The sequence below is a fragment of the Scyliorhinus canicula genome, chromosome 1, assembly GCF_902713615.1.
Source record: "Scyliorhinus canicula chromosome 1, sScyCan1.1, whole genome shotgun sequence".
Taxonomy (NCBI): domain Eukaryota; kingdom Metazoa; phylum Chordata; class Chondrichthyes; order Carcharhiniformes; family Scyliorhinidae; genus Scyliorhinus; species Scyliorhinus canicula.
Window position 1 is genome coordinate 340,843 of NC_052146.1, and position 144,179 is coordinate 485,021.

The window sequence follows — 144,179 nt, forward strand, 5'->3', positions numbered from 1 at the left end:
GTCAACTTGGCAAGCAGCCAATCAGTGTACACAGGATTTTCAGCCAGCTCCTATCGGGGTCTGTGTTTGGTGAAGCCAGTCAGAAACTTTTAGGGACGGAGCTGGCTCCCCTGAAGAGGACCATCTTCTGTTCATTTCTGTTATGCAGCCAAAAAAGTGAGGACCCAGAAGACTCTTTCTCTCTCTCTGCGAGATGATTTTAAGAGGCATTCTAGCCAAATCTGTCAAGTCTTTCCTGTTTGAAGGGCCACAGACACCAACAGAACTGGGAAACCGATCCTGAACGTGGACATGCAATTCATTTTCCGAAAGGTCAGTCAAATTGCATACGTCAGGTGGAAAAGCAGAAGAATTGAAAATGAAATGAAATGAAAATCGCTTATTGTCACGAGTAGGCTTCAAATGAAGTTACTGTGAAAAGCCCCTAGTCGCCACATTCCGGTGCCTGTTCGGGGAGAGTGGGAAAGCTTAAAGTAGGAGCATTTGTAATAAATCTGCCAGAGCCTTGTACAGAAATCAGGGGCGGAATTCTCCGACCCCCCGCAGGGTCGGGGAATCGCCCGGGGCCTTCGTAAATCCTGCTGGAATTCTCCAGCACACGGGAATCGGCGGGGGCGGGAATCGTGCCACGCCAGTCAGCGGGCCCCCCGCGGCGTGTCTCCGGCCACCTCTGTGCCGGCGGAAGCAGGCGGTGCGAGCGGACCCCGGGGTCCTGGGGGGGGGGGGCGCGGAGCGATCTGACCCCGGGGTCCTGGGGGGGGGGGGCGCGGAGCGATCTGACCCCGGGGTCCTGGGGGGGGGGGGCGCGGAGCGATCTGACCCCGGGGTCCTGGGGGGGGGGGGGCGCGGAGCGATCTGACCCCGGGGTCCTGGGGGGGGGCGCAGAGCGATCTGACCCCGGGGTCCTGGGGGGGGGGGGGGCGCGGAGCGATCTGACCCCGGGGGTGCCCCCACGGTGGCCTGGCCCGTGATCGGGGCCCACCGATTGGCAGGCGGACCAGTGCCGTGGGGGAACTCTTTTTCTTCCACGGCCAACACCATGACGGAGGCGGACGGGACCCCGTCCACTGCGCATGCGCCGGTGGTGACGTCAGCGGCCGCTCACGCTCCGGCGCATGCGCGGACCCACGCCGACCGGCGAAGGCCTGTCGGTCAGCTCCGACACCGGGCAGCGTAGCGCCAAAGGCCGTTGGCGCCGGTCGGCGGAGCGGGAGCCAACCCACGCAGGCCTAGCCATTAAAGGTGCAGAGAATTCCGCACCTTTGGGGAGGCCCGATGCCGGAGTGGTTGGAACCACCCGGCTACGCCGGGACCCCCCACCCCACCAGGTAGGGGAGAATTTCGCCCCAGGTCAGTAAATATTGCTAACTCCAGGATCAGAGCTGGATTGTTCTCGGAGGGAGGCAAACGCTCCATCTGGTGGCAGAAAGGCAGAAGCGCACCAACCTGAGCATCGTGTGTATAGCACCATCTGGTGGCCAGTGACAAGTATTGGGCTGATCCGAACATCCCGGACCTAGCTCCATCTGGTGACCGGATGGTGGAAAATAAATCAATAAATTAATAAATAATCGTTATTGTCCCATGTAGGCTGACATTAACACTGCAATGAAGTTACTGTGAAAAGCCCCTAGTTGTCATATTCCAGCGCCTGTTCGGGTACACCATAAGACCATAAGACCATAAGACATAGGAACAGAATTAGGCCACTCGGCCCATCAGGTCTGCTCCACCATTCAATCATGGCTGATATTTTTCTCATCCCCATTCTCCTGCCTTCTCCCCATAGCCCCTGATCCCCTTATTAATCAAAACCTATCTATCTCTGTCTTAAAGACACTCAGTGATTTGGCCTCCACAGCCTTCTGCGGCAAAGAGGGCAAATTCAAAATTCTCAGCTGGTACGGGAATTGAACCCGCGCTGCTGGCCTTGTTCTGCATCACAAACCAGCTGTCCAGCCCACTGAGCTAAACCAGCCCCAATCGCAGCAACCTGGAATTCTTTGGTGAGACACCATCTGGTGGTCGAAGGTCGGAATTGCGCCACCTGAACCTAAGAACATAAGAACTAGGAGCAGTAGTCGGCCATCTGGCCCCTCGAGCCTGCTCCGCCATTCAATTAGATCATGGCTGATCTTTTGTGGACTCAGCTCCACTTTCCGACCTGAACACCATAACCCTTAATCCCTTTATTCTTCAAAAAACTATCTATCTTTACCTTAAAAACATGTAATGAAGGAGCCTCAACTGCTTCACTGGGCAAGGAATTCCATAGATTCACAACCCTTTGGGTGAAGAAGTTCCTCCTAAACTCAGTCCTAAATCTACTTCCCCTTATTTTGAGGCTATGCCCCCGAGTTCTGCTTTCACCCGCTAGTGGAAACAACCTGCCCGCATCTATCCTATCTATTCCCTTCATAATTTTAAATGTTTCTATAAGATCCCCCCTCATCCTTCTAAATTCCAACGAGTACTGTCCCAGTCTACTCAACCTCTCCTCGTAATCCAACCCAAAGACTGATTTTTACCTCGCGGGTAAATCTATTTCCCAGAGACTGTGACGGCAGCAGCGAAGATCATCTCAGACCTACCCCTTTAATCCCAGTTTTATTTTCATCCCCACCGATCTTTACCTTGTGCCTGTCTTGTGCATGTCTGGGTGGAGGATGGGACAGGACCTTGGCATTAGGTAGTCTGGTACACGATGATCCCATTATTTCTTTATGTTTATCTTTCCCCTTTTTATTAATACATTTTGTTAATATTTCACTTATAAATCTCGTGTCTGTAACTCAAGGGTTAAAGATCTTCGGAAAACACAAATTATTGGTTAATTCACTTCTGTTGGGACTCTGGGACCTGTGGGGCTGGAATTGACCGCGCACTCGCCCAGGGTGTCGTAGCACTTTGACAAGGCCCCTCATGGCAGACTGGCACAGAAGGTGAAGACACACGGGATCAGGGGTGAGCTGGCAAGGTGGATACAGAACTGGCTCGGTCATAGAAGGCAGAGAGTAGCAATGGAAGGGTGCTTTTCTGATTGGAGGGCTGTGAGTAATGGTGTTCCGCAGGGATCAGTGCTGGGACCTTTGCTGTTCATAGTATATATAAATGATTTGGAGGAAAATGTAACTGGTCTGATTAGTAAGTTTGCAGATGACACAAAGGTTGGTGGAATTGCGGATAGCGATGAGGAATGTCAGAGGATACAGCAGGATTTAGATTGTTTGGAGACTTGGGAGGAGATGGAGTTTAATCCAGACAAATGTGCGGTAATGCATTTTGGAAGGTCTAATACAGGTAGGGAATATACAATGAATGGTAGAACCCTCAAGGGTATTGACAGTCAGAGAGATCTAGGTGTACAGGTCCACAGGTCACTGAAAGGGGCAACACAGGTGGAGAAGGTAGTCAAGAAGGCATACGGCATGCTTGCCTTCATTGGCCGGGCCATTGAGTATAAGAATTGGCAAGTCATGTTGCAGCTGTATAGAACCTTAGTTAGGCCACACCTGGGAGTATAGTGTTCAATTCTGGTCGCCACATTACCAGAAGGATGTGAAGGCTTTAGAGAGGGTGCAGAAGAGATTTACCAGGATGTTGCCTGGTATGGAGGGCATTAGCTATGAGGAGCGGTTGAATAAACTCGGTTTGTTCTCACTGGAACGATGGAGGTTGAGGGGCGACCTGATAGAGGTCGACAAAATTATGAGGGGCACAGACAGAGTGGATAGTCAGAGGCTTTTCCCCAGGGTAGAGGGGTCAATTATTAGGGGGCATAGATTTAAGTTGCGAGGGGCAAGGTTTAGAGGGGATGTATGAAGGAAGTTTTTTTACACAGAGGGTAGTGGGTGCCTGGAACTCGCTGCCGGAGGTGGTGGTGGAAGCAGGGACGATAGTGACATTTAAGGGGCATCTTGACAAATACATGAATAAATATTAAAGCATGCCGCTGTTCAGAGAGACTTGGGTGTGCTAGTGCATGAGTCACAGAAGGTTGGTTTACAAGTGCAACAGGTGATTAAGAAGGCAAATGGAATTTTGTACTTCATTGCTAGAGGGATGGAGTTTAAGACTAGGGAGGTTATGTTGCAATTGTATAAGGTGTTAGTGCGGCCACACCTGGAGTATTGTGTTCAGTTTTGGTCTCCTTACTTGAGAAAGGACGTACTGGCGCTGGAGGGTGTGCAGAGGAGATTCACTCGGTTAATCCCAGAGCTGAAGGGGTTGGATTATGAGGAGAGGTTGAGTAGACTGGGACTGTACTCGTTGGAATTTAGAAGGATGAGGGGGGATCTTATAGAAACATTTAAAATTATGAAGGGAATAGATAGGATAGATGCGGGCAGGTTGTTTCCACTGGCGGGTGAAAGCAGAACTAGGGGGCATAGCCTCAAAATAAGGGGAAGTAGATTTAGGACTGAGTTTAGGAGGAACTTCTTCACCCAAAGGGTTGTGAATCTATGGAATTCCTTGCCCAGTGAAGCAGTTGAGGCTCCTTCATTAAATGTTTTTAAGATAAAGATAGATAGTTTTTTGAAGAATAAAGGGATTAAGGGTTATGGTGTTCGGGCCGGAAAGTGGAGCTGAGTCCACAAAAGATCAGCCATGATCTCATTGAATGGCGGAGCAGGCTCGAGGGGCCAGATGGCCTACTCCTGCTCCTAGTTCTTATGTTCTTATGTTTTTATGAATAGAATGGGAATAGAGGGATACGGACCCCGGAACTGCAAAAGATTTTAGTTTAGACGGGCAGCATGGTCGGCACGGGCTTGGAGGGCCGAAGGGCCTGTTCCTGTGCTGTACTTTTCTTTGTTCTTTGTTCTTTGTTATTTTTTACAGTGTTATTATCTGATACAGGCCCTTGATTTCTCTGCCCATCAATTTCTCCTCTCCCCTCATTTTCCTGCTCCTCTTCCTCTTCGTCCACCATCATGCTGTTTCTAGATGTTGGTCATTGTCACACTTTCAATTTGTGAAGATTAGAAACTGTTTAATTTTTCCATGCTCTCTGGAACAAAAGAGAAACCGGATTGAACTTACCCATCACTTCAGCTTTGAAGTGTGGCCCCTTGGAACACTTACACACAGTACGTTAGTTCCCAGCTATTTATAGATATTGACAGATAATGTCAATTTAAGACTCCTCATGCTCCTCTTCCACCTTTCCATCCTCCTTTTCCCACGCATTGCAGGACAAATCTGTGGGGAAATTGAAACGGGTTGAAGAAGAGGGGAGAAAGGAAAGGGGAACATGGGGTTCGGACACTTCCTATAGGTGGGTAAAGTGCAGAATGATTGGCGAGGCTGGGTGGCTGTTTCCAGATATTAACGTTAATCTATGCTGTCTCTTTCTGGATGCAGAATGTCCGAATTGACCCCAGCAATGGGTTTGCTTACACTGTTTGGAAGGACGTGCCTATCCCCTTCTACCTGGCCATCTACTTCTTTCACATCGAAAATCCAGATGCAATTCTCAATGGAGAGAAGCCGGTTGTTGCACAGCGAGGACCATATGTTTACAGGTACGTGTCGTTAATGAGAACATTATTTTGTTGTCTATATTTTGTTGTCATTATTTTAGTGTTTTATTCAAAAGCTAAATGGTGTGATTGCAGGAATTGGAGGCATTTGTGTTCATTTCTATAGGCTTTGGGAGAATGGAAAAAAAGACAGAATTTATTAATAATTAAAAATAAAAAATCCATCAATATGGCAGGGGAATGGGAACCGGATTAGTCGTCCAGCAACTAAGGAAGCCGATGTTCAGGAGGTCAAAGCATGTAGTGAAGCAGTGGGGAAGGTAACACTGACAAAGGAGAGTACTTGCATAACATAGAACATAGAACATTACAGCGAAGTACAGGCCCTTCGGCCCTTGATGTTGCGCCGACCTGTGAAACCACTCTAAAGCCCATCTACACTATTCCCTTATCGTCCATATGTCTATCCAATGACCATTTTAATGCGTTTAGTTTTGGCGAGTCCACTACTGTTGCAGGCAGGGCATTCCACACCCTTACTACTCTCTGAGTAAAGAACCTATCTCTGACATCTGTCTGTCCTATATCTATCTCCCCTCAATTTAAAGCTATGTCCCCTCGTGCTAGACATCACCATCCGAGGAAAAAGGCTCTCACTGTCCACCCTATCTAATCCTCTGATCATCTTGTATGCCTCAATTAAGGCACCTCTTAACCTTCTTCTCTCGAACTAAAACAGCCTCAAGTCCCTCAGCCTTTCCTCATAAGATCTTCCCTCCATACCAGGCAAATCCTTGTAAATCTCCTCTGCACCCTTTCCAATGCTTCCACGTCCTTCCTATAATGCGGCGACCAGAACTGCACGCAATACTCCAAATGTGGCCGCACCAGAGTTTTGTACAGCTGCAACATGACCTCATGGCTCCGAAACTCAATCCCTCTACCAATAAAAGCTAACACACCGTACGCCTTCTTAACAACCCTCTCAACCTGGGTGGCAACTTTCAGGGTTCCATGGGGATGGACACTGAGGTCTCTCTGCTCATCCACACTACCAAGAATCTTATCATTAGCCCAGTACTCTGCCTTCCTGTTATTCCTTCCAAAATGAATCATCTCACACTTTTCTGCATTAAACTCCATTTGCCACCTCTCAGCCCAGCTCTGCAGCTTATCTACGTCCCTCTGTAACCTGTAACATCCTTCTGCACTGTCCACAACTACACCGACTTTAGTGTCATCTGCAAATTTACTCACCCATCCTTCTACGCCCTCCTCCAGGTCATTTATAAAAATGACAAACAGCAGTGGCCCCAAAACAGATCCTTGTGGCACACCACTAGTAACTGGACACCAGTCAGAGCATTTCCATCAACCAAATTGTCTTCTTCCAGCTAGCCAATTTCTGATCCAAACTGCTAAATCACCCTTGATCCCATGCCTCCGTATTTTCATAGAATTTACAGTGCAGAAGGAGGTCACTCGGCCCATCGAGTCTGCACCGGCTCTTGGAAAGAGCACCTTACCCAAGGTCAACACCTCCACCCTATCCCCATAACCCATTAACCCCACCCAACACTATGGGCAATTTTGGACACTAAGGGCAATTGATCATGGCCAATCCACCTAACCTGCACATCTTTGGACTGTGGGAGGAAACCGGAGCCCCCGGAGGAAACCCACGCAGACACGGGGAGGATGTGCAGACTCCGCACAGACAGTGACCCAAGCCGGAAATCAAACCTGTGACCCTGGAGCTGTGAAGCGATTGTGCTAACCACTGTGCTACCGTGCCACCCACCGCTGCAATAGCCTACCGTGGGGAACCTTATCAAACGCTTTACTGAAATCCATATACACCACATCAACTGCTTTACCCTCATCCACCTGTTTGGTCACCTTCTCGAAGAACTCAATAAGGTTTGTGAGGCACGACCTCCCTTCACAAAACCATGTTGACTATCTTTATTCAAATTATTCCTTTCCAGATGATTATACATCCAATCTCTTATAAACCTTTCCAAGACTTTTCCCACAACAGAAGTAAGGCTCACTGGTCTATAGTTACCGGGGTTATCTCTACTCCCCTTCTTGTACAAGGGGACAACATTTGCTATCCTCCAGTCTTCTGGCACTATTCCTGAAGACAAAGATGACTCAAAGATCAAAGCCAACGGCTCAGCAATCTCCTCCCTAGCTTCCCAGAGAATCCTAGGATAAATCCCGTCCGGCCCAGGGGACTTATCTATTTTCACACTTTCCAGAATTGCTAACACCTCCTCCTTATGAACCTCAAGCCCTTCTAGTCTAGTAGCCTGTATCTCAGTATTCTCCTTGACAACATTGTCTTTTTCCTGTGTGAATACGGCTGAAAAATACTCATTTAGCACCTCTCCTATCTCCTCGGACTCCACGCACAACTTCCCACTACTGTCCTTGACTGGCCCCACTCTTACCCTAGTCATTCTTTTATCCCTGACATATTTATAGAAAGCTTTAGGGTTATCCTTGATCCTACCTGCCAAAGACTTCTCATGTCCCCTCCTGGCTCTTCTTTGCTCTCTCTTTAGAGCCTTCCTAGCTAACTTGTAACTCTCAAGCGCCCTAACTGAACCATCACGTCTCATCTTTACATAGGCCTCCTTCTTCCTCTTGACAAGTGATTCAACTACTTTAGTAACCCATGGTTCCCTCACTCGACCACTTCCTCCCTGCCTAACAGGTACATACTTATCAAGGACACGCAGTAGCTGTTCCTTGAACATGCTCCACATTTCCATTGTTCCCAACCCCTGCAGTTTTCCTCTCCAGCTGATGCATCCTAAGTCTTGCCTCATCGCATCATAATTGCCTTTCCCCCAGCAATAACTCTTGCCCTGCGGTATATACCTATCCCTTTCCATCGCTAAAGTAAACGTAATCGAATTGTGGTCACTATCACCAAAGTGCTCACCTACCTCCAAATCTAACACCTGTCCTGGTTCATTACCCAGTACCAAATCCAATACCGCCTCGCCTCTTGTTGGCCTATCTACATACTGCGTCAGGAAACCCTCCTGCACACATTGGACAAAAACGGATCCATCTAAAGTAATCGAACTATAGTGTTTCCAGTCAATATTTGGAAAGTTAAAGTCCCCCATAACAACTGCCCTGTTACTTTCGCTCCTATCCAGAATCATCTTTGCAATCCTTTCCTCTACATCTCTGGAACTTTTCGGAGGCCTATAGAAAAGCCCTAACAGGGTGACCTCTCCTTTCCTGTTTCTTAACTCAGCCCATACTACCTCAGTATTCGAGTCCTCATCAAACGTCCTTTCTGCCACCGTAATACTGTCCTTGACTAACAATGCCACCCCTCCCCCTCTCTTACCACCTTCCCTGAGCTTACTGAAATATCTAAACCCCGGCACCTGCAGCAACCATTCCTCGCCCTGCTCTATCCATGTCTCCGAAATGGCCACAACATCGAAGTCCTAGGTACTAACCAATGCCGCAAGCTCACCCACCTTATTCCGGATGCTCCTGGCATTGAAGTAGACGCACTTTAGACCACCTTCCTTCCTGCCGGTACACTCCTGCAACTTTGAAACCTTACTCATGACCTCACTACTCTCAACCTCCTGTATACTGGAGCTACAATTCAGGTTCCCAATCCCCTGCTGAACTAGTTTAAACCCTCCCGAAGAGCATTAGCAAACCTCCCCCCCAGGATATTAGTACCCCTCTGGTCCAGGTGTAGACCATCCCGTTTGTAGAGATCCCACCTACCCCAGAATGAGCCCCAATTATCCAGGAATCTGAAAACCTACCTCCTGCATCATCCCTGTAGCCACGTGTTCAACTGCTCTCTCTCCCTATTCCTCGACTCGCTAGCACGTAGCACGGGTAACAACCCAGAGATAATAACTCTGTTTGTCCTGGATCTAAGTTTCAACCATAGCTCCCTGAATTCCTGCCTTACATCCCTATCCCTTTTCCTACCTATGTCGTTGGTACATATGTGGACCACGACTTGGGGCTGCTCCCCCTCCCCCTTAAGGATCCCGAAAACACGATCCGAGACATCGCTGACCCTGGCACCTGGGAGGCAACACACCAACCGCGAGTCTCTCTCGTTCCCACAGAATCTCCTATCTATCCCCCTAACTATGGAGTCTCCAATGACTAATGCTCTACTCCTCTCCCCCCTTCCCTTTTGAGCAACAGGAACAGACTCTGTGCCAGAGACCTGTACCCCATGGTTGACACCTGGTAAGTCCCCCCCCCCCAAACAGTATCCAAAGCGGTATACCTGTTACTAAGGGGAACGACCACAGGGGATCCCTGTACTGACTGCTTCCCCCCAGCCCCTCTCACCGTCACCCATCTATCTTTATTCTTTCACGTAACTACCTCCCTGAAGCTTCTATCTATGACCACCTCTGCCTCCCGAATGATCCGAAGTTCATCCAGCTCCAGCTCCAGTTCCCTAACACGGTTTTTGAGGAGCTGGAGTTGGGTGTACTTCCCACAGGTGAAATCAGCAGGTACACTGACGGCGTCCCTCTCCTCAAACATTCTGCAGGAGGAGCATTGTACTGCCTTCCCTGCCATCCCCTCTAGATAAAAACAAGAAAAACAAAGGAAGAGTTTACCTGATATTCCCTCAAACCCTTAGGTTAGAGGAGGTGGAAGGGTGGGGGACACTGCAAGTGTAGTGTCTCGGGTTTAGCAACCACCCGTCTTGTTACAGGCACTCACCTTCACGACAGGCCCCTGCTCCCACCGAGAATCCGGAGGCTGCTCCCGCTGAAAGGTAAGCAAATTTAAAGGCACTCACTCACCTTCACGACAGGCCCCTGCTCCTGCCGAAAATCCGGAAGGCAAGGAGATGGGTTGAAGTGTGTATACTTCAACGCAAGTAGCAACAGGAATAAGGTGGGTGAACTTAAGGCATGGATCTGTACTTGGGACTACGATGTGGTGGCCATCACGGAAACTTGGATAGAAGAGGGGCAGAAATGGTTGTTGGAGGTCCCTGGTTATAGATGTTTCAATAAGATTAGGGAGGGTGGTAAAAGAGGTGGGGGGGTGGGGGTGGCATTGTTAATTAGGGATAGTATAACAGCTGCAGAAAGGCAGTTCGAGGGGGATCTGCCTACTGAGGTAATATGGGTTGAAGTTAGAAATAGGAAAGGAGTAGTCACCTTGTTGGGAGTTTTCTATAGGCCCCCCAATAGCAGCAGAGATGTGGAGGAACAGTTTGGGAAACAGATTTTGGAAAGGTGCAGAAGTCACAGGGTAGTAGTCATGGGTGACTTCAACTTCCCAAATATTGCGTGGAAACTCTTTAGTCAAATAGTTTGGATGGGGTAGTGTTTGTGCAGTGTGTCCAGGAAGCTTTTCTAACACAGTATGTAGATTGTCCGACCAGAGGGGAGGCCATATTGGATTTGGTACTTGGTAATGAACCAGGGCAGGTGATAGATTTGTTAGTGGGGAGGATTTTGGAGATAGTGGGGCAGTACGGTGGCACAGTGGTTAGCATTGCTGCCCACGGCGCTGAGGACCCGGGTTCGAATCCCAGCCCTGGGTCACTGTCCGTGTGGAGTTTGCACATTCTCCCCGTGTCTGCGCGGGCTTCACCCCCACAACCCAAAGATGTGCAGGGTAGGTAGATTGGCCACGCTAAATTACCCCTTAATGGAAAAAATAATTGGGTACTCTAAATTTATAATTTTTAAAAAAATTGGAGATAGTGACCACAATTCTGTGACTTTCACTTTAGTTATGGAGAGGGATAGGTGAGTGCAACAGGGCAAGGTTTATAATTGGGGGAAGGGTAAATACGATGCTGTCAGACAAGAATTGAAGTGCATAAGTTGGGAACATAGGCTGTCAGGGAAGGACACAATTGAAATGTGGAACTTGTTCAAGGAACAGACACTACGTGTCCTTGATATGTATGTCCCTGTCAGGCAGGGAAGAGATGGTCGAGTGAGGGAACCATGGTTGACAAGAGAGGTTGAATGTCTTGTTAAGAGGAAGAAGGAGACTTATGTAAGGCTGAGGAAACAAGGTTCAGGCGGGGCGCTGGAGGGATACAAGATAGCCAGGAGGGAACTGAAGAAAGGGATTAGGAGAGCTAAGAGAGGGCATGAAAAATCTTTGGCGGGTAGGATCAAGGAAAACCCCAAGGCCTTTTACACATATGTGAGAAATATGAGAATGACTAGAGCGAGGGTAGGTCCGATCAAGGACAGTAGCGGGAGATTGTGTATAGAGTCTGAAGAGATAGGAGAGGTCTTGAACAAGTACTTTTCTTCAGTATTTACAAATGAGAGGGGCCATATTGTTGGAGAGGACAGTGTGAAACAGACTGATAAGCTCGAGGAGATACTTGTTAGGAAGGAAGCTGTGTTGGGTATTTTGAAAAACTTGAGGATAGACAAGTCCCCCGGGCCTGACCGGATATATCCAAGGATTCTATAGGAAGCAAGAGATGAAATTGCAGAGCCGTTGGGAATGATCTTTTCGTCCTCACTGTTAACAGGGTTGGTACCAGGGGATTGGAGAGTGGCGAATGTCGTTCCCCTGTTCAAAAAAGGGAATCAGGATAACCCTGGGAATTACAGGCCAGTTATTCTTACTTCGGTGGTAGGCAAAGTAATGGAAAGGGTACTGAGGGATAGGATTTCTGAGCATCTGGAAAAACACTGCTTGATTAGGGATAGTCAGCACGGATTTGTGTGGGGTAGGTCTTGCGTTACAAGGCTATTGACTTCTTTGAGGAGGTGACCAAGCATGTGGATGAAGGTAAAGCAGTGGATATAGTGTACATGGATTTTAGTAAGGCATTTGATAAGGTTCCCCATGGTAGGCTTATGCAGAAAGTAAGGAGGCATGGGATAGTGGGGAATTTGGCCAGTTGGATAACAAACTGGCTAACCGATAGAAGACAGAGAGTGGTGGTGGATGGCAAATATTCAGCCTGGAGCCCAGTTATCAGTGGCGTACCGCAGGGATCAGTTCTGGGTCCTCTGCTGTTTGTGATTTTCATTAATAACTTGGATGAGGGAGTTGAAGTAAATTTGCAGACGATACGAAGATTGGTGGAGTTGTGGATAGTGAGGAGGGCTGTTGTCGGCTTCAAAGAGACATAGATAGGATGCAGAGCTGGGCTGAGAAGTGGCAGATGGAGTTTAACCCTGAAAAATGTGAGGTTGTCCATTTTGGAAGGACAAATATGAATGCGGAATACAGGGTTAACGGTAGGGTTCTTGGCAGTGTGGAGGAGCAGAGAGATCTTGGGGTCTATGTTCATAGATCTTTGAAAGTTGCCACTCAAGTGGATAGAGCTGTGAAGAAGGCCTATGGTGTGCTAGCGTTCATTAGCAGAGGGATTGAATTTAAGAGCCGTGAGGTGATGATGCAGCTGTACAAAACCTTGGTAAGGCCACATTTGGAGTACTGTGTGCAGTTCTGGTCGCCTCATTTTAGGAAGGATGTGGAAGCTTTGGAAAAGGTGCAAAGGAGATTTACCAGGATGTTGCCTGGAATGGAGAGTAGGTCTTATGAGGAAAGATGCATGGCATTAAGGGTAAAGTAGTAGCATGGATAGAGGATTGGTTAATTAATAGAAAGCAAAGAGTGGGGATTAATGGGTGTTTCTCTGGTTGGCAATCAGTAGCTAGTGGTGTCCCTCAGGGATCCGTGTTGGGCCCACAATTGTTCACAATTTAAATAGATGATTTGGAGTTGGGGACCAAGGGCAATGTGTCCAAGTCTGCAGATGACACTAAGATGAGTGGTAAAGCGAAAAGTGCAGAGGATACTGGAAGTCTGCAGAGGGATTTGGATAGGTTAAGTGAATGGGCTAGGGTCTGGCAGATGGAATACAATGTTGACAAATGTGAGGTTATCCATTTTGGTAGGAATAACAGCAAAAGGGATGATTATTTAAATGATAAAATATTAAAGCATGCTGCTGTGCAGAGAGACCTGGGTGTGCTAGTGCATGAGTCGCAAAAAGTTGGTTTACAGGTGTAACAGGTGATTGAGAAGGCAAATGGAATTTGATCCTTCATTGCTAGAGGGATGGAGTTTAAGACTAGGGAGGTTATGCTGCAATTGTATAAGGTGTTAGTGAGGCCACACCTGGAGTATTGTGTTCAGTTTTGGTCTCCTTACTTGCGAAAGGACGTACTGGCGCTGGAGGGTGTGCAGAGGAGATTCACTAGGTTAATCCCAGAGCTGAAGGGGTTGGATTACGAGGAGAGGTTGAGTAGACTGGGACTGTACTCGTTGGAATTTAGAAGGATGAGGGGGGATCTTATAGAAACATATAAAATTATGAAGGGAATAGATAGGATAGATGCGGGCAGGTTGTTTCCACTGGCGGGTGAAAGCAGAGCTAGGGGACATAGCCTCAAAATAAGGGGAAGTAGATTTAGGACTGAGTTTAGGAGGAACTTCTTCACCCAAACGGTTGCGAATCTATGGAATTCCTTGCCCAGTGAAGCAGTTGAGGCTCCTTCATTAAATGTTTTTAAGGTAAAGATAGATAGTTTTTTGAAGAATAAAGGGATTAAGGGTTATGGTGTTCGGGCCGGAAAGTGGAGCTGAGTCCACAAAAGATCAGCCATGATCTCATTGAATGGCGGAGCAGGCTCGAGGGGCCAGGTGGCCGACTCCTGCTCCTAGTTCTTGTGTTCTTATGAAAGGTTGAGGGCGTTCGGCCTTTTCTCATTAGAACGGAGAAAGATGATGTGCGACTTTATAGAGGTTAATAAGATGATGAGGGGAATAGAGAGAGTAGACAGTCAGAGACTTTTTCCCCAGGTGGAATAAACCATTACAAGGGGACATAAATTTAAGGTGAATGGTGGAAGATATAGAGGGGATGTCAGAGGTAGGTTCTTTACCCAGAGAGTAGTGGGGGCATGGAATGCACTGCCTGTGGAAGTAGTTGAGTCGGAAACATTAGGGACCTTCAAGCGGCTATTGGACAGGTGCATGGATTGCGGTAGAACGCTGGGGTGTAGATTGATTTGTTTTTAATCCAGGACAAAAGTTTGGCACAACATCGTGGGCCGATAGCCTGTTCTGTGCTGTATTTTCTATATTCTGTGTTCTAATATTCAGCAAGTCAACAATATCTGTGGAGAGAAAGAGAGCGTTAACGGGCGAGACTCTCCATTTTAAATATTGATGCTGGGTCTGAATGGTGGGTGTCCCTCCCTCCTGTTGGGGGCGCCAGTCCTGGAGCCATTGAGGATATTCCCACGTGAAACTAGTGCGATTCCCACTGACGGTGGATCAGATACACTGGGGCCGGTATTGGCTGTGCAGAGCAGCGCAAGCTGGAGCTGTAAACACTCCACTCCCCGCACACTCTCATTCCAGACCCAGCAGGAAGCTTCCAGCCAGGAGAAAGGCCCCGATGTTCATCGGTGTGGAGCTGGAGATGCTGTTGGAGGCTGTGGAGGAGAGGGGGGTATACCCTCTTCCCTACGGTGAGCTGAAGGCTACCACCCATGGAGATCAGCTGGGCCTGGGTGGAGGTGGCAGGGGTGGTGATTACTGTGGTCCCCACCGTGAGGACAGGCCTGCAATGTAGCAATGACCTTGTTAAGGTGGCCCTCTTTGTCCCAGGGATCATCCCCCCCCTCCCACATGGCCTCCACCTGGCGGATGGGCTGGCAGTGCTGTGTTCGGACAGCAGAGGGAAGTTACGCTGGAAGCTCAGGAAGTGGATGAAATCCTTAATGAACACTTTGTTCTGGTATTAAGCAGGGAGTGCCAGCGCCTGGTGGGCCACTGGTTGCACTTGACCAGGCCCATCCCATTGATGGCTCAGCTAGGGTGGGAGGGTCCCCACAGGGATTGCCTACGGGCAGCCGAATGACCGGTGGCGCTCTGGCGCTCTGCACATTTACAGGACACGGGACGGTGCAGCCAGGGGCCAGTCACCTGTACAAAATGGCTACCTTGCAGACTGCGGCAATGGCGGTCCGTGCCTGCCCACCCCGATCCTGGCGGACATCCTGAACCCACGGCACATCTCCGAGTCAATCCCAGCGACTCCTCCCAGCCCCGACAGAGGTCCCCAGCCTGTGGCACAATGGCAGCCCAGTGGTGTCAGTTTGGAAACTTTCCCACCTCCTCTCTCTCAGCCCCATCCCTGTTTTTAATCAGCTGCTTGGACGCACTGTGCCTGGCCGGGGGGGGGGGGGGGGGGGGGGGGGGAGAGCATCCCGGATGCCCGGGAATACTGGGCCGTACCCGGTAACGCTGACACGGGGTGTGCAGCGTGATGTAGCCACAAGCCAGGCCCCAGGCCACGGCACCAACCTTGATTTCTCTGCCCAATCCTGGTCCACGTATCCAGGGTCACGAAGTCCACGTTTCCAGGGTCACATAATTGGGCAACACAAGGTATCCAATGTAACTACATAAACACCGGCATCGGATGAAGCATACAGGGTGTAGTGTTAATGAGGTCAGTCAATAAGAGAGTCATTTAGGAGTCTGGTGACAGTGGGGAAGTCTGTTCGTCCGTGTTCTCAGACTTTTGTATTTCACCCTTTCATTTAACTGTAATCTGATTGACTCTCCCTTATGCTTCTGGCTCAGAGAGTCATCCAGAGATTATTTAAATTATTTCATTAACTTAATGCCTTGCTGTTTATACACTCCCGCAGTGGAGGCTGGATGTGGGGTTGCTGGAGGATGAGAAGGATGAGGGTGTGTGTGAGGGGGTGTGTGAGGGTGTGTGTGAGGGGGTGTGTGAGGGGGTGTATGAGGGGGTGTGTGAGGGTGTGTGTGAGGGGGTGTGTGAGGGGGTGTGTGAGGGGGTGCTTGAGAGGGCGTATGAGGGTGTGTGTGAGGGTGTGTTTGAGGGGGTGTTTGAGAGGGCGTGTGAGGGGGTGTGTGAGGGGGTGTGTGAGGGGGTGTTTGAGGGGGTGTGTGTGAGGGGGTGTATGAGGGGGTGTATGAGGGGGTGTGTGAGGGGGGTGTGTGAGGGGGTGTTTGAGAGGGCGTGTGAGGGGGTGTTTGAGGGGGTGTGTGAAGGGGTGTGTGAGGGGGTGTTTGAGAGGGCGTGTGAGGGGGTGTGTGAGGGGGTGTGTGAGGGGGTGTATGAGGGTTGTGTGTGAGGGGGTGTTTGAGGGTGTGTGTGAGGGGGTGTGTGAGGGGGTGTATGAGGGTGTGTGTGAGGGGGTGTTTGAGGGTGTGTGTGAGGGTGTGTGTGAGGGGGTGTGTGAGGGTGTGTGTGAGGGGGTGTTTGAGAGGGCGTGTGAGGGGGTGTGTGAGGGGGTGTGTGAGGGGGTGTATGAGGGTGTGTGTGAGGGGGTGTTTGAGAGGGCGTGTGAGGGGGTGTGTGAGGGGGTGTGTGAGGGGGTGTGTGAGGGGGGTGTTTGAGAGGGCGTGTGAGGGGGTGTGTGAGGGGGTGTGTGAGGGGGTGTATGAGGGGGGTGTGTGAGGGGGTGTGTGAGGGGATGTGTGAGGGGGTGTTTGAGAGGGCGTGTGAGGGGGTGTGTGAGGGGGTGTGTGAGGGGGTGTGTGAGGGGGTGTTTGAGGGGGTGTGTGAGGGGGTGTATGAGGGGGTGTGTGAGGGGGTGTATGAGGGGGTGTATGAGGGGGTGTATGAGGGGGTGTGTGAGGGTGTGTGTGAGGGTGTGTGTGAGGGGGTGTTTGAGGGGGTGTGTGAGGGGGTGTATGAGGGGGTGTGTGAGGGGGTGTGTGTGAGGGGGTGTATGAGGGGGTGTATGAGGGGGTGTATGAGGGTGTGTGTGAGGGTGTGTGTGAGGGTGTGTGTGAGGGGGTGTATGAGGGTGTGTGTGAGGGGGGTGTGAGGGGTGTGTGAGGGGGTGTGTGAGGGAGTGTGTGAGGGGGTGTGTGAGGGGGCTGTGTGAGGGTGTGTGTGAGGGGTGTATGAGGGGGTGTGTGAGGGTGTGTGTGAGGGTGTGTGTGAGGGGGGTGTTTGAGGGGGTGTGTGAGGGGGTGTATGAGGGGGTGTGTGAGGGGGTGTATGAGGGGGTGTATGAGGGGGTGTATGAGAGTGTGTGTGAGGGTGTGTGTGAGGGTGTGTGTGAGGGGGTGTATGAGGGTGTGTGTGAGGGTGTGTGTGAGGGGGGTGTGTGTGAGGGGGTGTGTGAGGGAGTGTGTGAGGGGGTGTGTGAGGGGGCTGTGTGAGGGTGTGTGTGAGGGGTGTGTGAGGGGGCTGTGTGAGGGTGTGTGTGAGGGGTGTATGAGGGTGTGTGTGAGGGGGTGTGTGAGGGGGTGTGTGTGAGGGGGTGAGGGCTGCCATTCCGTGCTATTGGAGTTGAACGACATGTGAGAGGTCACAGCCGTCACGCTGTGGGTGGCGCTCAAAGCCGTAGTCAGGGGGGAGTTTATATCAATTTGGGCGCATTGGGCGAAAACAGAGCGGGGGAGAGAGCAAGGGTGGTTTGAGATTTTGAAGGTGGTGATACTCGGAGGCAGACGCGGGGCTGATGAAGGAGAGGCAGAGGCTCCAGGTGGAGTTTGGGCTGGTGTCTGTCATAATACCCACTCCTGTATATAATGAGGTGCAGACAGGCAGTGATTGACACACAGGATGACCAGTAAGCACACAACACAGTGCAGCCAATCACCAGATATAACACTACCACTATAAAGCCAGAGGACACTAGTTTTCCCGCTCTCTCTCTGGACCCAGCCACCGAGAGAGTCAGAGCCCACGAGCTAGCCAGTGAAAACACTATGCGGTAGCTAGTAAGTCTGATCAGGCTAGTACCAGGTCTCCAGTCAGTTCAGTGTAGTGGCGACCCACAGCTGATCATGTATATTAGTTATGTCGTTGAATAAAGTCGTGTTGGATCTTCTCCAGTGTTCGAGGTCTGTCTCTCACCACATTGCATCAAGTGAAGTCCACGTCGAACCAACCTGCCTAACACATCAACGGGGAAGGCAGAGGGACAGCTGAAGAGTGCCAGTGGGACAGTGTATGAGTACGGGGGAGAAGGTGAGAAAGCAGGAGGCAGCGAGGGAGATCGGTAGACTGAGGGAAGATGAGATCAAGTTGGTGATGGACCCGGAGGGGGTGAATGGGGAGCTCGAGGAGTTTTATAGGAGGCTGTATGAGTCGGAGCCCCCAGCCAGGGAGGAGGGGATATGGCGATTCCTGGATGGGTTAGAGTTTCTCAAAGTGGAGGAGGGGCTGGTTCAGGTACTGGAGGCCCTGAGTGGGCTGAGGGAGGTGATGGAGAGTGTGGGGGCGATGCCGCCAGGAAGGCCCCGGGCTGGACGGATTCCTGGTAAATTTTATAAAAGGTTTGGGTGGATCTGGGGCCACGGCTGATGAGGGTGTCTAATGGAGCGAGGGAGACGGGGCAGCTCACCCCTACATTGTTGTGAGTTTCCATCTCCCTGATATTAAAGAAAGATAAGGATCGAGAGCAGCGTCGTACCACCCGATATCGTTACTGAATGTGAAAGTTATTGGGGTGATAGGCGAGGACCAAATGAGGTTTGTGAAGGGGAGGCAGTTGTTGGTGAACGTGAGGAGGTTACTTAACATGACTATGATGCCCTCGGAGGGGCAGAAGGTGGAGGTAGTGTTGGGATGGACGCGGAGAAGGATTTTGATAAGGTGGAATGAGCAATTTTGTTGGAGTATTCGTTTAGGAAATGGGCGAGGATCGAAATGAATACTTTGCATCAGTATTCACCAAAGAGAAGGAATTGGTGGATGTTGAGTCTGGAGAAGGGTGTGTAGAGAGCCTGGGTCACATTGAGATCCAAAAAGACAAGGTCTTGGGCGTCTTGAAAAATATTAAGGTAGATAAGTCCCCAGGGCCGGATGGGATCTACCCCAGAATACTGAAAGAGGCTAGAGAGGAAATTGCTGAGGCCGTGACAAAAATCTTTGGATGCTAACTGTGTTCAGGTGATGTCCTGGAGGACTGGAGAATAGCCAATGTTGTTCCTTTGTTTAAGAAGGGAAACAAGGAGAATCCAGGGAACTACAGGCCGGTGAGCCTTACGTCAGTGGTAGGGAAATTACTGGAGAGAATTCTTCGAGACAGGATCTACTCCCATTTGGAAGCAAATGGACGTATTAGCGAGAGGCAGCATGGTTTTGTGAAGGGGAGGTCGTATCTCACTAACTTGATAGAGTTTTTCGAGGAGGTCACAAAGATGATTGATGCAGGTAGGGCAGTGGATGTTGTCTATATGGACATCAGTAAGGCCTTTGACAAGTCCCTCATGGCAGACTGGTACAAAAGGTGAAGTCACACGGGATCAGGGGTGAGCTGGCAAGGTGGATACAGAACTGGCTCGGTCATAGAAGGCAGAGAGTAGTTTTGATTGGAGGGCTGTGACTAGTGGTGTTCCGCAGGGATCAGTGCTGGGACCTTTGCTGTTCGTAGTATATATAAATGATTTGGAGGAAAATGTAACTGGTCTGATTAGTAAGTTTGCAGACGATACAAAGGTTGGTGGAATTGTGGATAGCGATGAGGACTGTCAGCAGGATTTAGATCGTCTGGAGACTTGGGCGGAGAGATGGCAGATGGAGTTTAATCCAGACAAATGTGAGGGAATGCATTTTGGAAGGTCTAATACAGGTAGGGAATATACAGTGAATGGTAGACCCCTCAAGAGTATTGACAGTCAGAGAGATCTAGGTGTACAGGTCCACAGGTCACTGAAAGGGGCAACACAGGTGGAGAAGGTAGTCAAGAAGGCATATGGCATGCTTGCCTTCATTGGCCATGGCATTGAGTATAAGAATTGGCAAGTCATGTTGCAGCTGTATAGAACCTTAGTTAGGCCACACTTGGAGTATAGTGTTCAATTCTGGTCGCCACACTACCAGAAGGATGTGGAGGCTTTAGAGAGGGTGCAGAAGAGATTTACCAGGATGTTGCCTGGTATGGAGGGCATTAGCTATGAGGAGAGGTTGAATAAACTCGTCTTGTTCTCACTGAAACGTCAGAGGTTGAGGGGCGATCTGATAGAGGTCCCATTGATGTAGGACAGGTTAGTGGAGAACATGCTCCTGTCTACATCAATGGGAACGAAGTAGAAAGGGTCGAGAGCTTCAAGTTTTTAGGTGTCCAGATCACCAACAACCTGTCCTGGTCCCCCCACGCTGACACTATAGTTAAGAAAGCCCACCGACTCTACTTTCTGAGAAGACTAAGGAAATTTGGCATGTCAGCTACGACCCTCACCAACATCTACAGATGCACCATCGAAAGCATTCTTTCTGGTTGTATCACAGCTTGGTATGGAGCCTGCTCTGCCCAAGACCGCAGGAAACTACAAAAGGTTGTGAATGTAGCCCAGTCCATCACCCAAACCAGCCTCCCATCCATTGGCTCTATCTATAATTCCCGCTGCCTCAGAAAGGCTGCCAGCATAATTAAGGACCCCACGCCACCCCGGACATACTCTCTTCCACCTCCTTCCGTCAGAAAAAAGATACCAAAGTTTGAGGTCACGTACCAACCGACTCAAGAACAGCTTCTTCCCTACTGCCATCAGACTTTTGAATGGACCTACCTCGTATTAAGTTGATCTTTTCTCTGCACCTTGCTATAACTGTAACATTATATTCTGCAGTCTCTCCTTCCTTCCCTATGTACGGTATGCATTGTTTGTACAGCATGCTAGAAACAATACTTTTCATTGTATACTAATACATGTGACAATAATAAATCAAATCAAATCAAATCAAAAAAAATTATGGGGGGCATAGACAGAGTTGATAGTCAGAGGCTTTTCCCCAGGGTAGAGAGGTCAATTACGAGGGGCCATAGGTTAAGGTGCGAGGGACAAGGTTTAGAGGAGATGTACGAGGCAAGTTTTTTTACACAGAGGGTAGTGGGTGCCTGGAACTCGCTGCCGGAGGAGGTGGTGGAAGCAGGGACGATAGTGACATTTAAGGGGCATCTTGACAAATACATGAATAGGATGGGAATAGAGGGATACGGACCCCCGGGAGTGTAGAAGATTTTAGTTTAGACGGGCAGCATGGTCAGCACGGGCTTGGAGGGCCGAAGGGCCTGTTCCTGTGCTGTACTTTCTTTGCTCTTTGTTTCTTGTTCTTTGAGGTGCTGGGGCGGTTCAGGTTCGGGCACTGGGGTTTGAGGATTGTGACCAGCTGCTGCCAGTGGCAAATGTGCGGATGAACCAGGTCAGTCTGGGGTACTTCAGGCTGCACTGCGGGATGAGGCAGGGGTGTCCGCTGTTCCCGTTGCTTTTCACCTTGGCGAGAGAGCCGAAAGAGCGCTGAAGGTGCTGAGGAACTGGAGAGGGATTGTGTGCTGTGGAGGGGGTGGGTGGGGGCTGCAGTTAGCACAGGGTCTCAGTGTCTGTGAACGACCTGTTATGTATTTCAGACCAGGTCCCATTCCAGCCTCCCCAATCAGGCGCAGGAATGTGGCGACTTGGGGCTTTTCACAGTAACTGCATTGAAGCCTACTCGTGACAAGAAGCGATTAATACTATTATTATTAGGTGGGCAACATTGGAGGGATCGTGGAGATCCTGGGGGAATTTGGCCGGTTCTTGGGATACAAATGAATATGGGAAAGAGTGAGGTGTTCCCGATTGAGGCCAGAAAGCGGGAAGGAGGCTCGGGAAGTTGCTGTTCAGGGTGATGGGCCGAGTTTCAGGTATTTGGGTATCCACGTCACGCGGGGCTGAGTGCGGCTGCACAAGTTGAATGTGAGTCAGCTGGTGGAGCTGCTGGAGCTGCTGGAGCTGGTGGAGCTGCTGGAGCTGGTGGAGCTGCTGGAGCTGCTGGAGTGGTGGAGCTGGTGGAGCTGCTGGAGCTGGTGGAGTTGGTGGAGCTGGTGGAGTTGGTGGAGCTGGTGGAGCTGCTGTGAGCTGGTGGAGCTGCTGGAGCTGGTGGAGCTGCTGGAACTGGTGGAGTTGGGGAGCTGCTGGATCTGGTGGAGCTGCTGGAGCTGCTGGAGCTGGTGGAGTTGGTGGAGCTGCTGGAGCTGGTGGAGTTGGTGGAGCTGGTGGAGTTGGTGGAGCTGGTGGAGCTGCTGGAGCTGGTGGAGCTGCTGGAGCTGGTGGAGCTGGTGGAGCTGCTGGAGCTGGTGGAGCTGCTGGAGCTGGTGAGCTGCTGGAACTGCTGGAGCTGCTGGAACTGGTGGAGCTGCTGGAGCTGGTGGAGCTGGTGGAGCTGGTGGAGCTGCTGGAGCTGGTGGAGCTGCTGGAGCTGGTGGAGCTGCTGGAGCTGGTGGAGCTGCTGGAACTGGTGGAGCTGGTGGAGCTGGTGGAGCTGGTGGAGTTGGTGGAGCTGCTGGAGCTGGTGGAGTTGGTGGAGCTGCTGGAGCTGGTGGAGTTGGTGGAGCTGGTGGAGCTGGTGGAGCTGGTGGAGCTGGTGGAGCTGCTGGAGCTGGTGGAGCTGCTGGAGCTGGTGGAGCTGGTGGAGCTGGTGGAGCTGGTGGAGCTGGTGGAGCTGCTGAAACTGGTGGAGCTGCTGGAGCTGGTGGAGCTGGTGAGCTGGTGGAGCTGGTGGAGCTGCTGGAGCTGGTGGAGCTGGTGGAGCTGGTGGAACTGGTGGAGCTGCTGGATCTGGTGGAGCTGCTGGAGCTGCTGGAGCTGGTGGAGTTGGTGGAGCTGCTGGAGCTGGTGGAGTTGGTGGAGCTGGTGGAACTGGTGGAGCTGCTGGATCTGGTGGAGCTGCTGGAGCTGCTGGAACTGGTGGAGCTGGTTTGGAGGTTGGTGGAGCTGCTGGAGCTGGTGGAGCTGGTGGAGTTGGTGGAGCTGCTGGAGCTGGTGGAGTTGGTGGAGCTGGTGGAGTTGGTGGAGCTGGTGGAGCTGCTGGAGCTGGTGGAGCTGCTGGAGCTGCTGGAGCTGGTGGAGCTGGTGGAGCTGCTGGAGCTGGTGGAACTGGTGGAGCTGGTGGAGCTGGTGGAGCTGCTGGAGCTGGTGGAGCTGGTGGAGCTGGTGGAGCTGGTGGAGCTGGTGGAGCTGGTGGAGCTGGTGGAGCTGGTGGAGCTGCTGGAGCTGGTGGAGCTGGTGGAGCTGCTGGAGCTGGTGGAGCTGGTGGAGCTGGTGGAGCTGGTGGAACTGGTAGAGCTGGTGGAGCTGGTGGAGCTGCTGGAGCTGGTGGAGCTGGTGGAGCTGCTGGAGCTGCTGGAGCTGGTGGAGCTGGTGGAGCTGCTGGAACTGGTGGAGCTGCTGGAGCTGGTGGAGCTGGTGGAGCTGGTGGAGCTGCTGGAGCTGCTGGAGCTGGTGGAGCTGCTGGAGCTGCTGGAACTGGTGGAGCTGGTGGAGTTGGTGGAGTGCTGGAGCTGGTGGAGCTGGTGGAGCTGGTGGAGTCTGGAGCTGCTGGAGCTGGTGGAGCTGGTTGGAGCTGCTGGAACTGGTGGAGTGCTGGAGCTGGTGGAGCTGGTGGAGCTGCTGGAGCTGCTGGAGCTGGTGGAGCTGGTGGAGCTGGTGGAGCTGGTGGAGTTGGTGGAGCTGGTGGAGCTGGTGGAGCTGCTGGAGCTGCTGGAGCTGGTGGAGCTGCTGGAGCTGCTGGAACTGGTGGAGCTGGTGGAGTTGGTGGAGCTGCTGGAGCTGCTGGAGCTGGTGGAGCTGGTGGAGCTGCTGGAACTGGTGGAGCTGCTGGAGCTGGTGGAGCTGGTGGAGCTGGTGGAGCTGCTGGAGCTGCTGGAGCTGGTGGAGCTGGTGGAGCTGGTGGAGCTGGTGGAGTTGGTGGAGCTGGGTGAGCTGGTGGAGCTGCTGGAGCTGGTGGAGCTGCTGGAGCTGCTGGAGCTGGTGGAGCTGGTGGAGCTGCTGGAACTGGTGGAGCTGCTGGAGTTGGTGGAGCTGGTGGAGCTGCTGGAGCTGGTGGAGCTGCTGGAGCTGGTGGAGCTGGTGGAGCTGCTGGAGCTGCTGGAACTGGTGGAGCTGCTGGAGCTGCTGGAGCTGGTGGAGCTGCTGGAGCTGGTGGAGCTGGTGGAGCTGCTGGAGCTGGTGGAGCTGCTGGAGCTGGTGGAGCTGCTGGAGCTGCTGGAGCTGCTGGAGTTGGTGGAGCTGGTGGAGCTGGTGGAGCTGGTGGATTTGCATTTGATTATTGTCACATGTCCCAATGGACAGTGAAAGGTATTTTGCGTACAGTCCAGTCAGATCGTTCTATACATGAAAAAAGCAGAGGGCAAACATAAATTCACAATTTAAATACATAGACACAGACATCGGGTGAAGCAGACGTACTATTCAGTAGAGAAGATGTGTGAAGAGATCAGATCAGTCAATAAGAGGGTCATTTAGGAGGAGAGTGAGGAATCAGAGTCGCTGAGAGTCGCTGAGAGTCACTGAGAGTCAGAGTCAGAGAATCAGAGTCGCTGAGAGTCGCTGAGAGTCGCTGAGAGTCGCTGAGAGTCAGAGTTAGAGAATCAGAGTCGCTGAGAGTCGCTGGAGAGTCGCTGAGAGTCGCTGAGAGTCACTGAGAGTCGCTGAGAGTCACTGAGAGTCGCTGAGAGTCGCTGAGAGTCGCTGAGAGTCACTGAGTCAGAGTCAGAGAATCAGAGTCGCTGAGAGTCGCTGAGAGTCGCTGAGAGTCACTGAGAGTCGCTGAGAGTCAGAGTCAGAGAATCAGAGTCGCTGAGAGTCAGAGAATCAGAGTCACTGAGGTCGCTGAAGAGTCGCTGAGAGTCGCTGAGAGTCGCTGAGAGTCGCTGAGAGTCACTGAGAGTCGCTGAGAGTCACTGAGAGTCGCTGAGAGTCGCTGAGAGTCAGAGTCACTGAGAGTCGCTGAGAGTCCGCTGAGAGTCGCTGAGAGTCACTGAGTCAGAGTCAGAGAATCAGAGTCGCTGAGAGTCGCTGAGAGTCGCTGAGAGTCACTGAGAGTCGCTGAGAGTCAGAGTCAGAGAATCAGAGTCGCTGAGAGTCAGAGAATCAGAGTCGCTGAGAGTCGCTGAGAGTCGCTGAGAGTCGCTGAGAGTCGCTGAGAGTCGCTGAGAGTCGCTGAGAGTCACTGAGAGTCGCTGAGAGTCACTGAGAGTCGCTGAGAGTCGCTGAGTAGAGTCAGAGTCACTGAGAGTCGCTGAGAGTCGCTGAGAGTCACTGAGTCAGAGTCAGAGAATTCAGAGTCGCTGAGAGTCACTGAGAGTCGCTGAGAGTCACTGAGAGTCGCTGAGAGTCAGAGTCAGAGAATCAGAGTCGCTGAGAGTCAGAGAATCAGAGTCACTGAGAGTCGCTGAGAGTCGCTGAGAGTCAGAGTCACTGAGTGTCGCTGAGAGTGCTGAGAGTCGCTGAGAGTCGCTGAGAGTCGCTGAGAGTCGCTGAGAGTCACTGAGTCAGAGTCAGAGAATCAGAGTCGCTGAGAGTCGCTGAGAGTCAGAGAATCAGAGTCGCTGAGAGTCGCTGAGAGTCAGAGAATCAGAGTCGCTGAGAGTCGCTGAGAGTCGCTGAGAGTCGCTGAGAGTCAGAGTTAGAGAATCAGAGTCGCTGAGAGTCGCTGAGAGTCGCTGAGAGTCGCTGAGAGTCGCTGAGAGTCAGAGTCAGAGAATCAGGTCGCTGAGAGTCGCTGAGAGTCGCTGAGAGGTCGCTGAGAGTCGCTGAGAGTCGCTGAGAGTTGCTGAGAGTCAGAGAATCAGAGTCGCTGAGAGTCGCTGAGAGTCGCTGAGAGTCAGAGTCAGAGAATCAGAGTCGCTGAGAGTCGCTGAGAGTCACTGAGTGTCATAGTCAGAGAATCAGAGTCGCTGAGAGTCGCTGAGAGTCGCTGAGAGTCGCTGAGTGTCACTGAGAGTCACTGAGAGTCGCTGAGAGACGCTGAGAGTCGCTGAGAGTCGCTGAGAGACGCTGAGAGTCACTGAGAGTCGCGAGAGTCAGAGTCAGAGAATCAGAGTCGCTGAGAGTCGCTGAGAGTCACTGAGAGTCGCTGAGAGTCAGAGTCACTGAGAGTCGCTGAGAGTTGCTGAGAGTCAGAGTCAGAGAATCAGAGTCGCTGAGAGTCGCTGAGAGTCGCTGAGAGTCAGAGTCAGAGAATCAGAGTCGCTGAGAGTCGCTGAGAGTCACTGAGAGTCAGAGTCAGAGAATCAGAGTCGCTGAGAGTCGCTGAGAGTCGCTGAGAGTCGCTGAGTGTCACTGAGAGTCACTGAGAGTCGCTGAGAGACGCTGAGAGTCGCTGAGAGTCGCTGAGAGACGCTGAGAGTCACTGAGAGTCGCTGAGAGTCAGAGTCAGAGAATCAGAGTCGCTGAGAGTCGCTGAGAATCAGAGTCAGAGAATCAGAGTCGCTGAGAGTCGCTGAGAGTCAGAGTCAGAGAATCAGAGTTGCTGAGAGTCGCTGAGAGTCGCTGAGAGTCGCTGAGAGTCGCTGAGAGTCACTGAGTCAGAGTCAGAGAATCAGAGTCGCTGAGAGTCGCTGAGAGTCGCTGAGAGTCACTGAGAGTCGCTGAAGAGTCAGAGTCACTGAGAGTCGCTGAGAGTCGCTGAGAGTCGCTGAGAGTCGCTGAGAGTCGCTGAGAGTCACTGAGTCAGAGTTCAGAGAATCAGAGTCACTGAGAGTCGCTGAGAGTCAGAGAATCAGAGTCGCTGAGAGTCGCTGAGAGTCAGAGAATCAGAGTCGCTGAGAGTCGCTGAGAGTCAGAGAATCAGAGTTGCTGAGAGTCGCTGAGAGTCGCTGAGAGTCGCTGAGAGTCAGAGTTAGAGAATCAGAGTCGCTGAGAGTCGCTGAGAGTCGCTGAGAGTCGCTGAGAGTCGCTGAGAGTCAGAGTCAGAGACTCAGAGTCGCTGAGAGTCGCTGAGAGTCGCTGAGAGTCGCTGAGAGTCGCTGAGAGTCGCTGAGAGTCGCTGAGAGTCAGAGAATCAGAGTGGCTGAGAGTCACTGAGAGTCGCTGAGAGTCGCTGAGAGTCAGAGTCAGAGAATCAGAGTCACTGAGAGTCGCTGAGAGTCGCTGAGAGTCGCTGAGAGTCGCTGAGAGTCACTGAGAGTCGCTGAGAGTCAGAGTTAGAGAATCAGAGTCACTGAGAGTCGCTGAGAGTCGCTGAGAGTCACTGAGAGTCGCTGAGAGTCAGAGTCAGAGAATCAGAGTCGCTGAGAGTCAGAGTTAGAGAATCAGAGTCACTGAGAGTCACTGAGAGTCGCTGAGAGTCGCTGAGTGTCACTGAGAGTCGCTGAGAGTCAGAGTCAGAGAATCAGAGTCACTGAGAGTCGCTGAGAGTTGCTGAGAGTCAGAGTTAGAGAATCAGAGTCGCTGAGAGTCGCTGAGAGTCACTGAGAGTCACTGAGAGTCGCTGAGAGTCAGAGTCAGAGAATCAGAGTCGCTGAGAGTCGCTGAGAGTCGCTGAGAGTCACTGAGAGTCGCTGAGAGTCGCTGAGAGTCGCTGAGAGTCGCTGAGTGTTGCTGAGAGTCAGAGTTAGAGAATCAGAGTCGCTGAGAGTCGCTGAGAGTCACTGAGAGTCGCTGAGAGTCAGAGTTAGAGAATCAGAGTCGCTGAGAGTCGCTGAGAGTCGCTGAGAGTCGCTGAGAGTCAGAGTTAGAGAATCAGAGTCACTGAGAGTCGCTGAGAGTCGCTGAGAGTCGGAGTCAGAGAATCAGAGTCGCTGAGAGGGAGGAATTAGATGTATACCAAGCGGGACATTCATTAAATGTGCAGCGAGCAGGTGTGAAGTAGAAAGAAAGGGTTGATTTAGCTCAGTGGGTTAAACAGCTAGTTTGTAATGCAGAATAAGGCCAGCAGCACAGTTCAATTCCCGTACCAGCCTCCCCAAACAGGTACCAGAATGTGGTGACTAGGGGCTTTTCACAGTAACTTCATACTTGTGACAATAAAAGGTTATTATTTCTCTGATTTTTAAGAATTGATTATAATCTGAAAGTTATTTCAGTTACCAAGATAGAAGTTTAGTAATGTGAGGTATTTTAGCTTTCAGGGTGCAATGCTTTCTTGTTTTCTTCTGAAGAAAATCCTTGAGATTCAAACTCGAAGTCCAACTTCGAAATTCAATGGGAAAATCTGATTGACTTGAAATTGTTTCACTAAAGTCGCACTTTTCAGGAACAAACTGTTTTAAGTGAGGACCTACTGAAGATGGTGAACAATATAACAGAATTGTCAAGACAGAAGCGAAAAATAACCCTTTCATGGTTGTGAAACCTCCGATTAAATAATGCATCAAACTTGAAAATAAAACTAAATATTGTAACGACTGCCACGTTTCTCTTTTCACAGGGAATATCGACCAAAAGGCAACATAACCTTTCATGAGAATTACACCGTTTCATATCGTTCATATCGCCAGTTTCATTTTGTTCCTGAACGATCAATTGGCAATGAGAGTGATGAGCTAGTCTTGCCAACATGCTCGCTCTGGTAGGTATCATTGTGTGCAGCTTGATTGGGGCTGCAGTTTACAATAACTTTATATCTGATTGGAATAGCTCTCTGCATCTTTGAGAATAATAACATATTTGTGACATGTGAAAATGGTTCTGCTATTGTGGGGAGTGCAGAGGTCCTCAGCTAACGTGGAGAGACTGGAGACGCTGGGATTGTTCTTGAGGAGCAGAGAAGGTTAAAGGGAGATTTAATAAAGATGTTTAAAATCATGACCAATTTAAAATAATTGGTAAACTGAAGGGAGATGACAAGTTTTTTATTCAGTGATTTGTTTTGTGATCGGGAATACACACAGGGAATAACTTCCAATCGGGAATTAAGTTAACACTTGAAGGGGAGAAAGATTGTTGGTTATGGAAACAGCAAAGACTGAGATTCATTGACAGCTGCCCGTCACTGGCACACAGTGGGTGATGGTCAATCCGCCCCACAGGGATTTCAGCTTCCTTTGCCACAGTGCCGGATACCGCGAGTGAGATCTAACGGGATCTCGCTAAACATTGCGATCCGGATCCAGATCTGGCTGATCTACAAATTACTGCAGCACTTTGAGATGCAGTCGCTGGAGTTCCGCACGGGCAGAGTCCAACCCTCCCACTGCGGAGACCCTGAATGTGCGCCGGTTAGTTCTGGTCGGCACAAACCAGGCGTACCAAAACTTGGGAGGGTCTCCTGGGGATTGGGGACCCCTGGGTGGCTGGACTCTGGACAGGGTGGTACCCTCACACCCCAGATGCCACGCTGGCACTGCCCCTGCCACTGATACCCTGGCAGTGCCACCTGGGTACCCTGACAGTGCCATGCTGGCACTGCCCCTGCCACTGATACCCTGGCAGTGCCACCTGGGTACCCTGACAGTGCCACGCTGGCACTGCCCCTGCCACTGATACCCTGACAGTGCCACCTGGGTACCCTGACAGTGCCACGCTGGCACTGCCCCTGCCACTGATACCCTGACAGTGCCACCTGGGTACCCTGACAGTGCCACACCATGTACCAGCCTGGCACTGCCAAAGTGCACAGGTGGCATTTAGCCTGAGTTTCAGACCTGGGGGTGTCCTGTCCTTATTAGGTAGGATGTGGTAGCTCAATGACCCCCATATAGGCGCGTTGGGGGGTTCCGGGATTTACGTGAGGGGGTGGTGAGCGGAACCCGTGCAGGCAATGAGACTAAATGCAGCCTGGGCTGGGGTAATAAAACAGAATCCCATTAGGTAGCGGCATCATTCTCCGCACTGCAGTACCCAGCTAAACACATTCGAGACTGGATTCTGTTTCATTTCCATTAGATCTCCTTAGATAAGTTAGATTCCATTAGATAAGTGGGCAGCACGATAGCATGGTGATTGGTTTAGCACACAGGGCTAAATCGCTGGCTTTTAAAGCAGACCAAGGCAGGCCAGCAGCACGGTTCAATTCCCGTACCAGCCTCCCCGAACAGGCGCCGGAATGTGGAGACTAGGGGCTTTTCACGGTAACTTCATTGAAGCCTACTCGTGACAATAAGTGATTTTCATTTTTCATTTTCATTACATTTTTCATGGTGGTTAGCACTGTTGCTTCACAGCTCCGGGGTCCCAGGTTCGAATCCCGGCTGGGTCACTGTCCGTGCGGAGTCTGCACGTCCTCCCCGTGTCTGCGTGGGTTTCCTCCGGGTGTTCCGGTTTCCTCCCACAGTCCAAAGATGTTCAGGTTAGATGGATTGGCCATGATAAATTGCCCTTAATGTTGAGTGGGGTTACTGGGTTATGGGGATGGAGATGTGGGCTTGGGTAGGGTGCTCTTTCAAAAGAGCCGGTGCAGACTCGATGGGCTGAATGGCTTCCTTCTGCACTGTAAATTCTATAATCTCGCTCCGTGTGTTCACCTCGCTCCCAGTCTCGGCAATTGTTTCTCTCAATTTCTTCAATTCCGCACCTGGGGAATTGTATCTGGCGAATTAGGTGTAAACTATATGCAGAGGCCCAATTTCAGGCAGCAACATGTAAATCTGACAACTGATAGGAGTGAGAACAGCCAATGGGATGTTCTGGGTGAAGAGCTCCAAAATGCAACTTTTTTTCAATGACTATTGTAAGGAACCTCTTTTCAATCCTTGTTTCCCTTTTTAATTCCTGCCTGGCTGGCTGTGAACTGCAGACTTTGGTTTTGAACTGAAACCCCCCCGCTGCAAGCTGCTATTTGAACTGGTCCAAGGGGATTCCCCTCAGTGCAGTGAGCTATAGTAGGGTCCTGTGATGTCATTTTGATGGACTTGGCCAGCAGCCAGTCAGCGCTTCTGGAATTACATAGAACATAAAACAGAACATAGAACATAGAACAGAACATAGAACATAGAACAGAACATGGAACAGAACATAGAACATAGAACAGAACATGGAACAGACCATAGAACATAGAACAGAACATGGAACAGAACATAGAACATAAAACAGAACATGAAACAGAACATAGAACATAGAACAGTACAGCACAGTACAGGTCCTTCGGCCCACAATGTTGTTGGCGAATCATCATAGAATTTACAGTGCAGAAGGAGGCCATTCGGCCCATCAAGTCTGTACCGGCCCTTACAAAGAGCACCCTACTGAAGCCCACATATCTACCCTATCCCCGTAACCCAGTAACCCCCACTTAATATTTTTTGGACACCAAGGGCAATTTATCACGGCCAATCCACCTAACTCACACATCTCTGGACTGTGGGAGGAAACCCACGGAGACAGAGGGATAACATACAGACTCTGCACAGACAGGGACCCAGCGGGGAATCGAACCTGGGACCCTGGAGCTGTGAAGCAACTGTGCTAACCACTAATTGACTGTGCTGCCCGTACCATTGTACCGACCATTTATCCTAATCTAAGTTCAACCTAACCTACACCCCTTGAATTTACTGCTGTCCATGTGCCTGTCCAAGAGTCGCTTAAATGTCCCTAATGACTCTGACTCCACCACCTCTGCTGGCCGTGCATTCCACACACCCACCACTCTCTGTGTAAAGAACAAAGAACAAAGAAAATTACAGCACAGGAACAGGCCCTTCGGCCCTCCCAGCCTGCGCCGATCCAGATCCTTTATCTAAACCTGTCTCCTATTTTCCAAGGTTCCAAGAACCTACCTCTGACATCTCCCCTATACCTTCCTCCAATCACCTTAAAATGATGTCCCCTCGTGACAGCCATTTCCGCCCTGGGGAAAAGTCTCTGGCTATCCACTCTATCCATGCCTCTCATCACCTTGTACACCTCTATCAAGTCACCTCTCTGCCTTCTTCGCTCCAGTGAGAAAAGCCCTCGCTTCCTCAACCTTTCTTCATAAGACATGTCCTCCAGTCCAGGCAGCATCCTGGTAAATCTCTGTACCCTCTCCAAAGCATCCACATCCTTCCTACAATGAGGCAACCAGAACTGGACACAATATTCCAAGTGTGGTCTAACCAGGGTTTTATAAAGCTGCAGCTCTTAAACTCAATCCCCCTGTTAATGAAAGCCAACACACCATACGCCTTCTTAACAACCCTATCAACCTGGGTGGCAACCTTGAGGGATCTATGTACATGGACTCCAAGATCCCTCTGTTCCTCAACACTTCCATGAATCCTGCCTTCCAAAATGAATCACTTCACATTTATCAAGGTTGAACTCCATCTGCCACTTCTCAGCCCAGTTCTACCCTCGACACTATCTACAACTCCACCAACCATCGTGTCATCGGCAAACTTACTAACCCACCTTCCATTTCCTCATCCGAGTCATTTATAAAAACCACAAAGAGCAGAGGTCCCAGAACAGATCCTTGCGGGACACCACTGGTCGCTGATCTCCAGTCAGAATACTTTCCACCCATTACCACTCACTGTCTTCTTTCGGCCAGCCAATTCTGTATCCAGACACCATATTTCCCTGTATCCCATGCCCCCTAACTTTCTGAATGAACCTACTATGGGGAACCTTATCAAATGCCTTACTGAAATCCATATACTCCACATCCACTGCCCAACCTTCATCAATCTGTCTCGTCACATCCTCAAAGAATTCAATGAGGCTTGTGAGGCATGACCTGCCCCTCACAAAGCCATGCTGACTATCTTTAATCAAATGCTGGATAAAAGCAAATTACTGCGGATACTGGAATCTGAACCGAAAGACAAATGCTGGAAAATCTCAGCAGGTCTGGCATCAAGTGTAGGGAGAGAAAAGAGCTAACATTTCGAGTCCAATTACTCTTTGTCAAAGCTCACTCAATGAAAAGATTGAGGGCAGGGTAATTGTCCCGGTGGGGGGGTCCACTTGGAGGCAGAATGTTGGAGGCACAGGAAAGGATCAGTGGAACGCTGGGAGGATTCTTGCCCAAAGAAGTGGGCACGGAGACGAAGGCGGCGAAAGAAGAGTTCAACATCATGTCGAGCCCGGAATACATTGGGGTGGGGACATGAGGGTACAAAGCTGAGTCCTTTGCTGAGAACAGCACGCTCAGCCTCCGAGAGGGGAAGGTCAGAGGGTATGGTGAACATGCGGCAAGGGCTGGGATTGGGAGAAATAGGGTACGAGGGATTGGAACTGGTGGAGGGTCTGGGATGGGCTGTGGTGTTGATGAGCTGTTGAAGCTTGTGTTCCTTACCATCTGTAAGAAACAGGAAAAGATTCTTGTTAAGGCTTTGAATGATATGAAGGATGAAATGAAACTGGGGACAGGGATAGCTTTCAGAGAGAGTAAGACGGTGCTGTTGGAAAGAGATGTTGAGTGTCTACATGTGGAGCCGGATGGCACTGAGTGTGGCTTTCAGGATGCGGCAAGAGCAGCAGTGGGAAGAATGATGTATATCCTGGAGGTACCTGTAATCCTGGAGGTTACATGCAGGGTGAAATTTAAGTTGGAATCCCCGTGGGGTAAGTTAGAGACGAAGACAGTCACTGAGGAAGGAAATATGGCTGTGGAAGCGAGTCTTGGTAAATACCTTGTCCAACACTGAGAGAGAATGGAAAGCAGTGAAGTAGGATAGTGAGGGAAGGACTTGCGGAAATCCTCTCGGAGAGAAGAGCAGTACTTCTTCAGGGTCGGCATTCCTGGAAAAGAAGTGGCAATGAGTTAAAAGCAAATTACTGCAGGTGCTGGAATCTGAAACGAAAGAGAAAATTCTGGAAAATCTCAGCTTTGACAAAGAATCATTGGACTCGAAACGTTAACTCTTTCCTCTCCCTACAGATGCTGCCAGACCTGCTGAGATTTTCCAGCATTTTCTCTTTAATCAAACTCGGTTTTTCAAAATAATCATAAATCCTATCCCACAGAATTCTTTCCAATATTTTGCTCACCACAGACGTAAGCCTGATGGGTCTGTGATTCCCAGGGATTTCCCTATTCCCTTTCTTGAATAGGGGAACAACATTCGCCTCCCTCCAATCATCCGGTACTACTCCAGTGGAGAGTGAGGAGGCAAAGATCATCATCAACGGCGCAGCAATCTCTTTCCTCGCTTCCCGTAGTAACCTTGGGTATATCCCGTCTGACCCAGGGGACTTATCTATCCTGATGCTTTTCAAAATTTCCAGCACATCCTCCTTCTTAATATCAACCTGTTCGAGTCTATTAACCTGGTTCACACTGTTCTCATGGGAAACAAGGCCCCTCTCTCTGGTGAATACTGAAGCTAAATATTCATTTCAGGCCTCCCCCATCTCCTCAGACTCTCGGCACAAGTTCCCTCCATTATCCCTGATCGGCCCTACTCTCACTCTGATTATTCTCTTATTTCTCACGTAAGTGTAGAACGCCTTGGGGTTTTCCCTAATCCTTCCCGCCAGGGCTTTTTCATGCCCCCTTCTAGCTCTCCTCAGTCCATTTTTGAGTTTCTTCCTGGCTACCTTGTAACCCTCTAGAGCCGTGTCAGATCTTTGCTTCCTCAACCTTACGTAAGCTTCCTTCTTCCTCTTGACTAGAAGCTCCACTTCTCTTGTCATCCAAGGCTCCTTCACCTTACCATTCCTTCCTCGTCTCAATAGGACAAAACTATCCAGCACTCGCAGCAAGTGCTCCTTAAACAATCCCCACATTACTGTTTTGCATTTCCCCAGGAACAATTGTTCCCACTTAATGCTCCTCAGCTCCTGTCTAATAGCAGTATACTTCCCCTCCCCAATTAAATACCTTCCCATAATGTTTGTTCCCATTCCTCTCCATGACTATGGTAAAGGTCAAGGAGTTGTGGTCACTGTCACCGAAATGCTCTCCCACCGAGACATCTGACACCTGGCCTGGTTCGTTGCCGAGCACCAAGTCCAATATGGCCTCCCCCCCAGTCGGCCTATCTACATATTGAGTCAGGAATCCTTCCTGTACACACCTGACAAAATCTGCTCCATCCAAACCATTTGCATTAAGGAGGTTCCAGTCAATATTAGGGAAGTTGAAGTCACCCATGACAACAACACTGTTACTTGATAATGAAAATTGCTTATTGTCACGAGTAGGCTTCAATGAAGTTACTGTGAAAATCCCATTCCGCACCTTTCCAAGATCTGCCGCCCAATTGTTCCTCCATCTCTCTGCTGCTATTGGGGGGTCTATAGAAAACTCCCAATAAAGTGACTGCTCCTTTCCTTGTTTCTGACTTCCACCCATACTGACTCAGTAGACAAACCCTCCTCAACCACCTCCTTTCTGCAGCTGTGGTGCACTCCCTAATTAACAGTGCCACTCCCCCTCCTCTTTTACCCCCCTCCCTATTCTTCATAAAACATCTAAACCCTGGAACAACCATTCCTGCCCCTGTGAAATCCATGTCTCCGTAATTTCCCAACATTGTAGTTCCAAGTACTGTTCCATGCTCTAATTTCATCTACCTTTTTCCTGACATTCCTTGCATTGAAACAGACACACTTTTATCACTTTAATTCTGGGATTTATCCAATTCTGATTGGTGGAAACCTTCAGAAGCTTCTGGAAGGAAGGCTTGAAAAAAAAACTATTTAATTCACTTCTGTTTGGACCTACAAGGCAGCAAGCCACAGGTCTGGACTCTCTCTATCAGCTAAGACTGGTGACTTAAAACTCTCTCCATCCAAGCCTGTGAAAATAATTTCTGTTTGAAAGACTTCAAGCAGTGACGAGGCCTGTGAAAGTTTAATCCTCTGTTTGAAAGGCTGGGAAAAGCCCAGTCTGATATATCTTCATACCACAGCCAGAAACCTCGCACAGAGACCAGGCAGAAAGGCAGAGTGGACGGACAACCAGCTGTAAACTCTCAGGTAGAGAATTCTAATATTATCTCAGTGAGACTGCGAGTCAATCTGGTGGAGGTCTGTACAAGTGAAAGTGACTCTCCAGAGGAATTCCTGCAGCCCACGAGGTCTAATTGAAGGCCGATACCAGAAGATTCAGACCAACCAATGGTTTGCAACACTTCACGTCCTGAGAAGATTGCCGCCTGCAAAGACCCCAATCTGGGCAGTGAAGGTGCTGCTCTCTAATTCCCAGTTTCATCCCGACTATTTTAACCCTTTCTTACCCCCTGACATCTGTCTGTCTTGTGTGCGTCTGGGTGGAGTGTGGGACAGAGTTTGGGGAATAGGTAGATTAGTGGGGAAGGCGATGGGATAGTGGTACTGTCACTGGGCTAGTAATCCAGAGACCCAGGGTAACGCTCCTGGGTTCCAAACCCGCCATGCCAGATGGTGAAATTGGAATTCAATAAAAATCTGGAATTAAAAGTTAAATGATTTTTTTTGTTTTACAAATTTAGAGTACCCAATTCATTTTTTCCAATTGAGGGGCGATTTAGCGCGTTGAGTCCACCTACCCTGCACATCTTTGTGGGGGCGAAAACCACGCAGAGACGGGGAGAATGTGCAAACTCCACACGGACAGTGACCCAGAGCCGGGATTGAACCTGGGACCTCGGCACCGTGAGGCTGCAGGGCTAACCCACTGTGCCACCGTGCTGCCCTGGGACCTCAGCACCGTGAGGCAGCAGGGCTAACCCACTGCACCACCCTGCTCCCCTGGGACCTCAGCACCGTGAGGCTGCAGGGCTAACCACTGTGCCACCGTGCTGCCCTGGGACCTCGGCACCGTGCTGCCCTGGGCCCTCGGCACCGTGAGGCAGCAGGGCTAACCACTGTGCCACCCTGCTGCCCTGGGACCTCGGCACCGTGAGGCAGCAGGGCTAACCACTGCACCACCGTGCTGCCCTGGGACCTCGGCACCGTGAGGCAGCAGGGCTAACCCACTGTGCCACCGTGCTGCCCTGGGACCTCGGCGCCGTGCTGCCCTGGGACCTCGGCACCGTGAGGCAGCAGGGCTAACCACTGTGCCACCCTGCTGCCCTGGGACCTCGGCACCGTGAGGCAGCAGGGCTAACCACTGCACCACCGTGCTGCCCTGGGACCTCGGCACCGTGAGGCAGCAGGGCTAACCCACTGTGCCACCGTGCTGCCCTGGGACCTCAGCACCGTGCTGCCCTGGGACCTCGGCACCGTGAGGCAGCAGGGCTAACCCACTGTGCCACCGTGCTGCCCTGGGACCTCGGCACCGTGAGGCAGCAGGGCTAACCCACTGTGCCACCGTGCTGCCCTGGGACCTCGGCACCGTGAGGCAGCAGGGCTAACCCACTGCCCCACCGTGCTGCCCTGGGACCTCGGCACCGTGCTGCCCTGGGACCTCGGCACCGTGAGGCAGCAGGGCTAACCCACTGTGCCACCGTGCTGCCCTGGGACCTCGGCACCGTGCTGCCCTGGGCCCTCGGCACCGTGAGGCTGCAGGGCTAACCCACTGTGCCACCGTGCTGCCCTGGGACCTCGGCACCGTGCTGCCCTGGGACCTCGGCACCGTGCTGCCCTGGGACCTCGGCACCGTGCTGCCCTGGGACCTCGGCACCGTGCTGCCCTGGGACCTCGGCACCGTGAGGCAGCAGGGCTAACCCACTGTGCCACCGTGCTGCCCTGGGACCTCGGCGCCGTGAGGCAGCAGGGCTAACCCACTGTGCCACCGTGCTGCCCTGGGACCTCGGCACCGTGAGGCAGCAGGGCTAACCCACTGTGCCACCGTGCTGCCCTGGGACCTCGGCACCGTGAGGCAGCAGGGCTAACCCACTGAGCCACCGTGCTGCCCTGGGACCTCGGCACTGTGAGGCTGCAGGGCTAACCCACTGTGCCACCGTGCTGCCCTGGGACCTCGGCACCGTGCTGCCCTGGGACGTCGGTGCCGTGCTGCCCTGGAACCTCGGCACCGTGAGGCAGCAGGGCTAACCCACTGCGCCACCGTGCCGCCCTGGGACCTCGGTGCCGTGAGGCAGCAGGGCTAACCCACTGTGCCACCGTGCTGCCCTGGGACCTCGGCACCATGCTGCCCTGGGACGTCGGTGCCGTGCTGCCCTGGGCCCTCGGCACCGTGAGGCAGCAGGGCTAACTCACTGTGCCACCCTGCTGCCCTGGGACCTCGGCACCGTGAGGCAGCAGGGCTAACCCACTGCGCCACCGTGCTGCCCTGGGACCTCGGCACCGTGAGGCAGCAGGGCTAACCCACTGCCCCACCGTGCTGCCCTGGGACGTCGGCACCGTGAGGCAGCAGGGCTAACCCACTGTGCCACCCTGCTGCCCTGGGACCTCGGTGCCGTGAGGCAGCAGGGCTAACCCACTGCGCCACCGTGCTGCCCTGGGACCTCGGCACCGTGCTGCCCTGGGACCTCGGCACCGTGAGGCAGCAGGGCTAACCCACTGTGCCACCGTGCTGCCCTGGGACCTCGGCACCGTGAGGCAGCAGGGCTAACCCACTGTGCCACCGTGCTGCCCTGGGACCTCAGCACCGTGCTGCCCTGGGACCTCGGCACCGTGAGGCAGCAGGGCTAACCCACTGTGCCACCGTGCTGCCCTGGGACCTCAGCACCGTGCTGCCCTGGGACCTCGGCACCGTGAGGCAGCAGGGCTAACCCACTGTGCCACCGTGCTGCCCTGGGACCTCGGCACCGTGAGGCAGCAGGGCTAACCCACTGTGCCACCGTGCTGCCCTGGGACCTCAGCACCGTGCTGCCCTGGGACCTCGGCACCGTGAGGCAGCAGGGCTAACCCACTGTGCCACCGTGCTGCCCTGGGCCCTCGGCACCGTGAGGCTGCAGGGCTAACCCACTGTGCCACCGTGCTGCCCTGGGACCTCGGCACCGTGCTGCCCTGGGACCTCGGCACCGTGAGGCAGCAGGGCTAACCCACTGTGCCACCGTGCTGCCCTGGGACCTCAGCGCCGTGAGGCAGCAGGGCTAACCCACTGTGCCACCGTGCTGCCCTGGGACCTCGGCACCGTGAGGCAGCAGGGCTAACCCACTGTGCCACCGTGCTGCCCTGGGACCTCGGCACCGTGAGGCAGCAGGGCTAACCCACTGTGCCACCGTGCTGCCCTGGGACCTCGGCACCGTGCTGCCCTGGGACGTCGGTGCCGTGCTGCCCTGGAACCTCGGCACCGTGAGGCAGCAGGGCTAACCCACTGCGCCACCGTGCCGCCCTGGGACCTCGGCACCGTGAGGCAGCAGGGCTAACCCACTGCGCCACCGTGCTGCCCTGGGACCTCGGCACCGTGAGGCAGCAGGGCTAACCCACTGCCCCACCGTGCTGCCCTGGGACGTCGGCACCGTGAGGCAGCAGGGCTAACCCACTGTGCCACCCTGCTGCCCTGGGACCTCGGTGCCGTGAGGCAGCAGGGCTAACCCACTGCGCCACCGTGCTGCCCTGGGACCTCGGCACCGTGCTGCCCTGGGACCTCGGCACCGTGAGGCAGCAGGGCTAACCCACTGTGCCACCCTGCTGCCCTGGGCCCTCGGCACCGTGCTGCCCTGGGACCTCGGCACCGTGAGGCAGCAGGGCTAACCCACTGTGCCACCGTGCTGCCCTGGGCCCTCGGCACCGTGAGGCAGCAGGGCTAACCCACTGTGCCACCGTGCTGCCCTGGGACCTCGGCACCGTGAGGCAGCAGGGCTAACCCACTGTGCCACCGTGCTGCCCTGGGACCTCGGCACCGTGAGGCAGCAGGGCTAACCCACTGTGCCACCGTGCTGCCCTGGGACCTCGGCACCGTGAGGCTGCAGGGCTAACCCACTGTGCCACCCTGCTGCCCTGGGACCTCGGCACCGTGAGGCAGCAGGGCTAACCCACTGTGCTGCCCTGGGACCTCGGCACCGTGAGGCAGCAGGGCTAACCCACTGCCCCACTGTGCTGCCCTCTAAAAGTCTAATGGTGACCATGAAACCATTGTCGATTGTGTGAAAACCCATCTGGTTCACTAATGTCCTTTAGGGAAGGAAATCTGCCATCCTTACCCGGTCTGGCCTACATGTGACTCCAGACCCACAGCAATGTGGCTAACTCTTAATTGCCCCCCACTAAAATGGCCCAGAAAGCCACCCAGTTCAAGGGCAATTAGGGATGGGGAACAAATACTGGTGAAGCCCAGCGACACCCTTATCCCAAGAACAAATTTTGAAAAAGTAGACCGTTGCTCTATTATTTCCATTACAATTTTATCTCGTCTCCTGTTATAAATAGTTTTTCAAAAACTGTTTTACTTAGAAATCTGGAGCCAGGATGTCATTGGAGAGGCCGAGGGTCAGAAATCTCAGGAAAATGTACAAATTATTGGTTAATTCACTTATATTGGGATTCCGGGGCCTTTAGGGCTGGGATTCACCGTGCATTCACCCAGGGTAACACTGTGATACTGCTTTTCATAGAATTTACAGTGCAGAAGGAGGCCATTCGGCCCATCGAGTCTGCACCGGCCCTTGGAAAGAACATCCTACCCAAACCCACGCCTCCACCCTATCCCCATAACCCAGTAACCCCTCCTAACCTTTTTGAACACTAAGGGCAATTTGTCATGGCCAATCCATCTAACCTGCACATCTTTGGACTGTGGGAGGAAACCGGAGCAGCCGGAGGAAACCCACGCAGACACGGGGAGGACGTGCAGACTCCACACAGACAGTGATCAAACCCGGGAAAGTACATTCTCCTGTCCAACATAAAACAGCAATGCTTCCTTAAACTCCTGTATTTCCTTTAGAATCCAGTGACATGTGAGTTTACCTCAAACTAATATTTGTTTATTGTGGTTTGTTTTACTGTTAGGGTGCAGCGATCCTAGCTGAACAATTCCCTCCGTTGATGAAGGTGATGTTCAACGCCGCTATGAGGGATTTTAATCAGACTGCTTTCTTCAAAAAGACTGTCAACGACATCATGTGGGGTTATGATGACGAACTTATTACCTTCCTTAAAAAACTTTTCCCAAACCTCCTCCCATTTAAGGACAAGTTTGGTTTGTTTGCAGATGTGAGTATTGTTCGCAGGATCAGGTGGAGTTTGTAGCTCTGAAATTTAATAAATGAACACAAACAAAACAGTTCCATTGTGAGAGTGACCAGGGTTCACCTTGTTCATCCCCTACCATCCAAATCGCATGATTCAAATGAAATGAAATGAAAATGAAAATCGCTTATTGTCACGAGTAGGCTTCAATGAAGTTACTGTGAAAAGCCCCTAGTCGCCACATTCTGGCGCCTGTCCGGGGAGGCTGGTACGGGAATCGAACCGTGCTGCTGACCCGCTTGGTCTGCTTTAAAAGCCAGCGATTTAGCCTTGTGAGCTAATATGTTGACCAATCACAATGGCCAATCTCTGCCAAGGCGAGGTGGCGGTGAGATTGTGGCATTGTCATTGGACAAGTAATCCAGAGACCCAGGGTAATGCTCTGGGGTCCCAGGTTCAAATCCCACCACTGCAGATGGTGAAATATCAACACAATAAAAATCTGGAATTAAAAGTCTAATGATGACCATGAAACCATTGTCGATTGTCATCAAAACCCATCGGGTTCACTAATATCCTTTAGGGAAGGGAATCTGCTGTCCTTACCCGGTCTGGCCTACATGTGACTCCAGACCCACAGCGATGTGGTTGCCTCTTAACTGCCCCTTCAAGGACAATTAGGGATGGGCAATAAATGCTGGCCCAGCGACGCCCACGTCCCAGGAATGAATAAAGAAAAAGACTCTATAAACAGTAGAATCTCATATCCTCCATAGAATCATAGAATCCCTGCAGTGCAGAAGGAGGATATTCAACCCAGTGTGTCTGCACCAACCCTCTCAAAGAGCATCCTATCTAGGCACACGCCCCCACGCTCCCACACTATCCCCATTACGTAGTAACCCCACCTAACCATTTGGAAACTAAGGGCAATTGATCATGGCCAATCCACCTAACCTGCACATCTTTGGACTGTGGGTCCACCCGGAGGAAACCCACGCACACACGGGGAGAAAGTATGAACCCCACACAGACAGTGACAAATCCACCACCCTCTGCGAGAAGCAGTTCCTCCTCATCTCAGTTCTAAATCTACCGCCTCTCAACCTCTATCTGTGACCTCTCGGTCTAGATTGCCCCACAAGGGGGAACATTTACAAAAGAACAAAAGAACATAAGAACTAGGAGCAGGAGTCGGCCATCTGGCCCCTCGAGCCTGCTCCGCCATTCAATGAGATCACGGCTGATCTTTTGTGGACTCAGCTCCACTTTCCGGCCCGAACATCAGAACCCTTAATCCCTTTATTCTTCAAAAAACTATCTATCTTTACATTAAAAACATTTAATGAAGGAGCCTCAACTGCTTCACTGGGCAAGGAATTCCATAGATTCACAACCCTTTGGGCGAAGAAGTTCCTCCTAAACTCAGTCCTAAATCTACTTCCCCTTATTTTGAGGGTATGCTCCCTAGTTCTGCTGTCACCCGCCAGTGGAAACAACCTGCCCGCATCTATCCTATCTATTCCCTTCATAATTTTATATGTTTCTTTTCCCCCAGCTATAATTCTTGCCGTGCGGTATATACCTATCCCTGCCCATTGCTAAAGTAAACATAACCGAGTTGTGATCACTATCACCAAAGTGCTCACCTACATCTAAATCTAACACCTGGCCGGGTTCATTACCCAGTACCAAATCCAATGTGGCCTCGCCCCTTGTTGGCCTGTCTACATACTGTGTCAGAGGGACATAGAACATAGAACATAGAACGATACAGCGCAGTACAGGCCCTTCGGCCCTCGATGTTGCACCGACATGGGAAGTCAAAAACTAAAGGCCATCTAACCTACACTATGCCATTATCACCCATATGCTTATCCAATAAACTTTTAAATGCCCTCAATGTTGGCGAGTTCACTACTGTTGCAGGTAGGGCATTCCACGGCCTCACCACTCTTTGCGTAAAAAGCCTACCTCTGACCTCTGTCCTATATCTATTACCCCTCAATTTAAGGCTATGCCCCTCGTGCTAGCCACCTCCATCCGCGGGAGAAGGCTCTCACTGTCCACCCTATCTAACCCTCTGATCATTTTGTATGCCTCTATTAAGTCACCTCTTAACCTTCTTCTCTCTAACGAAAACAACCTCAAGTCCATCAGCCTTTCCTCATAAGATTTTCCCTCCATACCAGGCAACATCCTGGTAAATCGCCTCTGCACCCATTCCAAAGCTTCCACGTCCTTCCTATAATGAGGCGACCAGAACTGTATGCAATACTCCAAATGCGGCCGTACCAGAGTTTTGTACAGCTGCAACATGACCTCATGGCTCCGGAACTCAATCCCTCTACCAATAAAGGCTAACACACCATAGGCCTTCTTCACAACCCTATCGACCTGGGTGGCAACTTTCAGGGATCTATGTACATGGACACCGAGATCCCTCTGCTCATCCACACTACCAAGAATTTTACCATTAGCCAAATATTCCGCATTCCTGTTATTCTTTCCAAAGTGAATCACCTCACACTTCTCTACATTAAACTCCATTTGCCACCTCTCAGCTCAGCTCTGCAGCTTATCTATGTCCCTCTGTAACCTGCAACATCCTTCCACACTGTCTACAACTCCACCGACTTTAGTGTCGTCTGCAAATTTACTCACTCAACCTTCTGTGCCCTCCTCTAGGTCATTTATAAAAATGACAAACAGCAACAGCCCCAGAACAGATCCTTGTGGTACGCCACTCGTAACTGAACTCCATTCTGAACATTGGCCATCAACCACCACTCTCTGTCTTCTTTCAACTAGCCAATTTCTGATCCACATCTCTAAATCACCCTCAATCCCCAGCCTCCGTATTTTCTGCAATAGCCGACCGTGGGGAACCTTATCAAACGCTTTACTGAAATCCATATACACCACATCAACTGCTCTACCCTCGTCTACCTGTTCAGTCACCTTCTCAAAGAACTCGATAAGGGTTGTGAGGCATGACCTACCCTTCACAAAACCATGCTGACTATCCCTAATCATATTATTCCTATCTAGATAATTATAAATCTTATCTCTTATAATCCTCTCCAAGACTTTACCCACAACAGACGTGAGGCTCACAGGCCTATAGTTACTGGGGTTATCTCTACTCCTTCTTGAACAAAGGGACCACATTTGCTATCCTCCAGTCCTCTGGCACTATTCCTGTAGCCAATGATGACATAAAAATCAAAGCCAAAGGCTCAGCAATCGCTTCCCTGGCTTCCCAGAGAATCCTAGGATAAATCCCATCAGGCCTCGGGGACTTATCTATTTTCACCTTGTCCAGAATTGCCAACACTTCTTCCCTACGCACCTCAATGCCATCTATTCTAATAGCCTGGGTCTCAGCATTCTTCTCCACAATATTATCTTTTTCCTGAGTGAATACTGACGAAAAGTATTCATTTAGTATCTCGCTTATCTCCTCAGCCTCCACACACAACTTCCCACCACTGTCCTTGACTGGCCCTACTCTTACCCTAGTCATTCTTTTATTCCTGACATACCTATAGAAAGCTTTTGGGTTTTCCTTGATCCTACCTGCCAAAGACTTCTCATGTCCCCTCCTTGCTCGTCTTAGCTCTCTCTTTAGATCCTTCCTCGCTTCCTTGTAACTATCAAGCGCCCCAACTGAAACTTCACGCCTCGTTGGGACGGAGGGGGACAACTGACAGCCAAGCCCTGCTCTTTCTTCTGACCCACCCATATCTATCCCACACCCCCACCCCATGGCATCCATCCCACCATCACACACAATGGCCTGAATTCAGGGTGATCCTGGACCTTGGGTGGGCATCATACCCACAACAGCCAGTGTCTTCCAGAAGGAAATCTGCCGTCCTTACCAGGTCTGGCCTACATGCGATTCCAGAACCACAGCAATGTTGTTGACTCAATGTTTACAGCATGGAAACAGGCCCTTCGGCCCAGCTTGTCCATGCTGTCCAGTTTCTATCACTAAGCTAGTCCCACTTGCCTGCATTTGGCCCATATCCCTCTATACCCACCCTGTCCATGTAACTGTCTAACTGCTTTTTAAAGGAAAAAACTGTATCCGTCTCTCCCACTGCCTCTGGCAGCCCGTTCCAGATGCTCACCACCCTCTGTGTAAAGAAATTTCCCCTGTGGTCTCTTTTGTATCTCTCCCCTCTCACCGTAAACCTATTCCCTCTAGTTCTAGTCTCCTCTAACTTTGGGAAAAGATGTTGACTCTCGACCTTATCGATGCCCCTCATTATTTTATAGACCTCAATAAGTTCACCCCTACGCCTCCTACGCGCCAGGGAAAAAAGTCTCAGCCTATCCAGCCTCTCATAGAACATAGAACAGTACAGCACAGAACAGGCCCTTCGGCCCTCAATGTTGTGCCGAGCATTGTCCGAAACCAAGATCAAGCTATCCCACTCCCTGTCATTCTGGTGTGCTCCATGTGCCTATCCAATAACCGCTTGAAAGTTCCTAAAGTGTCCGACTCCACTCTCACAGCTGGCAGTCCATTCCACACCCTAACCACTCTCTGAGTAAAGAACCTACCTCGGATATCCCTCCTATATCTCCCACCCTGAACCTTATAGTTATGCCCCCTTGTAACAGCTACATCCACCCGAGGAAATAGTCTCTGAACGTCCACTCTATCTATCCCCTTCATCATCTTATTAACTTCTGTTAAGTCGCCTCTCATCCTCCTCCGCTCCAAAGAGAAAAGCCCTAGCTCCCTCAACCTTTCCTCATTAGACCTATCCTGCAAACCAGGCACCATCCTGGTAAATCTCCTCTGCACCCTCTCTAAAGCATCCACATCCTTCTGGTAATGTGGCGACCAGAACTGCACGCAGTATTCTAAATGTGGCCTAACCAAAGTCCTATACAACTGTAACATGACCTGCCGACTCTTGTACTAATTACCCCGTCCGATAAAGGCAAGCATGCTGTATGCCTTCTTGACCACTCTATCGACCTGCGTTGCCACCTTCAGGGTACAATGGATCTGAACTCCCAGATCTCTCTGTACATCAATTTTCCCCAGGACCCTTCCATTGACCATATAGTCCGCTCTTGAATTAGATCTTCCAAAATGCATCACCTCGCATTTGTCTGGATTGAACTCCATCTGCCATTTCTCTGCCCAACTCTCCAATCGATCTATATTTTGTTGTATTCTCTGACAGTCCTCCAGGGAAACCCTGCTTCTTTCTTCTACAGTCCAAAACCAACAAAACCGAACCCCAGAACACTAAACCCCCTCTCACCTGACAGCCACAGCCCAGCTCCACCCACAAATTACATAGCTGAAGCCATGTGATAAGACAAAATCTTTCTTAAAGGGACACTCACATGACAGTAAGATATGATTCTGTCAGTATGACGATGTCAGGCTATTATTGACTAGTCTGTGAGACAGTTCTCCCAACTGTGGCACAAGCCCCCAGATGTTAGTAAGGAGGACTTTAAAGGGTGGGTTTGCCGTTGTCATGTCCGGTGCCGAGTTGATGCTAGGTGGTCTGTCCGGTTTCTTTCTAGATCTTGGAGGAGACCATCCTGACCATCATTATCTGCTTTATTCAAAGTGCTCCACACAACTGTGCTGGCCAGGGTGTGTGGGAATGGAAGGATACGGACTCCGTAAGAGCTAACGGTTTATTTTAGGCAGGTACCATGGTCGGCGCAGGCTTGATGGGCCGAAGGGCCTGTTCCTGTGCAGTGCTGTTCTTTGTTCTTTGTAATGGAAACTGCTCTGCCTCGTGATCCCACAAAAAGAGAGCAGATATCCTTGTTGCATTAGAAAATGACATCGCTATTTAGTCCGCCTCTAGTCAGCTTCTGCAAAAATAAAATGTCAGAATGTGGAAAAGGCACGTCAAAATTAGTCATTTTTTCTGAATTCCTGGCATGATGTGATTGAATTTTCTGATCTGAAAATTGCTCTGATTCTGTTCCAGTTGAACAACACAGATACGGGATTATTCACGATTAATACAGGAGTTGACGACATTAATAAAGTGCATCAAATTAGTGCCTGGAATGGACTGAAAAAGGTGAGTCCCTCCCTACAGAACAGTGGGTAAACATAGAGGGCAGTGAGAAACCCAGACCCCATCCGACCTCTGTATTCCTTCAATAATATTGATTAAACACCACATTTGAAAGCTTTGTTTTGTACATTAGTAAATGGGAGTTATTATAAGAACATAAGGCATTGGAGCAGAAGGAGGCTATCAGATCTGCTCTACAATTCAATGAGATTATGGCTGCTCTGATTAAATCCTCAACTCCACTTTCCCACCCTATTCCCATAACCCTCGATTCCCTCACTGATTAACAATCTGTTTATCTCAGCCTTGACCATATTTAAGGCCCAGCCTTGACAGCTCTCTGTGGTAAAGAATTCCACAGATTCACTCCCCTCAGAGAGAAGAAATTCCTCCTCATCTCTGTCTGAAATGGACGACCCCTGACTCTGAGATTCTGCCCTCTGAAACCAGACTCCCCCACAAGAGGAAACATCCTCTCAGCATTGACCCTGTCAAGTCCCCTGCGAATCCTCAATGTCTCAATATGGTCACCCCTCATTCTTCTGAGCTCCAGTTTAGCCCCAACCTACTCAACCTCTCCTCCTGAGAAACTCCCTCCCTACCCGGGATTGACCCAGTGAAGCTTCTCAGGACCACCTCCAATGTCAGTATATCTTTCCTCAGATACGGTTTCCAAAACTGTTGACTATTATCAATGCACTTCTGATATTCCAGGTGAACTTCTGGCATTCTGAGCAGTGCAACATGCTGAATGGGTCTGCGGGCGAAATGTGGCCTCCATTCATGGATCAATCTGACACATTGAAGTTTTTTAGCCCTGATGCCTGTAGGTATGAAACAAGATATAATCAGTAAACATTTGTGAGACACAAGAAATGGCTGTAAATAACATGTAAAAGGTAACAGTTCACGACTTTGATTCTGTCTTCAAAATGTGGACACAGATCAGATCCCAGAAATGTTGGGGATCGCAGGGTTTAGTGAGAGGGAGGAACTGAAGGAGATCAAGATTAGTAGAAAAATGGTGTTGGGGAAATTGATGGGATTGAAGGCGGATAAATCCCCAGGGCCTGAGAATCTGCATCCCGGAATACGGAAGGAAGTGGCTTGGGAAAAAGTGGATGCAATGGTGGTCATCTTCCAGGATTCTATAGACTCTGGAGCAGTCCCTGCAGATTAGAGGGTGGCTAATGTAACTCCACTATTTAAAAAGGGAGAAAACAGGGAATTATAGAGCCTGACATCAGTAATGAGAAAAATTCCAGAATTCATTCATATCAAAGATTTTATAGCAGGGCACTTAGAAATCAGTGGCAGGGTTGGAGAGAGTCAGCCTGGTGAAGGGGAATCATGCTCGACAAATCGACTGGAATTCTTCAAGGATGTAAAGAGTAGAATCGATGAGGGGGAGCCAGTCGATGTGGTATATGTGAACTTTCAGAAGGCTTTTGACAAAGTCCCACATAAGAGATTAGCGTGTAAAACTAAAGCACATGGGATTGGGGTAAGTGTATTGAGATGATAGAAAATTGGTTGGCAGAGAGGAAATAAAGAGTCGGGATTAATGGGTCTTTTTCAAATTGGCAGTCAGGGTAGATGCAAGAAGGATGTTCCTGATGGTGGGTGTGTCCAGAACCAGGGGTCACAGTCTGAGGATACGGGGTAGACATTGAGGACAGAGATGAGGAGAAATCTCTTTCCCCAGAGAATGGTGAGTCTATGGAATTCATTACCACAGGAAGTAGCTGAGTCCAAAGCATTGTATTTGTCTGGTTTAAAGAAGCAGTTAGGTGTAGCATTGATAGCGAAGGAGATCAAAGGATATGGGGGTGAAGGCGGGATCAGGGTATTGAACTTGATGACCAGCCATAAACATAATGAATGGCTGAGCAAGTTCGAAGGGCCGAATGGCCTCCTCCTGCTCCTATGTTTCTATGTTTCACTGTGCCTTGGGCGGCACGGTGGGACAGTGGTTAGCACTGCTGCCTCACAGCGCCAGGGACCCGGGTTCAATTGCAGCTTGGGTCACTGTCTGTGCGAAGTCTGCACGTTCTCCCTGTGTGTGTGTGGGTTTCCTCCGGGTGCTCCGGTTTCCTCCCACAGTCCAAAGATGCGCAGGTTAGGTGGGGTTAGGGGGCTAGGGCAGGGGAGTGGGCCTAGGTAGGGTGCACGTTTGGAGGGTCGGTGCAGACTCGATGGCCGAAAGAACTCTTTCTGTACTGTAAATTCCATGATTGTAAGATTCATTCATAATGTAAAGAGGGTCGAGAATTGGAAAGTAGAAAATGCGACCAAATTATTTAAGAAAGGAGGGAGAGAAAAACAGTTGCTATAGCGACCCGTTCATCTGACATCAGTCATGTGGGAAATGCTGGAATTTATTATTCAAGATAGAGTAAAAGGCACTTAAACTGTCTCAATCTGATTTAAGCAGAATCACAATTGAATTCTGAAGGGGACTGCCCCCCCACCCCACTATAGAACATAGAACATAGAACATAGAACATAGAACATAGAACATAGAACGATACAGCGCAGTACAGGCCCTTCGACCCTCGATGTTGCACCGACATGGGAAGTCAAAAACTAAAGGCCATCTAACCTACACTATGCCATTATCATCCATATGCTTATCCAATAAACTTTTAAATGCCCTCAATGTTGGCGAGTTCACTACTGTTGCAGGTAGGGCATTCCACGGCCTCACCACTCTTTGCGTAAAAAACCCACCTCTGACCTCTGTCCTATATCTATTACCCCTCAATTTAAGGCTATGTCCCCTCGTGCTAGCCACCTCCATCCGCGGGAGAAGGCTCTCGCTGTCCACCCTATCTAACCCTCTGATCATTTTGTATGCCTCTATTAAGTCACCTCTTAACCTTCTTCTCTCTAACGAAAACAACCTCAAGTCCATCAGCCTTTCCTCATAAGATTTTCCCTCCATACCAGGCAACATCCTGGTAAATCTCCTCTGCACCCGTTCCAAAGCTTCCACGTCAGGGGTGGGCAAACTTTTCCGTGCAAGGGCCACATTCAGAAATTCACAATTCACAAAGGGCCGCATACTATATTAAGTAAAATAATTACTTCACCCGGTTATGATTCTGGGCGCCTCATATAGAACATAGAACAGTACAGCACAGAACAGGCCCTTCGGCCCTCGATGTTGTGCCGAGCAATGATCACCCTACTCAAGTCAACGTATCCACACTATACCCGTAACCCAACAGCCCCCCCCCCCCCCCATTAACCTTAAAAAAAAATTTTTTTTTTTTTAATGACTTGGTGGGCCGCAGAAATACCTTTGGCGGGCCGTAGTTTGCCCACCCCTGTTCCACGTCCTTCCTATAATGAGGCGACCATAACTGTATGCAATACTCCAAATGCGGCCGTACCAGAGTTTTGTACAGCTGCAACATGACCTCATGGCTCCGGAACTCAATCCCTCTACTAATAAAGACCAACACACCATAGGCCTTCTTCACAACCCTATCAACCTGGGTGGCAACTTTCAGGGATCTATGTACATGGACACCGAGATCCCTCTGCTCATCCACACCACCAAGAATTTTACCATTAGCCAAATATTCCGCATTCCTGTTATTCTTTCCAAAGTGAATCACCTCACACTTCTCTACATTAAACTCCATTTGCCATCTCTCAGCCCAGCTCTGCAGCTTATCTATTTCCCTCTGTAACCTGCAACATCCATCCACACTGTCTACAACTCCACTGACTTTAGTGTCGTCTGCAAATTTACTCACCCATCCTCCTGCGCCCTCCTCTATGTCATTTATAAAAATGACAAACAGCAACGGCCCCAGAACAGATCCTTGTGGTACGCCACTCGTAACTGAACTCCATTCTGAACATTTCCCATCAACCACCACCCTCTGTCTTCTTTCAACTAGCCAATTTCTGATCCACATCTCTAAATCACCCTCAATCCCCAGCCTCCGTATTTTCTGCAATAGCCGACCGTGGGGAACCTTATCAAACGCTTTACTGAAATCCATATACACCACATCAACTGCTCTACCCTCGTCTACCTGTTCAGTCACCTTCTCAAAGAACTCGATAAGGGTTGTGAGGCATAACCTACCCTTCACAAAACCATGCTGACTATCCCTAATCATATTATTCCTATCTAGATGATTATAAATCGTATCTCTTATAATCCTCTCCAAGACTTTACCCACAACAAACGTGAGGCTCACCGGTCTATAGTTACTGGGGTTATCTCTACATCCCTTCTTGAACAAAGGGACCACATTTGCTATCCTCCAGTCCTCTGGCACTATTCCTGTAGCCAATGATGATATAAAAATCAAAGCCAAAGGCTCAGCAATCTCTTCCCTGGCTTCCCAGAGAATCCTAGGATAAATCCCATCAGGCCTCGGGGACTTATCTATTTTCACCTTGTCCAGAATTGCCAACACTTCTTCCCTACGCACCTCAATGCCATCTATTCTAATAGCCTGGGTCTCAGCATTCTCCTCCACAAAATTATCTTTTTCCTGAGTGAATACTGACGAAAAGTATTCATTTAGTATCTCGCTTATCTCCTCAGCCTCCACACACAACTTCCCACCACTGTCCTTGACTGGCCCTACTCTTACCCTAGTCATTCTTTTATTCCTGACATACCTATAGAACGCTTTCGGGTTTTCCTTGATCCTACCTGCCAAAGACTTCTCATGTCCCCTCCTTGCTCGTCTTAGCTCTCTCTTTAGATCCTTCCTCGCTTCCTTGTAACTATCAAGCGCCCCAACTAAAGTTTCACGCCTCATCTTCACATAGGCCTCCTTCTTCCTCTTAACAAGAGATTCCACTTCTTTGGTAAACCATGGTTCCCTCGCTCTACCCCTTCCTCCCTGCCTGACTGGTACGTACTTATCAAGAACACGCAATAGCTGTTCCTTGAACAAGCTCCACATATCCAGTGTGCCCAACCCTTGCAGCCTACTTCTCCAACCTACACATCCTAAGTCATGTCTAATGGCATCATAATTGCCCTTCCCCCAGCTATAACTCTTGCCCTGCGGGGTATACTTATCCCTTTCCATCACTAATGTAAAGGTCACCGAATTGTGGTCACTGTCTCCAAAGTGCTCACCTACCTCCAGATCTAACACCTGGCCTGGTTCATTAGGGACTTCGATGTTGTGGCCATTTCAGAGACATGGATAGAGCAGGGACAGGAATGGTTGTTGCAGGTTCCGGGGTTTAGGTGTTTTAGTAAGCTCAGAGAAGGGGGCAAAAGAGGGGGAGGTGTGGCGCTGCTAGTCAAGGACAGTATTATGGTGGCGGAAAGGATGCTAGATGGGGACTCTTCTTCCGAGGTAGTATGGGCTGAGGTTAGAAACAGGAAAGGAGAGGTCACCCTGTTGGGAGTTTTCTATAGGCCACCTAATAGTTCTAGGGATGTAGAGGAAAGGATGGCGAAGATGATTCTGGAAAAGAGCGAAAGTAACAGGGTAGTTGTTATGGGAGACTTTAACTTTCCAAATATTGACTGGAAAAGATATAGTTCGAGTACATTAGATGGGTCGTTCTTTGTACAATGTGTGCAGGAGGGTTTCCTGACACTATGTTGACAGGCCAACAAGAGGATTTGGTTTTGGGTAATGAACCAGGCCAGGTGTTAGATCTGGAGGTAGGTGAGCACTGACCTGCACATCTTTGGACTGTGGGAGGAAACCGGAGCACCCGGAGGAAACCCACGCACACACTGGGAGGATGTGCAGACTCTGCACAGACAGTGACCCAAGCCGGAATCGAACCTGGGACGCTGGAGCTGTGAAGTGATTGTGCTATCCACATTGCCACCGTGCTGCCCCTTGATCTACCAAAATGCATCACCTCACATTTACTCAAATTAAACTCCATTGATTGGACATCGCCTCATTGGAATGTTTCTCCCAGCACCAGGTTCCATTGTAGCTGGATGGGGAATCGAACCACCTCACTCCAGGAATATCCAGTCAACCCTCACCAAAAGGCTGCTGTGAGAAGGTGGTAACTCTCTCTCTCTCCAGAATTGGCTGTCTACAATCTGATAACTCCCTCCAACAACAGGCTGATGTGAAGCTAGGGGCCACTCCTGGGAAAGCGGGGAGTCAGATATCAGCAAAGACGATCAGGACAGGAGGCCCACCACAGGGGCAGCAGGGTAGCATGGTGGTTAGCATAAATGCTTCACAGCTCCAGAGTCCCAGGTTCGATTCCCGGCTGGGTCACTGTCTGTGTGGAGTCTGCACGTCCTCCCCCTGTTTGCGTGGGTTTCCTCCGGGTGCTCCGGTTTCCTCCCACAGTCCAAAGATGTGCAGGTTAGGTGGATTGGCCATGCTAAATTGCCCGTAGTGTCCTAATAAAGTAAGGTTAAGGGGGGGTTGTTGGGTTACGGGTATAGGGTGGATACGTGGGTTTGAGTAGGGTGATCATGGCTCGGCACAACATTGAGGGCCGAAGGGCCTGTTCTGTGCTGTACTGTTCTATGTTCTATTAATCCTGGAAATGAGTGGGCGGATGTCGGAATATGTGCTTTTCCTGCAACTCTTCAATTGGATAGGGATTAAAATTTCCCATCGTGATCATCGCCTCACAATACCAGGGGCCATCCAATTTTGTCTCTTTCATTCTCCACAGATATTGCCCAATTGGACTGTGCTTTACATGTTTGGACTGTGTTAACCATGTTTGAACTGTGTTTGACATGTTTGGACTGTGCTTGCCATGTTTAGACTGTATTTGATGTCTTTGTACTGTGTTCACCATGTTTGGCCTGTGTTTGGACTTGTTTGCCATGTTTGTACTATGTTTGCCATGTTTGGGCTGTGTTTGGACTGTGTTTTCTGTGTTTGGAGTGTGTTTGGGCTGTATTTGGACTGTGTTTGCCATGTTTGGAGTGTGTTTGCCATGTTGTGTAATGTATTGAGCGATGGTCACTTTAAAACACAAAACCACACACGTCAGTAAACAGACACTGGCACACTGGCTGGCACTGGCACGCTGGTTGGCACTGGCACACTGGTTGGCACTGGCACACTGGCTGGAACTGGCACGCTGGTTGGCACTGGCACACTGGCTGGCACTGGCACACTGGCTGGCACTGGCATGCTGGTTGGCACTGGCACACTGGCTGGCACTGGCACACTGGTTGATTATTTCATTTTGCAATTCTAAAATTGGCAGGAAATTGATTCTTAGACAGTTTTACTTTTAAATTTCAACAGGTCATTGGAGTTAATTTACCAGCGATCAGGCAGGATCTATGGGTTACCCTCTTTCCGATATGTTGCTCCGAAGACGATGTTTGCGAATGGGACAGTGTATCCCCCGAATGAAGGCTTCTGTCCATGCAGAGAGTCCGGGGTGCTGAATGTCAGCTTGTGCAGAGACTGTGAGTATAGAAACCTGTATAATGCACAATAAAAATAAAACCAGCTGGATACAAGAAATCATATTAGCACTTCAACTTTTCCACAGTGGTTGGCATTGCTGCCTCACAGCTCCAGGGTCCCAGGTTCGATTCCCGGCTTGGGTCACTGTCTGTGCGGAGTCTGCATATCCTCCCCGTGTGTGCGTGGGTTTCCTCCGGGTGCTCCTGTTTCCTCCCACAGTCCAAAGATGTGCAGGTTTAGGTGGATTGGCCATGCTAAATTGCCCTTAGTGCTCAGGGATCTGTACGATAGGTTAAGGGGTTGCAGGGATAAGGCGGGGGAGTGGGTTAGGATGCTCTTTCAGAGGGTTGGTGCTAACTCGATGGGCCAAATGGTCTCCTTCTGCACTGTACGGATTCTATAATTCTATGGTTTTCTTTTATATTGATCCTGACAGCGATGATTTGATATGGACAGGAGAAGGATTCATTTAAAAAGCCCCGATAACATCTCTCATAATCTGTAAACAGAAAGTGTTTTGATTACTGATTTCCCCTTTATAAATGGTGGCGTATTATCTCCAGTTTGGAATGTTCCAATCCTCAATTAATAATCCCACAGCAAACTCAAAATAGCAGAAAATAAGGGGGAGAACAAGGCCACAGCAAAAATACCAGTTGTGGTTTTGTGTGTGTCCAGAATCAATAGTCCAATGGTGTATTCCTTCAGAGGGTAGCAGACTGAGACAGGGTCATCCAGCTTTCCCGACGTGAGGACTGGATTCTCCGTAAGTGTTGATGTTGTTTGGGACGTTATTAAGGATTAGAACATAGAACATAGAACAGTACAGCACAGAACAGGCCCTTCGGCCCTCGATGTTGTGCCGAGCCATGATCACTTAGTGTTGTATTCTTTGGGGGCTGTATTTGCAGTAATGGTTGCTAAGTTGTTCACTGTATGTTTCAAAAATGTTAACAATAAACATTGTTTTGCTTTAAAAATTACTTTTCTGCTGTACCACACCTGTAGAGTGGGCCATATGCTCCCCATACCACAATCTATTAAAAGTTGTGGGTGAGGTGAACTTTGGGGTTCTCTAAACCCTGGCGCATAACAAATTGGGGGCTCGAGGGGGATAAATGTCTATCCATTGGATTGGCTTTGTGAACTTAAAGACAGTGAGGGGTGAGCATATTGTGGTTGCTTTTCAGGTGTGGTATTCCAGTTTAAGTGGGGAGTATATTGTGGACAATGGCTCTTTCAGAGGCTCTGAAGTTTTTGGGGGTGGAGACGGTCACACGCAGTACCTTACGGACAGAGACTAAAAGCAGACTGTTAGATTTGGCAAAAACATTGCAGTTAACATTACCTGACAAAATGTGAAAAGGTGAGGTAATTATGGCGGTGGCTAAGCATTTAAAGTTGCCTGAGATACAGTCTGACTCATTGGAAATGGCAAAAATTCAGTTACAAATTAAACAAATGGAACATGAGAAAGAATTAAAGCGGCTTGAATACGAAAGAGAAAGAGAGAGAGGAAAAAGAAAAGGAGAGAGAAGAATAGAGAAAAGAAAGAATAGCCCTCGCAGAACAGAAAGAAAAAGAAAGGGAAATACAGATCAGGGAAAAAGATAAAGAGAGTTTGAACTTCAGAAAATGGCCATGAAACATGAAAGTCAATTAAAATTGGCATGCGTAAAGGGAAACGTACAGTTGGATGATAGTGATGAGGATTGTGAGAAAGAGCGTCAAAGTTGAAGGCTTGGTGAGGATCTATTTAAATATGGCCAAGCATTGCCAAGGTTTGATGAGAAGGAGGTCAAAGCCTTTTTCATTTCATTTGAAAAGGTGGCTAAACAAATGAAATGGCCACAGGACATGTGGGTATTACTGATTCAAACAAAGCTGATAGGTAGGGCTAGTGAAGTGTTTGCATCACTATCAGAGGAGGTATCTAGGACGCATGAGGAGGTGAAAAATTCCATCTTAGATGCATATGAACTAGTGCCTGAAGCCTACAGACAAAGGTTTAGAAATTTAAGGAAAACATGTGATCAAACATACATGCAGTTTGAAAGGCTCAAACAGAGTAATTTTGCCAGGTGGATAAGGGCTTTGAAAATAGACCAAGCGTATGAAGCTCTCAGAGAAATTATACTTTTGGAGGAGTTTAAAACTTCAATTCCTGATGTAGTGCAAACTCATGTGGAAGAGCAGAGGGTTAAAACTGCGAGATTAGCAGCAGAAATGGCAGATTATTATGAATTAGTTCATAAATCAAAGCTTGGTTTCCGACATCAGTTTCAGCCTGCGAGGGTTAGAAACTGGGGACATGAGAATTACTCAAGTGGTAGAGGCAAAGATAATCTGATGGGAGATAATAAGGAGAGTGTACCTCAGACTAAAAAATAAATCCAGGAGGGTGGAAGCGAAATGAAAAGTTTCAAATGTTTTCACTGTAATAAACTAGGCCATGTATAGTCACAGTGTTGGTGGTTGAAGAAAAGCCCTGGGAAGGCTGATGTGGTAAAACAGAATAAGACAGTGGGGTTTGTTAAAGTGGTAAAGGAAAGCCCAAGTGAAGCGAAGGAGGTGCAAAAGATTGTACAGTCTGATCAACAGGTGGTTGATAAGAAGGTGCCAGATCTCTTTAAAGAATTTACTTGTGTGGGTAAAGTCTACTCGTGTATCAGGAGGAGCAGGGAAAGAAGTCACACTTTTAAGAGATAGAGGGGCTAGTCAATCTTTAATGGTAAGAGATGAGGAATTATGTAGTTTGGGAAGAATGTTGCCAGAAAAAGTGGTAATATGTGGAATTCAGGGTGAGAGGAGTAGTGTTCCATTATATAAGGTGAGGTTGGAAAGTCCAGTGAAGAGTGGTGAAGTGGTAGCAGGAGTAATAGATAAACTATCTTGTCCAGGAATACAGTTTATCTTGGGTAATGATATAGCTGGATCGCAGGTGGGAGTGATGCCTACTGTGGTTGGAAAGCCAGTGGAAAATCAGGCAACGGAAATGTTGAAGTACGAATATCCTGGGATTTTTCCGGATTGTGTAGTAACAAGGTCGCAAAGTCACAGGTTAAGACAAGAGGAGAAATCAAAGAGTGAAGTTGAAGTTGAAGTGCAATTATCAGAAACGATTTTTGATCAGATGGTTGAAAAAGAACAAGAACAGGCGGAGGATGAGGCGGATATTTTTAGTTCAGGAGAATTGGCGGAGTTACAACAGAAAGGTGTAGAAATGAAACTGATGTATCAGAAAGCATACACGGAAGAGGAATCTGAGCCTTTACCAGAGTGTTATTACGGTAAAAGTGATGTCTTGATGAGAAAGTGGAGACCTTTACATATGCAGGCGGATGAAAAGTGGGCAGAAGTTCATCAAGTTAATGTTGACAAATGTGAGGTTATCCATTAGGAATAACAGCAAACGGGATTATTATTTAAATGATAAAATATTAAAGCATGCCGCTGTGCAGAGAGACCTGGGTGTGCTAGTGCATGAGCCACAGAAGGTTGGTTTACAGGTGCAACAGGTTGAAGTTAAAACTCACCACTATTCTTAGAATTCTCCCTATACCAAAAAAAGGTTGATATTCTAAATGGTGAACAGGGATTCTCACTCCCTGACTCCAGTGCAGGCTTCTGTGAGTGCTATTCAGGTCAAACTATCTTTTCAAGTTATCCCCCGGTATAACCCATACCTTCACCGAAGAATTTTACCTACTTACCCCTTAATAGCATTGATGTCCTGGGTCCTGCGTTATTAAGGAAGTGAAGTAAGCTAATAACCACTTTTTCAGGTTAAGTTATTTTTATTATTATATTTTTTCTTTTAAAAGCTGCAAACACTTTCTTTACAGAAAGGAAAAAAGATCTTGCTTCTGGCTGCTTCAGGCCCACCTTGGCAATCGATCTTCTTAAAATCTGGTCTTCTTGAGTTGTATTCGCTGGTGAACTCGGTTGCTGTGTCCTGTTCTTCCCATGCACCGAGCTGTGAGAGCTGGCTCTGCTAGCTATCTCTCAGCTGACTCTGACTCCTGTTTAAATTCTAGTCTTCCTTAGATGTATAACTGTTTAAACTCGGCTACTTGCCTTGTCTTTCCCATGACCGAGCTCTCTCTCTCTCTCTGAGTTCTCCTCCCCTTCTCTCCTGTTGCTGTTTGCCTCTGTCCTGTCCTCTGTGCTTGTTGCTGCTGCTCCCTGGGTTTATATTCTCTTTCTGAGAGTTATTAAGTTTTAACGACTTTATTGTAAATGGGCTTGTTTCACTTTGATAGTTTAAAAGTATCTTTGATGTAAACATCTTACTACAACATTTTGGGCATATCGTCTCCTCTCAGATCTGATTAAACAATGCTTTGGTTTCAATAGGTGTTACTTTTAATTCTGTGATTTCAAATCGTTTAATTTTCCAATTGTCCCCAGCTCATAACTTTGCCTTTGATTTTGACTTACATGATGTTTCTCGTAGACAGGTCGACTCCAATTTTCTTTTAATTGTCCTGATGTTCATAGAATTTTACACTTTAAATTTGACACCAAATTTGACTGAGTATCTTCCATCCTTTCCAGCTGTTTACTAAGAGAGTTTATTTCAATGAAGGTGTGAAACTTTGCTTTTAGCGGTATGCTAAAATTTAACTTGGTTATGACTTGAAAGACTTGCCTGTTTTAAACATTCGTCACTTAATGCAATTGAAACTCTCATCCATGCTTTTTCAGATGCTTCCTGAGATAGTTACATTCCATGAAGGTGTGAGCCATTGTTTTAGCTTACCACATGAGACTGGTGTGTTTGATTAGCCTGCTTGTGAGCAAGAATCTGCATTTTACAACCCTGCTCTTTGAAGCTGCTATGAAACTTTTGTGGGATCTTTCCCTGTACCCTCTCAAACCAGATATTGCCAGACTTCCATGTTTCAAATGACACATTTTTCTGTATTTTCAAGAACACCCCGTCTTGACATTTGAAACATAACTATATAATTTGGCTAATTGTCCCCCCATCCAATTGTACTAACATATATCCCCGATCTTTATCATTTGTATGCATGTGTTGCAATTTCAAATTGTGCACCAAAATCAACACGTAAATGCATCCATATCTCAGACCAGTGTCGATAAGAGTCTTTTCTTTTCCTCAAGTCCAATTACCGTGAACCATAGCCGTTGTTGCTCAGGAAGGTAACATAATCGCTTTCCGTGTGTTCCACTACCTCCAAAGCATTTTACTTCCTTGGGATAGCAGCACCGTAGAAGCTTCCTCATGTCCCTTAGAAACAGCACACAACTCAGTCCATCAGTAACCACAAAGGTCTTTTGTCCATCACTGGCTGTTACGTGTCCCATTTTTCCGTCATCCAAATTGCTTTTCCATTGCTGATTAGAATGGTAAATTATGATATCATATACCACCCACTGATTCCCTTGTTTCATTAATTTAAAAGGTTCAATTGATCCTGCTTGTATTCCTAACTTCCCCATTAATGTCTAACATTGTCGTGAATCATGTAAGTCTGCCAACCCCTGGTTTACATGAGAGAATATCTTTCTGACAAATTTCCTTCAAATCCCTTTCATCTGTCATCATTTCCCTTGCACCATGAAAGTGTATATTTTCCATTACAGCATTTGTAAAACCCACATTGAACTGTCACTTTTCCAAATAAATTCTCCCTATTGTTAAATACATAGTAAAAAAACTTAAGTCTTATCTTAACACATTACTCATTACCTAACCACACAAATAGACTGTGTGCTACAACTTTACATATTTGCAACTGTTATCACAATTTTAATACTAGAAATAAGGTACAATATCGAAACATCCCTTCTTGGCTTTGGGACCAATAGTCATTACATACTAAATATGGCATATAAACAACATCAATATTATTTGTAATGTTCTATGTAGTTAAATCAAGAAAACACACTAAACTACCCCTCTATTAAAACATTCACAGTTTAGAAATGCGGATCAAGTTCTTTAATGGCACACCTACCCCCCTTATCATATAGCAGTCCCTATCAATTTACATGACATTTCTCTTTTTTTTAATAACGATTACAGCTCTTCAATGCAATATTGTTTTGCCGCATTGGTAACAATTTTCCCGCCGTGGTATCAAGCTACAAAAATTCTTAAATGATTGTCATTTATCATGTTGGGGTTCCTCGTCAGTCGCTGCTGTCTGCCGAGACCCTTAATAACTCCACCGTGTAGTACATACCCCATGGAGACCACAGATCATCCATCAGCTAATGTCCAGTTAGAGATGTCTGACCAGAGGTTTCACTGTCCAGTAATAATTTGATATTTTGATTTGTTTCTAACCCGTAACGTTTTCCTCCGGGTTCTGTCATTTAATTCCCTCAAATATGTAGCCAATTGTATCATTAGTTTCCCCCCAATCCTGTCTAAAAGATTCTTCTCTGGAGCGTAGTTCTCTTCCTTCTTGTGAACTGGTTTGTTATTTATTTTTTCCATCTGAAAAATCAAATGAACAGACCAAGGGTGGAGAGGGCCCTATTCTTTAATTTGTACTTTCTATCTTCATTTGGATTATCCCAGAAGTGCCCTCTCCAGGACTTCAGGATTTCTTTTGCTACCATTTCTTTTTGAACTGGTTTATTTTCCTTATCATTGATGTACATCATACAATTAAAGCCTGTTAAGCCTCCTTCTGTCATTGTCAATTGGTTTTAATATTTTAATTTTTCTGCATCAATTTGTATTAAATCTTTTCCGGCAATCAGATACTAATTTCCTGGTACTGCAATTAATTCTCCAAACTAACTTCTGGTCCAATATATTTATTCTCTAAAGCTCCTTCTTCAATGTATTTAACATTCTAAACATCATTATTTCTGCTAGTGACTGTTTGTGATCAGCGGGCACTAGGACCCTGCGGAGCCATGCAGTGTCAACTTCAATGCAGCAATTTCAAAGTCTGCAGCAGCACAAACTCTTTATCTGTTTATTCTGAGACCAATTTAGTTCTGAACATACTGATTTACTATCCCATAATACTGATCACATTTCTACCTGCCATTTATAACTTCCAATTTATGTGAAAATCGGCTTTGTAAAACACAACATTTTTTAAAAGTACAAACATTTAAAGAAATTCACAATTCCTTATTAGACATACACACACTCATTCATCCACTCAGATCTTGGATCTTTACTCTGCAGGATTTCACAAATCCTTATTAAACACACATTTATCCACTGAGATCTTGGACCTCTATTCTGTAGGGTTTCAGTTACTCTTAACAAAATTTGAGACCCCTCCATGCTGATAAGTTTCACTTCTGCAGGAGTTTTTTTTGCCTCTGTTAAGCTTTTCTACTCTTGTTTCATTGTTTCAACTCTCTTGACTGTATTCCAGGGCAAGAGAATTACCCTAATTGCCATTTTTTGGATTTTTTTTCTGTTCCTGGTTGTCCCTTTCAGGTGCACTCTGAAATTAAGGATAAGTACCCTTTCTGGGCCCTATCCAAGGCTGACTAAGGCACTATCTTCCTGTTTTAGTTAAGGGTCGATTGGTTATTGGTTTCTGAAGATTCTAAGCGTCCCTATTTTCCAGAAAATGTCCGCACAATCTGCCTTACTCTGAGGATGATTTATTCTTTTGCCTCTTTTACCAGTAACGGATGCAAGACTTTAGTGCTATCACCAAAATGTCTTGCAGACTTTTTCTCAGGGTCAGTATCTTCTAGTCTACTGATTTTCACACCCAACCTGAGCTTCAGTCCCCTCGATCCACAGAATATCCTTACAAAAGCCAATCACACATGACTTTCCAGACTAAACTCGGCAGGTAAAGTCTGACTCACACATAGACTAGAAACTTCTAATATTCTAGCCTTTGTGCCGGTTAGAAACTTCTAATATTCCAACCGTTTCTTGGGAACTAGAAACTTCTAATATTCTAGCCCCTACTCTGCTTAACTAGAAACTTCTAATATTCTAGCCTCGCTTTACCTAGAAACTTCTAATATTCTAGGCTCACTTTACCTAGAAACTTCTAATATTCTAGGCCTCCACGCTGGGCGCCATGAAGTTAAAACTCACCACTATTCTTAGAATTCTCCCTATACCAAAAAAAGGTTGATATTCTAAATGGTGAACAGGGATTCTCACTCCCTGACTCCAGTGCAGGCTTCTGTGAGTGCTATTCAGGTCAAACTATCTTTTCAAGTTATCCCCCGGTATAACCCATACCTTCACCGAAGAATTTTACCTACTTACCCCTTAATAGCATTGATGTCCTGGGTCCTGCGTTATTAAGGAAGTGAAGTAAGCTAATAACCACTTTTTCAGGTTAAGTTATTTTTATTATTATATTTTTTCTTTTAAAAGCTGCAAACACTTTCTTTACAGAAAGGAAAAAAGATCTTGCTTCTGGCTGCTTCAGGCCCACCTTGGCAATCGATCTTCTTAAAATCTGGTCTTCTTGAGTTGTATTCGCTGGTGAACTCGGTTGCTGTGTCCTGTTCTTCCCATGCACCGAGCTGTGAGAGCTGGCTCTGCTAGCTATCTCTCAGCTGACTCTGACTCCTGTTTAAATTCTAGTCTTCCTTAGATGTATAACTGTTTAAACTCGGCTGCTTGCCTTGTCTTTCCCATGACCGAGCTCTCTCTCTCTCTCTGAGTTCTCCTCCCCTTCTCTCCTGTTGCTGTTTGCCTCTGTCCTGTCCTCTGTGCTTGTTGCTGCTGCTCCCTGGGTTTATATTCTCTTTCTGAGAGTTATTAAGTTTTAACGACTTTATTGTAAATGGGCTTGTTTCACTTTGATAGTTTAAAAGTATCTTTGATGTAAACATCTTACTACAACATTTTGGGCATATCGTCTCCTCTCAGATCTGATTAAACAATGCTTTGGTTTCAATAGGTGTTACTTTTAATTCTGTGATTTCAAATCGTTTAATTTTCCAATTGTCCCCAGCTCATAACTTTGCCTTTGATTTTGACTTACATGATGTTTCTCGTAGACAGGTCGACTCCAATTTTCTTTTAATTGTCCTGATGTTCATAGAATTTTACACTTTAAATTTGACACCAAATTTGACTGAGTATCTTCCATCCTTTCCAGCTGTTTACTAAGAGAGTTTATTTCAATGAAGGTGTGAAACTTTGCTTTTAGCGGTATGCTAAAATTTAACTTGGTTATGACTTGAAAGACTTGCCTGTTTTAAACATTCGTCACTTAATGCAATTGAAACTCTCATCCATGCTTTTTCAGATGCTTCCTGAGATAGTTACATTCCATGAAGGTGTGAGCCATTGTTTTAGCTTACCACATGAGACTGGTGTGTTTGATTAGCCTGCTTGTGAGCAAGAATCTGCATTTTACAACCCTGCTCTTTGAAGCTGCTATGAAACTTTTGTGGGATCTTTCCCTGTACCCTCTCAAACCAGATATTGCCAGACTTCCATGTTTCAAATGACACATTTTTCTGTATTTTCAAGAACAAGGTGATTAAGAAGGCAAATGGAATTTTGTCCTTCATTGCTAGAGGGATGGAGTTTAAGACTAGGGAGGTGTGATGATCGGAATACCTTGCCCCTTTAAGAGGCTTGGAACCCTGGGGGACTCCGCCTCTGGCTACGCCCCCTGGAAACAGTATTTAAGATGAGACTCCATTTTGCGAGCACACTTCTCTTGGATGCTGCCTTGTTCACTGTTTATTAAAGCCTTTGATTACTGACCTAACTTTCGCATCGTAATTGAGAGTGCCTCAATTTAATAAACAGTACACATCAAGATGGACAGCGGTCTGAACCAGAGAAACTCAACCTGGAAGGCAGGACGCCGGAAGCCTCGGAAATTTTTAAACATTGGCTCCGGTGTTTTGAGGATTATCTGGACTCCTCACCGTCTGGCGTCGACAGCGCTCGCAAGCTGCGCTTACTACATGGCCGGGTGAGCCACCGACTCTCCGCCGTGATCGAAACCGCTACGACCTATGATGCGGCGATCGAAATATTGAAGAAACGCTTCATAAAAACTACTAACGAGGTACACGGCAGGCATTTGCTCTCAACCTGCAGCCACCGTAACCTCCGTACGTACTCCGTGGACCTTACCAATCCCTCTCGATCCCCTCCAGACTCGGCCACGCTACAGGCCTGTGCCACGCGTCGATCCGCTCACTCCGGGGGCTCCCCATGCTATTTCTGTAGGCAAGGCCAGCACCCACGTCAGCGTTGTCCGGCCCGATCTGCGACCTGCAACGACTGCGGGAAGAAAGGGCACTTCGCGAAAGTCTGCCTGGCTGGGCCCAAAGGCCGCAAACGAAACCCTCACCAGGCCCAGAAATCAAGCTCCCGGCCCCACAGACCCCGCAACGCGGCTGCACTGCGGCCAGACACGCCCACTTCTGACGCGTCATCGACCTCGTGCGAGTCATGGGAGCGGCCATCTTGGCGGCGGCCATCTTCGAAACCCGACACGTGCGACCGGCGGCGGCGGCCATCTTGTGACTCTGGGCGGCCATTTTGTGAGTTCGACTCTGACGGCCCGCAACTCGGAGCGATCACGCTTGGTCAATCGCGGACGAAACACCTGCAAAACTCGATGATGTGGGTGCGAATCAACGGCCAAGACACTCCCTGCCTGTTCGACACCGGGAGCACGGAGAGCTTTATCCACCCAGACACGGTAAGGCGCTGCTCCCTGCGCATCCACCCCGCCTCCCAAACTATCGCCCTCGCCTCAGGGTCCCATTTGGTTCAAATCACGGGGTATTGTGTCGCTGACCTCACAATTCAAGGCGCGAAATACTCCCGTTTTAAACTTTACATCTTACCTCAACTCTGCCCCCCCCCCCCTGCTGCTTGGCCTCGACTTTCAGTGCAGCCACCGGAGCCTGACACTGAAGTTCGGCGGACCCCTGCCCCCACTCACAGTCTGCAGCCTGGCGACACTCAAAGTTGCGCCACCCCGCCTCTTCGCGAACCTCACTCCCGACTGTAAGCCCATCGCCACCAAGAGTCGCCGGTACAGTACCCAAGACAGGACTTTTATCAAGTCAGAGGTTCAGCGGCTACTAAAAGAGGGGGTCATAGAGGCCAGCAACAGCCCTTGGAGGGCCCAGGTATTAGTAGTCCGCTCCGGGGAAAAGCAACGCATGGCTGTGGATTATAGACAGACAATAAACCGCTTCACACAACTCGATGCTTACCCACTTCCCCGAATAGCTGAAATGGTGACTCAAATTGCCCAGTATCGGGTATTCTCCACGGTTGACCTCAAATCGGCCTACCACCAACTCCCTATTCGCTCAGAGGACCGCCCCTACACGGCTTTTGAAGCAGCCGGTCGGCTGTTTCACTTCCTCAGGGTACCCTTTGGTGTTACAAACAGAGTCTCCGTTTTCCAGAGGGCGATGGATCAAATGGTGGACCAGTACGGCTTACGGGTGACCTTCCCGTACTTGGACAACGTCACCATCTGCGGCCATGACCAGCAGGAGCACGACGCAAACCTGAGGAGGTTCCTCCAGACTGCCCGGGCCCTCAACCTCACCTACAACAAAGAGAAATGCGTGTTCCACACAACCCGGCTCGCCATCCTCGGCTACGTCGTGGAGAACGGGTTCCTAGGCCCGGACCCCGACCGCATGCGTCCCCTTAAGGAACTCCCCCTCCCCCGTAGCCTCAAGGCACTCAAACGGTGCTTGGGGCTTTTCTCCTATTACGCCCAGTGGGTCCCCAGATATGGGGACAAAGCCCGGCCACTCATTAAGACCACGGTTTTTCCCCTGACGGATGAGGCCCAGTTGGCTTTCAGCCGTATCAAGGCCGGCATCATCAAGGCCGCCATGCACGCGGTGGACGAAGCCATCCCCTTCCAAGTAGAAAGCGACGCATCAGACGTCGCCCTGGCTGCTACCCTCAACCAAGCGGGCAGACCAGTAGCGTTCTTCCCCGAACCCTCAACGCCTCGGAAATCCGACACTCTGCAGTCGAGAAGGAGGCACAAGCCATAGTGGAGGCCGTGCGACACTGGAGGCACTACCTAGCCGGTAGGAGGTTCACCCTCGTCACCGACCAACGGTCGGTCGCCTTTATGTTCGATAACGCACAACGGGGCAAAATAAAGAACGACAAGATTCTGAGGTGGAGAATAGAGCTCTCCACCTATACGTACGATATTAATTATCGCCCGGGGAAGCTCAACGAGTCCCCAGATGCCCTGTCCCGCGGGACGTGCGCCAACGCGCAATTGGACCGCCTGAGAGCCATCCACGATGACCTCTGCCACCCGGGGGTCACCCGGCTTGCCCACTTCATCAAGTCCCACAACCTACCCTACTCCACAGGGGAGGTCAAGGCCATGACTAAGGCATGCCAGATCTGTGCGGAATGCAAACTGCAATTCTATCGACCAGACAAGGCCCGCCTGATAAAAGCCTCTGGGCCCTTTGAGCGACTAAGCGTGGACTTCAAAGGGCCTCTCCCGTCCAACAACCGCAAAATCTATTTCCTCACCGTCATCGATGAATTCTCCCGCCTCCCTTTTGCTGTCCCCTGCCCCGATACTACCTCCGCCCCCGTGATCAAGGGACTGCGCAGCATCTTCGCTCTGTTTGGTTTCCCCGCTTATATCCACAGCGACCGGGGTACATCGTTCATGAGCGATGAGCTGCGTCGGTACCTGCTCAGCAAGGGCATCGCCTCGAGCAGGACGACGAGCTATAACCCGCGGGGAAACGGGCAAGTGGAGAGGGAGAACGCGACAGTTTGGAAGGCTGTCCTCCTAGCCCTACGGTCAAGGAGTCTCCCTATCGCCCGCTGGCAGGAGGTCCTACCCGATGCCCTGCACTCCATTAGGTCGCTCCTCTGTACGGCCACGAACGAGACCCCTCATAATCGTTTGTTTGTCTTCCCCAGGAAGTCCACCTCTGGAGTCTCGCTTCCACCCTGGCTGACGACTCCGGGTCCAGTCCTACTCCGGAGGCATGTGAGGAGCAATAAAACAGATCCAATAGTCGAGAGGGTCCACCTGCTGCATGCAAACCCTCGTTATGCCTACGTCGAGCACCCCGACGGCAGGCAGGATACAGTATCCCTGCGAGACCTGGCACCCGTTGGCTCTCCCACCGACTCCACCGACCCTCCCACCGGCCGCCGACTTCGACAGCGCCCCCCCCATAGCGCCCCCTGCCCCCCAGCCGACACCGGCACCGCCGACTTCGATAGCGCCACCCTCCATAGCGCCCCCTGCCCCCCAGCTGGCACCGGCACCGACCACCCTAATCACCCCTGATACCCCCCCTCTCCAAGGCGGGCAAAGCTTTAGTCAACCGTGCTCCCGGATAGAACACCATCGGAACCGACCGCATCCACGGCGCCACCATCGGAGCGGCGAAAGTCAGCACGGACTATCAGACCACCACAAAGACTGAACTTATAATTTAAAAACACTTCATCCCCGACGGACTATGTGTTTTTTTTAAACAGGGGGTGAATGTGATGATCGGAATACATTGCCCCTTTAAGAGGCTTGGAACCCTGGGGGACTCCGCTTCTGGCTACGCCCCTTGGAAACAGTATTTAAGATGAGACTCCATTTTGCGAGCACACTTCTCTTGGATGCTGCCCTGTTCTCTGTTTATTAAAGCCTTTGATTACTGACCTCGCTTTCACGTCGTAATTGAGAGTGCCTCAGGAGGTAATGCTGCAATTGTATAAGGTGTTAGTGAGGCCACACCTGGAGTATTGTGTTCAGTTTTGGTCTCCTTATTTGAGAAAGGACGTATTGGCGCTGGAGGGTGTGCAGAGGAGATTCACTAGGTTAATCCCAGAGCTGAAGGGGTTGGATTATGAGGAGAGGTTGAGTAGACTGGGACTGTACTCATTGGAATTTAGAAGGATGAGGGGGGATCTTATAGAAAGAGATAAAATTATGAAGGGAATAGATAGGATAGATGCGGGCAGGTTGTTTCCACTGGCGGGTGACAGCAGAACTAGGGGGCATAGCCTCAAAATAAGGGGAAGTAGATTTAGGACTGAGTTTAGGAGGAACTTCTTCACCCAAAGGGTTGTGAAGTCGGTCAGGTGAACTCCATGATACACTTTGGGGTTCTCTAAACCCTGGCCCATAACAGGAGGATGATTTGGTAACTTTGTCAAAAGATTGGGAAAAGCGTTCACATTTGTCATATAGGATATCTGTTGTGACTTTGATGAGAGCTGTTTTGGTGCCGTGAGCAGAGACATCAAACGCTGGTCTCCATGAAAGATATCAGACACACACTTGGGGGGTGGGAATGATGGAAGGATTTCTGATTGAAAGGCAGCTTGGCAATGGCGCTGTCATTTGTCAGCGTGGGGGGGTTGTAGTTATTTTGAGGTGAGAAGCGATTTCAAGGGTAGAGGGTCAGTACGTGAAAGAAGAGAACCATTGAGAATGTTAGTTAACATGGACATTAGCAGGGGAAGCTGGATCTCCAGCAGTTCAGTGGGAATAAGGGTCAAATATCAAGAGGTGGATCTGATCAACCAGATGAATCTGGTGAAGCTCGATGACCTCGTTCTGCTCCTATTTTCTAAGTTTCTATGAAGGGAGATGAAGCAAAAACAGACGACACAAACATGCAAGTTCAGGGTTCCAGTTCAGTTTTAAAATTCCTCAATGAAATGCTCAGCTGATTTTTATCCTTCAGCCACTTACAGGAATGGGTTGCTTTGTTATTTATAATTGCACAATTCACTTGTGAAGAACAGTAGTGGTTTAGTTTGGAGTAACTATACGCTTTTCATTATCAGATGCACAAATCTTCTTGTCACACCCACACTTCTACAATGCTGATCCAGTCCTGTGGGAGGCTATCAATGGATTACACCCTAATGAGAAAGATCACGCACTTTTCATCGACATCCATCCCGTAAGTAAGATCTTCACTGGAAAATCATTCATGAAAACTAGCAAAACTAGAAAGCTGGAATCTCAAGAATGACTGTGATTCAAAAAGAGGGGCAAGGAACTCTGAGGTTCTGATGGAGCCTCACTCCCTCCCTCAACTCAGGGTCAGCCTGTTATCTCTCCACTAGTGAAGATGAGTTTTACATGTCAGCATCATTCTCTTCACATTCCTCCTTTTTCCTTAAGTTCTCAAAAATAGTGTTGGATATCTAAATTATCTCTTTTATAACTTCTTCCTCTTCCTGTCCAATCTCAAGTATATGGATTTGTTTATTGTACCGAGGTACAGTGAAAAGTATTGTTCTGTATACAGTCCAGACAGATCTTCCATACATGAGAATCACAGGACATACGACTAATGCACAATATAAATACATGGACACAGACATTGGGTGTAAACATAAACTTGGGCCCGACATCCAGCCACAACAGAAAGGAAATAATGCAGGAACGTTCCTCCTCTGGTTCAGGTCAGTGTGTTGTTGTTCAGGTGAGTGCTTTGTTGTTCAGGTGAGTGTGTTGACGTCCAGTGTCTCGTAGTCCAGGTGAGTGTGTTGTAGAACTAGTGAGTGTGTTGTAGTCCAGGTGAGTATGTTGTGGTGCAGGTGAGTGCGTTGTGGTTCAGGTGAGTGTGTTGTTGTCCAGGTGAGTGTGTTGTAGTCCAGGTGAGTATGTTGTGGTGCAGGTGAGTGCGTTGTGGTTCAGGTGAGTGTGTTGTTGTCCAGGTGTGTGTGTTGTGGTTCAGGTGAGTGTGTTGTGGTGCAGGTGAGTGCGTTGTGGTGCAGGTGAGTGTGTTGTGGTGCAGGTGAGTGCGTTGTGGTTCAGGTGAGTAGTTTGTGGTTCAGGTGAGTGCGTTGTGGTTCAGGTGAGTGTGTTGTGGTGCAGGTGAGTGTGTTGTGGTTCAGGTGAGTGTGTTGTGGTTCAGGTGAGTGTGTTGTGGTTCAGGTGAGTGTGTTTTGCTTCAGGTGAGTTTGTTGTGCTTCAGGTGAGTGCGTTGTGGTTCAGGTGAGTGTGTTGTGGTTCAGGTGAGTGTGTTGCAGTCCAGGTGAGTGTGTTGTGGTTCAGGTGAGTGCGTTGTGGTGCAGGTGAGTGCGTTGTGGTTCAGGTGAGTGCGTTGTGGTTCAGGTGAGTGCGTTGTGGTTCAGGTGAGTGTTGTTCAGGTGAGTGTGTTGTGGTTCAGGTGAGTGTGTTGTGGTTCAGGTGAGTGCGTTGTGGTTCAGGTGAGTGTGTTGTGGTTCAGGTGAGTGCGTTGTGGTGCAGGTGAGTGTGTTGTGGTTCAGGTGAGTGTGTTGTGGTGCAGGTGAGTGTGTTGTGGTGCAGGTGAGTAAGTTGTGGTTCAGGTGAGTGTGTTGTGGTGCAGGTGAGTAAGTTGTGGTGCAGGTGAGTGTGTTGTGGTTCTGGTGAGTAAGTTGTGGTTCAGGTGAGTGTGTTGTGGTTCAGGTGAGTGTGTTGTGGTGCAGGTGAGTAAGTTGTGGTTCAGGTGAGTGTGTTGTGGTTCAGGTGAGTGCGTTGTGGTTCAGGTGAGTGTGTTGTGGTGCAGGTGAGTGTGTTGTGGTTCAGGTGAGTAAGTTGTGGTTCAGGTGAGTAAGTTGTGGTTCAGGTGAGTGTGTTGTGGTTCAGGTGAGTGTGTTGTGGTGCAGGTGAGTAAGTTGTGGTGCAGGTGAGTGTGTTGTGGTGCAGGTGAGTAAGTTGTGGTGCAGGTGAGTGTGTTGTAGTTCAGGTGAGTGCGTTTTTGTGCAGGTGAGTGTGTTGTGGTGCAGGTGAGTGTGTTGTGGTGCAGGTGAGTGTGTTGTGGTTCAGGTGAGTGTGTTGTGGTTCAGGTGAGTGTGTTGTGGTTCAGGTGAGTGTGTTGTGGTGCAGGTGAGTGTGTTGTGGTGCAGGTGAGTGTGTTTTGCTTCAGGTGAGTTTGTTGTGCTTCAGGTGAGTGTGTTGTGGTGCAGGTGAGTAAGTTGTGGTGCAGGTGAGTGTGTTGTGGTGCAGGTGAGTGCGTTGTGGTTCAGGTGAGTGTGTTGTGGTGCAGGTGAGTGCGTTGTGGTTCAGGTGAGTGCGTTGTGGTTCAGGTGAGTGTGTTGTGGTGCAGGTGAGTGTGTTGTGGTGCAGGTGAGTGTGTTGTGGTTCAGGTGAGTGTGTTGTGGTTCAGGTGAGTGTGTTGTGGTTCAGGTGAGTGTGTTGTGGTGCAGGTGAGTGCGTTGTGGTTCAGGTGAGTGTGTTGTGGTGCAGGTGAGTGTGTTGTAGTTCAGGTGAGTGCGTTTTTGTGCAGGTGAGTGTGTTGTGGTGCAGGTGAGTGTGTTGTGGTTCAGGTGAGTAAGTTGTGGTTCAGGTGAGTAAGTTGTGGTTCAGGTGAGTGTGTTGTGGTTCAGGTGAGTGTGTTGTGGTGCAGGTGAGTAAGTTGTGGTGCAGGTGAGTGTGTTGTGGTGCAGGTGAGTAAGTTGTGGTGCAGGTGAGTGTGTTGTAGTTCAGGTGAGTGCGTTTTTGTGCAGGTGAGTGTGTTGTGGTGCAGGTGAGTGTGTTGTGGTTCAGGTGAGTAAGTTGTGGTTCAGGTGAGTGTGTTGTGGTTCAGGTGAGTGTGTTGTGGTGCAGGGTGAGTGCGTTGTGGTTCAGGTGAGTTTGTTGTGGTTCAGGTGAGTGTGTTGTTGTTCAGGTGAGTGTGTTGTGGTTCAGGTGAGTGTGTTGTGGGGCAGGTGAGTGTGTTGTGGTTCAGGTGAGTGTGTTGTGGTGCAGGTGAGTGCGTTGTGGTTCAGGTGAGTGTGTTGTGGGGCAGGTGAGTGTGTTGTGGTTCAGGTGAGTGTGTTGTGGTGCAGGTGAGTGTGTTGTGGTTCAGGTGAGTTTGTTGTGGTTCAGGTGAGTGCGTTGTGGTTCAGGTGAGTTTGTTGTGGTGCAGGTGAGTGCGTTGTGGTGCAGGTGAGTGTGTTGTGGTGCAGGGTGAGTGCGTTGTGGTTCAGGTGAGGCTGTTGTGGTGCAGGTGAGTGCGTTGTGCAGGTGAGTGCGTTGTGGTTCAGGTGAGTGTGTTGTGGTTCAGGTGAGTGTGTTGTGGTTCAGGTGAGTGTGTTGTGGTTCAGGTGAGTGCGTTGTGGTGCAGGTGAGTTTTTTGTGCTTCAGGTGAGTGTGTTGTGGTTCAGGTGAGTGCGTTGTGCATCAGGTGAGTGTGTTGTGAATCAGGTGAGTGTGTTGTGGTTCAGGTGAGTGCGTTGTGGTTCAGGTGAGTTTTTGTGCTTCAGGTGAGTGTGTTGTGGTTCAGGTGAGTGCGTTGTGCATCAGGTGAGTGTGTTGTGGTTCAGGTGAGTGCGTTGTGGTGCAGGTGAGTGTGTTGTGGTTCAGGTGAGTCCGTTGTGGTTCAGGTGAGTTTGTTGTGGTTCAGGTGAGTTTGTTGTGGTTCAGGTGAGTGTGTTGTGGTTCAGGTGAGTGTGTTGTAGAACTAGTGAGTGTGTTGTAGTCCAGGTGAATGTGTTGCAGTCCAGGTGAGTGTGTTGTGGTGCAGGTGAGTGCGTTGTGGTTCAGGTGAGTGCGTTGTGGTTCAGGTGAGTGTGTTGTGGTGCAGGTGAGTGTGTTGTGGTGCAGGTGAGTAAGTTGTGGTGCAGGTGAGTGTGTTGTAGTTCAGGTGAGTGCGTTTTTGTGCAGGTGAGTGTGTTGTGGTGCAGGTGAGTGTGTTGTGGTTCAGGTGAGTAAGTTGTGGTTCAGGTGAGTGTGTTGTGGTTCAGGTGAGTGTGTTGTGGTGCAGGTGAGTAAGTTGTGGTGCAGGTGAGTGCGTTGTGGTTCAGGTGAGTGTGTTGTGGTTCAGGTGAGTGTGTTGTGGTTCAGGTGAGTGTGTTGTGTTCAGGTGAGTGTGTTGTGGTTCAGGTGAGTGTGTTGTGGTTCAGGTGAGTGTGTTGTGAATCAGGTGAGTGTGTTGTGGTTCAGGTGAGTGCATTGTGGTTCAGGTGAGTGTGTTGTGGTGCAGGTGAGTGCGTTGTGGTTCAGGTGAGTTTTTTGTGCTTCAGGTGAGTGTGTTGTGCATCAGGTGAGTGTGTTGTGAATCAGGTGAGTGTGTTGTGGTTCAGGTGAGTGCGTTGTGGTGCAGGTGAGTGTGTTGTGGATCAGGTGAGTGCGTTGTGCGTCAGGTGAGTGCGTTGTGGTGCAGGTGAGTCCGTTGTGGTGCAGGTGAGTGCGTTGTGCGTCAGGTGAGTGTGTTGTGGTGCAGGTGAGTCCGTTGTGGTGCAGGTGAGTGCGTTGTGGTGCAGGTGAGTGTGTTGTGGATCAGGTGAGTGCGTTGTGGTGCAGGTGAGTGTGTTGTGGTTCAGGTGAGTGTGTTGTGGTTCAGGTGAGTGCGTTGTGGTTCAGGTGAGTGTGTTGTTGTGCAGGTGAGTGAGTTGTGGTTCAGGTGAGTGTGTTGTGCAGGTGAGTGTGTTGTGGATCAGGTGAGTGTGTTGTGGTGCAGGTGAGTGTGTTGTGCAGGTGAGTGCGTTGTGGTTCAGGTGAGTGTGTTGTGGTTCAGGTGAGTGTGTTGTGGATCAGGTGAGTGTGTTGTGGTGCAGGTGAGTGTGTTGTGCAGGTGAGTGCGTTGTGGTTCAGGTGAGTGTGTTGTGGTTCAGGTGAGTGTGTTGTGGATCAGGTGAGTGTGTTGTGGTGCAGGTGAGTGTGTTGTGGTTCAGGTGAGTGTGTTGTGGTTCAGGTGAGTGTGTTGTGGTTCAGGTGAGTGTGTTGTGGTTCAGGTGAGTGTGTTGTGGTTCAGGTGAGTGTGTTGTGGTTCAGGTGAGTTTGTTGTGGTGCAGGTGAGTGTGTTGTGGTTCAGGTGAGTGCGTTGTGGTGCAGGTGAGTGTGTTGTGGTTCAGGTGAGTGTGTTGTGGTTCAGGTGAGTGTGTTGTGGTTCAGGTGAGTGCGTTGTGGTTCAGGTGAGTGTGTTGTGCAGGTGAGTGCGTTGTGGTTCAGGTGAGTGTGTTGTGGTTCAGGTGAGTGCGTTGTGGTTCAGGTGAGTCCGTTGTGCTGCAGGTGAGTGTGTTGTGGTTCAGGTGAGTGCGTTGTGGTTCAGGTGAGTGCGTTGTTGTGCAGGTGAGTGTGTTGTGCTTCAGGTGAGTGCGTTGTGGTTCAGGTGAGTGTGTTGTGGTTCAGGTGAGTGCGTTGTGGTTCAGGTGAGTGTGTTGTGGATCAGGTGAGTGCGTTGTGGTGCAGGTGTGTGTGTTGTGGATCAGGTGAGTGTGTTGTGGTGCAGGTGAGTCCGTTGTGGTGCAGGTGAGTGCGTTGTGCGTCAGGTGAGTGTGTTGTGGTGCAGGTGAGTCCGTTGTGGTTCAGGTGAGTGTGTTGTTGTGCAGGTGAGTGTGTTGTGGTTCAGGTGAGTGCGTTGTGGTTCAGGTGAGTCCGTTGTGCTCCAGGTGAGTGCGTTGTGGTTCAGGTGAGTCCGTTGTGCTGCAGGTGAGTGTGTTGTGGTGCAGGTGAGTGTGTTGTGGTTCAGGTGAGTGCGTTGTGGTTCAGGTGAGTGCGTTGTGGTTCAGGTGAGTGTGTTGTGGTTCAGGTGAGTGTGTTGTGGTTCAGGTGAGTGCGTTGTGGTTCAGGTGAGTGTGTTGTGGTTCAGGTGAGTCCGTTGTGCTCCAGGTGAGTGCGTTGTGGTTCAGGTGAGTGTGTTGTGGTGCAGGTGAGTGTGTTGTGGTTCAGGTGAGTGTGTTGTGGTTCAGGTGAGTGTGTTGTGGTTCAGGTGAGTGTGTTGTGCAGGTGAGTGCGTTGTGGTTCAGGTGAGTGTGTTGTGGTGCAGGTGAGTGCGCTGTGGTTCAGGTGAGTGTGTTGTGGTGCAGGTGAGTGTGTTGCGGTTCAGGTGAGTGTGTTGTGCAGGTGAGTGTGTTGTGGTGCAGGTGAGTGCGTTGTGGTTCAGGTGAGTGTGTTGCGGTTCAGGTGAGTGTGTTGTGCAGGTGAGTGCGTTGTGGTTCAGGTGAGTGTGTTGTGGTGCAGGTGAGTGTGTTGTGGTTCAGGTGAGTGTGTTGTGCAGGTGAGTGCGTTGTGGTTCAGGTGAGTGTGTTGTGGTGCAGGTGAGTGTGTTGCGGTTCAGGTGAGTGTGTTGTTGTGCAGGTGAGTGTGTTGTGGTTCAGGTGAGTGTGTTGTGCAGGTGAGTGTGTTGTGGTTCAGGTGAGTGTGTTGTGGTTCAGGTGAGTGCGTTGTGGTTCAGGTGAGTGTGTTGTGGTTCAGGTGAGTGTGTTGTGGTTCAGGTGAGTGTGTTGTGGTTCAGGTGAGTGTGTTGTGGTTCAGGTGAGTGTGTTGTGGTTCAGGTGAGTGTGTTGTGGTTCAGGTGAGTGCGTTGTGCGTCAGGTGAGTGCGTTGTGGTTCAGGTGAGTGCGTTGTGGTTCAGGTGAGTGTGTTGTGGGGCAGGTGAGTGCGTTGTGGTTCAGGTGAGTGCCTTGTGGTTCAGGTGAGTGCGTTGTGGTTCAGGTGAGTGCGTTTTGCTTCAGGTGAGTTTTTTGTGCTTCAGGTGAGTGCGTTGTGGTGCAGGTGAGTGTGTTGTGGTTCAGGTGAGTGTGTTGTGGTTCAGGTGAGTGTGTTGTGGTTCAGGTGAGTGCGTTGTGGTTCAGGTGAGTCCGTTGTGGTTCAGGTGAGTGTGTTGTGGTTCAGGTGTGTGTGTTGTGGATCAGGTGAGTCCGTTGTGGGGCAGGTGAGTGTGTTGTGGTTCAGGTGAGTGCGTTGTGGTGCAGGTGAGTGTGTTGTGGTTCAGGTGTGTGTCTTGTGGTTCAGGTGAGTGTGTTGTGGTTCAGGTGTGTGTCTTGTGGTTCAGGTGAGTGTGTTGTGGTTCAGGTGAGTTTGTTGTGGTGCAGGTGAGTGCGTTGTGGTTCAGGTGAGTGCGTTGTGGTTCAGGTGAGTGTGTTGTGGTTCAGGTGAGTGCGTTGTGGTTCAGGTGAGTGTGTTGTGGTTCAGGTGAGTGTGTTGTGGTTCAGGTGAGTGTGTTGTGGTTCAGGTGAGTGTGTTGTGGTTCAGGTGAGTGCGTTTTGCTTCAGGTGAGTTTTTTGTGCTTCAGGTGAGTGCGTTGTGGTGCAGGTGAGTGTGTTGTGGTTCAGGTGAGTGTGTTGTGGTTCAGGTGTGTGTGTTGTGGTTCAGGTGAGTGCGTTGTGGTTCAGGTGAGTCCGTTGTGGTTCAGGTGAGTGTGTTGTGGTTCAGGTGTGTGTGTTGTGGATCAGGTGAGTCCGTTGTGGGGCAGGTGAGTGTGTTGTGGTTCAGGTGAGTGCGTTGTGGTGCAGGTGAGTGTGTTGTGGTTCAGGTGTGTGTCTTGTGGTTCAGGTGAGTGTGTTGTGGTTCAGGTGTGTGTCTTGTGGTTCAGGTGAGTGTGTTGTGGTTCAGGTGAGTTTGTTGTGGTGCAGGTGAGTGCGTTGTGGTTCAGGTGAGTGCGTTGTGGTTCAGGTGAGTGTGTTGTGGTTCAGGTGAGTGCGTTGTGGTTCAGGTGAGTGTGTTGTGGTTCAGGTGAGTGTGTTGTGGTTCAGGTGAGTGTGTTGTGGTTCAGGTGAGTGTGTTGTGGTTCAGGTGAGTGTGTTGTAGTCCAGGTGAGTGTGTTGTGGTTCAGGTGAGTGTGTTGTGGTGCAGGGTGAGTGCGTTGTGGTTCAGGTGAGTGTGTTTTGCTTCAGGTGAGTGTGTTGTGGTTCAGGTGAGTGTGTTGTGGTTCAGGTGAGTGTGTTGTGGTTCAGGTGAGTGTGTTGTGGTTCAGGTGAGTGTGTTGTGGTGCAGGGTGAGTGCGTTGTGGTTCAGGTGAGTGCGTTGTGGTTCAGGTGAGTGGGTTGTGGTTCAGGTGAGTGCGTTGTGGTTCAGGTGAGTGTGTTGTGTTGCAGGTGAGTGTGTTGTGGTTCAGGTGAGTGTGTTGTGGTTCAGGTGTGTGTCTTGTGGTTCAGGTGAGTGTGTTGTGGTTCAGGTGAGTGCGTTGTGGTGCAGGTGAGTGCGTTGTGGTGCAGGGTGAGTGCGTTGTGGTTCAGGTGAGTGTGTTTTGCTTCAGGTGAGTGTGTTGTGGTTCAGGTGAGTGCGTTGTGGTTCAGGTGAGTGCGTTGTGTTGCAGGTGAGTGTGTTGTGGATCAGGTGAGTGTGTTGTGGTTCAGGTGAGTGCGTTGTGGTTCAGGTGAGTGTGTTGTGGTGCAGGTGAGTGTGTTGTGGTTCAGGTGAGTGTGTTGTGGTTCAGGTGAGTGTGTTGTGGTTCAGGTGAGTGCGTTGTGGTTCAGGTGAGTGTGTTGTGGTTCAGGTGAGTGCGTTGTGGTTCAGGTGAGTGTGTTGTGGTTCAGGTGAGTGCGTTGTGGTTCAGGTGAGTGAGTTGTGGTGCAGGGTGAGTGCGTTGTGGTTCAGGTGAGTGCGTTGTGGTGCAGGGTGAGTGCGTTGTGGTTCAGGTGAGTGTGTTGTGGTTCAGGTGAGTGAGTTGTGGTGCAGGTGAGTGCGTTGTGGTTCAGGTGAGTGCTTTGTTGTTCAGGTGAGTGTGTTGACGTCCAGTGTCTCGTAGTCCAGGTGAGTGTGTTGTAGAACTAGTGAGTGTCTTGTAGTCCAGGTGAGTGTGTTGTGGTTCAGGTGAGTGCGTTGTGGTTCAGGTGAGTGCCTTGTGGTTCAGGTGAGTGTGTTGTGGTTCAGGTGAGTGTGTTGTGGTTCAGGTGAGTGTGTTGTGGTTCAGGTGAGTGCCTTGTGGTTCAGGTGAGTGTGTTGTGGTTCAGGTGAGTGTGTTGTGGTTCAGGTGAGTGTGTTGTGGTTCAGGTGAGTGTGTTGTTGTCCAGGTGAGTGCGTTGTGGTTCAGGTGAGTGTGTTGTGGCGCAGGTGAGTGCGTTGTGGTGCAGGTGAGTGCGTTGTCGTGCAGGTGAGTGCGTTGTCGTGCAGGTGAGTGCGTTGTTGTTCAGGTGAGTGTGTTGTGGTGCAGGTGAGTGCGTTGTGGTTCAGGTGAGTGTGTTGTGGTGCAGGTGAGTGTGTTGTGGTGCAGGTGAGTGCGTTGTCGTGCAGGTGAGTGCGTTGTCGTGCAGGTGAGTGCGTTGTTGTTCAGGTGAGTGTGTTGTGGTTCAGGTGAGTGCGTTGTGGTTCAGGTGAGTGTGTTGTGGTTCAGGTGAGTGCGTTGTTGTTCAGGTGAGTGTGTTGTGGTGCAGGTGAGTGTGTTGTGGGGCAGGTGAGTGTGTTGTGGTTCAGGTGAGCGCGTTGTGGTGCAGGTGAGTGTGTTGTGGTTCAGGTGAGTGTGTTGTGGTTCAGGTGAGTGCGTTGTGGTTCAGGTGAGTGCGTTGTGGTTCAGGTGAGTGCGTTGTGGTTCAGGTGAGTGCGTTGTGGTTCAGGTGAGTGTGTTGTGGTTCAGGTGAGTGCGTTGTGTTTCAGGATTCTGTTACAGTGGAAGGAGTCGAGGCCCCCAAGCGTGGAGACCTGGATCAGTGACCTGGCGGGATTTATAAAATTGGAAAGGGTCAAATTTGCCCTGAGAGGATCAATACAAGGGTTCTATAAACGGTGGCAGCCTTTTCTGGACTTTCTGTCTCAAAGATAGGTATCTTGGTCAATAGCAGCAGCAACCCGGGGGGGGGGGGGGGGGGGGGGGGGGGGGGGGGGGGGGGGGTGGAGGGTGTTCTTTTTTGTTTCTATTTTTTTTTTTTTTCTCTATGGTTATTTAACTTAATATTGTGTTAATTTAAGTTGTTGTTGTTAATATGTTTTGTTGTTCATTGAGGATGGGCGAATGTTTAAGACTGTTATCATCATTGTTATTGTTGGTATTTTATTGCGGTTCGTTGTTGTTATATAAATACAACATTTTTCAATAAAAATTGTTTTTTAAAAAAAGGATTTACCAGAATGTTGCCTGGTATGGAGGGCATTAGCTATGTGGAGAGGTTGGAGAAACTTGGTCTGTTCTCACTGGAATGAGGAAGGTTGAGGGGCGACTTGATAGAAGTCTACAAGATTATGAGGGCCATGGACAGAGTGGATGGTCAGAATCTTTTTCCCAGTGTGGAAGGGTTAATTACTGGGGGACATTAGTCTAAGTTGCGAGGGGCAAAGTTCCAAGGAGATGTGCAAGGGAAGCTTTTTACACAGAGGGTAGTGGGTGCCTGGAACTCGCTGCCGGAGGAGGTGGTGGAAGCAGGGACGATAGCGATGTTTTGGCGCACCTTGACAAATACATGAATAGGATGGTAAGAAGTCTTACAATAGACTTCCGGTTGCGGCTATGACTAGCTAAGCCGCACATTTGGAAGCTCCTGCAACAAAGGTGTTTTTGGGCCAATTGGAGGGCCCCAACGGCGCTGAAAAAACGAATCCCGGTGGGGGAAGGTCCCCTGAGGAGAACTAGACCGATTTTATGGTCGGTACCCGGAGTGGAGCGGCAAGAAAAACGGCAGCAGCTCCCCAAAAAAAGCGGGGGAAGAAAATCAAAATGGCGGCCGGCGGTGCACCGGAGGAGTGGAAGAAATGGGCGGAGGAGCAGCAGGCCGCTCTCCTCCGTTTTTTCACGGAGATGAAAGTGGAACTCTTAGAGTCCATGAACGCGACGGCCACCAGGTTGGTGGGAGCCCAGGCGATCCAAGAGGCGTCGATTAAAGATCTGCAGCAGGAGATGGCCGCGAGGGAGGAGGAGGCCACAGTCATCGGGGCAAAGGTGGAGGTGCACGAGGCACTCCACATGAAGTGGCAGAGCCGCTTCGAGGAGCTGGACACTCGGATGAGGAGGAAAAATTTGAGGATCCTGGGCCTGGAAGAAGGCCTGGAGGGGTCGGATCTCCCGGGATATGTGGCGGAGATGTTGAGCTCCCTGATGGGGGAAGGGGCCGGTCCGGCGCCCCTGGAATTGGAAGAGGCATACCGGGTCATGGCCAGGAGGCCTAGGGCAAACGAGCCCCCGAGGGCGGTGCTGGTGCGGTTCCAGCGGCTAAGTGATCGAGAGAAAGTCCTGAGGTGGGCTAAAAGGGAGAAAAGCAGCAAGTGGCAGAACTCGACGGTAAGGGTGTACCAGGACTGGAGTGCGGAGGTGGCAAAGCGGCGGGCCCGGTACAACCGGACAAAGGCGGTGCTACACGCGAAAAAGATCAAATTTGGAATGTTGCAACCGGCGCGCTTGTGGGTCACCTACAAGGACCAACATCATTATTTCGAGTCCCCAGAGGAGGCCTGGACCTTTGTACAAGAGGAAAAGTTGGACACGAACTAAAACCTGGGAGCACCGGCGGTCGTAGCCGCCGGGGGACTCTTGATTGTGCAAGTGGCCCTTTTCTTTTTCAGGCCAGGTCGGAACTGGGTAACAGTTTCGTGGAGTGTTTGGGGTGTTTTTTATCGAACGGTTGACTTTTCTGAATATTTTGAAGGTTTCGAGTTGTTGGGTGTTTCTGTATATTTGTACTGTTGAAATCTCTATTGTGGGTCGTTGGCTTCTTATGGGGTGTTTTTTCCCGTTTCCAATTTCCCTTAGTTATTTACCCCTCTTACCCTTTGTCTTTGGGTGCTTGGGGGGGTTTTTTGTTCTTTTTTTTCTTTTCGGGTTATGGTTATCTGCGGTTATTTATACTGTTTGATGGAGGGTGATGGTTGGGCACACTGTTAGTTGATAGTTAGTTAATTATTTTGTTATTTAAGTATGTAGTTAAGTATTTATGTATTTAGTTGCCATTGGGTATTTGTATTTATATCGTTAAGTTGGGGAGACGGGACGGGGGGGGAGCGGGTTGATTATGCGGGTCTTTCTCGGGGGTTTTAAGGGGATCTTTCACGGGCGCAGATGGGGTGAACCGGGAGGAGTCGGAATGTGGCAGGAGCAGCCGGGTCAGCGGAGACCAGCTGACTCTCGGGAGTACGATGTGGGGTACATCGCGGCTAGGAGGGGTCCTAGCCAGGGGGGGGGGGGGGGGGGGGGGGGGGAGGGGGGGGGGGCCTGGGGGGGGGACACCGGGTTGCTGCTAGAAAGACCAGGGACGAGAAGGGGAGAGCCGGGGGGGGTGGGGGGGGGGGGGGGGCCATCGCTATGGGAAGCGGGTCAGAAAAGAAGGGATGACCCGGGGGGAGCAAGGGACAAGACATGGCTAATCGACAGGGAGTAGGGACGGGTCGCTCTGCGACCCGATTGATCACGTGGAACGTAAGGGGGCTGAATGGGCCGGTCAAAAGATCAAGGGTCTTCTCACACCTGAAGGGACTGAAGGCTGATGTAGCAATGCTGCAGGAGACTCATTTGAGGGTAGCAGATCAGGTCCGCCTGAGAAGGGGGTGGGTGGGACAGGTGTTCCACTCAGGCTTGGATATCAAGAACCGGGGGGTGGCGATTTTGGTGGGAAAGAGAGTGTCGTTTGTGGCGGCAGAGGTGGTGGCAGACAAGGAGGGCAGGTACGTGATGGTGAGGGGTAGGCTGCAGGGAGAGAGTGTGGTACTGGTAAATGTGTATGCCCCGAACTGGGACGACGCGGGTTTTATGAGGCGCCTGCTGGGCCTCATCCCGGGACTGGAGGCAGGGGGCCTGATCATGGGAGGGGACTTTAATACGGTGTTAGACCCTGGGCTGGATAGATCGAGTTCCAGGACGAATAGGAGGCCGGCAGCGGCAGAGGTGTTAAGGGGGTTCATGGAGCAGATGGGAGGGGTAGACCCATGGAGATTTGGTAGGCCTAGGGCGAGGGAGTATTCTTTTTTCTCCCACGTCCACAGAGTGTACTCTAGGATCGATTTTTTCGTATTGAACAGGGGGCTGATACCGAGAGTGCAGGACACGGAGTACTCGGCCATTGCGATATCGGACCATGCACCACATTGGGTGGACGTGGACATGGGGGAGGCGCGGGACCAACGCCCGTTGTGGCGCCTGGATGTAGGGCTGTTGGCGGACGAAGAGGTGTGCAGAAGGGTGAGAACGGGCATTGAGAACTATCTGGGTACGAATGACACAGGTGAGGTGCAGGTGGGGACGGTCTGGGAGGCCTTGAAAGCAGTGATTAGAGGAGAGCTGATCTCCATAAGGGCACACAGAGAGAGGAAGGAGAGGCAGGAAAGGGAGAGGCTGGTGGGGGAGCTCCTAGAAGTAGATAGGAAATATGCGGCGGCGCCAGAGGAGGGGCTATTAAGGGAGCGGCGTAGCTTGCAGGCCAGGTTCGACCTACTGACCACTAGGAAGGCGGAAATGCAGTGGAGAAGGGCGCAGGGTGCGGCGTATGAGTACGGGGAAAAGGCGAGCAGGATGCTGGCACACCAGCTTCGTAAGCGAGATGCAGCCAGAGAGATTGGGGGAGTGAGAGAGAGGGGTGGGGATGTAGTGCAGAAGGGGCAAGAGGTGAATAGGGTCTTTAGGGACTTCTATAGGGAATTGTATAGGTCTGAACCGCCGAAGAGGAGAGGGGGAATGAAGAACTTTCTCGACAAATTGGGGTTCCCAAAGGTACAGGAGGAGCTGGTGGAAGGGTTGGGGGGCGCCGATTGAGCTGCAGGAGCTAATTAAAGGGATAGGCCAGATGCAGGCGGGGAAGGCGCCGGGGCCGGATGGGTTCCCGGTGGAGTTTTACAGGAAATTTGTGGACTTGGTGGGTCCAGTGCTGGTGCGAGCCTTCAATGAGGCGCGCGAGGGGGGGGTTCTGCCTCCAACAATGTCGCAGGCCCTGATCTCCTTGATTTTGAAGCGGGACAAGGACCCGGTCCAGTGCGGGTCCTACAGGCCTATCTCCCTCTTAAATGTAGATGCCAAGCTGTTAGCAAAGGTCCTGGCAACCAGGATAGAGGACTGTGTGCCAGGGGTAGTCCATGAAGACCAGACGGGGTTCGTGAAGGGACGCCAACTTAACACAAATGTCCGGAGATTGTTAAATGTGATTATGATGCCAGCAGTGGAAGGGGAGGCGGAGATAGTGGTAGCGCTGGACGCGGAGAAGGCATTTGACAGGGTGGAGTGGGAATACTTGTGGGAGACGTTGGAAAGGTTTGGGTTTGGGGAGGGATTTATCAAGTGGGTAAAACTGCTCTATTCAGCTCCGATGGCAAGTGTGGTAACAAACGGGAGGAGGTCAGAATATTTTGGGCTCCATCGAGGTACTAGGCAGGGATGTCCCCTATCTCCCTTACTCTTTGCATTAGCGATTGAGCCGTTGGCGATGGCACTGAGGGGTTCAGGGGGGTGGAGAGGACTGACAAGGGGAGGGGAGGAACATCGGGTCTCGCTCTATGCGGATGATTTGTTGTTGTATGTGGCAGACCCGGAGGGGGGAATGCCGGAGGTAATGGGGATACTAGCGGAGTTCGGGGACTTTTCGGGATATAAATTAAATCTGGGGAAAAGTGAGGTCTTTGTAATACACCCGGGAGACCAAGGGGAGGGAATTGGGAGGCTCCCCTTCAAAAGAGCAGTTAAAAGTTTTAGGTATTTGGGGGTGCAGGTGGCAAAGAACTGGGGGACCCTACACAAGTTGAACTTTTCCAGACTGGTGGAGCAGATGGAGGAGGAGTTTAAGAGGTGGGACATGGTGCCGCTGTCGCTAGCAGGGAGGGTGCAGTCAGTTAAAATGACGGTCCTCCCGAGGTTCTTGTTTTTGTTCCAGTGTCTGCCCATCTTCCTCCCCAGGGCCTTTTTCAAGAAGGTAACGAGTAGTATCATGGGGTATGTGTGGGCACATGGCACCCCGAGAGTTAGAAGGGTCTTTTTGGAGCGGAGTAGGGATAGTGGAGGGCTGGCGTTACCCAACCTTTCAGGATATTACTGGGCGGCAAATACATCGATGGTACGAAAGTGGATGATGGAAGGGGAGGGGGCAGCCTGGAAGCGCATGGAGAGGGCGTCCTGCGGCAACATAAGCTTAGGGGCACTGGTAACGGCACCATGGCCGCTCCCTCCCACGAGGTATACCACGAGCCCGGTGGTGGCGGCCACCCTCAAGATCTGGGGGCAGTGGAGGCGACACAGGGGGGAAGTGGGAGGTCTGATAGGGGCACCACTAAGAGGGAACCACAGATTTGCGCCGGGAAACACAGGAGGGGGATTCCAGAGCTGGCAGAGGGCGGGTATTAGACAACTGAGGGACTTGTTTATAGAGGGGAGGTTTGCGAGCCTGGGAGAGCTGGAGGAGAAATTTGGGCTCCCCCCGGGGAACACGTTCAGGTACCTCCAAGTGAAGGCATTTGCCAGACGACAGGTAGCGGGGTTCCCCGCGCTCCCCGACAGGGGGGTGAGTGATAGGGTGCTATCAGGGGTCTGGGTCGGGGAGGGGAAGATCTCGGACATCTATAAGATTATGCAGGAGGTGGAGGAGGTACCAGTAGAGGAGCTGAAAGATAAGTGGGAGTTAGAGCTGGGGGAACAGATAGAGGACGGGACATGGGCAGACGCCCTGGAGAGGGTTAACTCGTCGTCGTCATGTGCGAGACTAAGTCTCATTCAATTTAAGGTACTGCATAGAGCCCACATGACGGGGACAAGGATGAGTCGGTTTTTCGGGGGTGAAGACAGGTGTATTAGATGTTCGGGAAGCCCTGCGAATCATGCACATATGTTTTGGGCATGTCCGGCACTGGAGGAGTTCTGGAAGGGGGTGGCAGGGACGGTGTCGAGAGTGGTGGGGTCCAGGGTCAAGCCAGGATGGGGACTTGCGATCTTCGGGGTTGGGGTGGAACCGGGGGTACAGGAGGCGAGGGAGGCTGGAATATTAGCCTTTGCGTCCTTGGTGGCTCGGAGGAGGATCCTGATTCAGTGGAGGGACGAAAGGCCTCCGAGTGTTAACACCTGGTTAAACGACATGGCAAACTTCATCCAATTGGAAAGGATCAAATTCGCCCTGAGAGGGTCGGTGCAGGGGTTTTCCAGGCGATGGCAACCCTTCCTAGACCTCTTGGATCAGAGATAGAAACTGAGGCCATGACAGCAGCAACCCGGGAGGGGAGGGGAGGGCGGGGAGGGGGGGAGGGGGGGGGGGGGGGGGGGGGGACCAACGACGAAGGAAGTACGGTAGCGGCGGTGGCACGGGCAAGGCCTGCCCGAGGACGCTGCTAGAAATGATAAGTTGGTCTGACTGTCGGTTCGCCGGCGGGGGGGGGGGGGGGGGGGGGGGGGGGGGGTTTTTTTTTTTTTCTTTTTCTTGTTAAGTAGGGGGGTTTGACTTTGTTTTGTTATAATTTAAATGTAAATGTAGGGGGGGTTTAAAATGTTTGTATTTTGAAAAATTCAATAAAAATTATTTAAAAAAAAAAAAAAAAAAAAAAAAAAAGAAGTCTTACAATACTAGGTTAAAGTCCATCATGTTTGTTTCAAACACTAGCTTTCGGAGCGCAGCTCCTTCCTCAGGTGAATGGAGAGGTGGGTTCCAGAAACATATATATAGACAAAGTCAAAGATACAAGACAATGCTTAGAATGTGAGAATTTGCGGGTAATCAAGTCTTTACAGATCCAGAGATAGGGGTATCCCCAGGTTAAAGAGGTTTGAATTGTCTCAAGCCAGGACAGTTGGTAGGACTTCGCAAGCCCAGGCCAGATGGTGGGGGATGAATGTAATGCGACATGAATCCCAGGTCCCGGTTGAGGCCGTACTCATGTGTGCGGAACTTGGCTATAAGTTTCCACTCGGCGATTCTGCGTTGTCGCGCGTCCTGAAGGCCGCCTTGGAGAACGCTTACCCGGAGATCAGAGGCTGAATGCCCTTGACTGCTGAAAAGAAACTTTTCTTTGTCCTTTTTGATCTCTGTGGCGCACCATTTGTGCGATCCTGGCAGCTGGAAAAAGACCCTTTTATACCCACTCTCTGTTTTCTGTTCGCTGGCTAATCCTCTCTCTGTGCCAATGTGTTACCCACCGTAACGTCAGTTATTTTTTGCAACAAGGTTTGATGTGGTATCTTATCAAGTGCCTTCTGTAAATCTCAGTACAACACATCCACCAATTCCACTCTATCCAATATCATTGCTTCAAAGAACGACAATAAATTGATCAAATGTGAGAGTGATTGCAAAGACATTCTCCGTCGTCAGAGTCTTTCCTGTTTAAGTCCTCTGTTCCCATTTTGGAATGATTGGAATGTGCCATGAAGCAGAAGACTCGAGCTGAAACAGCCTGCTCGTCAGGACAGCGTGTTCCCAGGATTTATCAGCACGAGTGAATCTTTAGAACTGGTTTGGAGGAGGTCGGTTCGATTGGCTGGCTGGGAACTTGTGTGTTGGCCGGGGACAGTGTTCTGCCAGGCAACAGCCAGTGCTTCGTTCCTGTGTGATGCTTTCTGAGACAGCTTGACAGAAGTGTTTAATCCTTGGAAGGATAAGGAACACACTCTCTTTCTTTATATCTCTCTGAAAGAACTGCTTTATTGGTCTAAAACCAAAGTGTCTGGCACATACTTGCTGGAAACTTGAATCTACTGAAGAATTAGACAACCTTGCCAGAAGCCTCTGGACCCTCGAGGGAAGAGGAGCCGTGTTTCTCCCTCTCTCTGCTGCTGGTTACCTGCTGAGTCCGCGGTGAAGATCATCACAAATTGAAGCAAAAGAACCCAACTGGAGACCTAACCTTCAGAAAGAAATGAACTGGAAGACATCCCAGTACATCCCAGACCCTTTATCCTTTTACTTTTATTAATATTTTATTTCCCTTTCCAGCACCCTTCCCCTCTGTCTGTGTGTGTGCGTCTGCGTGTGTGTCTGTGTGTGTGTGTGCGTCTGTGTGTGTGCGTCTGTGTGTGTGTCTGTGTGTGTGCGTCTGTGTGTGTGCGTCTGTGTGTGTGTCTGTGTGTGTGCGTCTGTGTGTGTGTCTGTATGTGTATGTGTGTGTGTATGTGTGTGTGCGTCTGTGTGTGTGTCTGTGTGTGTCTGTGTGTGTCTGTGTGTGTATGCGTCTGTGTGTGTGCCTGTGTGTGTATGTGTGTGTGCATCTGTGTGTGTGTGTCTGTGTGTATGTCTGCGTGTGTATGTGTGTGCGTCTGTGTGTGTGCGACTGTGTCTGTGTGTGTGCGTCTGTGTGTGCGCGTCTGTATGTGTGTGTGTGTGTGTGTCTGTGTGACTGTGTCTGTGTGTGTGTCTGTCTGTGTGTGTGTGTCTGTGTGTGTGCGACTGTGTCTGTGTGCGTCTGTGTGTGTCTGTGTGTGTGCGACAGTGTCTGTGTGTGTGTGTCTGTGTGTGTGCGACTGTGTCTGTGTATGTGCGTCTGTGTGTGTGTGCATCTGTGTGTGTCTGTGTGTGTGTGCGTCTGTGTGTGTGTGCATCTGTGTCTGTGTGTGTGTGTGTCTGTGTGTGCAAGACTGTGTCTGTGTGTGTCCGTCTGTGCGTCTGTGTGTGTGTGTGTGCGTGTGTGTGTGTCTGTCTGTGTGCAACTGTGTCTGTGTGTGCGACTGTGTCTGTGTGTGTGCGACTGTGTCTGTGTGTGTCCGTGTGTGTGTGTGTCTGTGTGTGTGTGTGTGTGTGCGTGTGTGTGTCTGTCTGTGTGTGTGTGCGACTGTGTCTGTGTGTGTCCGTCTGTGCGTGTGTGTGTGTGTCTGTGTGTGTGTGTGTGTGTGTGTGTGTGCGTGTGTGTGTCTGTGTGTGTGCGTGTGTGTGTCTGTGTGTGTGCGACTGTGTCTGTGTATGTCCGTCTCTGTGTGTGTGTGTGTGTGTGTGTGTGTCTGTGTGTGTGCTACTGTGTCTGTGTGTGTGTGGAGAGTGGGGCGAGTTAGGAAGGGGGGTTGGGAAAGGGGTATTCAATAGTCATTTACATTTTCTTTCTGTTTAATTCTAATACTGTACATAATAAAAGGTTCCTTGTGTTAAAGTTCCAAGCCTGGTGACTAGAGAATTTTGGGCTCACCATGTTTCTCAGCTATTTTAAAATAAAGGCTAATATTAGTTGTGTTAGGTCTGTGGGTTAATGGGCTGGAATTGACCACGTGCTAGCCCAGGGGTCATCACATCTATCCTGGTGATTATCAAACCCTCTGTAATTTTAACCTTTCTATGCAGTGAGGGGGAATCCCATCCCAACAGCCGAATAGGAAAACAACCTGCCCAAGGACAGTGTCGAAAGAAACGTGAAAACCTCATTATTGATTGTGCTGAGTGGGAAAGCTGGGCATTGGTGAAGATGGTGACACCAGCTGTGGGCACAAATTCACTATCTTGACAAGCTGCAGCTTCAGAGACTCCAAAGCAGACACCAGCTCTGCATCACTGCATCAGCACAGATCTCCCCCACCACTGACACCACTGGCACCACTGGCAAGGGACCGATCGTCCCCACCACTGGCACCACTGGCAAGGGACCGATCGTCCCCACCACTGGCACCACTGGCAAGGGACCGATCGACCGCCCACTGGCACCACTGGCAAGGGACCGATCGACCGCCCACTGACACCACTGGCAAGGGACTGATCGACCACCCACTGGCACCACTGGCAAGGGACTGATCGACCGCCCACTGGCAAGGGATAACTTCACTTGTGGAATTTTGGCACTCAGCAAACACCTTGTTTAGTCAGCAAAAGAAATGGAACAGATGATCTAATCAAAGTTCTGAGATTGCATTCTCATTGTCTCTAACAGATGGAAGATGCCAACCAAAAACTATACCCACTTCCTCAAACTGTCCCTCATTCTGCAGTGGCCTGGTCTGCACTCTCCTCACTGACGTGGTCTAATTCTGCCCCAAGTGAACGGTTCTGCAATCTTCCCAGTGAGTGTGCGCTCTGGAGGAGTCGGGTTTGTGAATGTGATTTCTGGCACATGCAGCTGTCCGAAGGGTCAATTCTGTGGGATTTTCTCTCAGTTGTGTTGTCCACGGAGCTGTGCACATTTCGAAAGAATCTGAATAAAAGTTGGATTTCGCTAGCTGGTAAAATCGGAGTGAGCGGCAAATCCTGACCTTTATATTTCTGGGAAAAGGGAATGTGAGAGTTATGCCCAACTTAGTGATAGATTTAACTCTGAACCCAAACCAATTGAAACAAGTGAAAGGTCAGGAAAGGTCAACGCTGATTAATGTGACCAATCACTGAGCAAGTTAAACTATCCAATACTTTGCAGAAAATATGTCAAAGACAATCTTTTTATTTTTCTCTTGCAGTTGTCTGGGATCCCATTGAACGTTTCAATTAAATTTCAGTTAAACCTGTTCCTGAAATCTGCCAAAGGAATACCGTAAGTCAGTTTTATTCAATTATTTTTATGAACTGACAGCTGTTTAATCTGTGCTCTGGGTAAAATTCAAGGTGCTCATTACCAAGAGAACTGTACTGGATAACTGAGATCTAACCCTAACCCAGGCCTCTAGTGATCAGACACTGTCTGCACAGGACCAACATAGCAACATTAAACTGCCTAAACTGAAGATACATCAATGTACATAAAACTGTCCACCCACTCGCCAGGTCTATCCCCCACTCTCCGGGGTCTGTACCCCACTCGCCAGGTCTATCCCCCACTCTCCGGGGTCTGTACCCCACTCTCCGGGGTCTGTACCCCACTCTCTGGGGTCTGTACCCCACTCTCCGGGGTCTGTACCCCACTCTCCGGGGTCTGTACCCCACTCTCCGAGGTCTGTACCCCACTCTCCGGGGTCTGTACCCCACTCTCCGGGTCCCACTCTCCGGGGTCTGTGCCCCACTCTCCGGGTCCCACTCTTCGGGGTCTGTACCCCACTCTCCGGGGTCTGTACCCCACTCTCCGGGGTCTGTACCCCACTCTCCGAGGTCTGTACCCCACTGTCCTTGCCCCACTCTCCGGGTCCCACTCTCCGTATCCCATTCTCCGGGTCCCACTCTCCGGGGTCTGTACCACACTGTCCTTGCCCCACTCTCCGGGTCCCACTCTCCGAGGTCTGTACCCCACTGTCCTTGCCCCACTCTCCGGGTCCCACTCTCCGTATACCATTCTCCGGGTCCCACTCTCCGGGGTCTGTACCCCACTGTCCTTGTCCCACTCTCCGGGTCCCACTCTCCGGATCTCACTCTCCGGTGTCTGTACCCCACTCTCCGGAGCCCACTATGGGATATTCTGGGAAAGAAGTTCTGGGATGTTCTGGGAATGATGCTTTGGGATGTTCTGGGAAAGATGCGTTCGGATGTTCTGTCACTGGGAAAGATGCTTTGGGATTTTCTGGGAAAGAAGTTCTGGGATGTTCTGGGAATGATGCTTTGGGATGTTCTGGGAAAGATGCATTCGGATGTTCTGTCACTGGGAAAGATGCTTTGGGATTTTCTGGGAATGATGCTTTGGGATGTTCTGGGAAAGATGCTTTGGGATTTTCTGGGAAAGATGCTTTGGGATGTTCTGGGAAAGATGCTTTGGGATGTTCTCGGAATGATTCTTTGGGATGTTCTCGGAACAATTCTTTGGGATGTTCTGGGATTCTATAGACTCTGGAACAATCCCTGCGGATTGGAGGGTAGCTCATGTCACTCCAATATTCAAAAAGGGAGGTAGAGAGAAAGCAGGGAATTATAGACCAGTCAGCCTAACATCGGTTCTGGGGAAAATGCTTGAATCCATTATCAAGGACTTTATAGCGGAACATTTAGAAAGCAGTGGCAGGATCAGTCAGAGCCAGCATGGATTAATGAAGGAAAATCATGCTTGACAAATCTGTTGGAATTATTTGAAGATGTAACCAGTACAGTCGCCAAGGGGGAGCCAGTCGATGTGGTATATTCGAACTTTCAGAAGGCGTTTGACAAAGTCCCGCATAAGAGATTATTGCGCAAAATTAAAGTGCCTGGGATTGGGGGAAATGTATTGAGTTGGATAGAAAACTGGTTGGCAGAGAGGAAACAAAGCGTTGGGATTAATGGGTCCTTTTCAAATTGGCAGGCAGTAACCAGCGGGGTACCACAGGGATCGGTGCTGGGACCCCAGCTATTCACAATATATATGAATGATTTGGATGAGGGAACAAAATGTAATATCTCAAGTTTGCAGATGATAAAAAGTTAGGCGGGAGGGTGAATTGTGGCGAGGATGCAGGGATCCTACAGCAAGATCTGGGCAGGTTGGGCAAGTGGGCAAATCAATGGCAGATACAGTATAATTTGGATAAGTGTGAGGTTATTCACTTTGGAAGCAAAAACAGGAAGGCAGATTACTGCCTGAATGGTTGCAAATTGGGAGAGGGGAGTGTGCAGTGGGACCTGGGTGTCCTTGTGCACCATTCGCTGAAGGTAAGCATGCAGGTGTAGCAGGCGGTAAAGAAGGCTAATGGTATGTTGGCCTTCATTGCGAGAGGATTCGAATACAGGAGCAGGGATGTGTTGCTGCAATTATACAGGGCCTTGGTGAGGCCACACCTGGAGTATTGTGTGCAGATTTGGTCTCCTTCTCCGAGGAAGGATGTTCCTGCTCTCGAGGGAGAGCAGCGAAGGTTTCCCAGACTGATTCCAGGGATGGCGGGACTGTCATATGAGGAGAGATTGACTAGGTTGGGATTGTTCTCGCTGGAGTTCAGAAGAATGAGGGGGGATCTCATAGAGACTTTTAAAATTCTAACAGGTCTAGACAGGGTAGATGCAGGGAAGATGTTACCAATGATGGGTGTGTCCAGAACAAGGGGTCACATTCTGAGGATTCAGGGTAAACCATTTTGGACAGAGATAAGGAGACATTTCTTTACACAAAGAACAGAAGAACATAAGAACATAAGAACTAGGAGCAGGAGTAGGCCATCTGGCCCCTCGAGCCTGCTCCGCCATTCAATTAGATCATGGCTGATCTTTTGTGGACTCAGCTCCACTTTCCGGCCCGAACACCATAACCCTTAATCCCTTTATTCTTCAAAAAACTATCTATCTTTACCTTAAAAACATGTAATGAAGGAGCCTCAACTGCTTCACTGGGCAAGGAATTCCATAGATTCCCAACCCTTTGGGTGAAGAAGTTCCTCCTAAACTCAGTCCTAAATCTACTTCCCCTTATTTTGAGGCTATGCCCCCTAGTTCTGCTGTCACCCGCCAGTGGAAACAACCTGCCCGCATCTATCCTATCTATTCCCTTCATAATTTTAAATGTTTCTATAAGATCCCCCCTCATCCTTCTAAATTCCAACGAGTACAGTCCCAGTCTACTCAACCTCTCCTCATAATCCAACCCCTTCAGCTCTGGGATTAACCTAGTGAATCTCCTCTGCACACCCTCCAGCGCCAGTACGTCCTTTCTCAAGTAAGGAGACCAAAACTGAACACAATACTCCAGGTGTGGCCGCACTAACACCTTATACAATTGCAACACTTCCCTAGTCTTAAACTCCATCCCTCGAGCAATGAAGGACAAAATTCCATTTGCCTTCTTAATCACCTGTTGCACTTGTAAAGCAACCTTCTGTGACTCATGCACTAGCACACCCAAGTCTCTCTGAACAGCGGCATGCTTTAATATTTTATCGTTTAAATAATAATCCCGTTTGCTGTTATTCCTACCAAAATGGATAACCTCACATTTGTCAACATTGTATTCCATCTGCCAGACCCGAGCCCATTCACTTAACCTATCCAAATCCCTCTGCAGACTTCCAGTATCCTCTGCACTTTTCGCTTTACCACTCATCTTAGTGTCATCTGCAAACTTGGACACATTGCCCTTGGTCCCCAACTCCAAATTATCTATGTAAATTGTGAACAATTGTGGGCCCAACACGGATCCCTGAGGGACACCACTAGCTACTGATTGCCAACCAGAGAAACACCCATTAATCCCCACTCTTTGCTTTCTATTAATTAACCAATCCTCTATCCATGCTACTACTTTACCCTTAATGCCATGCATCTTTATCTTGTGCAGCAACCTTTTGTGTGCAACCTTGTCAAAGGCTTTCTGGAAATCCAGATATACCACATCCATCGGCTCCCCGTTATCTACTGCACTGGTAATGTCCTCAAAAAATTCCACTAAATTAGTTAGGCATGACCTGCCTTTTACAAACCCATGCTGCGTCTGCCCAATGGGACAATTTCTATCCAGATGCCTCGCAATTTCTTCCTTGATGATAGATTCCAGCATCTTCCCTATTACCGAAGTTAAGCTCACTGGCCTATAATTTCCTGCTTTCTGCCTACCTCCTTTTTTAAACAGTGGCGTCATGTTTGCTAATTTCCAATCCACCGGGACCACCCCAGAGTCTAGTGAATTTCGGTAAATTATCACTAGTGCACCTGCAATTTCACCAGCCATCTCTTTTAGCACTCTGGGATGCATTCCATCAGGGCCAGGAGACTTGTCTACCTTTAGCCCCATTAGCTTGCCCATCACTCCCTCCTTAGTGATAACAATCCTCTCAAGGTCCTCACCTGTCATAGCCTCATTTCTATCAGTCGCTGGCATGTTATTTGTGTCTTCCACTGTGAAGACCGACACAAAAAACCTGTTCAGTTCCTCAGCCATTTCCTCATCTCCCATTATTAAAACTCCCTTCTCATCCTCTAAAGGACCAATATTTACCTTACCCACTCTTTTTTGTCTTATATATTTGTAAAAACTTTTACTGTCTGTTTTTATATTCTGAGCAAGTTTACTCTCATACTCTATCTTACTCTTCTTTATAGCTTTTTTAGTAGCTTTCTGTTGCCCCCTAAAGATTTCCCAGTCCTCTAATCTCCCAGCAATCTTTGCCACTTTATATGCTTTTTCCTTCAATTTGATACTCTCCCTTATTTCCTTAGATATCCACGGTCGATTTTCCCTCTTTCTTCCGTCCTTCCTTTTTGTTGGTATAAACCTTTGCTGAGCACTGTGAAAAATCGCTTGGAAGGTTCTCCACTGTTCCTCAACTGTTCCACCATAAAGTCTTAGCTCCCAATCTACCTTAGCTAGTTCTTCTCTCATCCCCTTGTAATCTCCTTTGTTTAAACACAAAACGCTAGTATTTGATTTTACTTTCTCACCCTCCATCTGTATTTTAAATTCCACCATATTGTGATCGCTCCTTCCGAGAGGATCCCTAACTATGAGATCATGAATCAATCCTGTCTCATTACACAGGACAAGATCTAGGACTGCTTGTTCCCTCGTAGGTTCCATTACATACTGTTCCAGGAAACTATCGCGGATACATTCTATAAACTCCTCCTCAAGGCTGCCTAGACCGACCTGGTTAACCAATCGACATGTAGATTAAAATCCCCCATGATAACTGCTGTACCATTTCTACATGCATCAGTTATTTCTTTGTTTATTGCCTGCCCCACCATAACGTTACTATTTGGTGGCCGATAGACTACTCCTATCAGTGACTTTTTCACCTTACTATTCCTGATTTCCACCCAAATGGATTCAACCTTATCCTCCATAGAACCGATGTCATCCCTTACTATTGCCCGGATGTCATCCTTAAATAACAGAGCAACACCACCTCCCTTACCATCCACTCTGTCCTTCCGAATAGTTTGATACCCTCGGATATTTAACTCCCAGTCGTGACCATCCTTTAACCATGTTTCAGTAATGGCCACTAAATCATAGTCATTTACGATGATTTGTGCCATCAACTCATTTACTTTATTCCGAATACTACGAGCATTCAGGTAAAGTACACTTATGTTGGTTTTTTTACCTCTGTTTTGAATCTTAACATCTTCAGTTTTATTCCTTTTGTTATTACTGGGCCTATTCACTGTGCTCCCCTCAGTCACTGTACCTTGTACTGTCGCCCTTTTAGATTTCTGACTATGTCTTCTCTGCCTTGCACTTTTCCCCTTACTTCCTTTTGCTTCTGTCCCTGTTTTACTACCTTCCAACTTCCTGCATCGGTTCCCATCCCCCTGCCACATTAGTTTAAACCCTCCCCAACAGCTCTAGAAAACACCCCCCCTAGGACATCGGTTCCAGTCCTGCCCAGGTGCAGACCGTCCGGTTTGTACTGGTCCCACCTCCCCCAGAACCGGTCCCAATGCCCCAGGAATTTGAATCCCTCCCTATTGCACCATCTCTCGAGCCACGCATTCATCCTATCTATCCTGACATTCCTACTCTGACTAGCTCGTGGCACTTGTAGCAATCCTGAGATTACTACCTTTGAGGTCCTACTTTTTAGTTTAACTCCTAACTCCCTGAATTCCGCTTGTAGGACCTCATCCCGTTTTTTACCTATATCGTTGGTGCCTATGTGCACCATGACAGCTGGCTGTTCACCCTCCCCCCACAGAATGTCCTGCAGCCGCTCCGAGACATCCTTGACCCTTGCACCAGGGAGGCAACATACCATCCTGGAGTCTCGATTGCGTCCACAGAACCGCCTGTCTATTCCCCTTACGATCGAGTCCCCTATCACTATAGCCCTGCCATTTTTCTTCCTGCCCTGCTGTGCAGCAGAGCCAGCCACGGTGCCATGAACCTGGCTGCTGCTGCCTTCCCCTGGTGAGCCATCTCCCCCAACAGTATCCAAAGCGGTATATCTGTTTTGCAGGGAGATGACCGCAGGGGACACCTGCACTGCCTTCCTACTCTTGCTCTGTCTTTTGGTCACCCATTTTCAATCTCCCTCAGTAACCTTCACCTGCGGTGTGACCAACTCGCTAAACGTGCTATCCACGACCTCCTCAGCATCGCGGATGCTCCAAAGTGAGTCCATCCGCAGCTCCAGAGCCGTCAAGCGGTCCAACAAGAGCTGCAACTGGACACACTTCTTGCACGTGAAGGAGCCAGGGACAGTGGACGTGTCCCTGAGCTCCCACATCGCACACGAGGAGCATGACACGGGTCTGGGATCTCCTGCCATGTCTTAAACCCTTGGTAAACTTAAACAACTACAATTTCAAAATAAAAATAAATAAATTAGACAATGAAAAGAAAAAGAGAGACTACTTACCAGTCACTTACCAGGGTTAAAAAGCACCTCCTCACACTCTGCACCGAATTACCTCACTGCACCAAATTACCAAGTTTCAATCCCCCACTCTGGATGAGTCTCACTCCGGATGAGTCTCCTGGAAAAGAGTGGTGAGCCTGTGGAATTCATTACCACAGGAAGTAGTTGATGCTAAAACATTGAATATATTCAAGAGGCGGCTGGATATAGCACTTGGGGAGAATGGGATCAAAGGCTATGGGGAGAAAGCAGGATTAGGCTATTGAGTTGGATGATCAGCCATGATCGTGATGAATGGCGGAACAGGCTCGAAGGGCCAAAAGGCCTCATCCTGCTCCTATCTCCTATGTATCCACATATCCACGTATCTATGCATCCATGTATCTATGTATCCATGTATCCATGTATCCATGTATCCATGTCTCCATGTCTCCATGTCTCCATGTATCCATGTATCTATGTACTACCTCAGCCATGCACCCAGATCCATGTGTAAATCCCCTTTAGGTCCCTAACCGGCCCTCCTCCTCCTTTTACCACCTTTTACTATTTATGAAGACTGAAGCAGAAAACTGTGGGATTGTGTTGGTCAAATCCCTCTTCATTTCTCTAATGAGCTTTTCACCTCCCTCTGAACCTTCTTTATTCCTCTTGGATCTCATAAACACTTTTCCTTCTTTAGCTTAATTTCCAATCTTTTGTCATCCAGAGAGCCCTGGATTTGTTCGCCCTACCTTTCCCTTTCGAGGGAGTTGACCCTGACTGTGTCTGAACTAATCCTTTGTTCAGCTACCATTTCTCCAGCCAACCTTTGACTCCAAATATTCAGCCCAGATCCATTCTTACCCCATTGAAGTTGTTTATTTTTCAAGTTAATTATTCTGACTCTGGATTGTACTGTGTTCTTTTTCATAGTCTGCTTGACCCTCACGATACAAAGATCACTGTCCCTAAATGTTCTCCGAATGACACTTGATCGACTTGGTACAGTCCATTTCCAAGAACCAGGTCCAGCAATCCCTCATTCATCTTTGGTCTGGAAACGTACTACTGTAGAAAATTTACCTGAACACACACGGGCAACTCTCGCACCGCTCTGCCCTTCACACTACTGCTATCCCGGTCAATATTCAGATCATTAAAAGTCCCCATTCGAACTACACTATAATCCTTGCCCACATCTGTAATTTCCTTGCAAATTTCTTCCTCTATATCTTTCCCACTCATTAGTAGCTTGTAGACGACACGCAGCAATATTAGTTCAAGCCAAATAGAGTTCCTTTCCCCAGCATTCTCCTTAATCAGTTCCGACCCTCTCACTTTCCTTCCTTGGACATTTTGTATCCAGGAATATTAACATCAAGTCTTGCCCTTTGAACCAGGTTTCTGATATCACCACAAATTTTCACAATGTAATCTGCACCCGCAACCAGCTAATCATATTTATCACATCGCATTGTAACCCTGATTATTACTGTGTCTCTTACTCTGACCCCACCTATCAATTTGCTCGTCTATCTTCCCCAGTATTGTGCACCTTGGCTTCCTCTCTGACATCATTCCCATACCCCTGCCAAGTTCAATTCAACCCTCCAGTTCTGTTATCTGTGAATGAGGAATTGTGAAGTGATTACAGTCAGTGATAGAACATAGAACATAGAACAGTACAGCACAGAACAGGCCCTTCGGCCCTCGATGTTGTGCCGAGCAATGATCACCCTACTTAAACCCACGTAACCCGTATACCCGTAACCCAACAATCCCCCCATTAACCTTACACTACGGGCAATTTAGCATGGCCAATCCACCTAACCCGCACATCTTTGGACTGTGGGAGGAAACCGGAGCACCCGGAGGAAACCCACGCACACACGGGGAGGACGTGCAGACTCCACACAGACAGTGACCCAGCCGGGAATCGAACCTGGGACCCAGGAGCTGTGAAGCATTGATGCTAACCATCATGCTACCGTGAGGCCCCCATTTGACATTCTTTAATCAGCTGACTGACGTCTCAATCTGTCTTTCAATTTGATTTGACATTGATAGAAAACTCAGCAGAACGATAATTCCTGCTGGTTAATGTGACAGAAAATGGGACAATTCCTCATCAATGACCGATGACAGATCTGAAACCAAAGTCAAGGGAAAATGCCCATCAGCTCATGGGATCAGATTTTGAAATATTTACACAATTTCTCAGGCAGCAGAATAACCTTTGACCTCTCTTTCTTCAGAATTACTGGGAAAATGAAGACTATGCTGCTACCTTTAATTTGGTTCGATGAGGTGAGGACATCATCAAGGAAGATCTAAAAAGATATTGATATCATTTTCTTACTACTTGAAGTCAAATGAAACATGGAAACTCAATCGGTCAGAACTGAGGCTCACAGACTGAATCAAATTGCGTGTTATATTTTCATTGCAGAAATCTAGAGAAATTCATTATCCAGCGGCAGAGAATTTGATTTATGAAGCATCTCCCACACGGTTCAGTGACAGACACAGGAATGGAATCTTCACCATTCCCTATGCGGAGGGTTGAAGGTGGAACTGAAAACTAAACCCTTGTGTGGCCCTTGCTGAAAGGACTGTGATTGGTGATTCTTTAACATGTACCTCCACACGGTCTTTCCTGGTGGTTATGGCCAATGTCGAGACAGTTTGCTCTTGTCCAAGTTCCGATGTCTGTGGCCCCTTACCTCAGCAATTCTGTACCCATGAGGACTCAGCCACACACTACCCCATCCAACTGTCCTCGGCCATGAAGGCACGAATCACCACCTGACTCTCTGGCAGATAGACCAGGGAGCTGAAATGTGACCATGTGGTGCCTTGAGGGGGAGCTGCCCTATCAGGGGACCGCTGCCTTTTTGGATTGGATTTCTTTATTCTCACGTGAACCGAGGTACAGCGAAAAGTATTTTTCTGCGAGCAGCTCAACAGATCATTAAGTACATGGGAAGAAAATGAAAGAAAAGATAATACATCATAGGGCAACACAATATACACAACATAGACACCGGCATCGGGTGAAGCATACAGGGAATCCATAAGAGGGTCGTTTAGGAGACTGGTAACATATATCATAGAATTTACAGTGCAGAATAAGGCTATTTGGCCCATAGAGTCTGCACCGGCCCTTGGAAAGAGCACTCTACCCAAGCCCACGCCTCCACCCTGTCCCCAGAACCCAGTAACCCCATCTAACCTTTTTGGACACTAAGGGGCAATTTATCATGGCCAATCCACCTAACCTGCACATCTTTGGACTGTGGGAGGAAACCGGAGCACCCGGAGGAAACCCACGCAGACACAGGGAGAACGTGCAGACTCCGCACAGACAGTGATCCTCGCCAGGAATCAAACCTGGGTCCCTGGAGCTGTGAAGCAACAGTGCTAATGTGCTGCCCATGGTAACAGCGGGGAAGAAGCTGTTTTTGAGTCTGTTCGTTCGTGTTCTCAGACTTTTGTATCTCCTGCCCAATGGAAGAAGTTGGAAGAGTGAGTAAGCCGGGTGGGAGGGATCCTTGATTATGCTGCCCGCTTTCCCCAGGCAGCGGGAGGTGTAGATGGAATCAATGGATGGGAGGCAGGTTCGTGTGATGGACTGGGCGGTGTTCATGACTCTCTGAAGTTCCTTGCGGTCCTGGGCCGAGCAGTTGCCATACCAGGCTGTGATGCAGCCCGATAGGATGCTTTCTATAGTGCATCTGTAAAATTTGGTAAGGGTTAATGTGGACATGCCGAATTTCCTTTGTTTCCTGAGGAAGTATAGGCGCTGTTCTGCTTTCTTGGTGGTAGTGTCGACGTGGGTGGACCAGGACAGATTTTTGGTGATGTGCACACCTAGGAATTTGAAACTGCTAACCATCTCCACCTCGGCCCCGTTGATGCTGACAGGGGTGTGTACAGTACTTTGCTTCCTGAAGTCAATGACCAGCTCTTTAGTTTTGCTGGCATTGAGGGAGAGATTGTTGTCGCTACACCACTCCGCTAGGTTCTCTGTCTCCCTCCTGTATTCGGACTCGTCGTTATTCGAGATCCGGCCCACTATGGTAGTATCGTCAGCAAACCTGTTGATGGAGTTGGAACCAAATTTTGCCACACAGTCGTGTATGTACAGGGAGTAGAGTAGGGGGCTAAGTACGCAGCCTTGTGGAGCCCCGGTATTGAGGACTATTGTGGATGAGGTGTTGGTGTTTATTCTTACTGATTGTGGTCTGTTGGTCAGAAAGTCAAGGATCCAGTTGAAGAGTGGAGAGCCAAGTCCTAGGTTTTGGAGCTTTGATATGAGCTTGCAGTTCTGGTCGCCGCATTATAGGAAGGATGTGGAAGCATTGGAATGGGTGCAGAGGAGATTTACCAGAATGTTGCCTGGTATGGAGGGAAGATCTTATGAGGGAAGGCTGAGGGACTTGAGGCTGTTTTAGTTAGTGAGAAGAAGGTTAAGAGGTGACTTAATTGAAGCATACAAGATGATCAGAGGATTAGGTAGGATGGACAGTGAGAGCCTTTTTCCTCAGATGGTGATGTCTAGCACGAGGGGACATAGCTTTAAATTGAGGGGAGATAGATATAGGAGAGATGTCAGAGGTAGGTTCTTTACTCAGAGAGTAGTAAGGGCGTGGAATGCCCTGCCTGCAACAGTAGTGGACTCGCCAACATTAAGGGCATTTAAATGGTCATTGGATAGACATATGGATGATAATGGAATAGTGTAGATGGACTTTAGATTGGTTTCACAGGTCGGTGCAACATCGAGGGCCGAAGGGCCTGTACTGCGCTGTAATGTTCTATGTTCTATCTACTCTAAACCTTGCCCTTCACACCTTAAACCTATGACCCCTAGTAATTGACCCCTCTACCCTGGGGAAAAGCCTCTGACTATCCATTCTGTCTATGCCCCTCATAATTTTGTAGACCTCTATCAGGTCGCCCCTCAACTTTCTTCGTTCCAGTGAGAACAAACCGAGTTTATTCAACTGCTCCTCATAACTAATGCCCTCCATACCAGGCAACATCCTGGTAAATCTCTTCTGCACCCTCTCTAAATCCTCCACATCCTTCTAGTAGTGTGGCGACCAGAATTAAACACTATACTCCAAGTGTGGCCTAACTAAGGTTCTATACAGCTGCAACATGACTTGCCAATTCTTATACTCAATGTCCCGGCCAATGAAGGCAAGCATGCCGTATGCCTTCTTGACTTACCTTCTCCACCTGTGTTGCCCCTTTCAGTGACCTGTGGACCTGTACACCTAGATCTCTCTGACTTTCAATGCTCTTTAGCGTTCTACCATTCAGTGTATATTCCCTACCTGCATTAGACCTTCCAAAATGCATTACCTCACATTTGTCTGGATTAAACTCCATCTGCCATCTCTCCGCCCAAGTCTCCAAACGATCTAAATCCTTCTGTATCCTCTGACAGTTCTCATCGCTATCTGTAATTCCACCAACCTTTGTGTCGTCTGCAAACTTACTAATCACCCAGTAATCCCCACACATTGCTTTCTATTAATTAACCAATCCTCTATCCATGCTACTACTTTACCCTTAATGCCATGCATCATTATTTTTTGCAGCAACCTTTTGTGTGGCACATTGTCAAAAGCTTTCTGGAAATCCAGATATACCACATCCATTGGCTCCCCGTTATCTACTGCACTGGTAATGTCCTCAAAACATTCCACTAAATTCCACTAAAAGGCAGAGGATACTGGAAGTCTGCAGAGGGATTTGGATAGGTTAAGTGAATGGGCTCGGGTCTGGCAGATGGAATACAATGTTGACAAATGTGAGGTTATCCATTTTGGTAGGAATAACAGCAAATGGGATTATTATTTAAACGATAAAATATTAAAGCATGCCGCTGTTCAGAGAGACCTGGGTGTGCTAGTGCATAAGTTACAGAAAGTTGGTTTACAGGTGCAACAGGTGATTGAGAAGGCAAATGGAATTTTGTCCTTCATTGCTAGAGGGATGGAGTTTAAGACTAGGGAGGTTATGCTGCAATTGTATAAGATGTTAGTGAGGCCACACCTGGAGTATTGTGTTTAGTTTTGGTCTCCTTACCTGAGAAAGGACATACTGGCACTGGAGGGTGTGCAGTGGAGATTCACTAGGTTAATCCCAGAGCTGAAGGTGTTGAATTACGAGGAGAGGTTGAGTAGACTGGGACTGTACTCGTTGGAATTTAGAAGGATGAGGGGGGATCTTATAGAAACATTTAAAATTATGAAGGGAATAGATAGGATAGATGCGGGCAGGTTGTTTCCACTGGCGGGTGAAAGCAGAACCAGGGGGCATAGCCTCAAAATAAGGGGAAGTAGATTTAGGACTGAGTTTAGGAGGAACTTCTTCACCCAAAGGGTTGTGAATCTATGGAATTCCTTGCCCAGTGAAGCAGTTGAGGCTCCTTCATTAAATGTTTTTAAGATAAAGATAGATAGTTTTTTGAAGAATAAAGGGATTAAGGGTTATGGTGTTCGGGCCGGAAAGTGGAGCTGAGTCCACAAAAGATCAGCCATGATCTAATTGAATGGCGGAGCAGGCTCGAGGGGCCAGATGGCCTACTCCTGCTCCTAGTTCTTATGTTCTTACATTCTTATAAATGGTGCTGGGAAAATTGACGGGATTGAAGGTGGATAAATTCCCAGGGCCTGAGAATCTGCATCCAGAGTGCTTAAGGAGGTGGCTCTGGAAATAGTGGATGCATTGGTGGTCATCTTCCGGGATTCTATAGACTCTGGAACTGACTCTGCAGATTGAAGGATTGAAGGGATTGAAGGATAATGGTATGTTGGCCTTCATTGCGAGAGGTTTCGAGTATAGAGGCAGGGATGTGTTGCTGCAATTGTACAGGGCCTTGGTTACTGATAGTTATCTGAAAGTTACTCTGAAAGTTACTCTGAAAGTTACTCTGATAGTTGCTCTGATAGTTACTCTGAAAGAGCGAAAGAGTCAGCATACAAAAGTTACTTCTAATGCCAGAGTAACCATTTAAACCCCCAGAGAACCCACCACGCAGTCCCCACCCTGACCCCCCAAGGGGAACATCCCCTCCCCTAATTCCTGATCCCCAGCCCGACCCAACACTGGACCAGAATCCGTTGGGACTGCCAATCGGAGGACGTTACAGGTCGTGAGCGTTGGCATTAATGTAAATCCAGGAATATTGACCTGGCCATTGGGAGGAAAACCTGACCAGGTGGTAATCCAAAATCACCCCTTTTACATTAGCAACAAGAGTTAAAATGTTCCCATCATAGAATCATAGAATTTACAGTGCAGAAGGAGGCCATTCAGCCCATCGAATCTGCACCAGCTCTTGGAAAGAGCACCCCACCCAAAGTCAACAACTCCACCCTTTCCCCATAACCCAGTAACCCCACCCAACACTAAGGGCAATTTTGGACACTAAAGGGCAATTTAGCATGGCCAATCCACCTAACCTGCACATCTTTGGACTGTGGGAGGAAACCAGAGCACCCGGAGGAAACCCACGCAGACACAGGGAGAACGTGCAGACTCCGCACAGACAGTGACCCAAGCCGGAATCGAACCTGGGACCCTGGAGCTGTGAAGCGATTGTGCTATCCACAATGCTACCGTGCTGCCCCATCGATGAGGTGTGTGGAGAGTTTGCAGTGTGATCTTCAGTGGAAACCTCCAGCTTCGTGTCAGCACCAATTGGAGGAGCGACCATCACAGAAAGGAAGAGACAATTAGCAGCAATTATTGTTCAAACACATTGGCTCGTTCACAAATTGAGGCAATATTAATTCGTTAATTCATTCATTAATTCATGAATTAGTTCATTAATTAATTTTTCAGGTCGCCACACTATCAGAAAGATGTGGAGGCTTTGGAGAGGGTGCAGAGGGGGTTTACCAGGATGCTGCCTGGTCTGGAGGGTGTTAGCTATGTGGAGAGGCTGAATAGACTCAGACTGTTTTCATTAGAAAGACGGAGGTTGAGGGGTGACCTGATAGAGGGCTACAAGATTATGAGGGGCTTGGATAGAGTGGATGGGCAGGCACTCTTTCCCAGGGTTGGGGGTGGAGGGGTCAGTCACCATGGGGTAGGTTTAAGGTCCGTGGGGCAAAGTTTAGAGGAGATGTGTGAGGCAGGTTTTTACACAGAGGGTGGTGAGTGCCTGGAACACGTTGCCAGGGGAGGCTGTGGAATTCGATACATTAACGGCGTTCAAAAGGCATCTTGACAAACACATGGATAGGATGGGTATAGAGGGACACGGCACAAGGAAGGGCTGAGGGTTTTCGCAAAGGTTGGTATCATGGCTGGTACAGGCTTGGAGGGCCGAAGGGCCTGTTCCTGTGCTGTATTGGTCTTTGTTCTTTTTTCTATTATTTAAAAAATCAGAATATGATTTGTCCTTTAGTGCATTTTTGTCAGCTGATTTATGTTTACAGAATTGACTATGTTTCCTTCAGAGTGGAAATATCGATGGTCCGATTCTGGACACTTTCTACACCTTCATGGAGGTGATCCCGATGGTGTTGATGTGCGTCCAGTACATCATCCTTGCTCTGGGATGCCTGATACTGACCATCGTTGCCATTCACGGTATTAACTTCCTGCACCAGGTAAAGAAAATGAAAACCTTATGCATCATAAATGTATTCATTCTCATCATCACTTTCACAATTTGCACAAAGGAAACAATTTGAATAAAATTTGTGTTTATCTAAAATGGATCAATGGTGGAAAAATCAATTCTCAAAGCAGCAACCTTAATGTGTGAAATAATTTAAATATTTAACAAATGACCAATTAAATTGGTATTTGGAAGCTTTGCGATTGTCCCTTCCGCAGACTGACAGTGCTGATTGTTGGCTAGTGTGGACCAGAGAGATGAACAGACACTTCCAACACTGAGGAAGGTTCAACTCGATTTTATTAACTAACTTCTAACTAACTAACACACGATGACTGTAGGTCTAAATGATGCTAACTTAAACTAGAGACCTAAGCCTTGTCCGAACCAGTTGATTCTCTCAGCACGTGGTGTGAGTCTGTGCTGGGCTGGATGAGTTCTTGTTACACTGAGAGGCAGCACCCAGAATGAACGGGAACCGTGGTGCCCTCTGCCTTTATAGTGTGTGTATTCTAACTGGTGATTGGCTGCGGTGTTTGTACATGTTGATTGGTCCCTGTGTGTGTCCATCAGTGTGTGTCGGCACCATGATATACTGGTGTATATTATGACATTGATGGGAAAAAGAGCAACTGGATTCTCCGTCGGTCAACCCGGAAATCGGGAATGGTGATTGGGCGGAGAATTGGTCTTTTAAAAATAAATTTAGAGTATCTAATTACTTTTTTTCCAATTAAAGGGCAATTTAGCATGGCCAATCCACCTACCCTGCACATCTTTGGGTTGTAGGGTTGAAACCAATACAGACACGGGGAGAATGTGCAAACTCCACATGGACGGTGACCCAGAGCCGGGATCGAACCCGGGTTTCAGCACCGTGAGGCAGCTGTGCTAACCACTGAGCCACCGTGCCGTTCCTTACATCTTTTTTTTACATCAAAAAGAGTCTGTTTAAGATCAAATTCAAACAGTGGCAACTCTAACAGCTGAGCAAGCCCTCTGTAGGCCCGAGTCTAAATTCAAGGATTGAGACTGTGGAGTGGGGTTTGAATGCACTGTGTTCAGATTCCGAGTTCAGAGTGTAATTCACTGAGCGACAGAGTTCAGAGTTCACTCTGAGTTCAGAGTGTAATTCACTGAGCGACAGAGTTCAGAGTTCACTCTGAGTTCAGAGTGTAATTCACTGAGCGACAGAGTTCAGAGTTCACTCTGAGTTCAGAGTGTAATTCACTGAGCGACAGAGTTCAGAGTTCACTCTGAGTTCAGAGTGTAATTCACTGAGCGACAGAGTTCAGAGTTCACTCTGAGTTCAGAGTGTAATTCACTGAGCGACAGAGTTCAGAGTTCACTCTGAGTTCAGAGTGTAATTCACTGAGCGACAGAGTTCAGAGTTCACTCTGAGTTCAGAGTGTAATTCACTGAGCGACAGAGTTCAGAGTTCACTCTGAGTTCAGAGTGTAATTCACTGAGCGACAGAGTTCAGAGTTCACTCTGAGTTCAGAGTGTAATTCACTGAGCGACAGAGTTCAGAGTTCACTCTGAGTTCAGAGTGTAATTCACTGAGCGACAGAGTTCAGAGTTCACTCTCAGTTCAGAGTGTAATTCACTGAGCGACAGAGTTCAGAGTTCACTCTCAGTTCAGAGCGACAGCACGAGGCCGGAGAATCGGCCTTGATGCTAGAATCGTGGCGGGCGGCGAGTTTCGCTCCACATTGCGATTCTCCAGCGCCTCGACAGCAGCATCAATGTGTTCCACTCTGCGTGTACAGTAAACGCTGTTCACATATCATTAGCGGTCCTGATCCGGAATTCTCCGGAGCCTCCACGGGGGGGGGAATTCTCCACGGCGCGGTTCATTGCAGCTTTTGAAAATCGGGAATCAGGGGCTGTGGCCGATGAGGGGGTGGGACAGGGAGCAGCACGACCGTGGGCTGCTGGGCTGGACACTGGTCAGGCTGGCTGGGGTGGGGGTGGGGGGGCAGGCGCTGGGCTGGGGTGGGGGTGGGGGTGGGGGGGGCAGGCGCTGACCATGGGACAGGCTGGCTGGGGTGGGGGTGGGGGTGGGGGTGGGGGGGGCAGGCGCTGACCATGGGACAGGCTGGGGTGGGGGTGGGGGGGGGCAGGCGCTGACCATGGGACAGGCTGGGGTGGGGGTGGGGGGGGGCAGGCGCTGACCATGGGACAGGCTGGGGTGGGGGTGGGGGGGGCGCTGACCATGGGACAGGCTGGGGTGGGGTGGGGGGGGCAGGCGCTGACCACGGGACAGGCTGGGGTGGGGGTGGGGGGGGGCAGGCGCTGACCATGGGACAGGCTGGGGTGGGGGTGGGGGGGGGGGGGGGGGGGGGGGCAGGCGCTGACCACGGGACAGGCTGGCTGGGGGGGGGGGGGGGGGGGCAGGCGCTGACCACGGGACAGGCTGGCTGGGGTGGGGGTGGGGGGGGCAGGCGCTGACCACGGGACAGGCTGGCTGGGGTGGGGGGGGCGCTGACCACGGGACAGGCTGGGGGGGGGGTGGGGGTGGGGGGGGGCAGGCGCTGACCACGGGACAGGCTGGCTGGGGTGGGGGTGGGGGGGGGCAGGCGCTGACCGTGGGACAGGCTGGGGTGGGGGTGGGGGTGGGGGGGGGCGCTGACCACGGGACAGGCTGTGGTGGGGGTGGGGGTGGGGGGGGGGGGGGCAGGCTCTGACCATGGGACAGGCTGGGTGGGGGTGGGGGTGGGGGTGGGGGGGGCAGGCTCTGACCATGGGACAGGCTGGGGTGGGGTGGGGGGGGCAGGCGCTGACCATGGGACAGGCTGTGGTGGGGGTGGGGTGGGGGTGGGGGGGGCAGCGCTGACCATGGGACAGGCTGGCTGGGGTGGGGGTGGGGGGGGCAGGCGCTGACCGTGGGACAGGCTGGGGTGGGGTGGGGGGGGCAGGCGCTGACCATGGGACAGGCTGGCTGGGGTGGGGGTGGGGGGGGCAGGCGCTGACCATGGGACAGGCTGGGGTGGGGTTAGGGGTGGGGGTGGGGGGGGGGCAGGCGCTGACCACGGGACAGGCTGGGGGGCCACCATTGGCACGCTGCGGCCTGCAAAGCAGCCATTTTGCTTCACACCCCACTGACCACCTATCCTAGCCCATGGTTCTGTAGAGTGACACCGGCCGTGTGGGTGACCTCGCATCCCACCCTCCACCTTACTACACCCACCCCCATCAACCGGCCACCAGCCACATGCAGGGCATCACACAGCCCACCCAGGGGCAACACTTACAGCAGTCACGACAAGGGGGCATCGAGCAGGGGCCGCGGAATGTAACATTGGCAATGGCAGCGCCTGCCGATGGTACGATGGACGCCGGGGCCAGAGATATTAACAGTCTGTGCATTGACGGGGCCAGGGGTGGGGAGGAAGGGGGGTGGGGACATGCGGGGGCAGGGTTTACAGTGCCAACCGGGACCACCATGTAGCCCGGTGGACCTGGTTGGGCACGGGGGGTACGCACCATCCCAATGTGTCGGCCTTTCACCCCCTGCAGACAATGGATATTGGAATTCAACCAGCAATGGAGGCTGTCCAGCTGGTCGCCGCAGCACTGGGGGATGCCCAGCGGCTGTACGAGCTGGCATGGGAGGCGGCACGACGTGTGCGCCAGGGCCAACGCACACGGGACACTCTGATCGCCCCCAGGTTCACCGACTGGGGGGGGGGACCTGGCCAGGGGCATGGACACCGCATCCCAACCCCCCCCCCCCCACTGCACCCTCCTGTACTTCATCAATCCTGTCTCACCTTTCCTGGATATTTCACCCCGACACGGGGTTTGTCACACGTTACAGCAAACGGTCCTTTATCCAGGGATATTACAAACTTCTCTCCTTTCACAGCTCAGTAATAATTCCACATTCCCTCCATTAACCGTCACTTCCAGATTCCCAACACTGAACATCACCATGATTATTATTAATTGGAATTGAATCCAGTCTGCACAAGGTGATGTGTTTTTAATGTTCATCTTTCCTCCTTTTATAGAACAGACACAAAACCTCAAGCGGCAAAAACATTGGTGAGAAATCAGCTGATTCAGAAAAGAAACAGGCGATGGAATGTTTCAATGGGAAGCTGATTGGAACTGAATCTCGTTTCTAGGTGGGTTTTATAGTTCATCTCCGATCTCCCGATCCTTGAATTCAAAGCTTGGGAAAAGGAGAGTGTTTGGATGGACGGTGTCAGAGTTGTACAGCGTTGGAAAGGTCCTTCAGCCTGCTGAGTCTGGACTGACAATAACTACCCCATATCTCGCGCTAATCCCAGCACCTGTCCCATATCCTTAAATGTGAGGGTGTTTCAAATCCTCATTCAAGTGCTTTTTAAAGATGGTGAGGTTTCCAGTCTCCACTCCCTTCCCATGCTGTGCATCACAGATTCTCAACACCCTCTGAGTAAACAAATATTCTCAAATCCCCTCACAATCTCCTGCCTCTCACCCTGAAACTATGCCTCATTGTGATTGACCCTCAACCAAGGGGAACTGCTGCTTCCTATTTACCTGGTCTTCAGAATCTTATACACCTCGATCATATCCCCCTCAGCCTTCTCTGCTCTAAGGAAAACATTCCCAGCCTATCTAGTCTCTCCTTACAGCTCAGATGCTCCATCCCAGGGAACATATCCTGGTGAATCTCCTCTGTACCCCTTCCAGTGCAATCACAGGGGCTGGTTTAGCACAGTAGGCTAAACAGCTGGCTTGTAAAGCAGACCAAGGCCAGCAGCGTGGGTTCAATTCCCATACCAGCCTCCCCGAACAGGCGCTGTAATGTGGCGACTAGGGGCTTTTCACAGTAACTTCATTTGAAGCCAACTTGTGACATTAAGCAATTTTCATTTCATTCACATCCTTCCTTTAGTGTGGTGACCAGACCTGCAGACAGTGCTCCAGCTGTGAGCTACCCAATGTTCTGTACAGCTCCAACATAACCTTCTATGTCACGGCTGATAATAGTAAGTGTCCCATATGCCTTAACGACCCTATTCACCTGCTCTGCCACCTTCTGGGATCTGTGAACAAGCATCCCAAGATCAGAGTTAAACACCATCTGCCACTACTCTGCCCACCTGAATAACCCATCTACACCTCCCTGTAAGCTACAACCCTCCTCTTCGTTGTTAATCATCCAGCCAATCTTCGTGGCATCTGAAAACTTACTTATCATTCCCACGTTGCTGTCTATATCACTTTGATATATTTAACAATCAATAATAAATAAATAATATAACTAATCTTTATTGTCACAAGTAGGCTTACATTAAGATTGCAATGAAGTTACTGTGAAACGGGACCCAGCACTGATCCCTGTGGTACACCGCCTCCAGTTACTCAAACAGCTTCTATCACCACCCTCAGTGTCCTGTTTCAGATCCACCTCAGCACGTTTCCTTGTATTCCACTTGCTTCAATCAATCTCCCGTGTGGGGCCTTGTCAAAGGCTTTGTTAAAATCCATACAAACTACATCAACTGGACTTCCTCCATCCACACACTTCTGTCAAAACATTCTACCAAATTCATTAGGCATGACTCCCTCTGACAAAGCTGATGGAACCAACAATTCAGCCAACACGTGTAGTTGGATCTGAACAGAGGCTTTAATACACTTACAACAGAGCCAGCCTATTCGTCGTTGAACTCCAGATGACTGGCAGGCTGGCTCTAAGGCACTGATCTTTATACATCGGTCCCAGGGGGGAGGAGTCCTGGACGGAGCCAAGGGAGGAGCCCAGTACAAACTCTCGCGTACTCCCAGAGCGACTCCCCCTGGTGGTCGGATACAGCGCCGGCCCTGGGGTGGCTGGCGCCCCGGGCAAGCTGAACTTCGGCGCCCTTCGGGGGGGGCGGGGCCAGGGAGGTAGGGGGGCGGGGCCGGGGGGGGGGGGCGGGGGTCGGGGTCGGGGGGGTGGGGGGGGCGGGGTCGGGGGGGGTGGGGGGGGCGGGGTCGGCGGGGTCGGCGGGGGTCGGGGGGGGGCGGGGGGGGTCGGGGGGGGCGGGGGGGCCGAGGGGGGGCGGGGCCAAGCCCGGGGGGGGGGCCAGGCCCGGGGGGGGCCACGCCCGGGGGGGGGGGGCCGAGCCCGGGGGGGGGCCGAGCCCGGGGGGGGGGCCGAGCCCGGGGGGGGGCCGAGCCCGGGGGGGGGCGAGCCCGGGGGGGGGGCCGAGCCCGGGGGGGGGGGGCGATTCCGGGGGGGGGGCCGGGGCCGAGCCCGGGGAGGGGGCGGGCCCGGGGCGAGGGGGGCGGGCCCTGGGTGAGGGGGGCGGGCCCGAGGCGCGGGGGACGGGGCGGAGGGGGTCGCCCTGGGGGAGGGCGGCCACCGCGCATGCGCATTTGGCACCGGCCCAACTGCGCATGCGCGGGACCCGAGTCTCTGGCGCCCCCTAGCACATGGCGCCCCGGGCGACTGCCCGAGTTGCCGGTGCCTTGGGCCGGCCCTGGTCAGATAGTGCAACTGCACTTACAATGGTGGATAGTGAACATATATACATGGAGTGATATTGGCAACTATATATAGTGTGAATCACATTCACCCCCTGTTAAAAAAATCAAGTCCGGCGGGGGTGATGGCTCAAAGAGTCAGTCTGTCCGGTGGACGAATTGTTCGTTTTGATCTGCGGAGCACCGGGGTTGCAGCCTCTTGCGGTGGCTGGGCGGGCGTCGAGGTCTGGGGTACGGTTTCCGACTCCGGGGCGAGTCTTGTCCGAGCTTCATAAACCTCCTGGTCGAATGGAGACTGGGGGCATGGGGGGCAGGCTGGTGCTCGGGGCTGGTGGGGTGAGCTCGCAGAATCGGGGGGCGCAAGGGGGCGGCCGCATAGGGAACGGGGAAAGGAGTTCCTCGGTGGGGGTAGATGGGGAGCTGGTTCCAGCGGGTGCCAGGTCCCGGAGGGATACTGTGTCCTGGCGACCATCTGGGAACTTAACAAATGCGTACTGTGGGTTGGAATGAAGCAGGCGCACCTTTTCAACAATGGGGTCGGTCTTGTGCGCCCTGATGTGCTTCCTTAGGAGAACCGGGCCTGGCGTCCTCAGCCACGCCGGAAGTGAGACCCTGTGGTAGTGCCCCTGGAAAAAATGAAGAGCCGCTCGTGAGGGGTCTGGTTGGTGGCTGTACACAGGAGGGATCTAATTGCGTGGAGCGCGTCAGGGAGGGCTTCCTGCCACTGGGAAACTTGGAGCTTCCTGGACCTGAGGGTCAGTAGGACGGTCTTCCAGACCATCGCATTCTCCCTCTCCACCAGCCCGTTCCCCCTGAGGTTGTAGCTGGTAGTCTTGCTCGAGGCGATGCCCTTGTCGAGCAGGTACTGAGGCAGCTCGTCGCTCATAAAGGACGAACCCTGGTCGCTGTGCACGTAGCTGGGGAAACCGAACAGGGTGAAGACACTATGCAGGGCCCTAATGACTGTGTGGGAGGTCATATCGGGGCATGGGATGGTGAAGGGGAATCGGGAGAACTCGTCAATAATGTTAAGGAAGTAAATGTTTTTGTTAGTGGAGGGGAGTGGCCCTTTGAAATCGATCGCAAGGCGTTCAAAGGGCCTAGAAGCCTTGACCAGGTGGGCCCTGTCTGGTCTATAGAAGTGCGGTTTGCACTCCGCACAGATCGGGCAGTCCCTGGTGACCGCTTTTACCTCCTCGTTGGAGAATGGCAGGTTTCGGCTCTGATGTAGTGGGCGAGCCGGGTGAACCCTGGATGGCAGAGGTCATCGTGGATGGCTTTTAGGCGGCTGATCTGCGCGCTGGCGCATGTCCCGCGGGATAGGGCATCCGAGGGCTCGTTGAGCTTCCCCGGTCGATATTTGATATCGTAATTGTAGGTGGAGAGTTCGATCCTCCACCAAAGAATTTTGTCATTTTTAATTTTGCCCCTTTGCGAGTTGTCGAACATGAAGGCAACCGATCTTTGGTCAGTGATGAGGGTGAACCTCCTACCTGCGAGGTAGTGCCTCCAGTGACGGATAGCCTCCACAATGGCTTGTGCTTCCTTCTCGACTGAGGAGTGTCGGAGTTCTGAAGCGGAGAGGGTACGGGAGAAAAGTGCAACGGGCCTCCCTGCCTGATTTAGTGTGGCTGCTAGAGCTACCTCTGAGGCGTCGCTCTCAACCTCAAAGGGAGTGGATTCATCCACTGCCCGCATGGCTGCTTTGGCGATGTCCTCCTTGATGCAGCTGAAGGCCTGGCGCGCCTCAGCTGACAGGGGAAATAGTGTGGCCTTGAAGAGTGGGCGGGCTTTGTCCGTATATTGGGGGACCCACTGGGCGTAGTACGAAAGAGCCCCAAGCACCGTTTGAGGGCCTTGGGGCCGTGGGGGAGGGGGAGTTCTCAGAGGGGGTGCATGCGGTCCGGGTCTGGGCCCAGGACTCCGTTCTCCACGACGTAGCCGAGGATGGCCAGTCTGTTTGTGCGGAACACGCATTTCTCCTTGTTATATGTAAGGTTTAATTTTTGGGCCGTCTGGAGAAAACGGTGGAGGTTGGCGTCGTGGTCCTGCTGGTCATGGCCGCAGATGGTAACATTGTCCAGATACGGAAACGTGGCCCGCAGCCCGTACTGGTCCACCATTCGGTCCATTGCTCGTTGGAACACCGAAACCCCGTTAGTGACGCCGAAGGGAACCCGGAGGAAATGGAAGAGGCGGCCATCGGCCTCGAACACCGTGTAGTGGCGGTCCTCCAGGCGGATTGGGAGCTGGTGGTATGCAGACTTCAGATCCACCGTGGAAAATAGCCGATATTGGGCGATCTGATTAACCATGTCTGCGATTCTGGGGAGGGGATACGCGTCTAGGAGCGTAAAGCGATTTATGGTCTGGCTATAATCGACGACCATGCGGAATTTTTCCCCGGTCTTGATGATCACCACCTGAGCTCTCCAGGGACTGTTACTGGCCTCTATGATCCCCTCACTGAGCAGCCTTCGGACCTCCGTTCTGATAAATACCCTATCCTGCAGCTGGTACCGCCTGCTGCGGGTGGCTACCGGTTTGCAATCCGGGGTGAGGTTGGCGAAGAGAGGAGGGGGGGCGATGCGCAGCATGGCGAGGCTGCAGATAGTGAGTGGGGGCAGGGGCCCGCCGAAGCTGAGGGTGAGACTCTGGAGGTTACATTGGAAATCCAAGCCTAAGAGGAGTGGCGCGCAGAGGTCGGGCAAGACATACAGTTTAAATTTGGACTAGCTAGCGCCTCGAATCGTTAGCGTTGCTGTAGTGCGGCCTTGGATTTGGATGGAATGGGAGCCCGAAGCGAGGGCGATAGTTTGGTTGACGGGATAAATAGGGAGGGAACAGCGTCTTACCAGCTCTGGGTGTATGAAGCTCTCTGTGCTCCCGGAGTCGAAGAGGCACGATGTGTTGTACCCGTTGATCTGGACCTCCGTCATCGAATTTCTCAGATGCTTGGAACGAGATTGGTCGAGGGTGACCGTGTTGAGTTGCGGGCCGCGTGGTGGGTGCCCCGGGGAGTCGAATTCTTCCGATCAGGCGTCCTGTCGAGTAGATGCCGCTGCGTTCTGGCGAGCTTGATGCAGGAACACTGCGCTGCGTTGCGGGCCATGTGGTGACTGCCCGGGGAGGTCGTACTCCTCCGATGACCTGTTTGAGTCCGGGGATGCAGCTAGGGCCCGTGGATCGCACGTGGAGGGTGGTGATGAAGATGGCGTCCAAGATGGCGGTCCCCATGAATCGCACGTGGCCGGCCGCATGGTGGAGGTTTGCCAAGGTGGCGGCCCCCATGGATCGCACGTGGCAGGAGGGGGCGGAGCCTGAGCGTAGGCCGCAGCGTTTCGGGCCCCGTGGGCCTGCTGGTGCTGGGGGCGATGTATTTGGACTGTTGGGGTGTTGAGGGCTGGGGCCCTTCTGCCGAGGCACACTTTAGCATAGTGGCCTTTCTTCCCACAGCTGCTGCAGGTCGCGGATCGGGCTGAGCAGTGCTGCCACGGGTGCTGGCTTTGTCCACAGAAATGGTAGGCTGGAGCAGTTGAATAACTGGTTTGGGGAGCTGAATAGTGGCAGGCTGGAGCAGTTGAATAACTGGTTTGGGGAGCTGAATAGTGGCAGGCTGGAGCAGTTGAATAACTGGTTTGGGGAGCTGAATAGTGGCAGGCTGGAGCTGCTGAATAACTGGTTTGGGGAGCTGAATAGTGGCAGGCTGGAGCTGCTGAATAACTGGTTTGGGGAGCTGAATAGTGGCAGGCTGGAGCAGTTGAATAACTGGTTTGGGGAGCTGAATAGCGGCAGGCTGGAGCAGTTGAATAACTGGTTTGGGGAGCCGAGTAGCTGGCTGGGGGAGCTGAGTAATTAGCTGGAGCAGCTGGATAGTTTGAGTAGTTGACTGGGACAGTAGGGTGGCCGGCTGTGGCAGCGCGATAGCTGGGGGGCCTTGCGGCACAGGCTTGGGGGGTCCTCAGGTCGGGGGCCCATGCGGGGTTAGCGGGGTCCGCAGGAAATGAGTTGAGGCTGCGGAAGGAAACTTCCATCGTGATAGCAGCCTCTACGGTAATCTCTAAGCCCTGGGCCCCATTTTCTAATAGTCTCTGGCGTACATAGCTAGATCGAAGGCCCACTACAAAAACATCCCGCACAGCAAGCTCCCTATGTTCGGCCGCGGTTACGGCCTGGTAATTGCCGTCATTGGAGAGATTGGTCAACTCGCCTGCAAATTCAGCTAAAGTTTCAGTAGCCCGTTGTCGGCGAGTTGTGAGCACATGGCGGGCAAAGACCTCGTTCATGGGCCTAATATACATTTTGTCCAAAATCGCCAGGGCTGCGGTGTAGGAAGCGGCTGGATTTAGTTGTGTAGAAATTCTGTGGCTGACCCTCGCGTGCAGTAGGCTGAGCTTTTGTTCCTCCGTAGTTTCAGCGGTGCTGATCTCGGCCAGGTAGGCCTTAAAACATTTCAGCCAGTGGCAGAAGGTTTCTTTCGCCTCTGCATCCTGCGGATCGAGTTCTAGACGTCCTGGTTTTAGAGCGGATTCCATGTTTTACTTCGGCAGCTTCTTAAATGTATTAAATTGATGGAACCATCAATTCAGCGAACACGTGTAGTTGGATCTGAACAGAGGCTTTAATACACTTACAACAGAGCCAGCCTATTCGTCGTTGAACTCCAGATGACTGCAGGCTGGCTCTAAGGCACTGATCTTTATACATCGGTCCCAGGGGGAGGAGTCCTGGGCGGAGCCAAGGGAGGAGCCCAGTACAAACTCTCACGTACTCCCAGAGCGACTCCCCCTGGTGGTCGGATAGTGCAACTGCACTTACAATGGTGGATAGTGAACATATATACACGGAGTTATATTGGCAACTATATATAGTGTGAATCACATTCACCACAAAAGCCATGCCGCCTATTCCTGATCAAACCTTGCCTCTCCAAGTGGAAATTAATTCTCTCCTTCAGACATTTCTCCAATAGTTTCCCTCCCACTGACGCGAGACTCACACGGTCTGTAATTTCCTGCTTTATCTCTACCACCCTTCTTGAAAAGTGGAACACCATCAGCTGTTCTCAAATCCTCTGGCATTTCCCCCGTGAGACTAATTAAAACTCATGTCAGAGCCCCTGAAATTTCCTGCCTCGCCTCGTACAGCAACCTGGGATGCACTTACTGAAACATGGTTAAAGGATGGCCCCGGCTGGGAGTTAAATATCCGAGGGTATCAAACTATTCGGAAGGACAGAGTGGATGGTAAGGGAGGTGGTGTTGCTCTGTTATTTAAGGAAGACATCCGGGCAATAGTAAGGGATGACATTGGTGCTATGGAGGATAAGGTTGAATCCATTTGGGTGGAAATCAGGAATAGTAAGGCGAAAAAGTCACTGATAGGAGTAGTCTATCGGCCACCAAATAGTAACGTTATGGTGGGGCAGGGAATAAACAAAGAAATAACTGATGCATGAAATAGTACAACAGTTATCATGGGGAATTTTAATCTACATATCATAGAACCTAGAACATACAGTGCAGAAGGAGGACATTCGGCCCATTGAGTCTGCACCAACCCACTTAAGCCCTCACTTCCACCCTATTCCCATAACCCAATAACCCCTCCTAACCTTTTCGGTCACTAAGGGCAATTTATCATGGCCAATCCACCTAACCTGCACGTTTTTGAACTGTGGGAGGAAACTGGAGCACCCGGAGGAAACACACGCAGACACGGGGAGAATGAACAGACTCCACAGAGACAGTGACCTAGTGGGGAATCGAACCTGGGACCCTGACGCTGTGAAGCCACAGTGCTATCCACTTGTGCTACCGTGCTGCCCAATTGGTTTAACTAGGTTTATCGATTCGTTTAACTAGGTTGGTCAAGGCAGACTTGAGGAGTTTATAGAACGTATCCGCGATAGTTTCCAAGGACAGTCTGTAATGGAACCTATGAGGGAACAAGCGGTCCTAGATCTGGTCCTCTGTTTGAGACAGGATTAATTAATGATCTCATAGTTAGGGATCCTCTTAGAAGGAGCGATCACAATATGGTGGAATTTAAAATACAGATGGAAGGTGAGAAGGTAAAATCAAACACTAGTGTTTTGTGCTTAAACAAAGGAGATTACAAGGGGATGAGAGAAGAATTAACTATGGTAGACTGGGAGCTAAGACTTTATGGTGAAACAGTTGAGGAACAGTGGAGAACCTTCCAAGTGATTTTTCACAGTGCTCAGCAAATGTTTATACCAACAAAAAGGAAGGACGGTAGAAAAAGGGAAAATCGACCTTGGATATCTAAGGAAATAAGGGAGAGTATCAAATTGAAGGAAAAAGCATATAAAGTGGCAAAGATAGATGGGAGATTAGAGGACTGGGAAATCTTTAGGGGGCAACAGAAAGCTACTAAAAAAGCTATAAAGAATAGGAAGATAGATTATGAGAGTAAACTTGCTCAGAATATAAAAACAGATAGTTAAAGTTTCTACAAATATATTAAACAAAAAGAGTGGCTAAGGTAAATATTGGTCCTTTAGAGGATGAGAAGGGAGTTTTAATAATGGGAGATGAGGAAATGGCTGAGGAACTGAACAGGTTTTATGGGTCGGTCTTCACAGTGGAAGACACAAATAACATGCCTGTGACTGATAGAAATGAGGCTATGACAGGTGAGGACCTTGAGAGGATTGTTATCACTAAGGAGGGAGTGATGGGCAAGCTAATGGGGCTAAAGGTAGACAAGTCTCCTGGCCCTGATGGAATGCATCCCAGGGTACTAAAGGAGATGGCTAGTGTTATGGGCCAGGGTTTAGAGAACCCCAAAGTGTATCATGGAGTTCACCTGACCCACAACTTTTACTAGATTGTGGTATGTGGAGCACACGGCCCACTCTACAGGTGTGGCACAGCAGAAATGGAGAAGTATTTTTGAAAGCAAAACAATGTTTATTCTATGAACACCCCTGGAGTATTGTGTTCAGTTTTGGTCTCCTTACTTGAGAAAGGACGTACTGGCACTGGAGGGTGTGCAGAGGAGATTCACTAGGTTAATCCCAGAGCTGAAGGGGTTGGATTATGAGGAGAGGTTGAGTAGACTGGGACTGTACTCGTTGGAATTTAGAAGGATGAGGGGGGATCTTATAGAAACATGTAAAATTATGAAGGGAATAGATAGGATAGATGCGGGCAGGTTGTTTCCACTGGCGGGTGACAGCAGAACTAGGGGGCATAGCCTCAAAATAAGGGGAAGTAGATTTAGGACTGAGTTTAGGAGGAACTTCTTCACCCAAAGGGTTGTGAATCTATGGAATTCCTTGCCCAGTGAAGCAGTTGAGGCTCCTTCATTACATGTTTTTAAGGTAAAGATAGATAGTTTTTTGAAGAATAAAGGGATTAAGGGTTATGGTGTTTGCCTTCTTAATCACCTGTTGCACTTGCAAACCAACCTTCTGTGACTCATGCACTAGCACACCCAAGTCTCTCTGAACAGCGGAGGGAGAGAATTCCAAAATGGTGCAACTCTCAGAGAGAGAGAATTTCTCCTCAACTCTGGCCCAAAAGGACAACACCTAATTTTAAAACAGACCCCGAGATCCGGAGTCGCCCTCCGGAGGAAACATCCTTTCCATATTCACCTTGTCAAGGCCGTTGTAAACTTCAATCAGATCATCCCTCACTCTTCTAAACTCCAGTGAGAACAAGCCCAGGTCTGCCCAACCTTTCCTCAGGCAGCCCCCTCATTCCAGGTATCAATCTAGTGATACACATTTACATCCTTCCAAAAATACAGAGACCAAAACTGCTCACAATACTCGCAATGTGGCCTCACCCTCTGTGTGACTGAAACATTACATCCTTACTTTTGTGTTCAATCCTTTAGCTTTCTGGGCGGCTCAGTAGCACAGTGGTTATCACTGTTGCTTCACAACACCAGGTCCCAGGTTCGATTCCTGGCTTGGATCACTGTCTGTGTGGAGTCTGCACGTTCTCCCTGTGTCTGCGTGGGTTTCCTTCGGGTGCTCCGGTTTCTTCCCACAGTCTAAAGATGTGCAGGTTAGGTGGATTGGCCGTGATAAATTGCCCTTAATGTCTAAAAGGTTAGGTGGGGTTACTGGAATAGGGTGGGGAGTGGGCTGGGGTAGTGTACTCTTTCAAAGGGTTGGTACAGACTTGATGGGCTGAATGACCTCCTACACTGTAGGGATTTGTAATTACTTGCTGTGCCTGCATACTAACATTTTGTCACCCATATAATAGAACACCTAGATCCCTCTGCACTTTGGAATTGTGCAGTTGTTCTGTATTTAAGTAGAGTCTGCTTTTTATTCTGTCAAAGGAAATAACTTCACATTTTCACACATTGTATTCTATCTGCCAAACCTTTGCACATTCACTCAAGCTATCTATCTCTGTATTCGCCCTCCTTATGTCCTCTTCACAACATACTCCCTCCCCTCAGCTAAGCCATTGATATAAACTGTAAAAGGTTGTGGCCTCAGCACAGACCCTGGGAGACCCCACTCGTCACAACCTGCCAATCAGACAAAGACCCATTGATGCAAACTCTCGATTTTCAGTCAGCCAACCAAACATCTATCCAGGCTGATACGTTACCGACACCATGAGATCCTATTTTTTGTAATAACCTTTGATGTGGCACCTATCAAATGTCTTTTAGAAATCCAGGTACAGTACATCCAGCGGTTTCCCTTTATCCACAGCACATGTGACTCCTTTAAAGATCTCCAATAAATTGGTTAAACAGAATTTCCCTTTCACAAAATCATGTTCACTCTTCCTGATCACCTTGAGCTTCTTTAAGTACCCAGCTATAACCTCCTTAATGATCAGTTCTAACATCTTCCCCACAACAGATTTCAAGCTAACAAGCCGAGAGATTCCTGCCTCCCTCCAATCTGCAATCGAAGTTTGACAATTTCCAATCTGATGGAACCTTTCCCGAATCTAGTGAGATTTGGAAAATTAACACCAATGCATCCACTGCCTCATTCACCACCTGTTTAAGACCCTGGGATGAAATCTATCAGAACCTGTAGCCTTCTCAACCGCAGCTCCACCAGTAACCTCAGTACAACTTTCCCAGCAATTGTAAATGTACTAAGTTCTTCTCTCTACCCCATCTCCTGATTTACAGCCATTACTGAAATTTATCTTCCCAGCCTGGTTCTTGGGAGATTTGGACGGCAAGAAGCAATTTCAAGCCACCATCTTCCTAAATTCTATTTAGAGAAATATCTCACTCACATAAAACAAATCTTCCAAAAGTTCAACCTGTGACATTGATTTTAATGCTGTTTTGAACTGATACAAATCTCAATGTGCCCCAGTCTCACTGGTAACTGTCATCTGTTTTTATTTTAGTATCTCCGAAGCTCTCTGAAGGCAAAGAAGAACGTTTTAAAATGATGCCTCCCTGTTCAGGAATCGCTGGCTGAAAATGATTAGACTGAATTTAGGACCGAAACTGATCTTTCGCATATGATCGGATAAAAGCAAATTACTGCGGATGCTGGAATCTGAAACCAAAGAGAAAATGCTGGAAAATCTCAGCAGGTCCAGCAGCATCTGGAGGGAGAGAAAAGAGCTAACGTTTCGAGTCCAGGTGACCCTTTGTCAAAGCGGGTCATCTGTTGGGGGGAAGGTGTTAGAACTGATTATTTGTCAAAGTTTTGAAACATTCGCTCTTTTCTCTCCCTCTTTTCGCTGCCAGACCTGCTGAGATTTTCCAGCATTTTCTCTTTGGTTTTTCATATGACTATTTCACTGTACTTTTTGCTAAGATATTAAAAAAACACATTTCTGGTTAAAGTTTTACAAGTAAAAATTAAAGCAAAAGGCAGTCTGTGCTCGACTAACCAGAGGATACAATCTCAGACTAAAGGGATGATCCTTTAGGGATCAGGGGGTTATGGGGAAAAGGCAGGAGAATGGGGATGAGAAAAATATCAGCCATGATTGAACGGCAGAACGGACTCGATGGACCGAGTGGCCTTAATCTGCTCCTATGTCTGATGGTCTTTATATGGGTTTTAAGATCATTCTGACAAATAACCACATGAATTGCCCTTAGTGTCCTAAATGTTTAGGTGGGGTTACTGGGTTACGGGGATAGGGTGCAGGTGTGGGCGTAGGTAGGGTGCTCTTTCCAATGGCCGGTGCAGGCTTGATGGGCCGAATGGCCTCTTTCTGCACTGTCCATTCTATGACTCTATAAAAGGGTAAGTAGCAAAATTGAGGTTCCTGGAATAGGAGGATCAGTGTCAGCCTGGACTAAACATTGGCTGGAAGATAGAAATAGCAAGTTGTGGTAAAGGTTATTTTTCAGATTGGAAGTTGGTAGAAAGGATTTGTTCCCCAAGGATCAGTGGAAGGACCAATGCTGTTTTTGATGTAAGTAAATGACTGGATATTGGAAGATAGATGATTCCACATTTGGAGATGTGGCAGACAGTGAGGACGAGACCATTCAACTGCAATAGGATATAGATAAGCTGATATAATGGGCAGGTAAGTGGCAGATGCAGTTTCATAACAGAGAAATGTGAGGGAGTTGTCAAGAAGATATTTCACACAAGGGGTGCTAGTGACCTGGGACATGCTGCCAGAGAGGGTGGGAGAAGTGGAGATGATCAATGATTTCAAAAGAAAATTGGTTATACAGTTGAGGGAAATAAACTAGCAGGGTTAGGGAGGGTGGAATGGGATTGGATGGATTTCTCTACAGAGAGCTACCATGGATTCAATGGCCTCTTTCTGTGCCATTGTCCCTCTCTCTCTAGCAACTGTCTGAGATTAAGCCAGTCTGTTCATAGAATTTACAGTGCAGAAGGAGGCCATTCGGCCCATCGAGTCTGCACCGGCTCTTGGAAAGAGCATCCTACCCAAGCCCATACCTCCACCCTATCCCCATAACCCAGTAACCCCACCTAACACTAAGGGCAATTTGGACCCTGAGGGCAATTTATCATGGCCAATCCACCTAACCTGCACATCTTTGGACTGTGGTAGGAAAGCGGAGCACCCGGAGGAAACCCACGCACACACGGGGAGAACGTGCAGACTCCACAAAGACAGTGACCCAAGCCGGGATTCGAACCTGGGACCCTGGAGCTGTGCTAACCACTATGCTACCGTGCTGCCTGTGCTTCACAACCTTGGTGTCAGATTTGACCCTGAGATAAACCTCCAACCTCATATTCGTGCCAATGTTAAGACTGCCTATTTCCACCTCCGTAACATTGTCCAACTTCACCTGCCTCAGCTGACCTGCTGTTGGAGCACTGGCCAATCCTCTGTTACCTCCAGACTTGACGACTTGAGGCCATTCAAAGCCTTACTGCCTCTGCCTTAACTCACCCCAAATTCCATCCCCTGGTCGCACCCTGCGCTGACCCACTAGAGATCTCAGTAAAGCAACATCTTGATTTTAAAATGTGTCTTTGTTTTCAAGTCTCACCATAACTTTGTCCCTCCAGATCTTTGTAAACTCCTCCAAACCAACAACCTGTAACTGTACTCCTCCAATTCTGGCATTTCACAGTAACTTCATTGCAGTGTTAATGTGAACCTACTGTGGCGGTATCCACCCTTATTAAAAGCTGATCAGAATTGATTTTATGTTAAATCATATAGTCACTCTATATTAAAAACTGATGACTGATAAAGTCAATTATCTCTTGTAAACCATTACTTATCACAATAATGTTTTTCAACAAGTATTACAGACATTACCTTTTAAGAATCCACATGCAGTGAGCTCATTAAGTCTAGTGGCCTTGTCTGGAAATAAGCTTTGCCAACTAAGGGAGGGTATTGCTTGTCTAGTGGCCTGGCCACAAAGGGAGGCTACTGTTTGGCAAGAGGCCTGGCCACGAAGGGAGGCTGGTGTTTGGCAAGAGGCCTGGCCATGAAGGGAGGCTGGTGTTTGGCAAGAGGCCTGGCCACGAAGGGAGGCTGGTGTTTGGCAAGAGGCCTGGCCAAGAAGGAAGGCTACTGTTTGGCAAGAGGCCTGGCCACGAAGGGAGGCTACTGTTTGGCAAGAGGCCTGGCCACAAAGGGAGGCTGGTGTTTGGCAAGAGGCCTGGCCACAAAGGGAGGCTACTGTTTGGCAAGAGGCCTGGCCATGAAGGGAGGCTGGTGTTTGGCAAGAGGCCTGGCCATGAAGGGAGGCTGGTGTTTGGCAAGAGGCCTGGCCACGAAGGGAGGCTACTGTTTGGCAAGAGGCCTGGCCACGAAGGGAGGCTGGTGTTTGGCAAGAGGCCTGGCCACGAAGGGAGGCTGGTGTTTGGCAAGAGGCCTGGCCACGAAGGGAGGCTACTGTTTGGCAAGAGGCCTGGCCACGAAGGGAGGCTGGTGTTTGGCAAGAGGCCTGGCCACGAAGGGAGGCTACTGTTTGGCAAGAGGCCTGGCCACGAAGGGAGGCTGGTGTTTGGCAAGAGGCCTGGCCATGAAGGGAGGCTGGTGTTTGGCAAGAGGCCTGGCCACGAAGGGAGGCTGGTGTTTGGCAAGAGGCCTGGCCACGAAGGGAGGCTGGTGTTTGGCAAGAGGCCTGGCCACGAAGGGAGGCTGGTGTTTGGCAAGAGGCCTGGCCAAGAAGGAAGGCTACTGTTTGGCAAGAGGCCTGGCCACGAAGGGAGGCTGGTGTTTGGCAAGAGGCCTGGCCACAAAGGGAGGCTGGTGTTTGGCAAGAGGCCTGGCCACGAAGGGAGGCTACTGTTTGGCAAGAGGCCTGGCCATGAAGGGAGGCTGGTGTTTGGCAAGAGGCCTGGCCACGAAGGGAGGCTGGTGTTTGGCAAGAGGCCTGGCCACAAAGGGAGGCTACTGTTTGGCAAGAGGCCTGGCCATGAAGGGAGGCTGGTGTTTGGCAAGAGGCCTGGCCACGAAGGGAGGCTGGTGTTTGGCAAGAGGCCTGGCCACGAAGGGAGGCTGGTGTTTGGCAAGAGGCCTGGCCAAGAAGGAAGGCTACTGTTTGGCAAGAGGCCTGGCCAAGAAGGAAGGCTACTGTTTGGCAAGAGGCCTGGCCACGAAGGGAGGCTGGTGTTTGGCAAGAGGCCTGGCCACGAAGGGAGGCTGGTGTTTGGCAAGAGGCCTGGCCATGAAGGGAGGCTGGTGTTTGGCAAGAGGCCTGGCCATGAAGGGAGGCTGGTGTTTGGCAAGAGGCCTGGCCATGAAGGGAGGCTGGTGTTTGGCAAGAGGCCTGGCCATGAAGGGAGGCTGGTGTTTTTCTGGAGATAGCTACCGGAGGGATCAACCTCGTATCTTTAGGAACAGGTGCCCTGCTAGACTTCCTTGAAACCAAGGGCTTGCCAACCAAGAGAGAGACTGTTCTTTGTCTCAAAATGACTGGAGTCAATCTATTTTTCAGAAGCAGGTCCTCTGCAAAAGACTCCCTCGAACTCCCTAAGTAAGAAATCCTTATATAAATGTTTAAGCACAGACTGCGAAAGTTAGGGTTTCGCTTGGAGAGCTGTTTAAGAGATTGCTGGGTGTTTATTTGACCAAGCTGCTATCTCAACTCGTAGAGTTCTGCTCATTGATTGAGTATCGAATTCCGAGGCTACTAGTAAGTATGAGATGTTTATAGCTTAAGCAATGATGTAGTTAGGGAGTTCACAGACTAACTCACCATATATCCTGTATTTGTCAAATTGTATCATTTACCAAAAATACTTGTATTACCCTTTTTCTTTAAATAAATTGTGTATATATTTTACCAAACAGATCCGTGTCTGTTTTAATAAATAAGAGTGACATTTAACTCAGGCTCATCATATTCTCACCCTTTAAGGCTATCGGAAGGGTCACTTACACATGCCCAGTTCTCAAGAATTAGGCTGTGCCCCCGCGTCCTAGTCTCCCCTGCTAATGGAAACAACTTCTCTACGTCCATCCTATCCAAGCCATTCATTATCTTGTACGTTTCTATTAGATCTCCCCTCAACCTCCTAAACTCCAATGAATATAATCCCACAATCCTCAGACGTTCATCGTATGTTAGGCCTACCATTCCTGGGATCATCCGTGTGAATCTCCGCTGGACCCGCTCCAGTGCCAGTATGTCCTTCCTGAGGTGTGGGGCCCAAAATTGCTCACAGTATTCTAAATGGGGCCTAACTAGTGCTTTATAAAGCCTCAGAAGTACATCCCTGCTTTTATATTCCAAGCCTCTTGAGATAAATGACAACATTACATTTGCTTTCTTAATTACGGACTCAACCTGCAAGTTTACCTTTAGAGAATCCTGGACTAGGACTCCCAAGTCCCTTTGCACTTTAGCATTATGAATTTTGTCACCGTTTAGAAAATAGTCCATGCCTCTATTCTTTTTTCCAAAGTGCACGACCTCGCACTTGCCCACGTTGAATTTCATCAGCCACTTCTTGGACCATTCTCCTAAACTGTCTAAATCTTTCTGCAGCCTCCCCACCTCCTCAATACTACCTGCCCCTCCACCTATCTTTGTATCATCGGCAAACTTGGGCACTGTCCCTGCCCCTCACACACTGACCCTGCCCCTCACACACTGTCCCTGCCCCTCACACACTGACCCTGCCCCTCACACACTGCCCCTCACACAATGACCCTGCCCCTCACACACTGACCCGCCCCTCACACACTGACCCTGCCCCTCACACACTGACCCTGCCCCTCACACTGACCCTGCCCCTCACACACTGACCCTGCCCCTCACACTGACCCTGCCCCTCACACTGACCCTGCCCCTCACACACTGACCCTGCCCCTCACACACTGACCCTGCCCCTCACACACTGACCCTGCCCCTCACACACTGACCCTGCCCCTCACACACTGACCCCGCCCCTCACACACTGACCCCGCCCCTCACACACTGACCCTGCCCCTCACACACTGTCCCTGCCCCTCACACACTGACCCCGCCCCTCACACACTGACCCTGCCCCTCACACACTGACCCTGCCCCTCACACACTGACCCTGCCCCTCGCATGGACCCCGCCCCTCACACACTGACCCTGCCCCTCAAACACTGACCCTGCCCCTCACACACTGACCCTGCCCCTCACACTGACACTGCCCCTCACACACTGACCCTGCCCCTCACACACTGAACCTGCCCCTCACACTGACCCCGCCCCTCACACACTGCCCCTCACACACTGACCCTGCCCCTCACACATTGACCCTGCCCCTCACACACTGACCCTGCCCCTCACACACTGACCCTGCCCCTCACACACTGACCCTGCCCCTCACACTGCCCCTGCCCCTCACACTGACCCCGCCCCTCACACACTGACCCTGCCCCTCACACAGACCCTGCCCCTCACACACTGACCCCGCCCCTCACACACTGACCCTCACACACTGACCCTGCCCCTCACACACTGACCCTGCCCATCACACACTGACCCTGCCCCTCACACACTGCCCCTGCCCCTCACACACTGACCGTGCCCCTCACACTGACCCCGCCCCTCACACACTGACCCATCCCCTCACACTGACCCCGCCCCTCACACACTGCCCCTGCCCCTCACACACTGACCCCGCCCCTCACACACTGACCCTGCCCCTCACACGCTGACCCTGCCCCTCACACACTGACCCTGCCCCTCACACACTGCCCCTCACACACTGACCCTGCCCCTCACACTGACCCTGCCCCTCACACACTGACCCTGCCCCTCACACACTGACCCTGCCCCTCACACACTGACCCTGCCCCTCACACTGACCCCACCCCTCACACACTGCCCCTGCCCCTCACACACTGACCCTGCTCCTCACACACTGACCCTCACACACTGCCCCTCACACACTGACCCTGCCCCTCACACAATGACCCTGCCCCTCACACTGACCCTGCCCCTCACACACTGACCCTGCCCCTCACACACTGACCCTCACACACTGACCCTGCCCCTCACACACTGACCCTCACACACTGCCCCTGCCCCTCACACACTGACTCCGCCCCTCACACTGACCCTGCCCCTCACACTGACCCTGCCCCTCACACACTGCCCCTCACACTGACCCTGCCCCTCACACACTGACCCCGTCCCTCACACACTGACCCTCACACACTGACCCTGCCCCTCACACACTGACCCTGCCCCTCACACACTGACCCTGCCCCTCACACACTGACCCCGCCCCTCACACACTGACCCTGCCCCTCACACACTGCCCCTCACACACTGACCCTGCCCCTCACACACTGACCCTGCCCCTCACACACTGACCCTGCCCCTCACACACTGACCCTGCCCCTCACACACTGACCCTGCACCTCACACTGACCCTGCCCCTCACACACAGCCCCTGCCCCTCACACCCTGCCCCTCACACACTGACCCTGCCCCTCACACTGCCCCTGCCCCTCACACACTGCCCCTCACACACTGACCCTGCCCCTCACACTGACCCTGCCCCTCACACACTGACCCTGCCCCTCACACACTGCCCCTCACACACTGCCCCTGCCCCTCACACACTGACCCTGCCCCTCACACACTGACCCTGCCCCTCACACTGCCCCTGCCCCTCACTCACTGACCCTGCCCCTCACACAGTGACCCTGCCCCTCACACACTGCCCCTGCCCCTCACACACTGCCCCTGCCCCTCACACACTGACCCTGCACCTCACACACTGACCCTGCCCCTCACACTGCCCCTGCCCCTCACACACTGACCCTGCCCCTCACACCCTGCCACTGCCCCTCACACACTGACCCTGCCCCTCACACACTGACCCTGCCCCTCACAAACTGACCCTGCCCCTCACACACTGACCCTGCCCCTCACACTGACCCTGCCCCTCACACACTGCCCCTGCCCCTCACACACTGACCCTGCCCCTCACACTGCCCCTGCCCCACACACACTGACCCTGCCCCTAACACTGACCCTGCCCCTCACACTGACCCTGCCCCTCACACTGACCCTGGCCCTCACACACTGACCCCGCCCCTCACACACTGCCCCTGCCCCTCACACACTGACCCTGCCTCTCACACAGTGACCCTGCCCCTCACACACTGCCCCTGCCCCTCACACACTGCCCCTGCCCCTCACACACTGACCCTGCCCTCACACACTGACCCTGCCCCTCACACACTGACCCCGCCCCTCACACACTGACCCTGCCCCTCACACACTGACCCTGCCCCTCACACACTGACTTTGCTCCTCACACACTGACCCCGCCCCTCACACACTGGCCCTGCCCCTCACACACTGACCCTGCCCCTCACACACTGACCCTGCCCCTCACACACTGACCCTGCCCCTCACACAGTGACCCTGCCCCTCACACACTGACCCCGCCCCTCACACACTGACCCTGCCCCTCACACACTGACCCTGCCCCTCACACACTGACCCTGCCCCTCACATGGACCCCGCCCCTCACACACTGACCCTGCCCCTCAAACACTGACCCTGCCCCTCACACTGACACTGCCCCTCACACACTGACCCTGCCCCTCACACACTGACCCTGCCCCTCACACTGACCCCGCCCCTCACACACTGCCCCTCACACACTGACCCTGCCCCTCACACACTGACCCTGCCCCTAACACACTGACCCTGCCCCTCACACACTGACCCTGCCCCTCACACACTGACCCTGCCCCTCACACACTGCCCCTGCCCCTCACACACTGACCCTGCCCCTCACACACTGACCCTGCCCCTCACACACTGACCCTGCCCCTCACACACTGACCCTGCCCCTCACACACTGACCCTGCCCCTCACACACTGACCCTGCCCCTCACACTGACCCTGCCCCTCACACACTGACCCCGCCCCTCACACACTGACCCTGCCCCTCACACTGACCCTGCCCCTCACACACTGACCCCGCCCTCACACACTGACCCTCACACACTGACCCTGCCCCTCACACACTGACCCTGCCCCTCACACACTGACCCTGCCCCTCACACACTGACCGTGCCCCTCACACTGACCCCGCCCCTCACACACTGACCCTGCCCCTCACACACTGACCCTGCCCCTCACACTGACCCCGCCCCTCACACACTGCCCCTGCCCCTCACACACTGACCCCGCCCCTCACACACTGCCCCTGCCCCTCACACACTGACCCTGCCCCTCACACACTGACCCTGCCCCTCACACACTGCCCCTCACACACTGACCCTGCCCCTCACACTGACCCTGCCCCTCACACACTGACCCCGCCCCTCACACACTGCCCCTGCCCCTCACACACTGACCCTGCTCCTCACACACTGACCCTCACACACTGCCCCTCACACACTGACCCTGCCCCTCACACAATGACCCTGCCCCTCACACTGACCCTGCCCCTCACACACTGACCCTGCCCCTCACACACTGACCCTCACACACTGACCCTGCCCCTCACACACTGACCCTCACACACTGCCCCTGCCCCTCACACACTGACTCCGCCCCTCACACTGACCCTGCCCCTCACACTGACCCTGCCCCTCACACACTGCCCCTCACACTGACCCTGCCCCTCACACACTGACCCCGCCCCTCACACACTGACCCTCACACACTGACCCTGCCCCTCACACACTGACCCTGCCCCTCACACACTGACCCTGTCCCTCACACACTGACCCCGCCCCTCACACACTGACCCTGCCCCTCACACACTGCCCCTCACACACTGACCCTGCCCCTCACACACTGACCCTGCCCCTCACACACTGACCCTGCCCCTCACACACTGACCCTGCCCCTCACACACTGACCCTGCCCCTCACACTGACCCTGCCCCTCACACACAGCCCCTGCCCCTCACACGCTGCCCCTCACACACTGACCCTGCCCCTCACACTGCCCCTGCCCCTCACACACTGACCCTGCCCCTCACACTGACCCTGCCCCTCACACACTGACCCTGCCCCTCACACACTGCCCCTCACACACTGACCCTGCCCCTCACACACTGACCCTGCCCCTCACACACTGCCCCTGCCCCTCACACTGCCCCTGCCCCTCTAACACTGACCCTGCCCCTCACACAGTGACCCTGCCCCTCACACACTGCCCCTGCCCCTCACACACTGCCCCTGCCCCTCACACACTGACCCTGCCCCTCACACACTGACCCTGCCCCTCACACTGCCCCTGCCCCTTACACACTGACCCTGCCCCTCACACCCTGCCCCTGCCCCTCACACACTGACCCTGCCCCTCACACACTGACCCTGCCCCTCACACACTGACCCTGCCCCTCACACACTTACCCTGCCCCTCACACTGACCCTGCCCCTCACACACTGCCCCTGCCCCTCACACACTGACCCTGCCCCTCACACTGCCCCTGCCCCTCACACACTGACCCTGCCCCTCACACTGACCCTGCCCCTCACACTGACCCTGCCCCTCACACTGACCCTGCCCCTCACACACTGACCCCGCCCCTCACACACTGCCCCTGCCCCTCACACTGCCCCTGCCCCTCACACACTGACCCTGCCCCTCACACAGTGACCCTGCACCTCACACACTGCCCCTGCCCCTCACACACTGCCCCTGCCCCTCACACACTGACCCTGCCCCTCACACACTGACCCTGCCCCTCACACTGCCCCTGCCCCTCACACAGTGACCCTGCCCCTCACACACTGACCCTGCCCCTCACACACTGACCCTGCCCCTCACACACTGACCCTGCCCCTCACACTGACCCTGCCCCTCACACACTGACCCTGCCCCTCACACACTGACCCCGCCCCTCACACACTGACCCGGCCCCTCACACACTGACCCTGCCCCTCACACACTGACCCTGCTCCTCACACACTGACCCCGCCCCTCACACACTGACCCTGCCCCTCACACACTGACCCTGCCCCTCACACACTGACCCTGCCCCTCACACACTGACCCTGCCCCTCACACAGTGACCCTGCCCCTCACACAGTGACCCTGCCCCTCACACACTGACCCTGCCCCTCACACAGTGACCCTGCCCCTCACACACTGACCCTGCCCTCACACAGTGACCCTGCCCCTCACACAGTGACCCTGCCCCTCACACACTGACCCTGCCCCTCACACACTGACCCTGCCCCTCACACACTGACCCTACCCCTCACACACTGACCCTGCCCCTCACACACTGACCCTGCCCCTCACACACTGACCCTGCCCCTCACACACTGACCCTGCCCCTCACACACTGACCCCGCCCCTCACACACTGACCCTGCCCCTCACACACTGACCCTGCCCCTCACACACTGACCCTGCCCCTCACACACTGACCCTGCCCCTCACACTGACCCTGCCCCTCACACACTGACCCCGCCCCCCACACACTGACCCATCCCCTCACACACTGACCCATCCCCTCACACACTGACCCATCCCCTCACACTGACCCCGCCCCTCACACACTGACCCCGCCCCCACACACTGACCCCGCCCCTCACACACTGACCCCGCCCCTCACACACTGACCCTGCCCCTCACACACTGACCCTTCCCCTCACACACTGCCCCTGCCCCTCACACACTGACCCTCACACACTGCCCCTGCCCCTCACACACTGACCCTGCCCCTCACACACTGACCCAGCCCCTCACACTGCCCCTGCCCCTCACACTGACCCTGCCCCTCACACACTGACCCTGCCCCTCACACTCTGCCCCTGCCCCTCACACACTGCCCCTGCCCCTCACACACTGACCCTGCCCCTCACACACTGCCCCTGCCCCTCACACACTGACCCTGCCCCTCACACACTGACCCTGCCCCTCACACACTGACCCTGCCCCTCACACACTGACCCTGCCCCTCACACACTGACCCTGCCCCTCACACACTGACCCTGCCCCTCACACACTGACCCTCACACACTGCCCCTGCCCCTCACACACTGACCCTGCCCCTCACACACTGACCCAGCCCCTCACACTGACCCTGCCCCTCACACTGACCCTGCCCCTCACACACTGACCCTGCCCCTCACACTCTGCCCCTGCCCCTCACACACTGCTCCTGCCCCTCACACACTGACCCTGCCCCTCACACACTGACCCTGCCCCTCACACTGACCCTGCCCCTCACACACTGACCCTGCCCCTCACACACTGCCCCTGCCCCTCACACACTGACCCTGCCCCTCACACACTGACCCTGCCCCTCACACACTGACCCTGCCCCTCACACACTGACCCTGCCCCTCACACACTGACCCTGCCCCTCACACACTGACCCTGCCCCTCACACACTGACCCTCACACACTGCCCCTGCCCCTCACACACTGACCCTGCCCCTCACACACTGACCCAGCCCCTCACACTGACCCTGCCCCTCACACTGACCCTGCCCCTCACACACTGACCCTGCCCCTCACACTCTGCCCCTGCCCCTCACACACTGACCCTGCCCCTCACACACTGACCCTGCCCCTCACACACTGCCCCTGCCCCTCACACACTGACCCTGCCCCTCACACACTGACCCTGCCCCTCACACACTGACCCCGCCCCTCACACACTGACCCTGCCCCTCACACTGACCCTGCCCCTCACACTGAACACACTGACCCTGCCCCTCACACCCTGCCCCTCACACTGACCCTGCCCCTCACACACTGACCCTGCCCCTCACACACTGACCCTGCCCCTCACACACTGCCCCTCACACACTGACCCCGCCCCTCACACACTGACCCCGCCCCTCACACACTGCCGCTGCCCCTCACACTATGACCCTTAATAGTAATAGTGAGCCTTACTTTAGATATTCACAAGACCTTGTCTGGTAGCTTACAACCTTGACTAATCGGGAAGATCTTAGATAGAATACTCCTCAACTGTCACACTACTTGTGACAATAAAGATTCTTATTATTATTTTGTACGTGTTCAGTTTTAATTGTTTCTGAATTGGTGGCTGTGTCAAAAACTGCTTCGGACCAAACTCTGGAATCTTCTCCCTACACCTTTCCACTTCTCAGTCCTACTATAAAACACTTCTTAACCCCTGTTGGTCATCTGATCTAATATCTCCTCATGTGGCTTTGTGTCACATTTGTGTGCGGTACGGTGGCACAGTGGTTAGCACTGTTGCTTCACAGCTCCAGGGTCCCAGGTTCGATTCCCGGCTTGGGTGACTGTCAGTGCGCAGTCTGCACGTTCTCCCCGTGTCTGCATGGGTTTCCTCCGGGTGCTCCGGTTTCCTCCCACAGTCCAAAGATGTGCTGTTAGGTAATTTGGACATTCTGAAATCTCTCCGTGTACCTGAACAGGCGCTGGAGTGTGGCTAATGGGGGATTTGCATAGTAACTTCATTGCAGCTTTAACTATAAGGTTCATGGTGGAAGATATAGGAGGGATGTCAGAGGTCGGTTCTTTATTCAGAGAGTGGGTGGGGTATGGAAGGCACTCCCAGCTATGGTAGTGGAGTCAGTCATTTGTGACAATAAAGATTATTATTATTATTATTATTATTAAAGTTGCATCAACGTCAGCACAGCCCACAGCAGTTGGCTGCGATATCGGAGAACAACTAAAATCCTTGACCATTTTCCACTGTCTTCCCAACTCAGGGATTCCTCCAGTAACTGAAACACAGAGAGCACAGAGAGCACAGAGAGCACAGAGAGAGCACAGAGAGAGCACAGAGAGAGCACAGAGAGAGCACAGAGAGAGCACAGAGAGAGCACAGAGAGAGCACAGAGAGAGCACAGAGAGAGCACAGAGAGAGCACAGAGAGAGCACAGAGAGAGCACAGAGAGAGCACAGAGAGAGCACAGAGAGAGCACAGAGAGAGCACAGAGAGCACAGAGAGAGCACAGAGAGCACAGAGAGAGCACAGAGAGCACAGAGAGCACAGAGAGCACAGAGAGCACAGAGAGAGCACAGAGAGCACAGAGAGAGCACAGAGAGAGCACAGAGAGCACAGAGAGCACAGAGAGCACAGAGAGAGCACAGAGAGCACAGAGAGAGCACAGAGAGCACAGAGAGCACAGAGAGCACAGAGAGCACAGAGAGCACAGAGAGCGCAGAGAGCACAGAGAGAGCACAGAGAGAGCACAGAGAGCACAGAGAGAGCACAGAGAGAGCAGAGAGAGCACAGAGAGCACAGAGAGCACAGAGAGAGCACAGAGAGCACAGAGAGCACAGAGAGCACAGAGAGCACAGAGAGAGCAGAGAGCACAGAGAGCACAGAGAGCACAGAGAGCACAGAGAGCACAGAGAGCACAGAGAGAGCAGAGAGCACAGAGAGCACAGAGAGCACAGAGAGAGCACAGAGAGCACAGAGAGAGCACAGAGAGAGCACAGAGAGCACAGAGAGCGCAGAGAGAGCACAGAGAGCACAGAGAGCACAGAGAGAGCACAGAGAGCACAGAGAGCACAGAGAGCACAGAGAGCACAGAGAGAGCACAGAGAGCACAGAGAGAGCACAGAGAGCACAGAGAGAGCACAGAGAGCACAGAGAGAGCACAGAGAGCACAGAGAGCACAGAGAGCACAGAGAGAGCACAGAGAGAGCACAGAGAGCACAGAGAGCACAGAGAGAGCACAGAGAGCACAGAGAGAGCACAGAGAGCACAGAGAGAGCACAGAGAGCACAGAGAGCACAGAGAGCACAGAGAGAGCACAGAGAGCACAGAGAGAGCACAGAGAGAGCACAGAGAGCACAGAGAGAGCACAGAGAGCACAGAGAGCACAGAGAGCACAGAGAGAGCACAGAGAGAGCACAGAGAGCACAGAGAGCACAGAGAGCACAGAGAGCACAGAGAGAGCACAGAGAGCACAGAGAGAGCACAGAGAGAGCACAGAGAGCACAGAGAGCACAGAGAGAGCAGAGAGCACAGAGAGAGCACAGAGAGCACAGAGAGCACAGAGAGCACAGAGAGCACAGAGAGCACAGAGAGCACAGAGAGAGCACAGAGAGAGCACAGAGAGAGCACAGAGAGCACAGAGAGCACAGAGAGCACAGAGAGCACAGAGAGCACAGAGAGCACAGAGAGCACAGAGAGCACAGAGAGCACAGAGAGCACAGAGAGAGCACAGAGAGAGCACAGAGAGCACAGAGAGCACAGAGAGCACAGAGAGAGCACAGAGAGAGCACAGAGAGCACAGAGAGCACAGAGAGCACAGAGAGCACAGAGAGCACAGAGAGCACAGAGAGCACAGAGAGCACAGAGAGCACAGAGAGCACAGAGAGCACAGAGAGCACAGAGAGCACAGAGAGCACAGAGAGAGCAGAGAGCACAGAGAGAGCACAGAGAGCACAGAGAGCACAGAGAGCACAGAGAGAGCACAGAGAGAGCACAGAGAGCACAGAGAGCACAGAGAGCACAGAGAGCACAGAGAGCACAGAGAGCACAGAGAGAGCAGAGAGAGCACAGAGAGCACAGAGAGAGCAGAGAGAGCACAGAGAGAGCACAGAGAGAGCACAGAGAGCACAGAGAGCACAGAGAGAGCACAGAGAGCACAGAGAGAGCAGAGAGCACAGAGAGCACAGAGAGCACAGAGAGCACAGAGAGCACAGAGAGAGCACAGAGAGAGCACAGAGAGCACAGAGAGCACAGAGAGCACAGAGAGCACAGAGAGCACAGAGAGCACAGAGAGCACAGAGAGAGCAGAGAGCACAGAGAGCACAGAGAGCACAGAGAGAGCACAGAGAGCACAGAGAGCACAGAGAGAGCACAGAGAGAGCACAGAGAGCACAGAGAGAGCACAGAGAGCACAGAGAGCACAGAGAGCACAGAGAGAGCACAGAGAGAGCACAGAGAGCACAGAGAGCACAGAGAGCACAGAGAGAGCACAGAGAGAGCAGAGAGAGCACAGAGAGAGCAGAGTGCACAGAGAGCACAGAGAGAGCAGAGAGCACAGAGAGAGCAGAGAGAGAGCACAGAGAGAGCACAGAGAGCACAGAGAGCACAGAGAGCACAGAGAGCACAGAGAGCACAGAGAGAGCAGAGAGCACAGAGAGAGCACAGAGAGCACAGAGAGCACAGAGAGCACAGAGAGCACAGAGAGCACAGAGAGCACAGAGAGAGCAGAGAGCACAGAGAGAGCACAGAGAGCACAGAGAGCACAGAGAGCACAGAGAGCACAGAGAGCACAGAGAGCACAGAGAGCGCAGAGAGCACAGAGAGAGCAGAGAGCACAGAGAGAGCACAGAGAGCACAGAGAGAGCACAGAGAGAGCACAGAGAGAGCACAGAGAGCACAGAGAGCACAGAGAGCACAGAGAGCACAGAGAGAGCACAGAGAGCACAGAGAGCACAGAGAGCACAGAGAGAGCACAGAGAGCACAGAGAGCACAGAGAGCACAGAGAGCACAGAGAGAGCAGAGAGCACAGAGAGAGCACAGAGAGCACAGAGAGCACAGAGAGCACAGAGAGCACAGAGAGAGCACAGAGAGAGCACAGAGAGCACAGAGAGCACAGAGAGCACAGAGAGCACAGAGAGCACAGAGAGCACAGAGAGCACAGAGAGCACAGAGAGAGCACAGAAAGAGCAGAGAGCACAGAGAGCACAGAGAGCACAGAGAGCACAGAGAGCACAGAGAGCACAGAGAGAGCACAGAGAGCACAGAGAGCACAGAGAGCACAGAGAGCACAGAGAGAGCACAGAGAGCACAGAGAGCACAGAGAGAGCACAGAGAGCACAGAGAGCACAGAGAGCACAGAGAGCACAGAGAGCACAGAGAGAGCACAGAGAGCACAGAGAGCACAGAGAGAGCACAGAGAGCACAGAGAGCACAGAGAGAGCACAGAGAGCACAGAGAGCACAGAGAGAGCAGAGAGCACAGAGAGAGCACAGAGAGAGCACAGAGAGCACAGAGAGCACAGAGAGAGCACAGAGAGAGCACAGAGAGCACAGAGAGAGCACAGAGAGAGCACAGAGAGCACAGAGAGCACAGAGAGAGCACAGAGAGCACAGAGAGCACAGAGAGCACAGAGAGCACAGAGAGAGCACAGAGAGCACAGAGAGCACAGAGAGCACAGAGAGAGCACAGAGAGCACAGAGAGCACAGAGAGCACAGAGAGAGCACAGAGAGCACAGAGAGCACAGAGAGCACAGAGAGCACAGAGAGCACAGAGAGAGCACAGAGAGCACAGAGAGCACAGAGAGAGCAGAGAGCACAGAGAGAGCACAGAGAGAGCACAGAGAGCACAGAGAGAGCACAGAGAGAGCACAGAGAGCACAGAGAGAGCACAGAGAGAGCACAGAGAGAGCACAGAGAGCACAGAGAGCACAGAGAGCACAGAGAGCACAGAGAGCACAGAGAGCACAGAGAGCACAGAGAACACAGAGAGCACAGAGAGCACAGAGAGCACAGAGAGAGAGCACAGAGAGCACAGAGAGAGCACAGAGAGCACAGAGAGCACAGAGAGCACAGAGAGCACAGAGAGCACAGAGAGCACAGAGAGAGCACAGAGAGCACAGAGAGAGCACAGAGAGCACAGAGAGCACAGAGAGCACAGAGAGCACAGAGAGCACAGAGAGAGCACAGAGAGCACAGAGAGAGCACAGAGAGCACAGAGAGAGCAGAGAGAGCAGAGAGAGCACAGAGAGAGCGCAGAGAGCACAGAGAGAGCACAGAGAGCACAGAGAGCACAGAGAGCACAGAGAGCACAGAGAGCACAGAGAGCACAGAGAGCACAGAGAGCACAGAGAGCACAGAGAGCACAGAGAGAGCACAGAGAGCACAGAGAGCACAGAGAGAGCACAGAGAGAGCACAGAGAGAGCAGAGAGAGCACAGAGAGCACAGAGAGAGCACAGAGAGAGCACAGAGAGCACAGAGAGCACAGAGAGAGCAGAGAGCACAGAGAGAGCACAGAGAGCACAGAGAGCACAGAGAGAGCACAGAGAGCACAGAGAGAGCACAGAGAGCACAGAGAGAGCAGAGAGAGCAGAGAGAGCACAGAGAGAGCGCAGAGAGCACAGAGAGAGCACAGAGAGCACAGAGAGCACAGAGAGCACAGAGAGCACAGAGAGCACAGAGAGCACAGAGAGAGCACAGAGAGCACAGAGAGAGCACAGAGAGCACAGAGAGAGCAGAGAGAGCACAGAGAGAGCAGAGAGAGCACAGAGAGAGCAGAGAGCACAGAGAGCACAGAGAGCACAGAGAGCACAGAGAGCGCAGAGAGCACAGAGAGAGCACAGAGAGCACAGAGAGCACAGAGAGAGCAGAGAGCACAGAGAGCACAGAGAGCACAGAGAGCACAGAGAGAGCACAGAGAGCACAGAGAGAGCAGAGAGCACAGAGAGCACAGAGAGCACAGAGAGCGCAGAGAGCGCAGAGAGCACAGAGAGAGCAGAGAGCACAGAGAGCACAGAGAGCACAGAGAGCACAGAGAGCGCAGAGAGCACAGAGAGAGCACAGAGAGCACAGAGAGCACAGAGAGCACAGAGAGCACAGAGAGCACAGAGAGAGCACAGAGAGCACAGAGAGCACAGAGAGAGCAGAGAGAGCACAGAGAGAGCAGAGAGAGCACAGAGAGAGCAGAGAGCACAGAGAGCACAGAGAGCACAGAGAGCGCAGAGAGCGCAGAGAGCACAGAGAGAGCACAGAGAGCACAGAGAGCACAGAGAGCACAGAGAGCACAGAGAGCACAGAGAGCACAGAGAGCACAGAGAGCACAGAGAGCACAGAGAGCACAGAGAGAGCAGAGAGCACAGAGAGCGCAGAGAGCGCAGAGAGCACAGAGAGCACAGAGAGAGCACAGAGAACACAGAGAGCACAGAGAGCACAGAGAGCACAGAGAGCACAGAGAGAGCACAGAGAGCACAGAGAGCACAGAGAGCACAGAGAGAGCAGAGAGAGCACAGAGAGAGCAGAGAGAGCACAGAGAGAGCAGAGAGCACAGAGAGCACAGAGAGCACAGAGAGCACAGAGAGCACAGAGAGCACAGAGAGCACAGAGAGAGCACAGAGAGAGCACAGAGAGCACAGAGAGAGCAGAGAGAGCACAGAGAGCACAGAGAGCACAGAGAGCACAGAGAGCACAGAGAGCACAGAGAGCACAGAGAGCACAGAGAGCACAGAGAGAGCACAGAGAGCACAGAGAGCACAGAGAGCACAGAGAGAGCACAGAGAGCACAGAGAGCACAGAGAGCACAGAGAGAGCACAGAGAGCACAGAGAGAGCAGAGAGAGCAGAGAGAGCAGAGAGAGCACAGAGAGCACAGAGAGCACAGAGAGCACAGAGAGCACAGAGAGCACAGAGAGCACAGAGAGAGCACAGAGAGCACAGAGAGCACAGAGAGAGCAGAGAGAGCACAGAGAGAGCACAGAGAGCACAGAGAGAGCACAGAGAGCACAGAGAGCACAGAGAGAGCACAGAGAGCACAGAGAGCACAGAGAGCACAGAGAGCACAGAGAGCGCAGAGAGCACAGAGAGAGCACAGAGAGCACAGAGAGCACAGAGAGAGCAGAGAGCACAGAGAGCACAGAGAGCACAGAGAGCACAGAGAGAGCACAGAGAGCACAGAGAGAGCAGAGAGCACAGAGAGCACAGAGAGCACAGAGAGCGCAGAGAGCGCAGAGAGCACAGAGAGAGCAGAGAGCACAGAGAGCACAGAGAGCACAGAGAGCACAGAGAGCGCAGAGAGCACAGAGAGAGCACAGAGAGCACAGAGAGCACAGAGAGCACAGAGAGCACAGAGAGCACAGAGAGCACAGAGAGCACAGAGAGAGCACAGAGAGCACAGAGAGCACAGAGAGAGCAGAGAGAGCACAGAGAGAGCAGAGAGAGCACAGAGAGAGCAGAGAGCACAGAGAGCACAGAGAGCACAGAGAGCGCAGAGAGCGCAGAGAGCACAGAGAGAGCACAGAGAGCACAGAGAGCACAGAGAGCACAGAGAGCACAGAGAGCACAGAGAGCACAGAGAGCACAGAGAGCACAGAGAGCACAGCGAGCACAGAGAGCACAGAGAGAGCAGAGAGCACAGAGAGCGCAGAGAGCACAGAGAGCGCAGAGAGCACAGAGAGAGCAGAGAGCACAGAGAGAGCACAGAGAGCACAGAGAGAGCACAGAGAGAGCACAGAGAGAGCACAGAGAGCACAGAGAGCACAGAGAGCACAGAGAGCACAGAGAGAGCACAGAGAGCACAGAGAGCACAGAGAGCACAGAGAGAGCACAGAGAGCACAGAGAGCACAGAGAGCACAGAGAGCACAGAGAGAGCAGAGAGCACAGAGAGAGCACAGAGAGCACAGAGAGCACAGAGAGCACAGAGAGCACAGAGAGAGCACAGAGAGAGCACAGAGAGCACAGAGAGCACAGAGAGCACAGAGAGCACAGAGAGCACAGAGAGCACAGAGAGCACAGAGAGCACAGAGAGAGCACAGAGAGAGCAGAGAGCACAGAGAGCACAGAGAGCACAGAGAGCACAGAGAGCACAGAGAGCACAGAGAGAGCACAGAGAGCACAGAGAGCACAGAGAGCACAGAGAGCACAGAGAGAGCACAGAGAGCACAGAGAGCACAGAGAGAGCACAGAGAGCACAGAGAGCACAGAGAGCACAGAGAGCACAGAGAGCACAGAGAGAGCACAGAGAGCACAGAGAGCACAGAGAGAGCACAGAGAGCACAGAGAGCACAGAGAGAGCACAGAGAGCACAGAGAGCACAGAGAGAGCAGAGAGCACAGAGAGAGCACAGAGAGAGCACAGAGAGCACAGAGAGCACAGAGAGAGCACAGAGAGAGCACAGAGAGCACAGAGAGAGCACAGAGAGAGCACAGAGAGCACAGAGAGCACAGAGAGAGCACAGAGAGCACAGAGAGCACAGAGAGCACAGAGAGCACAGAGAGAGCACAGAGAGCACAGAGAGCACAGAGAGCACAGAGAGAGCACAGAGAGCACAGAGAGCACAGAGAGCACAGAGAGAGCACAGAGAGCACAGAGAGCACAGAGAGCACAGAGAGCACAGAGAGCACAGAGAGAGCACAGAGAGCACAGAGAGCACAGAGAGAGCAGAGAGCACAGAGAGAGCACAGAGAGAGCACAGAGAGCACAGAGAGAGCACAGAGAGAGCACAGAGAGCACAGAGAGAGCACAGAGAGAGCACAGAGAGAGCACAGAGAGCACAGAGAGCACAGAGAGCACAGAGAGCACAGAGAGCACAGAGAGCACAGAGAGCACAGAGAACACAGAGAGCACAGAGAGCACAGAGAGCACAGAGAGAGAGCACAGAGAGCACAGAGAGAGCACAGAGAGCACAGAGAGCACAGAGAGCACAGAGAGCACAGAGAGCACAGAGAGCACAGAGAGAGCACAGAGAGCACAGAGAGAGCACAGAGAGCACAGAGAGCACAGAGAGCACAGAGAGCACAGAGAGCACAGAGAGAGCACAGAGAGCACAGAGAGAGCACAGAGAGCACAGAGAGAGCAGAGAGAGCAGAGAGAGCACAGAGAGAGCGCAGAGAGCACAGAGAGAGCACAGAGAGCACAGAGAGCACAGAGAGCACAGAGAGCACAGAGAGCACAGAGAGCACAGAGAGCACAGAGAGCACAGAGAGCACAGAGAGCACAGAGAGAGCACAGAGAGCACAGAGAGCACAGAGAGAGCACAGAGAGAGCACAGAGAGAGCAGAGAGAGCACAGAGAGCACAGAGAGAGCACAGAGAGAGCACAGAGAGCACAGAGAGCACAGAGAGAGCAGAGAGCACAGAGAGAGCACAGAGAGCACAGAGAGCACAGAGAGAGCACAGAGAGCACAGAGAGAGCACAGAGAGCACAGAGAGAGCAGAGAGAGCAGAGAGAGCACAGAGAGAGCGCAGAGAGCACAGAGAGAGCACAGAGAGCACAGAGAGCACAGAGAGCACAGAGAGCACAGAGAGCACAGAGAGCACAGAGAGAGCACAGAGAGCACAGAGAGAGCACAGAGAGCACAGAGAGAGCAGAGAGAGCACAGAGAGAGCAGAGAGAGCACAGAGAGAGCAGAGAGCACAGAGAGCACAGAGAGCACAGAGAGCACAGAGAGCGCAGAGAGCACAGAGAGAGCACAGAGAGCACAGAGAGCACAGAGAGAGCAGAGAGCACAGAGAGCACAGAGAGCACAGAGAGCACAGAGAGAGCACAGAGAGCACAGAGAGAGCAGAGAGCACAGAGAGCACAGAGAGCACAGAGAGCGCAGAGAGCGCAGAGAGCACAGAGAGAGCAGAGAGCACAGAGAGCACAGAGAGCACAGAGAGCACAGAGAGCGCAGAGAGCACAGAGAGAGCACAGAGAGCACAGAGAGCACAGAGAGCACAGAGAGCACAGAGAGCACAGAGAGAGCACAGAGAGCACAGAGAGCACAGAGAGAGCAGAGAGAGCACAGAGAGAGCAGAGAGAGCACAGAGAGAGCAGAGAGCACAGAGAGCACAGAGAGCACAGAGAGCGCAGAGAGCGCAGAGAGCACAGAGAGAGCACAGAGAGCACAGAGAGCACAGAGAGCACAGAGAGCACAGAGAGCACAGAGAGCACAGAGAGCACAGAGAGCACAGCGAGCACAGAGAGCACAGAGAGAGCAGAGAGCACAGAGAGCGCAGAGAGCGCAGAGAGCACAGAGAGCACAGAGAGAGCACAGAGAACACAGAGAGCACAGAGAGCACAGAGAGCACAGAGAGCACAGAGAGAGCACAGAGAGCACAGAGAGCACAGAGAGCACAGAGAGAGCAGAGAGAGCACAGAGAGAGCAGAGAGAGCACAGAGAGAGCAGAGAGCACAGAGAGCACAGAGAGCACAGAGAGCACAGAGAGCACAGAGAGCACAGAGAGCACAGAGAGAGCACAGAGAGAGCACAGAGAGCACAGAGAGAGCAGAGAGAGCACAGAGAGCACAGAGAGCACAGAGAGCACAGAGAGCACAGAGAGCACAGAGAGCACAGAGAGCACAGAGAGCACAGAGAGAGCACAGAGAGCACAGAGAGCACAGAGAGCACAGAGAGAGCACAGAGAGCACAGAGAGCACAGAGAGCACAGAGAGAGCACAGAGAGCACAGAGAGAGCAGAGAGAGCAGAGAGAGCAGAGAGAGCACAGAGAGCACAGAGAGCACAGAGAGCACAGAGAGCACAGAGAGCACAGAGAGCACAGAGAGAGCACAGAGAGCACAGAGAGCACAGAGAGAGCAGAGAGAGCACAGAGAGAGCACAGAGAGCACAGAGAGAGCACAGAGAGCACAGAGAGCACAGAGAGAGCACAGAGAGCACAGAGAGCACAGAGAGCACAGAGAGCACAGAGAGCGCAGAGAGCACAGAGAGAGCACAGAGAGCACAGAGAGCACAGAGAGAGCAGAGAGCACAGAGAGCACAGAGAGCACAGAGAGCACAGAGAGAGCACAGAGAGCACAGAGAGAGCAGAGAGCACAGAGAGCACAGAGAGCACAGAGAGCGCAGAGAGCGCAGAGAGCACAGAGAGAGCAGAGAGCACAGAGAGCACAGAGAGCACAGAGAGCACAGAGAGCGCAGAGAGCACAGAGAGAGCACAGAGAGCACAGAGAGCACAGAGAGCACAGAGAGCACAGAGAGCACAGAGAGCACAGAGAGCACAGAGAGAGCACAGAGAGCACAGAGAGCACAGAGAGAGCAGAGAGAGCACAGAGAGAGCAGAGAGAGCACAGAGAGAGCAGAGAGCACAGAGAGCACAGAGAGCACAGAGAGCGCAGAGAGCGCAGAGAGCACAGAGAGAGCACAGAGAGCACAGAGAGCACAGAGAGCACAGAGAGCACAGAGAGCACAGAGAGCACAGAGAGCACAGAGAGCACAGAGAGCACAGCGAGCACAGAGAGCACAGAGAGAGCAGAGAGCACAGAGAGCGCAGAGAGCGCAGAGAGCACAGAGAGCACAGAGAGAGCACAGAGAACACAGAGAGCACAGAGAGCACAGAGAGCACAGAGAGCACAGAGAGAGCACAGAGAGCACAGAGAGCACAGAGAGCACAGAGAGAGCAGAGAGAGCACAGAGAGAGCAGAGAGAGCACAGAGA

The 144,179-nt window shown here is 51.0% G+C and overlaps 1 protein-coding gene across 1 annotated transcript; it reads left to right on the forward strand.

The window, feature by feature from the left end:
* Positions 1 to 5,358: 5,358 nt before the first annotated feature.
* Positions 5,359 to 120,997, forward strand: LOC119966451 (scavenger receptor class B member 1-like). Its single transcript, XM_038798192.1, is given in 13 exon segments — positions 5,359 to 5,525; positions 28,642 to 28,766; positions 28,769 to 28,782; positions 40,923 to 41,126; positions 47,081 to 47,176; positions 47,888 to 48,003; positions 54,409 to 54,575; positions 69,341 to 69,459; positions 89,422 to 89,495; positions 98,382 to 98,433; positions 104,607 to 104,759; positions 108,784 to 108,900; positions 120,607 to 120,997. Coding segments are annotated over 12 exon segments (1,404 nt in total). The 3' UTR covers positions 120,607 to 120,997.
* Positions 120,998 to 144,179: the final 23,182 nt, after the last annotated feature.